The sequence below is a fragment of the Schistocerca serialis genome, chromosome 1, assembly GCF_023864345.2.
Source record: "Schistocerca serialis cubense isolate TAMUIC-IGC-003099 chromosome 1, iqSchSeri2.2, whole genome shotgun sequence".
NCBI lineage: Eukaryota > Metazoa > Arthropoda > Insecta > Orthoptera > Acrididae > Schistocerca > Schistocerca serialis.
Window position 1 is genome coordinate 534,136,267 of NC_064638.1, and position 144,179 is coordinate 534,280,445.

Here is a 144,179-nt window from a genome sequence, read left to right on the forward strand (position 1 = left end):
TTTTAGTATCACTTATTGCTGTCACGAAATTATTTACTTATGTACCTCTCTTATTTTGAAACGTGGGGGCCATGATTGACCTGGCGCCCTTACCCATAAGAAAATGAGTGGTGTGTTAATATGTTATAACTGTCAGATAGTGTTAGAAACATTTTCGTGGCCATTACATGTTTCTTTTTACGTATCTCCGAAACATCAGGGCTTGCTTATGACAACCTATGAGAGTAAGTAAACCATTTTCACTCTCTCTCTCTCTCTCTCTCTCTCTCTCTCTCTCTCACACACACACACACACACACACACACACACACACACACACACACACACACACACAAATACACAAATACACGTACGCACTCTCTACAGCTGCCTCTGTATCATTGAAGTAATTCCCTGATGTCTTAACAGATATCCTACCATCCCTTCCTCTCTGATTTAGCGCAGAACTTCCTCATTCCTTACCTTATCAGTTCATCTACTTTTCCATATTCGTTTGCAGCCCCACATCTCAAATGCTTTGATTCTCTTGTGTTCCACTCTTCTCACAGTCCCTGTTTACCATACAATGCTATAGTACAGACGTATATTCTCAGAAATTTCTTCCTCGAATTAAGGCCTGTGTTTGATACAAGTAGACTTCTGATGGCCAAGGATGCCCTATTTGCATTGCTAGTCTGGTTTAGATGTCCTTCTTGTTCTGTCCGTCATTGTTAATTTTGCTGTCTAGGTAGCAGAATTCCTTAACTTCATCGACTTCGTGACGATCAGTCTTGATGTTAAGTTTACAGCTATTCTCATTTCTGCTACTTCTCGTTACATTTGTCTTTCTTCGATTTACTCTGTACTCGTTATATTGTTCATTACATTCAGCAGATCATGTAATTCTTTTTCACTTTCACTCAGGATTGCAATGTCGTCAGCAAATTGCGTCACTGATATCCTCGAATTTTAAACCCGCTCCTGAACATTTCTTTTATTTCCTTCATTACTTCTTGTATATGAAGATTGAACAGTAGGGGCGAAAGACTAAATCCCTGTATTACACCACTTTTAATCCAAGCATTTCGTTCTTGATCGTCCACTCTTATTATTTAGTTTTGGCTCTTGTACATATTTTACATTACCCGTCTCTCTGTATACCTTACCCGCGTTTCTCTCAGAATTTCGAACATCTTGCAGCATTTTTACATAGTCGAATGCTTTTTCCAGGTCGGCAAATCCTATGAACGTGTCGTGATTTTTCTTTAGTCTTACTTCCACATGCCGGCCCTAGCGGCCGAGCGGTTCTAGGCGCTACAGTCTGGAACCGCGCGACCGCTACGGTCGCAGGTTCGAATCTTGCATCGGGCATGGATGTGTGTGATGTCCTTAGGTTAGTTAGGTTTAAGTAGTTCTAAGTTCTAGGGGACTGATGACCTCAGAAGTTAAGTCTCATAGTGCTCAGAGCCATTTGAACCAACTTACTGCCACTATCAACCGCAACGTCAGAACTGCCTCTCTGGTACCTGTGCCGATGGCCCGCTTTTAATTTCGCGAACTTCCCGCTGACTAGGAATCCCTCTGGCCGCAAGAGCGCATAGAGCGTTACTGTCGCCGATAGAAGGCAGGTCGGAGGAAAAGGTGGTAAAGCGCTGCGGCAACCTGGAGAGTATGACACGGACGGCGAGGTGCGCAAGTGAGGTGGCGTGTTGCGGCCAAGCGTCTGCTGCAGTCCGTTGGCAAGATTCATTATGGCGTTAAATTCATTATGGCTCAGTACCTTTCCACTCAACATCAGCACCAAACCGCCTTCGCTCAGTGCGGGTTTGGCGGGACCGAGTGTTGGTCGCGGCCGTGGACGTTGCTCGTTAAAAGCTACTTCGGCACGACGCTAAGTATTTGGCGTGTCCTCTGCTACTGAAGTTGAAAGCAGTTTGTGTCCATTGTGGTGCCGGGTATCACGACCTCGAGCTGTTTACAGAAATTTTTGCATCTAAAACAAAACTAAAGAAAAATTTTGTGCCTCATTTGTCAAGTCGAAGTTTCCTGCATAACGTTCGTACTTTTCTGCATTTGTAGTATGTTTCATTTTTACTAAATAATTAACGGGTTGTCTCTGTGTTACAGGATAGGCGATTGTATCTCTTGTTAACTGTGGTCTAGTTAAAGATTCCTGTGTACCACGGTTGAAATTTTTTGTGAAGGTTTATAGTACTATGGTAGTGGCAGCCGCCGTCCTATGTTAGTAGAGATAGAAGAATTATTGCTATTGGCGTTGCCTCAGCCAACGCCTCTATCATCATAAATGTAGGCCACATTTGTCAGTCATTTTTCTTACGTTGTTAATAGTCTTTGGTTGATATTTGTGACATATGTGGTACCGATAGCTATGATGCCACAACGTGGGTCCTCTCTGCTAGGTTGGCTCTACAAGAGACACCGACGACAGCACCCTCTAGCCGGTGCTGTCGAGGTCTACGATCTCCGCGACTGCTTCACCCCATTTGATCAGGTGCAGACAGCCAGGACACATCGCTTCAGCATCGCACCTACGTACAAAGTTATGTAATCGATTATCACCTTGTTTTGGCACCAGTAAACCACGTTCTTGCAGTACCGACTTGTATAACCTTTTCCCGTTCCTACCCACGCGCCGCTTCCCAGGCCGGATACAAAAACATATTCATTTGATCATATGTTTTGCTGTTTATAATATAAATTCTGCCAACGGCCTTGTCAAAGAGGGCGGAGGAGTAGATAGAGGTTCAGGGAACTCTCTTGTCCTAGGGGTGGGAAATTGCCCCTAAAGGCGGAAGAATCAGCAATGATCAGCGACATGAGGATGAAGAAGGCAATGGAAACCACTGCATTAAAGACACGTAACGTGTATCCACAGGACATGTGGCCTGTAATTGAAGAAGTGTCATGATGATCTCTCCATTGGCAAAAGATTTCGGAATAGTTCCCCATTCGGATCTCCGGGAGGGGACTGCCAAGGGGGACGTTACCATGAGAAAAAGACTGAATAATCAACGACAGGATAACGTTTTACGAGTCGGGGCGTGGAATGTCAGAAGCTTGAACGTGGAAGGGAAACTAGAAAATCTGAAAAGGGAAATGCAAAGGCTCAATCTAGATATAGTAGGGGTCAGTGAAGTGAAGTGGAAGGAAGACAAGGATTTCTGGTCAAATGAGTATCGGGTAATATCAACAGCAGCAGAAAATGGTATAACAGGTTATGAAGTGGGATTAAGATTCAGGGTGAAAGGATATCAATGATACGATTCTCTGATGACATTGCTATCCTGAGTGAGAGTGAAGAAGAATTAAATGATCTGCTCAACGGAATGGTCTAATGAGTCCACAGTATGGTTTGAGAGTAAATCGAAGAAAGACGAAGGTAATGAGAAGTAGTAGAAATGAGAACAGCGAGAAACTTAACATCAGAATTGATGGTCACGAAGTCAATGAAGTTAAGGAATTCTGCTACCTAGGCAGTAAAATAACCAATGACGGACGGAGCAAAGAGGACATCAAAAGCAGACTCGCTATGGAAAAAAGGGCATTTCTGGCCAAGAGAATTCCACTAATATCAAATACCGGCCTTAATTTGAGGAAGAAATTTCTGAGGATGTACGTCTGGAGTACAGCATTGTATGGTAGTGAAACATGGACTGTGGGAAAACCGGAACAGAAGAGAATCGAAGCATTTGAGATGTGGTGCTATGGACGAATGTTGAAAATTAGGTGGACTGATAAGGTAAGGAATGAGGAGGTTCTACGTAGAATCGGAGAGGAAAGGAATATGTGGAAAACACTGATAAGGGGAAGGGACAGGATGATAGGACATCTGCTAAGACATGAGGGTATGACTTCCATGGGACTAGAGGGAGCTGTAGAGGGCAAAAACTGTAGAGGAAGACAGAGATTGGAATACGTCAAGCAAATAATTGAGGGCGTAGGTTACAAGTGCTACTCTGAGATGAACCAATCAGTAGACTGATGACCAAAAAAAAAAAAATAAAATAAAATAAAATAAAATTTGTTTTAGTCCATTTGATAATCGTCACTAAAAATAAGTGACTGAATGCATTTTGCCGTTTTGAGGTGTTTACTATCATTTGTGTTATTGAAATTTAGTCCTTACAGTTCTGGAGGCAATTTGTTAATGTTATGCTTGAATTTTTCCTTTTTAAAAATTAAATTCATTAGTGATTTTAGAAACGTTACTAGATTCATTACGGCTCGGTATCTTTTCACTCAACATCTACATCTGCATCATACTCCGCAAGCCACCTAATGTTGTGTGGCGGAGTGTACTTTCGGTACCACTATCTGATCCCTCCAACCCTGTTCCATTCGCGAATAGTGCCTGGGAAGAATGCTTGTCTGTAGGCCTGACTCTAATTTCTCAGATTTTCTCCTCGTGGTCAGTACGCGAGATGTATGTGGGTGGAAGTAATATGTTGTCTGACTCCTCCTGAAAAGTCCTGTCCCGAAATTTCAATAGTAAATCTTTCCGTGATGCACAACGCCTGTCTTGTAACGTCTGCCAGTGGGGTTTGTTTAGCGTCTCCGTAACGCTCTCTCGCCAGCTAAACGATCCCGTGACTAAACGCACCGCTCTTCGTTGAATCATCTCAATCTCCTCTATCAGTCCTAACTGACGGAGATCCAAGATAGAAGAACAATACTCAAGAATCGGGCGAACAAGCGCCTTATAAGCCACTTATATCGTGGATGAGTTACATTAACTTTAGGTTCTTCCTATGAATATGAGTCTGGTGTCTGCTATTCTCACTGTGTGTCCCACGGTCATTCCACTTAAGATCGCTCTGGATAGTACTGCCTAGATATTTTACGCCAGGCGTTGTCTCCAGCTGTTTGTCATCAGTAGTGTTGCTGTACAGTAGTGGATTTCTCTTTCTATGTATGCGCAATATGTTACATTTATTTACGTTCAGCGTCAACTGCCAGTGTGTGCACCATTCATCAGTTCTCTGCATGTCGTTCTACAAATTCTTACTATCTTCTGGCGTTGCTACTTTGGTAAAAACTTCATCTGCGAACAGCCTTAAAGGGCATCCAACGCTTTCTATCCGATCATTTACATATATTTTAAACAGCAACGATCCTATGAAACTTCTCTATGATACTCCGGGCATTAATTTACATCTCTCGATTTAATTCCCTTAAGAGCGACGTGTTGAGTTCTATCTGCAAGAAAGTCTTCAATCCATTCGCAAGTCTGCTCCAGCACTCCATAAGCTCGCGTGTTTTTCATTAAACGGGAATGCGGGACGCTCACAGATGCCTTACTGAAGTCAAAGGAACACGGCATCAGCCTGAGCTCTGTTGTCCACCGCGCTGTGGATCTCATAGAGGAACAGAGCGAGTTGAGTTTCGCAGGATCTCTGTTTGCTGAATCCATGGTGACTCTTATAGAGGAGATGTTCATTTTCCAAGAACGTCATAATTCTTGAGCATAAAACATGTTTCATAATTCAACAACAGATTGTCGTCAACAATATAGGTCTATAATTGTGTGGATCTGTCTTACAGCCTACCTTATAAACGGCAAAGACTTGCCTTTTTTTCCAGTCGTTAGGTACCTTTTGTTGCTCAAACGATCTGCGATATATTACTGCTAGAAGGGGATCACGTTCTTTCTCATAATCTTTATAGAATCTTATAGGTATCTCATCTAGTCCTGAAGCCCTTCCACTACTAAGCGAATGTAGTTGCTTTTCAGTTCCGCGATCGGTTATATCAACAAATGCCATTTCGACGTTCGCACGACGATTGAAAGGAGCGACAGTGTTACGATCTTCTGCGGTGAAACAACTTCGGAAGACCGAATTCAGTATTTCGGCGTTCTTTGATACTATATTTCACCCAGATTAATTCATATTCGGGATCCGTGATAACCTCACTAGATTTTAGCGAATTTTTTACTCCAATAAATATACCGCCACCATTGGCGACTAACCTATTCTTACGATAAACATACCAGTGTGAACTCAGAATGTCGTTGTCATTGACATCTAGCTTCAACCAGCTATCTGTTCCCAATACTGTCTGTGCATTATAACCTTTAGTAAGTGGTACATGTTACGAGTCTTCAAGGTAGTGGTTTCCATTGCTTCCTGGATTCTCATGCCGTTGATCATTGCTGATTCTTCAGCTTTTATAAGCAGTTTCCCATCCCTAGCACAAGAGAGTAGCCTAAATCTCTGTCTGCTCCTCCGTCCTCTATGACAAGGCCGTTGGGAGAATGAGGGTGACTTCTTACACCAAAAGTCTTCGGCCGCTAATGTTGATTATTAATCAAAGTTTAAGCTGTGGCGGGGTATGAACCCGGGACCGAGGATGTTTTGATTACTAATCAAGGACGCTGTCCCAGTCCACGTGTGCAGAGAAACAAACAAAAAACCTGAAAAGGGAAATGCAAAGCCTCAACTAGATGTAGTAGGAGTCAGTGAAGTGAAATGGAAAGAACACAAATATTTCTGGTCAGATCAGTATAGGGGAATATCAGCAGCATCAGAAAATGGGATAACGGGAGTGGGATTCGTTATGAAAAGGAAGGTAGGGCACAGAATGTGTAAACTTGAGCAGTTAAGTGATAGGGTAGTTCTTATCAGAATCGACAGCAAACGAACACCGACAACAATACTCACGTATACATGCCGACGTTACAAGCTGAAGATGAAGAGGTAAAGTATATGAGGATACTGAAGTGGTAATACAGTACGTAAAGGGAGATGAAAATCTAACAGTTATTGGAGACTGGAATGCAGTTCTAGAGGAAGGAGTAGAAGAAAGAGAATATGGGCTTGGGACAAGGGATGAGGGAGTGGAAAGACTAATTCAGTTCTGCAATAAATTGGGTCTAGTAATAGCGAATCACAAGATCAGTAGGTGTGATACAGGCAGAAATTCCAAAATTAGGTACTGGATTGTAGGGCTTACCCAGGATCTGATATAGACTCAGATCACAACGTAGTAGTGTTGAAGAAAAGGCTGAAGAGATTAGGAAGAATTAATATGCAAAGAAGTGGAAAACGGAAGTTCTAAGGAATGACGAGACACCCTTGATGTTCTCCAGGGCTGTAGATACAGCAATGAGTAAAAACTCAGTATGGAGTACCGTTCATGAGGAATTGACATCTCTTAATAGGGCAATCACTGAAGTTGGAAAGAAAAACATAGATACGAAGAAGGTAATTGTGAAGAAATACTTCAACTAATCGATGAAAGTAGGACGTAAAAACACTAAGGGAAATTTAGGAACACGGAAACACGAGTCGCTGATGAATGAAATAAATAGGAACTGTAGGGAAGTTATGACGAAATGGCTGCATGGAAAATATGAAGAAATCGAAAAAGGAATGGTTGTCGCAAAGAATGTCTCAGCATATAGGAAAGTCAAAACAACCCTCGGTGAAATGAAAAGCAAGAGTGGTAACATTGAGTGCGTAATGGGAATTCCACTGCCAAATGCAGAAGAGACAGCGGATAGGTGGAAAGAGGACATTGAAGGCCTTTGTGAGGGGAACATTTGTCTGACGTGATAGATGAAGGTACAGGAGTCGATTTAGAAGAGATAGTGCATCCAGTATTAGAATTTAAGGGAGCTTTGGAGGCCTTAAGATCAAATAAGGCAGAGGAGATAGATAACGTTGAATCATAATTTCTAAAATCATTGGGTGAAGAGGCAAAAAAACGACTATTCACGTTGGTGTATAGAATGTTTGAGTCTGGCACATACCGTCTGACATTCGGATAAAATTTATCCACACCGTTCCGAAGACTGTAGGGCTATTAAGTGTGAGAACTATCGCACTATCGGGTTAGCAGTTCAAGCATCCAAGTTGCTGACAAGAATAATATGCAGAAGAATGGAGAAGAAAATTGAGGGTATGCAAGATGAGGATCAGTTTAGTTTAGAATAGGTAAAGGCAAAAGACAGGCAATTCTGACATTGCTGTTGCTAATGGAAGCTAGGCTAAAGAAAAAGACATGCACGTTCATAGTATTTGTCGACCTGGAAGAAGCGTTCGACAATGTAAAATGGTGCAAGCTGTTCGAAATTCTGAGAGAAATACGGGGAGAGATGGGTAGTATACAATACGCGCAAGAGCCAAAAGGGAATAATAAGAACGGACGACCAAAAACGAGGTGTTCGGCTTAAAAAGGGTGTGAGACTGGGATGTAATCTTTCGCCCCTACTGTTCAATCTGTACATGGAAGAATCAATAATGGAAGTAAAAGAAAGTTTGAGTAGAATAAAAATTCAAGATGAAAGGATATCAGTGGTACGATTCGCTGGTGACATTTCTATCCTGAGTGAAGGTGAAGAAGAATTAATTTTTTTGCTGAACGGAATGAGCAGTATAGAGTAAATCGAAGAAAGGCGAAGGTAATGAGAAGTAGTAGAAATGAGAACAGCGAAAAACTTAACATCAACATGGATGGTCACGAATTAGATAAAGTTACGGAATTCTGCTACCTAGGCAGCAAAATGACCTGAGACGTACGGCGAAAGGAAGACATCAAAAGCAGACTAGCACCGGAAAAAAGGACATTCCTGGCCTAGGATATTCTACTTGTATCTAACATATGCCTCAATTTGAGGAAGAGTTTTCTGCGATGTACGTTCACTGTACAGCATTGTATGGAAGTGAAACATGAACTGTGGGAAAACCGGTACAGAAGAGAATCGAAGCATTTTTGATGTGGTGGTACAGACGAATGTTGAAAATTGATAAGTTAAGGAATGAGGAGGTTCTGCGCAGAACCGGAGAAGATAGGAATACGTGGAAAACATTGACAAAGAGAAGGGGCAGGATGTTAGGACTTCTGTTAAGATTTCAGGGATTGACTTACATGGCATTAGAGGGAGCTATAGAGGGCAAAAAATATAGAGGAATACAGAGATTGTAATACATCCAACAAATAATTGAGGAATTAGGCTGCAAGTGCTACTCCGAGATGCAGTGTTTGGTGCAAGCCTCATCAAACCAGTCAGTGGACTGGGAAAAAAATGTCTTTTTCGTTTTGTGTATTGTGGGATCTACAGTTCCATCCTTGACTACTGCAACATGAGACAATCTCCTTGATAACTAGGGAAGTGTGAAGGATTGTTGCTAATTTCATTACGTTACAGCAGCAAAATATTGCTGCAGTAGGTCATACGGGGCTACCAATGGGCTTAATCAAGAGACTGACAGTATTAGCGAGTAACGTGGAGTGTAAAGCTTCTTGCAAAATTGAAATTTCTGGCTTTGAACAGTGAACTTAGCAAAACTACAGCTCTTCCAACTCTGGATTCCTGGATGCTAAATATGCCGAGAAACTTTATCCTCGATTTGTTCCTCAAGGCTCTCTCTATAATTCCTCAAAGTTTGACGTAACATTTATTGGACGCGCTGCTTATTATTTCTCCGTATATCTTTGTATCTGGGATAGCCAATGTTTCTTCTGGTTTGCATCTGGCCACCCGGATTTAAATTTTGATTTGGTTTTCCTAAATTGCTCCAGTCAAATGCCAGTAATAATTTAAGTATTTATCTTCCACATTTTGGAAAATTTGTGTTGACTTAAGGACTTTTGTTTGTGATACATGTGTGAGAGGATGTAGGATATAAAGAAGGATTACTGAAAGTATTGGGATTCTTGTGGAATTTGGGACAGCGCTTCTAACGAAAGTTTTCGATAATTTTCGCGAACTTCACAATTAAATGCTTTGTGAATGATTACTGGAGAGATTTGTGTACAATTTTTCGTCTTAGGCTTGTGGAATCTTTGTTCGTCTGGGTTTCCAGGGACTTCCGTCCGAAATTGTGTTTTGGTCCTTGGTTATGTCACTGATCTGGGCATTTACGGCAACCCTTACCCTTCACGCCTTATATAGAGAAGGATTTATTTCCGTCGTCTCTAACGCCACCTATAAACACGTTCCTCATTGGAGAGCAGTTAGTACTACCTGGCCTGCCGCCGCTCAACCACCTTAACGTTAGTGGCGCCGTAAGGGTCTTCGAGTCTACTCGCTTCATACAATGATATTGCCTACTTGCATTACTAATCTATAACGTTGTTCGCGCCGTTTGGTTTCCATCCACGGTGTTTGTTTATAGTTTCTAATGGTGTTAGGTATGGATTAACGCTTTTAGCAACCTACTTGTCTACAACTTGGTGTGGATGATTTGGGAGTGGGGTGGGGTGTGGGGATGGCTCTTATCTTTCGCAATGACTTGTAAAAACGAATTTCTGCGAGTATTCTTGAAGTATTGCTATGTAATACTGCTTTTCAGTATCCCTTTGTTCTTCATACCATTGTGAAGGATTTTTGGAAAAAAAATTATTATTAATTTTCTGCACATAACCTAAGGATGCGACTTCCGTTGACACTAAACTGGTCGTGGCTCTAAAGTATTTTACATTCCGTGCGATTCTTTCCACTGAAAATGTGGAAAGATGCCTGCGGTTGCTTGAAATTTAAAGTAAGATGCTCAGAGTAAGGAATGGAGAGTAGAATCGAGATTGATGTAATATTCTGATTCGGATGTCCAGCCAGCTGTTACTAGTCAGGGGAGTGACATTACGTAAAATAGTCAAGGAGTACGTGTTGTTGTGATTTCCTAGATTTTCCCGGATTATTATATGTTTATGCTCTTCAAGGGTATGTTGCCGGATATGACCTTCACTACATGATATATCGGCGATCCATCTGGCCGCCATCTTTACATGTGATCGCTGGATACACAATCATGCCGGAACTGAATGAACATCAGAAACGTTGGCTTCTTCATACCAGGGGTCCAGGCCACTGCGCCTGCACGATAAGCGGAAGAGCTACTCCCTGCTACGACTGCTTGTCCATAGAGCAGTGTTGTTGGTAAATAAGGCAATATTTCTTCCTCATAACTTCGACTTACTATGTGGTGTAATTTAGGGCTTAGCATGAAGCATTGCTGGACCCACCATCGCCAACCCTGATCATTCTCGAACGCTCGTAGGAATTCACTCTTAGTGACCAATGCTCTTGCGTGACTAACCGGGTAAGCATGTAAGGTCTAGACCTTGTCTAAATTTGCCTCTATCCACCAAGAAAATCAGCATCCTGATACTCGTCCTATATGTATGTATTAGAGCAAACACCTGTACTGATCGACCAGAAAATGGTTAACAGCTACAGTGCTCAGTGGCAGTTATCTGTCATAGTCTAATTAATGCACTTATCGTATGCTCTCTCTTTAGGTTTCTTATGGGAACCACACCAGTTGGAAGTTGGGATAACCAAATTTAGGTTTGAACAGTATTGATCATAATCACGAATGCAGTCTCAAAACAACTGTGCAACTTCCATTGGTCGCCAAACTCACAATCAAAGCAGTGTGAATGTTTCCGGTTTTCAAGCAGTTCATCTGTGCCTGCGTAAGAGAAATGGTTTGCCAGAAAGTCAGCAGAAAGATGTGGACTTCATCTATCCTGTTTTTGATGATAAGCACTCTTCCACGTCTTGGGACTTCCTGTCTGCATTGAGTGCCACAATGAAATTTGATTAGAGTAGTGATTAGAATCACACGATTGTTTATTCTAAAGACCCCCACATATCCTGGATATCAATTGTACTTAATGTATCTGGAATTTCAGCAAGCACCAGCATCACTGTAATGAACCACATTTAAATTTTGTGCAGAAGTGTTCGCAAGAATTCGACGCCACTTACTATGTACTGAGAACGTGTGCCATAAACCTGACTTTTCGATATGACAATGACATTTGGTGCTTTATGTATTTAAAGTGAAACATTTGTGAAATAAAAGGTCTCTCTCTCTATGGAGACTAGCGATCTCACCCGATAATTCTTCGACAGCAAACATGGCATGCACTTTTTCTGTATTTCATGTTTTTCTCATTGCAAAAAAAAAAAAAAAAAAAAAAAAAAAAATTAATTGCTGCTCAGATGCTTGAATGGTTATGCAAAACTGGGATGGAGAAGAGATAATATTACTTTGTGAGAAAATTGTTGAAAGATAGCTGTTACTTCTTTCATTTTCTCAAAGCGTGTTCAATTTGTCTTAATTGTAATATGAATTTTACTACCACATTGAAGCCCTGCACGAATAAGTTACAGTGTACATCTATCCAATACTGTTTGAAGGCTCTTTCTTTATCACTGCTTTAGTTTTAATTCTTTGGCGCATCGTTTTGCTCACAGTTAATATCCTACTTTGACGAGTTGTAAGACCTGTGGGTTTCTTGTTCGAAAAGAGTTAGGCGTTAATATGTCTAGAGTGGTTCCAGATCTCGTTGAAGAGTTATATTCGAGGCTACGCAGTGTGGAGAAGGATATTGCCTTCGTCTTACTGTGTATCATGGTGTTAAACAGTTATTTCTACGTAAAAAAGTGACTGATGTGATCAGTCCAGTTTATAGCCAGTGCTGCAGTATAGTTTTTCGTGTGAGGATAGTTGGCTTTATACACTCGTATCGATCCGAGAGTATTCTGCAATTGTTTCGTTGTAGTGGAATAGGTGTGAAGAGGTTGTGCATTCATAAGTGCTACGAATGTCGTTACCGCATCACTTATAACTTCATTTCATTCCGTAGTAGCTTAAGTTCATTAATGATAACAGTTAATGGACTGAAACATTCTCTATCCTGCACATGACTCGCCGTAACTTACGCAATGTGGCTGCCTCGGTTCCTATAAATTAGATTATTCCTACAAGAGTGTAAGCTATTTCAGCTCTCTTTAATGTTCAATATATCCATCATTAAAATCATGTGTCGTGATCTCATTTCCCAGACGCACTATTCCCTGTCTATTTGCATTATTTTAATGCGAAATGTTTATGAGCCGCCATCTTGTCATGCCACAGACGTCGAAAATGTGATTCAGAGTGGATTCAGTAAACTGCCACTCAATTGAGAGTAGGAACTGAGAATTATAAATCATGATCACTTGAAACTATATGTACGCTAGTTAGCAAAAGGGTCTGAGCAAGGGACGACAAAGTATGTTGTGTTGCTGGACGCTGATGAGATTATTTTATGGTTGCGCTGCTTCACTAAACTACTAGACTAATACATATCCTGTAGGAAGTTAATCATTTACTAAGTGAACTTTGGGCCAGTTAACAATTCTCGCCATCTGAACTCATGCTTACACAAACAGAGAGATTGCCCCATAGCATAGCTGCTAGCTAAGAGTTTGTAAGCAAAAATACATCTTCAAAGTTGGTATGAGGAGAGAGGTGTGTTAGGGTAATCCGTGCAGATACATTAAGCCACAGTGCCATTGTGGTGTACTGGTTAGTGCATCTGTCTATTGAGCAGAAGACCCGCTTTCGAATCCTGGCGTGGTACAAATCTACATTCTCCGCTTCAGTCTACGAGAATAAGTCGTATTCAAAATAATCTGTTGCTTTCGTATAACTACTCATTCACACAATACATAGGATATTTCTATATGCAGAGTCCGTCTTTAAGTTGCACTCAATTTAAGCATGTGGGATACTATTTCTTTAGTATACTCGAATGAGATCCTGATACTTACTTTTTCCCTTGAGTGTCGTATTTTTCTGTTCTGAATATCATTAAAAATCAGGTCTTGTTAAGTTACTACCAATAAGCGTAGTCTTGATTGACTCACACACACACACACACACACACACATATATATATATATATATATATATATATATATATATATATATATATATACTCACACACACACACACACACACATATATATATATATATATATATATATATATATATATATATATATATATATATATATATATATATATAGCTATTTTTGAAAATTTGTAATAAGTATTAATAAGTATTACTGCTATGTGCAGTATAGATAATAACTAGATTGATGTAGTCCCATTTCCCTTCGTTCCCTTTTGAAGTCTGTATCCAACACTAGTGAAATAATATCAGATGGATGAAATAATACTGACTCGCTGATGCTGAACTCATTCTTGTTCCTGATCAGGAGTGCTTCCCAACACAGAGAATGCTGTAAACCGTGATTTTTATGCTCCAATCATTCGTTGTCACATGTCTGCCTTGGGCATCTTACGCACGCTCTGCCCAGAGTGCTTCGCTGTCTCATTACGTTTCAGTGAGAGAGAGGAGAAGATGCGTTTAGTGACCAGTTGAATAGAACATAAAGTTGTGCTCATGATAAAACAGCAGGTTTACCGAGCTGCCGGTAGAACACCTCACGAGTTCACAGAGAGGCTCAGACAAACCATCGATTATCGATATCCTCTATTTGGCCCTGAGTAGGAGCGTGGACGACTGGAGAACCGTGACAAGCTCTTTAATACGGCCACGTCATCTATCCGCCAGCAAAGGTATTGCTTGGCGACTCCACAACAAACTGGGAAACATTGAGGAGCCTGAACAGCACAAGGACACGGCTGACTCCAGTTTTTACTTAATCTGGTGGGGTCTTGGTGCTTTGGATGACGACAAGTGTCACATAAGTGCTATGCAGGACATAGAAAATCTCCTGGCCTGTCCAAATTGCCTCTACAGGTGCTACCTCGACGATTTGTGGTTGGACAAGAAAGAAGACCAGGACGTGACCCAATACTGGCTGAAAAATTTTAATTAGTTCCTGGACACGAAAAGCAAGTAAAGTAGATGTGGCAGATGAACGGTAGGGTGGAGGATGACGTAGCAGAAGTGCAAAATGTTTGGAGGAATTTCAATCAGTTCTTGAGCTCAAATTGATTAACACATAGGAAAGAGAACTATTAGTATGAAACAACCCTACCTCACTTATTTGTGGGCACGTAGATGGCCTAGAAGACTACATGAGACTATAAATTAGATAGTCATAGAGTATTTGTGTAATTCTAAGAGGAAATGTATTACTCAATGCTGAAGAAAAGTTATTTATTGCCTGTAAATTTCTCTTATGATATACTTGTTCATGACTCATCAGAAAAGGGTAAAATCACAGAACCTGTTCGTTGCACACATCTGTCAAGTCGAGTGTAACAGAAAAATCGGTAGAAATTATGGTTAAAATGTATCCATATTCTGTCCTAAGCTGATCACAGTAGCAGAACCAGGCCACTTGTTGCTTCAGTTCGAAGAGCAAGTGAAAGAAAGGAAAAAGTTACGTTTAGTAAGTCTGAAGCGTTTATACAGTGTCTACAGATATTCTATTCTTATCTTTCTTCTTCCTGCCCGTTCCCATATCTCTAAGGGATCGGCATTGTTACAAGGGTGGTTTTGGCAGTGTTAGTGACTGTCGGTGGCTGGATACTATTTCTGACGCAACCTCCCCCCCCCCTCCTCCCATCCCCTCACCTGTCATCCCTGGACGAGATCTACGTACCCTAGTTGTTTAAAGATAGAATAAATATATCTAAACTAATATGACAGTTTCCTATTCTAATTGCTTTGAAATAAATACAAGGTAGGGAAATATGTGTAACACGGATATTAATGTTATCTGCACGAGAAATTTTCTCGAAATTTGTATACATACTAAAGACTATTGGCAGCACACTCCCACATTAAATGAATTTATGTAGTACAAATATATAGCTATAAATCTGCATACATTATGCTTAGGAGGTTCACTCTGCATAATCTGAGTCCTGTTGTTTTGCAGGACATAAAACAACTCTTATTACTATGATAATTGTAACTAGAGCTCTGAGGAACTGTTTAATCCAACATCTAGAAATCTACCTTGAATTTTTTTGTACAGACAAAGTACACTGAAAGAAACATAATGTCAAAATTTTAGCTATGGTGACACACTGCAAATATTTTTAAGAAAAAATTGAGAATTGACAGATTCGCAGCTCGACAGGTGACTGGAGAAATGTCTATCCTTGCCATAGCAGTAGCAGACAGCGCATGCGCAACACCTGTTTATGTATCCTTTATTAAGGCAGTCGGTAGACAGATAACACCGCAAAATGCAATCGTAATTTGTAAAGGGAATTTCACTTTCCGTTGATAGTTTCTCTCACAAAATTTTGTAGTTTCTGTTTGCTCTAATTTTCAACTCAATTAACATCCGTAATAATTGTCAATTACTTTTTCAGTATCGCTAAGTAAAAAAGATGAATTAAGTTTATTTGTTATTTCTTCGTATATGCTGCCTTACAGCATCTATCTCTGTCCAGGCTTTAGAGTTTCACAGCAATGTGGATTCAATTAATGTTTTCAGTCTTGAATAGATGAAATGTGAAGAGTGTGATATGTAGTCGAAATCTGATCCTTTTTTTTTATTGATTAGTTAATATCATGAACATTCTTTCCAATGATGTCGGCATTTTGTTAGAAATTGTGGAATCATAAGAAACGGAAAATAACGTAGATGATTCAGTGAATTGTGACTCAATGACGATTGTTGAGCTAATTACAGTTCAAGGTGATAACAGAACAGATTCTGACGACAAATTAAAAACATGGAAATTAATACCTCTCAGTGACAAAGTAAAGGATATAATTTTTTTTGGTTAAACGAAGGAGGGAAGAAACGCTAAAACTTGACCAGTGTGCAAAGCCAGTTTCATTTCGTAAAGCGTGAACATGAGTTATAGAAATGGAAGAAATATATGAAGTATGAAATACGTGCCAAAATGAAGCTCACACAAGCACGGAAGAAAGACGACTATTCGATAGATTTAGAAGTGTTCGTGAGAGTCAGTGCACCATTAGCGACAGAGATCTATGAGACTAGGCGCTCTGAATGGCAAGTGAGGTGAATATTATTGATTTCCAGGATTCTTTGACGTGGTTAAACTGCTTCAGGAAGTTATATGGGGAAGAAATGTGCAAAACTACGAAGTTTACCTCAAGTAAGGATGTAGAGAATATGTCATTAATAAGTAATACTATAGAGAAATACGTAGCCTACGAGAAAAGGGAGCTTCTTGTAATGCCCTAAAATATTTAGTATATATACAATCGATCAGGCTTTGTGCCAGAGCTGCGTACAGACTACACATTAGTATTCTGAGCGAAAAGGGGCAGATTTCCTGCGCAATCAGTAATGCTACGACACATTCGTATACAACAATACCACTGATAAGTGGTTTCCTGTTTCCGCAGCTTTACGTTTGTCTTCAGGATCATTAAGGTAAGGTGGGACCAATTTTTTTTTTAAGAAAAGGGCTGTTTACTTGTAAAAATCTTGTAACTGACGTACCTCAAACTGGATAAATTTGAGACTATTATTTTCTGTTTTACATCTGAAACGACTTCTTACCGCTTTTATTATTTTTGTTGGACTCTTGGCGTTGACAAAATGACACTTCTGTCTTTTGGAGGAAAATGAAAACACTGTTTATAAAATTCGAACTCTACTGGAAGCTACTAGTGTGATTGAACCTCTCGACAAAGTAATTTTTCGGCAATGTAAAGCAGTTACATATGTGTGAATTTCTAAGGATCAAACTGCTGAGGTCATCAGACCCTAGACTTACACACTACATAAACTAACTTATGCTACGACAACACACCACCCATGCCCGAGAGTGGACTCGAACCTCCAGCGGGAGGGGCCGCGTAATTCGTGGCATGGCTTCTCAAACCGCGCGGCCACTCCCCGTGGCTGTAAAGCAGTCTTCCGACAACTGTCGATCCATATAATTTCCGGTAGCTCTTTGTCATTTCAGATTTATCAGCGTAACATTTTACGAATTTGATTATGTATGCCTGTTACATAGCACAATACGCAGAACAATGCCCTTAATCATTTCCTACTGCATGCAAGTTCTATGTAAATAAAACTAGTAATGACTGCGACGTGCCTGATTGTGTTAATGTTTCTTTTATCAGAAGTGCCTGGTGTAAGGAAAATGGTTGTTTTCGTCATCCAATAGACACTTCGAATTTTTGTGACTACTACAGGAGATAAATAAAGAACTGTTTCACATCATTGAAAATTTATAGTAAGAAATATGTAACAGCCATTATTAAAAATATTTAATGTCAACAAATTAAAGGCCTGATTGATGGAACTCGTCGGTAATGTAATATCATGGTTCACTGTCTCCATTTTCTTTCCTCTGCTAAGCACTTGTGTAATAGTTACACAAACAACAGCTCAGCTGTCGATATGACCTGCCACTTGTTCAAAAAATTTATGATTTGAGATGTTTTTGGAATGGATTAAGTGTTTGGAATTCGCGTGTGTGCACTTTGAACTTTGCCATGTGCGTCACTATTTTCTCTCGCCACGGCTGCATCTGCTTATTAACAGATTCGTGCGCTAGGCACGAAGCACTGTGCAAACCTCCGTTATAAAAGATTCCTCGTGGAACAAAAATCAGTACTATTAACATTTCTTAAAATTGCTTGCACTGCTTCCTAGCAGCAAAAATTTTGATAGCGTACTCGTTCTATGTGAAAATTTTCAATGTATGTTTCGATATGTCGGACTGGACCACTCCCTAGTTAGTTACGACAAGCGGCTTTCCCTTCTTTCACACACTCATTTTTCGGTCGTAGCAGCAGCAGTTATCCACCATTACTGTGTCTAATAAATAAATGTGTGGTAACATTCTTAGTGTAAAATATAAACAAACTGTGCTTTACTCTCTTCACGTAACAGTTTCAGTCTGTAGAGTGTTTCACATATACATAAGTATCGCAGAAGAATGCTAGATAATGCTTTAACACTGTGTCACTTACGTCATGGAACACAGAAAGCCGCGCTGCTGCTGCGGTCGCAGGTTCGAATCTTGCCTCGGGCATGGGTGTGTGTGATGTCCTTAGGTTAGTTAGGTTTAAGTAGTTCTAAGTTCTAGGGGACTGATGACCACAGCAGTTGAGTCCCATAGTGCTCCGAGCCATTTGAACCATTTTTGAACACAGAAAAGGTCTAGTGATGATGCTAATAGTTGGTTGGTTTGTTTGGGGGCATAAAAGGACCAAAGATCTTAAATCGCTAAAAGAAAACAGATGAACACTATTTACTGGAAAATAGTCGTTTCGGATTTAAGGGACTGCTTCTGTAAACATACACCCATATCAGTGGAAGACAATTACCTCTTGGTGCCTCGGGGTCTTCGAGGTTGACTGCTGAAGTACCGTTCGGCTTGACTACCACCAGTGACGTAACGGATGTCACAAACGAGTACTGTAAGAAAGAAAACAAGAACTCGTGAAGTTACTAACACAACAGAGCCGACAGATACATGGAAGACTGGCTACCTGTATAGAAGATTTACTATCTGCCTGGCGAATGTTGCGACCGCGGTTTATAGGTAATCATAATAGATGTGAAGTATGTTCGTAATGCCACTGTTCTCTACCCATTTATGTACCTACGTCAGGCGAATTATTATGATCAGAGCATGAACAGTGGTATTCTGTTTGTGTTGCTAATGATAAGTATAACTAAGGGACAAAACTTGCTTCTCTCCAGTTCCCATACGAAAATGCGAAAAAAATGTCATTTTTAAATTTATTTTATTTCGTTTAGCTCAACTCAATGAGAATAATCTCCTGAAATTTCACAATCCAAATCGCAACCTAAGTGCCTGAAAAGAATTAAATGCTTAACGTGTTCGTCCTGCCACGCACACTTGGTTAAAGAGACTCTTTAGTATTAGTTTTCGTATTAATTACGGAATCATCAAGACGGCTGTGAAATGTATGTAGTATATTCTCTGTGTGTATCATCTGTGACTCTTGGATATTGTCGCTGGAAGCAAAAGACAACGATAACCTTTGTCTACAAAGTTGCGAACACTTGTATTTATTTGAGTTGTTTTGATAACTTCGTCGTCGTATTTTGTTGTGATTTTTAATAATGCCACGACAAAGAAAAGTTTTGAAAAAGATGTGCGAGAAGCGTTCACGTGCTTTATTAAATTGCAGGCACGCTAATAATTTCGGTAATGGTACCGAGTTGTCTGACGAGACTGTATTATAAACATGTGAGCCTTCTCCCAGCAGCTCACGACAGAAGATTTCAAGTGTCAAAATTACTGACAATGGTGATGACTGTCAAAACAACACTGGATATCGGATGATTGACATTGAGTTGTTGTCTAGTGCATGTATAGGATGTAAGACATGTGGTTCAGACAATCTGGAATTATTCCATGATGGTAACAGAGTGGGCGTGGTTTGTAATGTACATATTTAATGCCGGGACTGTGATTCTGACATCTCATCTAAAACATCAAAATCAAATAACTGGTATTATGAGGCGAATATGAGATTTTTATATGGTCTAATATGCATTGGTGTAGGAAGAGAAGGAGGAAATATACTATGTGGAATGATAAATATGCCAGCACCATGTGCTAGATTTTCTACGACAAATTGGAGAAGGCACTTTACGAAGTTTGTGAAGAGAATTTATCTGCAGCAATAGCAGAGGCAATATGACAGAATGATCCTTTGGATGATGAGGAAGGTAATCACGTGAAGACTGATCTGGTTGTTTCATGTGATGGCACATTTATGAAGAGAGGCCTTACATCCCTGCAAGGTATTTCAAGTGTGATAAGTGTTGATGTAGGTAGAGTACTTGATGTGCAAATAATGAGCAAGTACTGTCAAAATTGTCCTGTTACCAGAAATATGAAAACTGAAATTTTATGATGAATCACAGCTGCAGAATGAATGATTATGGATCAAGTGGCTCGATGGAAGGTGCTGGAATGAAGATAATTTTTGAAAGATCTGTTTCTAAGCATGAAGTCAGAAATCAAAATTATCTTGGTGATGGTGACTCGAGCGCATTGAAGGTAATAAGTGACAGCAAACCATATGGTGAAGAATGTATTATTGAAAAGCTTGAAAGTGTAGGTCACGTCCAGAAGCACATTGGCTCAAGATTGCGAAAAGTTATGGCTGAGATGAAGGGTAAAAAGTTGGAAGACGGAAAAGGTCAAAGTGGAAAGAAAGGGTTAACGAGGAAGATGATTGATACCCTTCAAGTGTATTATGATAAGAATATTGGGGATAAACTATCACGCGTTGAAGATATGCGTCGGTCTGTTTGGGCAACATATTTTCATATGATATCCACAGTTGAACAGCCCATGCACAATCTTTGCCGAATTAGTTAGTGTCACTACAAACCGGCTCAGAGGGATGGAATTCCTTATACTCACAAGGAAAGTCTTCGTAAATCTATTCTTAACGTCTTTAAGCCGACATTCAGGGTTCTATCCAACCCCGATCTCCTCAAGAAATGTATTCATGGCAAAATGCAGAATTATGATGAGTCCCTGAATGCCCTCATATGGAAACGTTCCCCCAGAACTACATTTTGGTCGTACAAGATAGTTAAAATTGCAGTTTATGACGGAGTTATTGTTTTTAATTGTGGGAACTCAGAGAAGATGAAGGTCTTGTAGAGAATGGGCTTCAAGCTCGGAGTTTTCACTCGCTACATCTTGAAGGGGATAGACACTCAACGTATACCTGCAGCCAATAAATCAATTGAAGACATTGCAAAGCTGACAAGACAGAAAAGAAGAAGCCAGAAGAGAACTGTTGAAGGAAATGAGGACAATGAGTATAGATCTGGTGGCTTTTGAAGGAGGGACCGACAATGAAAAAGCATGTAAAACTTTAAAAGGCATTTTCTCAGAGCTACTATTTACGTTATTCAGGTACATTTTTCTCCAAAACTAGAATAGATGTGCCTGTGATCATTGGTTTGTATTTTGTATTATGCGTATGAAACATGTACACAGAGTGAATATTTAATATCATGCATGAATGCCAAGATAAATAATTAAGAAGGTAGATTAAACATAGCTGCACTACAGCAATGGTTCCACGTAAATCAGACTAAGAACAGCCGACCAGTTGCAAAGGATAAAGTAATCTTTACCTAGGTTTCAATAGATATAAATCTATCTTCTTCAGAAGACGGCAGTATTATAACAACATGAAGTGATATGTTGCCTAAACGATAAGGACATATCACTTCATGTTGTTATAATACTGCCGTCTTCTGAAGAAGATAGATTTATATCTATTGAAACCTAGGTAAAGATTACTTTATCCTTTGCAACTGGTCGGCTGTTCTTAGTCTGATTTAAGAAGGTAGACTTTTTATGCGTATTTTTTTAATTAAAAATAATTAAACATAAAACTTCGTTAAATGTGAATATATTGAAATCCGTCTGTGGGTTTCCTTATATGAATGTAGAGCTTATACTGTACAATTTACAAGACAATTTATAGAAACTTTCTTAGTGAATTTTACCTATATGAATCGTGAGTTCAAATATTCAAAATTTACGAAAAACTTTCAAAATTTCAATGAAAGTTACAAAAAACTTTCAGTAGATTCCTTGAACTACCATTAACCATTGTACGTAATTTCAGTTATGTAAATGAAAATTGTGGATTTGGTGACAGGTTATATTCGTACCTGTATTTCATGTACGTCCCCCATTAGGAATGAAATTACAATGAAATGGGTACCCATAGCTGCATCATACAGGCGTCGATGTAAGTCAACAAGGAGAGTTGAAAAATGTGTGACCCGACCGGGACTCAAACCTGGGATCTCCTGCTTACATGACAGACGCTGTACCCACTTTTTTTTTTTTTTTTTTTTTTTTTTTTTTTTTTTTTTTTTTTTTTTTTTTTTGCTGATCTCATTTTGTTCGCAATTGTTCGTTGGATATGTTCGGTGCGGATGTCCTAGGACACCCGTTCAAGTTCAGTGTTGAGCCGTTGACTCAGTTTTTTATTACAGAGGGCAGCTAACCCTCTGACCGAACACGCTTTGCTACCGTGCCAGGAACTGAGGACACAGAAGCTAGTGCGACTGCAGGTACTTATCTCTGGCACACCTCCGTGAGATCCACATTCCCACCTTATTGTCCCATGTTAGAGCTTGTTTTAGTTTCGTCAGTATGTACTGTACTTCCTCGATTTACCGCCAGTTGGCCCAATTGAAGGAAGGTAATGTTGACTTTGGTGCTTTTGTTGACATGTGGTTCATGGACGATGGAGCTCCTGCACATTTCAGTCGAAGTGTTCGTACGCTTCTCAACAACAGATTCGGTGACCGATGGATTGGTAGAGGCGGACCAATTCCATGGCCTCCACGCTCTCCTGACCTCAACCCCCTTGACTTTCATTTATGGGGGCATTTGAAAGCTCTTATCTACGCAACCCCGGTACCAAATGTAGAGACTCTTCGTGCTCGTATTGTGGATGGCTGTGATACAATACGCCATTCTCCAGGGCTGCATCAGCGCATCAGCGATTCCATGCGACGGAGGGTGGATGCATGTATCCTCGCTAACGGAAAACATTTTGAACATTTCCTGTAACAAAGTGTTTGAAGTCACGCTGATACGTTCTGTTGCTGTGTGTTTCCATTCCATGATTAATATGATTTGAAGAGAAGTAATAAAATGAGCTCTAACATGGAAAGTAAGCGTTTCCGGACACATGTCCGCATAACATATTTTCTTTCTTTGTGTGTGAGGAACGTTTAGTGAAAGTTTGGCCGTACCTTTTTGTAATACCCTCTATATATATATATATATATATAAAGAGTAACATGGATTCGTTGTAAAGAGTGGTATATGCTTTCACTGTCACAGACACCAAGAGAAAAATTACACGCGAAAGAGAGGTAGCACATCGCTTGTTGGAGGACTTCAGCTACAACATAAGAGGGGAGGATAACGACACACCATGAACGAATTGTCCAAAGAATCACAAATCTGTAGATGTGATGTGCGTGTACACACACACGAATAATTGCAATTCTAGGAAAAAATTGACTTTTTTCCAAGAGAAGGTGCTTCACTCAAACTGAGCAAGTAAGGAACGCAGTGGTCTGCTTCTGGCCCTTGTGCTGGCAGTTATTCGGCTTGGTACTGACTGATACACTGGAGAATGTGCTGGCCAGGGCAGCAGTCGAAAATTTTTTGTATCCAGAAAGGCCCGTACAGGACCTGCGCGGAGGGATATCGTACCAATCTCTGTCCAACTGCCGGCCGGAGTGGCCGAGTGGCTCTAGGCGCTTCAGTTTGGAACTGCGCGACCGTTACGGTCGCAGGTTCGAACCTTGCCTCGGGCATGTATGTGTGTGATGTCCTTAGGTTAGCTAGGTTTAAATAGTTCTAAGTTCTAGGGGACTGATTACCTCAGATGTTAAGTCCCATAGTGCTCAGACCCATTTGAACCTTTTTTTTTCTGTCCAACTGACGCATTAAATCTTCGAGATCCCAACCTGTCTAGAGGACCCTGTATGTAATGCTCCAAGCTTTCTCAATTGTGGAGAGATCCGGTGACATCCTGGCCAAGATAGGGTTAAGCAAGCACGAATGTAAGGAGTTGAAACACTCGTCGTTTGGGGGCGGGCATTACATTGCTGAAATGTATGCCAAGGATGGCTTGCCATGGCGGCCGACAAAACGGCACTAGTAATATTGGATACGTACCGCATTGTCGTTGTGCGACGGACGGAAACCAAAGGGGTCCTGCCATGAAAACAAAATCGCATCCCAGACCATCGTCACTCCTGGTTGTCGGGCCGTATGGCGGGCGACAGTCAGGCTATCCGAGGCGTCTTCAGACATCACTTCATTGGTCATCGGGGCTCAGCTCGAAGCGGGACTCATTGCTGAAGACAATTCTGCTCCATTCGGTGACCTTCCAGGCCTGTGACCATGTCTGCAAAGAAATGTTGGAACACGAGCCTGACAATCAGGAGTGACGGTCTGGCGCGACATTTCTGCTATTAGTGGGACCTGTTTGGTTGTCATTCGTGGCACCATTACAGCGCAATGGTAAATGGACAATATTCTACGCATTGTTTTGTTGTCCTTCATGGGAAGCCATCCTGGACTTACATTTCAGAAAAATAATACCAGCCCACACACACAGATAATTTCTACTACACATCTTCGTGTTTGTTAGGTCCTGCTTTGGTCTGAAAGTTCACCTGATGTCTGTCTAATTAAGAACACTTTAAATTATTGTGGATGGAGCCAACCAAGAAGCACGAGATTTAGGCGATCTAACGCGCTAATTGGACAGTATTCGGCGTGATGTCACTCAGGAAGGCTTCACACGACTTTCCTAGTGCAATTATCTGCTGGTCATTAAAATTGCTACACCAAGAAGAAATGCATATGATAAACGGGTATTCATTGGACAAATATATTATACTAGAATTGACATGTGATTACATTTTTAGGCAATTTGGGTGCATAGATCCTGAGAAATCAGTACCCAGAACAACCAACTCTGGTCGTAATAACGGCCTTGATATACCTGGGCATCGAGTGAAACAGAGCTTGGATGGCGTGCACAGGTACAGCTTCCCATGCGGCTTCAACACGATACCACAGTTCATCAAGAGTAGTGACTGGCGTATTGTGACGAGCCAGTTGCTCGGTCACCATTGATCAGACGTTTTCAATTGGTGAGAGATCTGGAGAACATGCTGCCCAGGGCAGCAGTCGAACATTTTCTGTATACAGAAAGGCTCGTACAGGACCTGCAACATGCGGTCGTGCATTATCCTGCTGAAATGTAGGGTTTCGCAGGGATCGAATAAAGGGTAGAGCCACGGGTCATAGGACGTCTGAAATGTAACGTCCACTGTTCAAAGTGCCGTCAACACGAACAAGAGGTGACCGAGACGTGTAACCAATGGAACAACCCGATACCATCACGCCAGGTGATACGCCAGTATGGCGACCACGAATACACGCTTCCAATGTGCGTTCACCGCGATGTCGCCAAACACGGATGAGACCATCATGATGCTGTAAGCAGAACCAGGATTCATTCGAAAAAATGACGTTTTGCCATTCGTTCACCCAGGTTCGTCGTTGAGTACACCATCGCAGGCACTCCTGTCTGTGATGCAGCGTCAAGGGTAACCGCAGCCATGGTCTCCGAGCTGATAATCCATGCAGCTGCGAACGTCGTCGAACTGTTCGTGCAGACGGTTGTTGTCTTGCAAACGTCCCCATCTGTTGACTCAGGGATCGATACGTGGCTGCACGATCCGTTACAGCCAACTCATAAGATACCTGTCATTTCGACTGCTAGTGATACGAGGCCGTTGGGATCCAGCACGGCGTTCCGTATTACTCGCCTAAGCCCACCAATTCCATATTCTGCTAACACTCATTGGATCTCGACCAACGCGATACGATAAACCGCAATCGCAATAGGCTACAATCCGACCTTTATCAAAGTCGGAAACATGATGTTACGCATTTCTCGTCTTTACACGAGGCATCGCAAGAACGTTTCACCAGGCAACGCCAGACAACTGTTGTTTGTGTATGAGAAATCGGTTGGAAACTTTCTTCATTGCAGCACGCTGTAGGTGTCGTCACCGTCGCCAACCTTGTGTGAATGATCTGAAAAGCTAATCATTTACATATCACAGCATCTTATTCCTGTCGGTTAAATTTCACGTCTGTAGCACGTCATCTTCGTGGTGTAGCAATTTTAACCCTAACATTACCAACGTATTTTTTGTTACATGTAATACCAACGGGGGGGCCTCAAAGGCCCATAAAGAATACCACAATTTATTTTATCATAAATCAAGTTTATTTACTTCTGATACCTCTAATAACAATTCAAAATGTTTAGACATTGTTTTTGTATACTGGATAATAAAAGATGTTATTATAATAGGAATAAAATGAACAAATCACGAGATTCAGTTTATATATTTTTTGGAATAATGTTTCAAAATAGTGTTTTCTTATAAAAACGACTTTTTTAATTCGATACACTACATGAAGCAAACAAAATTTACTGTCTCATTCTGCAACACATTTTTCACACAACACTGTCTTCCTGCAGTGTTTCCCACAGACGTGTTTGTGGCACTGAGAGCAGGTAACAGTTGACTTTCCCAGCTTGTTGTACTTGATCTTTTTAGATGCAGCTTCTTGGCAGCATAGGTGGCACCGTCCACGTGTTCCTGGTTCTGCTGTTGAGGATGATGGCTCTACAGAGCAGCTGAGCTTCCGTTGTGTGATGCTTTCCATTGCCATTATTACTGGCTTCTGAAATCCATATAAATTTTGTGCCCGTTTATCTACTTGAGATCTTATTAGTTCGAGACCTAAGTTAGTGATAAAAACTCTTCTGCGGTTTAGCAAATTCTTTTTCCAATTCGGAAAGTTGAGGAGGAAGAGTGAATATGCATTTATTGCTGCTATGTCAATGAGTGTGTAGAAGAGGGACAAAGGCCATCTTCTTGTTCCTCTCTTTGTGCTGTAGTGTCTTGCCATCTGGTCTATGGTGTCCACGCCTCCCTTTGTAGAATTATAAAAAAGATTTATGTTAGTCTTTTTTGAGTCTTCATTCAACACCCCTTCTGAGTGATAAGTTGAAAGCATCAACAGCAGTCGTTTTGGCTTCTCGCGGACTAGCGTTGATGCAAGAGTAATTGGTGGCCTCTGTGTCTGAGGGTCAGTATAAGCAAAGATGGAAGAGTGTAAACTGCGGCCAGTTGTAGTCTTCAGCTCTTCAGGTATGTGTCGTCTGTTAGACTGTAGGGTGCCAACAAGTGTGAGGTGAAAATCATTCCATAGAGTCTCAGCAAGCTCCACTGAAGTATAGTACCGATCTGTGGTAACATTACGGCCTGATTTTTCAATAGGTTTTATTAGTCTCTTTACAATTTCCATCGGTCCATTTGAATGCTGTATATTTCCTGACTCGCCTGTATAGATGTCCATGCTGATCACATATCTAGTCTCAGAATCAGACAGCATTCGAATTAGAATGCCGTATTTTCCAGGTTTTTCTTTTAGAAACACCTTGAATGGACAGCGACCACGGAACAAAGACAACATCTCATCCACTGTTGTACGTAGACCAGGAATGAAATACAATGGAAGTGAAGAATTGAAGCTTTCAAAAATTTCCCTCATTGGAGCAAAATTGTCAGTCTGGCGACGAATTTCTCTTGTGTTCTTATCATCAAACCTCAATATTTTAGTCAATTCGAAAAATCGGGTCCGACTCATAGATCCATAGTACACTTGTCGGCCCTGAAGCAAAGACCATAAATCTTGAACAGGTATCTTATTGTCATGATTTGAACCCATGATTAGCAAGAGTCCTATATAACAAAATAAGTCATCTTCATCTATGTGCTGAATACCTAGTCGAGAAGCCTCTTCATTTGAGTGTAGTTTTATTAGATTCATAATTTGAGGTGTAAAAAAGAGCTCTATAGCCTCTTTCGGAGACGCAATTCCTCCTTGTTGTCCTAGCCCCATTCTTTCTCGCACTATATTTTGTACAGAACGCCGATATTGTCGAGATGGCTTCGTAATATACTCTCGTCCACTTTTTGCAATGAATTTATCACATTCCGTATCATTATCATCTGGTGGATTGGCTTCAACCTCATCTTCATTCTCAGACGATGAATCAGTTCTAATTTCTTCCACATCATCATCCACTTCACTTTCCTCTAAATCTGATTCGTTCAAAACTTCTTCTAGCACTCTTTGAATGGAACTATCACGTAAACGATGTCTACTCATGTTGCTGGTTCAACAGCAGCAGAAACACTGAAAATAACAATGGTCCGCTTCATAATAATATGTCTGAAGGCAACAATGCCAAAATTCGTTTCATGGTAAGAATTTGAAACGAGAACCTCGTAAATCTTTCCTTGCTATTACCAACGGGTGGGCTTCTAAGGCCCACAGAGAATTAAATCAAGTAAATGAATTTTAATTACATTTTTATTCCGAAATTCTGTAATGACTCAATAGTACGTTCAATAACGAACAATTACCTTTGCTTTCAAGTTCATATATCAAAGGGTGTGGATACAACATAGAAAAACTGAGTCAGTGGGCCTACCAGGCCCCCCCGTTGGTAATGCTAGGGTTAATGGCCAGTAGTATATAAGGGCCAGACGTGGACCAACGCGATATTGACTTGCTCAATTTGTGAAGCTATTGCACTTGAAAAAATCATCTCACTTTTCTGTCATTATAATAACTTGTTTGTCTGTACATGTACTTTATATCTTCTTCTGTTCATCCCACTGACAGAATTCGTGGAAGTTCCTTTTTTCATCTCTTAATGTTTATTACGAAACTGATCCACGGTATTACTTGAACAAATTGCTAAATAAATAGATTTTGCAAAGATAATGTTTTGCAAAGGAACGCGGAAGTACACTGCTTCCAGGCTGGACAGGTGTCCAGCTCGCTTTGCCAAGGTAATACCAGTCACGAGTGTAAACTAAACATGTCAGCTGGAAGGTATTGAGCTGCGTGTTACCCTGAGAGCGATGTCCTTGGCCCTGGCGCGGACAGTGTCGTTTGGCGCGTCATGCTCCAGCATCTGCCGCACCGACAGGTAGGCCCACAGCCGCTCCGCTGACGTCACGTTGGCCACCGCTGGCTGTGGCACCGCGTCCCTAGCACGGCCAGCCCTGCTCGTCACGCGACAGAACAAACGTCTGACACCGGGGAATCGGCGACCCGCCACTACCAGCTCCGCGCCGCTGAAAAGCGTGGGGAATCACGCCCTCGTCAGCGTGTCCTCGTCCACCTGTTAAGAAATACATCCTATTACACAGCTTCATATACACCTCTACGTACTGGGAACGTTATAGACCGTTTCCGGTTCTATGTGTGAGGGTGATTGTAAAGTTTTATTTTTATTTCGCAAAATAATGTTAGACAGTTAATTTTCAATTTATTTTCAGACTCATGCCTGCAGACCTACTAAACCCGAGGCCACAGTACCACAGTACGCATCTAGAAAAAATGGCACAGCAAAGCTACACTTTCCATGCGGGCTGCGCCATTTTCTTCTAGATGCCTGCTGTACTTTCCCTCGGAATTTCAATGTTTACTAGGTCTGCAAGCATGAAACTGAAAACACCCTGGCCCGCATCTCGTGGTCGTGCGGTAGCGTTCTCGCTTCCCACGCCCGGGTTCCCGGGTTCGCGTCCCGGCGGGGTCAGGGATTTTCTCTACCTCGTGATGACTGGGTGTTGTGTGCTGTCCTTAGGTTAGTTAGGTTTAAGTAGTTCTAAGTTCTAGGGGACTTATGACCACAGCAGTTGAGTCCCATAGTGCTCAGAGCCATTTGAACCAATTTTTGAAAACACCCTGAAGCACCAAAGAAACTGACACACCTGCCTCATGTCGTGTAGGGTCCAAGCGGGCAGCAGAAGTACCGTAACACGTCGTAGTGCTGGACGGAATTGACGTCATGAAGCCTGCAGGGCTGCCCATAAATCCATAAGAGTACGCGAAAGTGGAGATCTCTTCTGAACAGCACGTTGAAAGGCATCCCAGATATGCTAATTAATGTTAGTGTCTGGGGAGTATGGTGGCCAGCGGAGGTGTCCCTAGGCTTGTCCTGCTGTAATTGCCCAAGTTCGTCGGAATGCACAATGGACGTGAATGGATGCATGTGATTAGACAGGACGCTTATGTCACCTGTCAGAGTCTAGAAACGTATGAGGCGTCTAATATCACTCCTACCGCACACGCCCCACGCCGTGACAGAGCCTCTACCAGCTTGAACAGTCCCCTGCTGACATGCAAGGTCCATGGATTCATAACGCTGTCTCCATACCCGTACATGTCCATCCGTTCAAGTTGAAACGAGGGTCGTCCGACCAGCAACATGTTTCCAGGAATCAACAGTCCCATCTCGGTGTTGACGGGCATAGACGAGACGTAAAACTTTGTATCGTGCAGTCATCAAGGGTAAACGAGTGTCGATGATGTTTCGTTGAATGGTTAGCACGCTGACACTTGTTGATGGCACAGCACTGAAATTTGCAGCAATTTGCGGAAAGGTTGTAATTCTGTTGCATTGAAAGAATCTCTTCAGTCATCGTTGGTCCTGTTCTTGCAAGATCTTTCTCCGGACGCAGCGATGTCAGAGATTCGATGTTTTACGGGATTCCTGATATTCACGGTACTGTCGTGAAACAGTCGCACGGGAAAATCCCTACTTTATCGCTGTTTTGCAGATTCCGTGTCCCATCGATCGCGCGTCGACTATAACATCACGTTTAAACTGACTTAAATCTTGATCACCCCCCATTGTATCAGCAGTGACCGAGCTAGTAACTGCGCCAGATGCTTGTTGTGTAGGCGTTGCCGATGTGACTACATTATTAGATGGTGGATGCACGGCGCATTTGGCGCTCAAATTTAAATTGGATGTGGATTTTTAGGAAGCTCCAATACGTAACATTTCGAAAGAATCTGGCATGGCTAAAGGTCATTGCAAGGTCATTGCTTGGGACGAATGCATCATAGCTTGTAGGAAACCACTCTTACAATCAAATGCACAACCGTTCGGTGGCGCTCTTATTTTATTATATGGCGGCTTTAGAAAATAATTTCTAGTGATTAGTACATCAGCACCAGCTGATGAACTCAAGGTTTGCCTCAAGGCGTCGCATCTTCGGAGAAATATGCTAAAACCAATACGGGCGGTAATTTGTAGTGTACTGCGTCGACAACCACATTTTTAAAAGAGGTATTGACCATGGGTGAAGGAGAGGTACCAGTTGAAGCTAGCGCAAAATGTTTATCACATCCATTGCAGTTTTGCGTTATTGTGCCATCCGCCTTTCATCTGATTCAGAAAGATTTTTCACAAATTGTCACCAATTACGGAATTCATAAATGCTTTGCGAACGGACTATTTTGTCAGCAAAAAACACCGACTTCAATTCAGTCAGTTACACTTCAAGAACAAATTGCTAGCGATTCTGTTACCTACAAGACGATGCATGAGAATGCATGAGAAGTTGATGATTATCCACTCAAGTTTTTAAATTCGTTCGATCTTCCTGCTGCACCAATAGGTAAATTTTCACTCAAAGTCAGCGTGCCAACCGTTCTCCTGCCGAACCTCAGTCCACCCAAACTGTGTAATAGATGACTTTCTGTGAAGAAACTGATGCCAAATGTCATCGAGGTAACTATTCTTAATAATGAGAAGTCGAAAGGAGAAGATGAGCTCATTTCGAGCGTTCCTATCAATGCCACCATGTCATTTGTTTTAAAACGACGGTAGTTCCCCACTCTACTTGCACTCTCAATGACCATCAACAGGGCACAACGCCAGCCACTTCAAGTGTGCCGACTGGATCTACGAAATCCATGTTTGTCACATGGCCAGTTGTATGTCGCATGCTCACGAGTTGGACAGCCAACAATTGATTTGTTTGCGTTGAATGAGAATAAACAAAAGATATTGTCTACCCTAAAGAACTTCAGTACTTCAGTCAACAAAAGATATGAATGTCAGATATACTTATTCTATAGACATCATTCAATTTCAGTAAATGTATTCACTATCGATAGTAAAATGGACATCATTCATTCTGTCATTCGTAATCAATGTAACTCTTTCAAATTTCAAACAATATTTCCATATTTAGTTCTTATGCGGCAGCAATACGCCGATTACCAGGAGCTAGGTTACAAAACGCAAATCAACACATGTAAAACAAAGGTAACGGAATGTAGGCAAATTAATTGGGGAGATGCCGAGGAAATTAGAATCGGAGACGAGACACTAATATTAGGAAATAAGTCTTGTTATTTGCGTGACAAATACAAATTATATTTTAAAAAAAGTGGAAAAATGAATTTGTTACAATCAGAGTTATGAAAGCTTTTGGGAAGGTATTTAGAGTGTAGTTTTTTTTGGAAGGGAAACGTGGATGATGGGCAGCTCAAACAACATAATACTAGAAGCTTCTGAAATTCAGTGTTAGTGATGAGTGTTGAGGAGTAGATGGATAGATCAATTAGCTAATATGGAGGCAGTAAATGGAATCGGAGATTAAAGAAATTTATGTGACATCTGGGCTAAAAGAATTAATTGGTTCATAGAACACATCCTGAGGCACCGAGTTCTCAAATTGAGAATGAAGTGAAGTGTATCGGGTTAAAAATTGTGGATGGAGACATACGGGGAACACGTAAGAAAGAAGAAATTGATGTAAGCTACAGTAGTTATTCGGAGTTGAAGATACTTGTAAAAGATAGACTCGGTATGAAAGTTCCAGTAAAACTGATAACCACAACAATAAGAATAACAACAACAACACTGACGAGAAGTCTGCAAAGACCTATTCCCAAACTCACCTGCTGACCATCGTAGTTGAACTTGACGTCAGTGAGGAGCGGCGAGGCAATCTGTCGGTAGAAGTTGCGCAGCTGCAGGTGGGCGTCGGCGGCCTCGTAGATCCTGCGGCTGATGCCGCTGTTGCGCAGCGCGAGGCGGCGCAGGTAGCTGTAATTGGCGTCCATACCAAAGGCCAACGTGAAGATCGCGGGCTTCAACTTTAGGTTGCGCGCCGTGATGCGGCGCAATATATCGTCTGTGTTGCTCACTCTCTGTTGGCCTCCCCATCTGTCAGCAGCACCACCATGGGCAAGTGACGACGACGCCCCATCCCCAGGCAGCCGCCCCCACTGGCCACCCTCTTTTTTGAGACGCGCAGCGCTGTCTTCAGTGCACTGAACATGTACGTGCCTGTGCAGTGCGCACAAATGGTTAGACATTTTAGAATCTAGTTTTCAGATCACTGGAAGCTAACAAATCGATTGCCCATTTTACGCGGCTACCTGTATATAGTTCTAACAAGGGAACACTAAGGACTAGTCCTCTTCAGTTTTCTTGATACTCATACGGTTTAATGCCCACTGTGCATACATCAGTTTCCTAAAGGAATATAACACATTTACCCAAATATTCTAAAAAGTCGACTTTGTAGATTGAAACATTTCTGAGTGCTGATAAGAAAGAAACATTTTGTAATAATTTAATTAGTCGCTAGTAGCTTAATGTACAGCATAAGAGGGTTGTAACTGTTAAGTGAATGATCGGATCTAGCTTACTGCACTGTTTATTTAAATTCTATTAAAATTCCACATTTATTAAGAGGTGTAAATAATATTTCAATAAAAATAACAACATTTTAATATGAAATACTAATCTTATGTAAAGTTCGACAATTCGCAGTGAATATAAATTTGTTACAAAAATGCTAAACAAAAAGTAGAAAATAACTACTTTTCTATTTTTACAGCTTGATCAGTATTATTGATGTTTACTTTTCATTTCACAACATGGATTTTATACGTCTGAATGAAATTTTAAATTACCTACGTAAAGGCTGTCATTAAAAACAAAGAGATATTAGTTGTATTAAAATTGTGACTAACCCTAGAAACACCGATGCATTTTCCATAATGCCTAATACCAAGGGTGTTACTTGCGCCCATCACCAGAAAGAAAGACTAAGAAAAACAAATTTCTCTAGATCTGTGTAGCTTTTAATAATATTACAGTTTTTAGATAGGTCCTCGTATATAACTAGGATACAGAAACTGGTAAACGTCTTTTTGCACAAACTTTGCGACAGCAACATGTTTTTCGCAATGTTTATACCGAGTGAAGGGATATTTTATGACATCAAAAGACTGTCGTTGACTGTAGTTGATTTTCATTTACAGCATACATTTTACTGAGATACCGATGTGTAAGAATGGTCATGAACCTGACATTTGTTACAGAAAGTCACATTCACGACTCAGACTTAAATTTTCGGTTTGAACTTTACTGAAAAATTTAAAAAATGTAACGTAGTACGACAGATGGAATCATTAAAAACAATAAATAATTTTTCTGAATCTTTTTAAAAACGGCACCAGAGTAGATTACGATATTACGAGGGCTAAGTAACATTTCCATTTCTTAATAAATATAGAACTGAGATAGAATTTGCTATCAGCTACTGAAGAGTTTTGGACCAGTGGCCATATGATTACAAGACTCTTATTCTATGCAGCTACTGGCGACTGTGTTAGTACATTAGATACGTTTTGCATTTAACAGTACTCACAACAGTTCTGATTTAAATAGGTGATTTCGTGGAGTATTTTGTGAATTGTATCATTCAATCATCGGGAACCTGTTCTCAGAACGTTGACCTTCAAACCTTGTAGCTATGAAGGGAATAAAAAATGTGAGACTATATGCTCCATTTGTATCGAACTGCATGAAAGGGCGGCAACGACTGAACAGAGGTGAGCAGTGGCACAATTAGGATGTGGCAGTGGGGGTCTATGGGTGCCACTTCAAACTGAACGCAGTTTCGAGATGGACATAAGAAATGATGATATGCTACACAAAAGGGGACAGAGATGGTCAGAGTAGAAATGGAGAGGCGAAGAAAAGGTAGTATAAAAATAAAAAGATTGGAGGGCAACATCATAGGAAGGAGGTGAAACTGTGTAAAAAGACATGGAGTGTGCTGAGTAACAGTTTTATGTGACACTTGTGTTATATTTCGCCAGAACACCATTCTCAGGACAGCAAGTGAAATGTTCGGAGGACAGTGGAAAGTTCATATTTGCCCTGAGTGCCAGCTACTCTAGTTATGCTATGTAGTTTTGACTAATTGAGAAGGAAAGATTAAGGGGTCTTAAAATGTAATCAGGTGCTTTATCTAGAAGTGTGGACGATAATGAGCAAAATTAAAATCCGTTTTTAAGTAAAGTAGGGGTGGAAATCTTTAGCTACAATGATGAAAATAAATGAAGAAGGCTAACTGAAGAGGATTTCTGAGTAACTATGAAGGGAACAGGATCAGTACGATGCCATGGCATTAGTAAAAGGTTATGTAGGTGATTCTCGACCTCTTAAAGCAGTCTAGTAATGTCAGGTACACAAAGGGGTTTATTCAGAAGGAGAAAATGAAGTGAAAGGCAACGGAAAATTTGTTTTCCAGAACAGCATGTGGGCTAGTTGAAAGATTGTTTTTCCAAAAAAAAGTGACTACGGGCAGGAGATTCTATTGCAGAGATCAGTGAAACAACTTATGGAGACGTTTGCATAAAGCGTATAAAACTGTTACTGATGTCAGAAGTTCAGCACAAACAGTAAGATTACACGAAGTGAAAGGTACAATAGGCAAACATCAGAAGAGACATCCTAGTAGGTCTGGGTTTACTTGTCCCATTGTTGTTGTTGTGGTCTTCAGTCCTGAGACTGGTTTGATGCAGCTCTCCATGCTACTCTATCCTGTGCAAGCTTCTTCATCTCCCAGTACCTACCGCAACCTACATCCTTCTGAATCTGCTTAGTGTATTCGTCTCTTGGTCTCTCTCTATGATTTTTACCCTCCACGCTGTCCTCCAATACTAAATTGCTGATCCCTTGATGCCTGAGAACATGTCCTACCAACCGATCCCCTCTTCTAGTCGAGTTGTACCACAAACTTCTGTTCTCCCCAGTCCTATTCAATAATTCCTCATTAGTTATGCGATCTACCCATCTAATCTTCAGCATTCTTCTGTAGCACCACATTTCAAAAGCTCCTACTCTCTTCTTGTCCAAACTATCGTCCATGTTTCACTTCCATACATGGCTACACTCCATACAAATACTTTCAGAAACGACTTCCTGACACTTAAATCTACACTCGATGTTAACAAATTTCTCTTCTTCAGAAACGCTTTCCTTGCCATTGCCAGTCTACATTTTATATCCTCTCTACTTCGACCGCCATCAGTTATTTTGCTCCCCAAATAGCAAAACTCCTTTACTACTTTAAGTGTCTCATTTCCTAATCTAATTCCCTCAGCATCACCCGACTTAATTCGACTACATTCCATTATCCTCGTTTTGATTTTGTTGATGTTCATCTTATATCCTCCTTTCAAGACACTGTCCATTCCGCTCAACTGCTCTTCCAAGTCCTTTGCTGTCTCTGACAGAATTACTATGATATCGGTGAACCTCAACGTTTTTCTTCTCCATGGACTTTAATACCTACTCCGAATATTTCTTTTGTTTCCTTTACTGCTTGCTCAATATACAGATTGAATAACATCGGCGACAGGCTACAACCCTGTCTCACTCCCTTCCCAACCGCTGCTTCCCTTTCATGCCCCTCAACCCTTATAACTGCCATCTGGTTTCTGTACAAATTGTAAATAGCCTTTCGCTCCCTGTATTTTACACCTGCCACCTTCAGAATTTGAAAGAGAGTATTCCGCTCAACATTGTCAAAAGCTTTCTCTAAGTCTACAAATGCTAGAAACGTAGGTTTGCCCTTCCTTAATTTAGCTTCTAAGATCTTATTTGTCCCAGTATTTGTACGGAATTTGTTTTCCTATGGTGGGTGGCTTTACCACGTATGTGAAGTTGCACCCAATTTGGGCATCTAATGCACAAGTGCTACTGCACAATGTTGTATCGTCTGAACAAGACGTAGCCAGGGTAGAAGCACCAGAGGCGCAGAGACGTGAGCTGGTGCCAGTACCATAGAGACGCCACTTGCGCGAGTTCCACCAGTGCCACGGGCGGCGCAGGGGAAAAACATATTGAACTCGCCTCGGTCAATTGTCGGTCGAGTACAATCGACCAATGACCGGATGACAACGGACAGAAGGCTACTAGGAAGATAGAAGAGCAGCTCTCGCCCAGTTGGTTGTAGATCATCGTCCGGAGCAGATTTAGACAGGTAACGTCGGACTAGTGAATTATTAGAAGTTAACAGACTGTTGTCGTAAATTACATTTGATATGTACTGTGAGTTTGACCAAAGATTATTTGCACTTATCCATTGAGAACCTTTTTTTGTCCTATAGTACAAGTATTATTGCAGACTCATAATTCAAATCAAGAACATAAGTAAACCTTTTTAACTCATTGGTGTGACATTGTTACTAACTTATTTGAGAACTTTCGCTCTGTTATCCTGTTACCTAACCCTGGGGCACAGCTGTATAATAGTGGCAGGGAAAAATTACCTTAGCAGTGTACTTGCGGGCTTTCAAATTAGAAAATGAATTGATGTTGGTGTGGTGGCCCTCAACTACGTACCCTCGGACTCAGAGTTGCGGTATTAAAAGTTTTGGCTGGTTTCGTTGTCTAGGGGCTGGGATATGTAGTTGCCGCATTACAGGCCAAATACGCTGAGTCTAAGGTATACGATAAGAATACACACATGAATTGAATGGTCGAAGGTTTCTACCACTCTACTACTCGGATTCTACCACTCTGCGAATTATTAATGTAACATATAAATTTATAAATGAAAGATTGCAATTACATAAAATATGCAGGTACTAATGACCTTAAATGATGAGTACGATAGTAGAAGTACTTTTGAGAATGTGGTATACTTCTGCAAAACACTTATTGGTGTCGATAGTCCAGCAATTAAATGAAATGTAGGTTGAATAACAGGGAAACAATAGATTCCTACTGCAAGTAATTGGTTATGAACCACAACATAGCTCGCGACATATTTACTTCTAAACGCCCTCTACGTCCTCACTGTAGAAACCCCGGAAATCTCACAAGTTAACAAGTGCGCACTCCGAAGTATTTCTACCTCTCGCGACCACGAGCAAACCGCTCCGCACTGCAAGTCTCTCTCGCGACCGTGCGTCCGCCGCGCCGTACCGTCCCGGCACTTCCTGTGTCCTGTGCCATACTCCAAGCACTCCTCACCCGAACTCACTTCCATCCAGTCTCCCCATTCACGAGCGCTATGATTGCCTAGAGCGCTCGCACCATGTCTTCATGCCAACGCACCCACTCAAACGTAATGAAACGCATTCGAGGTACTGCATTTACATTTAAATAACTTGAAATAATATAAATATTCCTACGGCTGGACCATAAACACGCTCTAACACACATTATTAGATACATAGACAAGTTAAATAAACATATATCAAAGGATTAGAACAAAAGGTAGGCCAGTAGCCTAATATCTCTGTGCTTTCTATAGCACAGTAAATATTTAACCAATTTCTTCATGAATGGTATATATCGGATATAAACAAAGACATAGACGAATAAATATAAGCATGCTGCTACCTTTTTTTCGTGTAACTGTGGTGTACTTATGGCCTGACGCGATCGATAGTAATCAGCCACTTGGACCTCTAATAACTCATGTTCTATTACAGTTATATGGCTGTAATTTATACTAATTTACGTTTACACTACTAGCTTTCTCAAGACACGTAGATCGACGAAATCGGATGAACCGTTTAGATTTTGGAAATTCGTTGCTGGGTGTTACCTGTATAATTTACAGTCAGATACTGAACTCTGTACTAATAAAGATATTGAACATTTGATTACACCATTAGAATTGTCGAGCATATAATGGTAGTGTACATGTTTCTTTTCGAGGTATCATCATTCATCTGGCTACTACTAATTTCTATACGAACTGTGAAATGTCTGCCATTATGGTTTCACAAAGTCCTCCATCTCTGGCACGCCCGGCATAGAAATCTCCTTCATGGACACAAAGCACCGTCCTTGTCACAGTGTCGACATGGAATTCCCAGCCACGCGGCCGCTGGACCCCTCTTGCTTCGGCCAACGTCCGGCACCACGTGTTCGGCAGGCCGAGCTGCCCGCGCCCACCGACGTCCTGTGCGGCCGCCCCAACTCAGAACATATAGTATTTCCAGGGCGCCACAACCGCCCGTTACCTCACATACTGCGCCAGAAGCCGTTTCACGAACTGACAAAATCGGCATACCGTAGCAACTGCGGTGTGGTTATGAACTACAATTTACCTAAAAAAAAAAAAATGCACCAAGAAGAGGAGCTAGGCTTAAGAACCTCAGAGAGTATTGTACGCCTCGCAGTGATAAGTGATTAATGATCACTTCGTGCTTGAGTTATTGACAATTTTACTTAAGGTTATTTTTGTATGGGCAGTCTACATATTCTATCATTCTGGCCTATGTCCATTGTCTTTAATACTCCTCACTGTCGAGGGGACAGTCGACGAGAAATGGGATTCCACGTGTAATATGTAATTGGATACAAGAAAATGTTTGTGAATTTTTTAAAGAGAATAAGTAGCAGTTACGTGTAGTGAACGAAATAAAAGGATAAGGAAATTCTGAGATAAGAAATTACATGTTACAGAGAGGTATGATATTTTGGTGGTAAATATAGACAGAGTTCTGCAGTAATGACATAAAGATTTCTGAATTGGTCCAAGTAAAAAAGGAGAGTGTGTGTGATTAACTATGGTACCAAGATAGGAGAGACTAACCAGAGTTTTTATGTATGAGATATAGTGGTATTAGAAGCAAGTACGTTGCAGTAGTAATGAGGAAAGAGAATGATATCAATAGTTGAACAAAATGTTGATTTAGGGGATTTCTGTAGGAAATAACAGTGGCAGTGCCAATGTTTACATGAAGAACCTGAGAAGTATGAGACAGTAAAGACGAAAGAGAATAACGTAAATAGCTCTGGAAACAGTCTCCTTTTTAGGTTGGGTGGAAGTTTAAAACTGAAGACGTTTCTTGAAAGCCGTTGCTGTTTGTTTACCATAAAAGTGACTCTATATAAAGTTAAAAAGTGGGCCAGGTAACGAATGGTAACTGTTTGATGCCTCATTTTTCTAAAGGAGTGATTTTTCCAAGAAAAATAGAAGTATCCTGAGCTAGCTAAGTAAGCGTATAATTTGATTAGCAGCCTAATTTCTTAATACATTTCAGGTAAGTTCAAATTGGTTCAAATGGCTCTAAGCACTATGGGACTTAACATCTGATGTCATCAGTCCCCTAGCCTTAGAACTACTTAAACCTAAAGACATCACACACACCCATGCCCGAGGCAGGATTCGAACCTGCGACCGTAGCAGCAGCGTGGTTCCGGACTGAAGCGCCTAGAACCTCTCGGACACGACGCCCGGCCAGGTAAGTTCCATTCAGTGTCATTTGAGAGACCAGTAAGTGGACTTCTCTTACTTTACTTTGAGAGAAGAAAGGAATACCCTAATAATAAACAATTAATATTGGAAAAAGAACTGAAACTTATTGTATAAATTTATGGTCTTGGATGAGACTAAGGTTACATGACAGACCTAAATGTCAATTAATCTGGAGTGTATGGATGATGAGGGTGGACTGTTATGAACGCTACAATAATAAAGTGCTGCAACAACACCAAGCATAATTGTTTTTGTAACAGAAGGATGCCAAAAACGTACCTGTTCTCATTTAGAATAGCTTATACATGTGTAATGAAAAGACGCACCATGCAACAAATGAACAGTAAGCGTAAGTGCAACGGAAACTCGAAATGTAATAATTGACGCTACAGAGAAGCTTACCATACTGAAGCTACATATGTGCAAAGTTAATAGTATTTTAAAGACTGCTTTTATATAACATGCTTTCTGTAAAAGTTTTAAAAACAATTACTGTAGAAAAGTTGATATACTTAGTTTTGGAGCTGCCAAGACTCGAGTAGAAATTTGTTATCTAGTTTTCTTCTGATTTCATTTGATTTTTGAAAACATTGTAAATATTTATGCCATTTTATGTAATTCTGAAAAAAAGAATCACAAAGCTTGTAAAGGCTAGCAACATACACCGCTCTTATAGACTCAGACAGTAGCTGGTTTCATACTTACGGTAAGCCATGTTTATTGTATGGGTCAGCCTGCGGTTCCAGCTGTGTAGTGTCTTGACCTTACGAGTAACTATTATCTTCATTACTACAAAGTAATACTTATCTTTGCCACACAACAAATGTGATAGAGCTAGGTACAACGTTTTGTTATGTCTACAGCTAAGAACTCTACTAACTTAAGCCTCATGTCTACGGTACACAAAATCACACAGAACACATAATGTAGAGCTTTTATGATTAAGTGACTTTGACAAGTTCACATTATCAGGTGAAAGTCTATTAAGAAATTTGACGATGTATGTAGCCTATCAGTTACACAGAAAACCTTATTTGTAATTTTATATTTAGTGACATTATGACTTACTTCAATCAATGCTAATTTCTTTTGTTTATTTGTCAAGAGACAAGGAGAATAAATGTGGAAAAAATGTGACGCATGGAGTTTTTTGACTGTAAGTAACGAAATATATATACGAATCGGAAATTGAGATTGCGTTGTTTTTGTGAGTCATATACGTAGAGGAAGGCGGAAATTGTGAAGCATCAAGTACACAGTACTTTACAATAATAATACCCTGTTCAGTCCTTCACACAATTGATGAAAACATCTTAATTTGCTATTATTTGTCTCTCTTGTATTTATGTTTTAATAATCCTGTTTAAAGTAACTTCGGAATGTCACTGGTTCAAGGCAAAAAGTGTGGAATTGTGTCTGTCTAAACCGAAAGCTGATTGGCTAGGTTGGCACTCGGCCAATGAGAAGAGGTGTGGCGCGTGATGAGGAAGGAGTCAATGCTCATCTCTGACCAATGTCGGATGTGTCGTCAGAGTGCTCCTCAACAGCGTATTACTAATGAGTAACAGTGAAATTTAGGAAATGAAAAGTTTCGAAAAGTAGCTAAGAACAGACATAAATGAAGATCGTGCGAATTCTCAATTTTTCCGTGTAAGCTGTGGCATTATTATGAAAATTTAAATGTATGTGTGGCATGTGGAATGGTTACGAGTACTGACACTCGAAAGTGATCATTTTAAAAGTATTTTTCGAATATTCTAACCGTATAAGTCCGTGTGTATTAATTTGTATCAGTTTATGGCTGAAACCTTTAGCTGGCTGCTAGTAAGCTATTGGGCTGTAAGTATGAATTACGTAGTAGAGACTGTGTTCGTTTTCGTTATTTATACTGAAAACTACAAATTAGTACAGACATGGTAGTATAAATTTGTACATAAGAGTGGTTATACGTTGGAGTGTTATTCAATGACCGCTGCTAATTTGATAGTTAGTCGTTGTTACACCCAGTTGGCACATATAATGCAGTGACTTCTCGTTAACAAACAGTCTTCGTACACCTTGAACGCATTTAAAACTACTGCTGTTTGCATGCTCCAGCCGGCTGGTGTGGCCGAGCGGTTCTTGGCGCTTCAGTCTGGAACCGCGCGACATCCATGCCTCGGGCATGGATGTGTGTGATGTCCTTAGGTTAGTTAGGTTTAAGTAGTTCTAAGTTCTAGGGGACTGATGACCTCAGATGTTAAGTCCCATAATGTTCAAAGCCATTTGAATCATTTTTTGCATGCTCCAAGTCGGTAAACCGACCTATATTGGTCGGTTTACCTCTATCTGAGATACCAGTTGTTAATCCGTTACGTTGGTACGCTACCCACAGCTCTGTTCTGCCTGTCATTGGGTACTTCTAGCGGCTGCAGCTTTAGATAGGAACACCATTTCCACGTACCGCCTTGCCACGGAAAACGCTCCTTGCAGCCGCTGATGCATGCCACCACGTTACGCTCTACTGGTGACTGGTTATGTGAGCATGTGGGTTTCAGCCACAGCTGCGAGTGGGATTTTGTTCGACGCCGCGGAGGTTTCTAGGTCGAGGTGGAGGATCATTTGATTTGGAATGAATGATTTTTAATCACTATAAGTTCTACGTTTGGCACAGAAATATCATGATTCCAGTACTGAGTTTTATGCACTGACGTACGTTAACAAATATTTACTGAGAAAAACACGGAAGGCTATATCTGAAAGTTAATTACAACTGTTTTATTTTAATCAGATGTTTGTATGCTAAGTGTCCCACAAGAGACTCGTACGTACCTCCATTCGCTGCAAAGAAGTTAAAGCTGCGTTTGGCCTTGGCGATTATCTCGCTTGTGGCTTCGACAATGGCGCTGGAGTTGAACTCTGAGTTCAGATTCTCCTCCCACGTAGAGTGAAACCTGAGTGGCACGTCTGGATGCCATACCTGCAGCAAAGCTTTACCATATGAGTGTCACTCCTGTCAGCGTGCTACAACATTCGCTAACAGCCGAAAAACGCTATACATGTACACACAGCAAAGGATTTGGGTGTTCAGAGCGGAATTGAAGATTTAGAATATGAGGATAAAAAAACTTAAAGCAAGGGAAATGAAATGTAACAAAATTAAGTCAGGTGATGCTGAGGAATTACTTTAGGAAATTAAACATCAAAGGTGAAGGAGAAATGTGTTATTTGGGCAGAAAAATAGCTGACAACAGCAGAAGGAAATACGACATATAATGTTTGACTGCCCAGAGTAGGGAAACTGTTGCTAAAACAAGAAGTGTTAGGAAATGTTGTTTTATGGTACTTCTTTGGATTCTGGCCTTATATAGAGTGAAACTTGACCAAATGCGGCTTGTACATATATCAAGAAAATAGAGGCATCAGAATTGTTGTGTTGCAAATTAATGCTGTATTTTAAATAGACGTATTGAATCACTAACGAAGGGGAGGGTAAACTGCGTTACTGCACAATCTGACTGAGAGAAGGAATCGGGTGATGGAACGCAATCTGAGAAATACAGGAATGCCAATGTTAGTAATGGAAGACAGTGTGAGGGATAGAAGTTCCAGAGAGACAGTAGGTCTTCAGTCCTGTAAAGAGATTCAATCTGTTGTATGTTTTGATAAGCAGTAATGAATAAGTGCTTTGAACGTTTCAGAAAAAGGCTCAATGAAAACTACGAGAACTACAGAAAAAAACAATACTTACGAAATGGGAAGATATCGGTTCTGAGAATCCCTGGACTTTCAAGAATGTTTTAGTTTTAAGTATGAATTAAGACAGAATACAAGTTAAAAATTTCTTTTCTTGTTATACAGTTATCAATAAACACTTTGCAATTTTTTTCCTTTACTCATACTGTGAAATTCGGCTTCCTGCCACATTTCATGATTCGAGGATTACGGGAAGTACACTGTATGTTTTGATCAATGAGTTCTCAAGTATCAAAATATGTGACGTACATGGTCGTATCTTTTGATTACACTGACTTAGAAGCTTTGATTTATTACACCACCAAGGACATATAGATCTTAGTACGTGACATAAATTTGAAGCGGATGTGCCAGCTTATTCCTGTGAGAAAGGGGTCGTAGTAGAAAGACGGGCAGACAGACAGTCAGATAACAAATAACGAAACAAATTGTTTTTTCGTGTTACATAAATACAAATTCCCATTTTTCGGATTTTCTTACACTTTAGTTGCACTTTGAAACCTTGTTATTTGCTAAATTTCATGATTATAGGCCAACGTGAAGTACGCAATACCTGCCGATGAGTGAGTTTTCTAGTATCAAAATATGTGACATAAAGTGCTGAAACTTTTCGTTCCATTCACTTAGAAGCTTCTGATATTGTAGATATTGTCATGTGACATGAGTTCCAACTTTAAACGTGGACCCGTTCATGAGGAAACTGATTTTTAACATACGGACAGACAGACGGACAGAAGACACATGGATGGACACCACAGTGGTCCTCGAACGATTCCGTTTCCACCGACTGAGGTAAAGAGCCCTGCCAAAGGTACATATCTATGAAATTAGTATCTCTCAAAGATGCAAGACTCGATATCTAGTTTGCTATGTGGTAAAGTTGCAAGGTACACCACAAGGAGCCAAGAGTGTGAGAACATATAGACAAATTATTCGCTCCATGTTGCTACATCTAATTACTTCGCACCTACACCTGGGCACATTTGCAAACTGGACTGCTGTTGTTGCATCTTCCCGGACAGCAGTAGCGGCAGCACTGAACGCACGTACTTACGATTGCTAGATTTCAAAAGAGATGTCCATATTGAATACCTCTAGTTTGAATTAACAATGCTGAGAGATTCTCTGTCCACTGATATCTCTCCGTATCCTCTATGTCTTGCAGATTTTGTTTAGACATTCTCCGAAACTTCAGAGGTACATATGAATAATTCTGTAGCTATCCACGGATGGAAAAGATTGCACAGGACAACCTAGTATAGAGAGCATAATGAAACCAGCCTTCGAACTGCAAAACACAACTGCAATAAGAAGAAAATTAATTTGTGGGACACTCAATCTTGAATGGTCGCGACTTTCATGTACACTCATGCTCATAAATTAAGGATAATGCTGATATTTAGTGAAACAACGCTCTGGTGGGCGGTTTGCGGGTTTAAATCACTTCGGGGTATGACCATACGGTGCATTTGGCTTGCTGTCGTCGCACATACACAGAGGTGTGTTTGTGCATGTCAGAGTACGGTGCAGCGAGTAAGGGTGCAGACGTTTTCAGACGTGCTAATGGTGAGTGTGTGTTGAAAATGGCTAAAAGAAGACATATTGATGACTTTATGACGGGTAGAATAGTAGGGCGACAGGAGGCTGGTCAAACACAGCAGGTCGTAGCACGGGCCCTCCGTGTGCCACAAAGTGAGATCTCAAGATTATGGCAACGATTCCAGCAGATAGGAAACGTGTCCAGGCGCTACAGTACGGGACATCCACAGTGTACAACACCACAATAAGACCGATATGTCACCTGCAGTGTCCGCAGATGGCCACGGAGTACTGCAGGTAGCCTTGCTCGGGGCCTTATGGAGGTCGTGGTTTGATGGTGTGGGGTGGGATTGTGACTGGTGCACGTAGACCCCTGCATGTCTTTGACAGAGGAACTCACTACGGTCGCAGGTTCGAATCCTGCCTCGGGCATGGATGTGTGTGATTTCCTTAGGTTAGTTAGGTTTAAATAGTTCTAAGTTCTAGGGGACTTATGACCACAGCAGTTGAGTCCCATAGTGCTCAGAGCCATTTGAACTATTTTTGAACAGAGGAACTGTAACAGGTCAGGTGTATCGAGAAATCATTTTGCACCAGTATGTCCGCCGTTTCAGGGGTGCAGTGGGTCCCACCTTCCTCCTGATGGATAATAGCGCAGGGCCCCACTGAGCTGCCATCGTGGAGTAGTATCTTGAAACAGAAGGTATCAGGCGAATGGCCTTTCCATCGAGCTCGTCTGGGATGCTCTCGGTCGACGTATCGCAGCACGTCTTCAAACCCCTAGGACACTTCAGGAGCTCCGACGGGCAGTGGTATAAGAATGGGAAGCTATACCCCAGCACCTGCTGAACCACCTGATCCGGAGTATGCCAACCTGACGTGCGGCCTGTGTACCTGTGCATGGTGATCATATTGATGTCGGTGTACATGCGCAGGAAACAGTGGCGTTTTGTAGCACATGTGTTTCGGGGCTGTTTTCTCAACTTATCACCAATACCGTGGACTTGCAGATCCGTGTCGTGTGTGTTCCCCATGTGCCTGTGCTATTAGCGCCAGTTTTGTGTAGCACCACGTTGTGTGGCACCACACTGTGCAGTTATCCTTAACTTGTGAGTAAGTGTAGTTTTGCTTAGTGTCGGTTGTATTTGCAGAAATAAGTTAGACGAAAACGATCTACATAAAAAATTTAACCAAACAAAACTTAGGTTCACAAAGCACTCTCACGAACTAAAACAAAGACTGAGTTCAAACACCAGTAATCGCAAATGAAGCAGTATTAAGTATTGCATACTTCCAAGTAAAAAAGTTGAATAATGTGGATGACAGTATTAGTGTTCCGACGAAATACTGAGGTGTGACTTACGTGTTTCTTCAGATATTTTACTCATGTTTCTCTGAAAACATGTTAGTTACAGCTCTTAGAACAGTACTGTAACAACAATTCGGCCATCAGTCATCAGCCGGCAAATCAGTTTTGCACCATGCAAGACTAACTGCTGGCGGTTCGCCTTACCTGCACTGCAGAAGAAAACGGGATGAGGGAGAAGAGATCGTCGGCGTTGAGCTCGTCCAGGTTGGTGCTCATGGCCGTCTTGAGCTGCTCGATCTTGCGGCCGCGCATCCAGCCGCTGACGTCGAGCACGAAGACGACGTGCTTTGGAAGCGGCGGCAGGCCGGCAGGCGCGTAGAAGTGCACGAAGTAGCCGTCATCGCTCACCTGCAGGCGGCGAGGCCAGTACAGTGGCAGACCAGTGGGTATTAGGAGGACAAACTCTTTCACGTCCCACTTTCTTTTTGAGAATGATGGTACTACAGTAGCAGAGAAAACGAGTGCTGCAGAGTGATCATCTCATGTTTTAGTTTGAAGCGTGGCAACTTAAAAGTATTGTGAGTTAACTTTGAACCTTCTCGTCCACGTTGCGTTCTGTAAGCCAAATTTTACTCTTAATTTAAAATCGACATATACTCTAAGAAAAAGTAAGATGCGCCAAAAAAGAATTATCTGAATGGGACGGAAAATTGGTAGATTTGACTTATTTAAAAAGACAAATGATTACCACTTGCAGGTGATCCAGGCTCATTTCGAAGAGGGACTCATCACTGAAAGCAATTCTACTTCAGTCAGTGACTTTCCAGGCAGAAGACGAGGCTGGAGATAAGCTGAACATTGGTGGGATACCAATCTGACTGTTGCCCTCCAAAAGGCCCGACAACCTAGAGTGGTGGTTTATGGTGGTTGTCATTCGCGGAACCCTTACGGCACTGAAGTACGTCGACGTATTCTACGCCCCGTTTTGTTGCCCATTATGACAAGCCATCCAAGCCATACACTTCAGCCCGCACAGGACAAGAGTTTCTAATGTTTGTCTCCATGCTTGCTAGACGCTACCCCGGCCAGCAAAGTCGCTAGATCTCTCCTAAATTGAGAACGTTTGGAGCATTAAGGGAAGGCTCTCCAACTGGGTTGAGGTTTTGGAGATTTGGCGCGCCAGTTGGACAGAATGTGGCACGTTATCCCTCAGGAGGACTTCCAACGACCCTATCAATCAATACCAAGCCGAGTAACTGCTTGCATAGGGACCAGAGGAGGACCAACTCATGGTTGTCTTCCTCAATTTGTAAAACTCTTTCTCTTGACTAAACCAACACATTTTTTGTGAAACTGCAATCATTTTCACATGTACGAGTACGTCACCTCTAGTGATTTTTGTACCATTCGGATAAGTGTGCGTCTTGTTTTTCTTATTGTGCCTGAGTTTTCCATCAGTCTAAATCAGAAGCGATGTTTATCTGAAGTGCAAATGTAATTAGTCTGGTAATAAATGAAACAAGTAGTATGTAAATTAGCTAAAGGAATACGGTGGATGACTTGACGCACAGAGATGTTTTAGTTTTCTTACTTACCAGGAACAGTATTAAGAGACGTGTCTAGGAATGATGTAAATGGCACAATGTTGCTGTAGAGGGGACACACGCAGTCGGAGCATGGCTGTATGGTGTCCACGCAAAAGCGCTATGAAGGACTCTCAGAATCTTCTGCAACTTTAGTGTAGGTAGACATTCGGTTTCCAGAAAATTTAACTCCCAATACACCTCAGCCTAAATGCTTGCAAATCTGTTTCCATTCATGGCTCTTAAACGTGATTTGTGACTCGAATTATAGTGTTCAGCGTTGTTCAGTTTCCACAAATCTCTCTCTAGGGCCTGGTATAGTTATCGTCACCAAGTATTGCTTATATTTTTCCCGCAATCACATTATTTTTTGGACTTAACTTCTGAGGTCATCAGTCCCCTATAACTTAGAACTACTTAAACCCAACTAACCTAAGGATATCACGCACATCCATGCCCGAGGCAGGATTCGAAGCTGCCACCGTAGCGGACGCGCAGCTCCAGACTGTAGCGATCACTTTTTCATGATACAATCATAACTGGTTTCTGCTTGCATTGACCATCTTCAGATTCTGTATTAGGTAAAGGAAAAGCTTATGTTAAGACCGGAAGCATGTACAACAATTTTCACTAGAGGTACTTCTGACTTAATAAACTGCAATTAATGTGCATGCGGTTCATACCTATGTGCGACATTTTATGAACAAGGATATTGAGTTTACAACTAATGCAGATTTTAATTTTTAAGACGGTTTACTTAGCTGAGATAGCCCCTGCCTCCTGAACAGATTATCCAGATTGTAGTGGGGCCTTTTGTGAACGAATGCCGCAGTGTGCTGCTCGGGTCGCGTCTGCGCTTCCTAACATCCATCCAGCTAAAATAAACATCTCGTAGCCAGAAGAATATTTCTGCGAGCTGAAACAAGGAACTGCCATTGTCGTCCCTTCCCTTCAATCTATCCTAATGTAAAGTGTAGTGATGTAAACTCTGGCAGCCTGGAATACAGCGCAGAGTGCGAATCTGTATTGTTTATCGTAACGCAGATCATTAGCTGAGGTGTTCTAATCTGTTGGCAGGTAAAACCTATTTATTTCACTCATATCCATCCGTCCGAGCCCAAACAAGCCAACTATAGCTATTGATGTTTATATCGCAAATTAGTAATTTTAGTTTTATGTCTTTATCGAGGGGTTTAGATGTTGAAAAATAAATTAGAAGTGAGCTAGTGTGACTGATCCATTCGCACACAGCACGAAGCCAGTTCCTCAGATATCATTTCCTTATGGAGTATCGTGATGGTTTGCATTACGCACGCTGACCAGACGCATAAAGCTCACACTGATTTATTTCTTTTACTCATGTCGGCAGTTACTGTGTTTTAGCACCTGAATTTCAGCAGCTCGTGGACTAGTGGTTAGTGAAACTGTTTCTAGGTCGCGGGACCCTCGGTTCGATTCCCGGTTGGTCAAGTTTGTCTTCGCTCCAAACTGTGTGTACTTGTTGTCCTTATCATTCATCTCATCTTTATCGGGCGCGCAAATAGCCGGACTGGTGTTCAGTAGGACTTGTTTTTCATAGCGGAACAGCACCATATGCGGTGGTCAAGTCAATAATGCCACAGACTCATTTCATTTTATCACGTAAACCACTTCATAGCGAATGAAAATTGAAACAAAAAAAGAGATAAATGAAGTGGTCCAAATTTCTGCTAATATCTAAATTTCAGATAGCCAGATACGCTGTACCGTAGCGGAAACAATGTAAAACCGCACTTCAGGCCACATCACTTGTTCTGGAAAGCAGCAGCGACAGTTCACTGTGGCAAGTGACTGTAGTCAACATATACTCAATTTCGAACACCTTAAAACATTTGCCGCTACACCTTGATTGTTGTCTCATAGATTTTCTTTGTTGACGAATAGTCTGCTCTCTAATATGTAGTGTTAAGTATAATAGTAGCATTTAGAATATTTTCAGTTTTAGTAGCTACTACTTTTCGTCGATTTGTAAATAACCTAAGAATTAGTTTGTACTAATAGTCCACATTCGGGCTATTTCATATGGTCTAAACTTGCGCTGTAGACAGATTTTGGGCCATTTTGTCAATATGACTAAACTTTCAGTTTGTTTTGTAGGATACTGAGAACGGAGCGAAAATATAGCCAGCAGGGAAAGAGGAAGAAGCGGAACGAAGCGCATATGGCCAAGGCCATTTGCGCAGCCAAAGAAAAAAACTATAGGATGACCTGAAGGCCTCCACTTCGGGTAGTCCTATGCCGAGAAGATCTGACGTGTCAGATCTTTCATTCATTAATCTCAGCCAAACAGGACCCCCTCATCGACTATTAGTCTTTAAGACACTGATCTTTTTCCCACGGCACACAGGGTAGAAAACAATAAAGGACGTAAAGGCGTAGGATGTGTCCTGGTAGCTGACACTGCTGGCTGAACATTGTTCCAAAAGTGTGTTGAAGAACAAACTTCTAAAAATCATCTAGAACGAAACGGTGAAGAATAAACTGAATTTGGAAAAATTTTGAATGATGATAAAAAATAAGAAGAAGAAAAAACCAAATGGGAAATGGACGAAAACAGCAAGAAGACTGTTCAAATGAGCGACAGAGAGAGGAACCAAACACGCCAGTCTTTGATGATGACTTGAGTGATTTATACGTACTCGCTGGACAATAACATCCAGACACTGATGAAACAGAATTTGGAACACAAGGACGGCACCTATAAGAACATTTATATTTGTGACTTTTGTAGACAGAATATAATGTTTTACCTAATATTGACACGTTCGTCGATAAACCACATCATCATCACTGGGTTCTCTGCATTGCGGCAGGTTTTGACTGCATAGCCCTCCATGATTCTGTGTCTTCTGCGTTCCTCTTCATTCTTTGGTACCCTCCTTGTGGCCATCTGACATCATCGAGCACCAGGAACCTTCTTCTGCCCTTCCCTCTCTTTCCCGCAACGAAACCTTCAGTTGTCTCTACTAGAAGGCAATCTCCTCTTAGATTGTGGCCTACCCAGTTTAGTTTCCTGTTCTTCACCGTCAGCAGCATCCTCCGTTCTTCTCCAGTGCTCCTCAGTATTTCTTCATTCCTGACTTTATCAGTCCAGCTGATCTTCTCCACAATGATTTAAAAATAGAAATATGTCATTGTTTGTCAGTTACGTCATAAAATGTTTCTAACATTGTTTTCTATGACTAAATTCTTTTTAATTCATTTTACTAGGTTTTTTCAATGATATCTCAGTATTTTTAGGACCACCCTAAATTTCTAGCACAGTACTAAGGGTTGTTAAGTTTCCAATATTTCTTAAATGCAAAATAAGGAAAAAAAGAGAGAGTGTCACAATTATTTAAAGCAGGTCACATCAGAATGTTGTTCACCACATCATTCTTTACTTTGTTTTCAATAGATGAGATATGCCTTAAAATTTACACAGTAGTGCAAATCTAGACCACTTCTTCTGTTTACAATAAGTATGTGCGTTCAATGGCGAATTTGCTGTTGATCAAATAATTCGACGATACTGCGAAACAAGTAATATACAGTTATCTTCTGAGCCTGCTTTTTTTGGTAACTGTGGCTGGAAACAATGTTTGCGAAGGGCGACGCGTACATTCGTAATTTAGTTAAAGACCAAATGGCGTATAACGAAAACAGAGAAAGTCGTCGTAGTCACAAAATTAATTCGACTGTGAACGCAGATACTTGAAAATCAGTAAAATAATGTCATAGGCTACTCCACCGTCTGGGTTCTGCGATACAGTTTCAGACAGAACAAAATATAAATCGCGCACAGTCAGTAAAACAGACCAAATTTTATGATTAGATCGGTACTTGAGCTGCAGTGACTTGTCCTGCCTGTAGCTGTGAGACTGTTAGTGACAAACGGGGGCTATCGCAGTCAGAGGGCAGCGTGGACACTCACGAGTACCTGGCTGGGGCTGGCGTCGCGGTCCACGTCGTAGCGCACCACCAGCTGCCCGGAGACACCTCTGTTGCCCCGCTGCTGCTGCTCCTCCCTGGTGGGCGCCCAGCGAACGATGGCAGACGACGACGTCAGACTTTCGATGCGCGCCAGGGGGTCCGCTGCAACAGGTGACACTCCAAGGTACGTGCGTCTTTTCTCCTTCCAGACAGAACAGCCTTTATTCTCTGATAGATGGCAAAATCCGTTTCTCTGACTATAGGCGTGAAGGGCTGCAGATTCTTGGAAGCCTGACCCATACCACAGGCCAGCCCAGATGGCACTTCAGACAATAGGGCTGGACACAACCTGCCTTGCAATGGCAGTCAGGCATGTTGGTTTTCCAAAATTGGCCGCCCCGACTTTTCCGCAGACCGGCTGATTGTGGGCTGTGGTTACTCGCTGCGCCAGGCCGTCGCCTCTGTAGTGTTATGTTCTGTATATGTCTTCATGCAAGGTACCTGTCTCCGTGAATATGTTTACCAACTTGGCAGGGAAAATTGACATCAGTTTCCATGAATGTTCGAGCTTCTATAAACACTGAGGAGACAAAAGTCATGTGATACCTCGCAATATCGTGTCGGACTGACTTTTGCCCGTTATAGCGCACCAACTCGACGTAGCAAGGACTCAACAAACCGTTGAGACGCCCCTACAGAAAAGTTGAGCCTTGCTATCTCTATAGCACTGATTAACTGCGAAAGTGTTCAGTGCTGGATTTTGTGCATAAACTGACCCCTCGACTGTGTCTCATAAATGTTCGGTGCGATTCATGTCAGGCAATCTGGATGGCAAAATTATTCCCATGAATTGTTCACAATGTTCTTCAAACGAATCACGCGCAACTGTGGCCCGGTGACAAGGCACACTGCCCTCTATGAAAATTCCGTCGTTATATCTGAACATAACGTCCATGAATGGCTGCAAATGGTTTCAAAGTAACCGAACATAGCTGCGTTCCAATCAATCATCGGTTCAGATGGACCAGAGGACTCAGTCCATTCCATGTAAACACAAACCACACCAGCTATCACAGTGCCTTGTTGAAAACTTGCGTCCATGACTTCGTAGGGTCTGCACCAGTCCCTAACCCTAACACCAGTTATTGCCATCTAAAATTGGGACTCATCTGACCAACGGTCATGAGCCCCCTGAAACGCTGCAGGCCATGACCTGCAAAGGCACTAGAGTCGGTCGTCTGCTGTCATAGCCCATTAAGGCCAAGTTTCGCCACACTGTCCTAACTAATACGTTCGTCGTACGTCCTACATTGATTTATGGGGTTATGTCACGCAGTGTTACTTGTTTGTTAGCACTGAAAAATGGTTCAAATGGCTCCGAGCACTATGGGACTCAACTGCAGAGGTCATTAGTCCCCTAGAACTTAGAACTAGTTAAATCTAACTAACCTAAGGACATCACAAACATCCATGCCCGAGGCAGGATTCTAACCTGCGACCGTAGCGGTCTTGCGGTTCCAGACTGCAGCGTTAACCCTGACAACTCTGCGCAAATGCCTCTGCTGTCGGTCGTTAAGTGAAGGCCTTCGGCCACTGCGTTGTTCGCAGTCAGAGGTAATGCCTGAAATTTGGTATCCTTAGCACACTCTTGACACTATGGATCTCGGAATACTGATTTTCCTAATGATTCCGATTTCTGACGTCTAATGACCCATGCGTCTAGCTCCAACTAACATAGCCTGTTCAAATCTGTTAATTCCTTTCGTGTTGCCATAATCATGTCGGAAACCAATTCTGCGCATTACCCTATTATATCTTGTGTACCCGATATTACCGGCGTCTGTGTATGTGTATGTGCTATCCCGTAACTTTGTCATCTCAGTGTGTAGCACAAATGAAACATACACTGAGAAAACTGAAGACATTACATAATAATGATAATTTAAGAATGAATTATAGTAGGAATGAGGCAGTATACAATCTGAAAGTCGCATTTTGTAAGGTGGTTGTAGACAGACACAAGACGCCCCGTAGCAGAGGCAAAGTTTTGAAACGCTGAAGCACTAAACAGGGCACCCAGCATCTGGGGAGCCGACTCACTGGCGGACAATCCTATGTATGGTGTAACAAAAAGACACGGTCAAACTTTCACGTAATATTCTTCACACTTGGAGGAAGAAAAAATGTTAAATGGGAATATGCTTTATTTACAAGTTAGAGCTCAGTTTCTGAAACACTTTAACACGCAGGAGAAGAACGTATCAAGACAGTGTGAAACACTTTCCTGAATGAAATGTTCAAAATGTATTCCGTTAGCAAGAAAACAAGGTTGAACCAGCCGTCGCATTGAATCCCTGACGATCTTATCAGTATTGTTTCACAGGCTTTCACAATATGTACACTTAGACATTTTACATCTTGTGCCACGGTTCCGTACACGATAGCTTTCAAATGCCGCCACAAATAGAGGTCTAGTGCATCTAGGTCCGGAGATCGTGGAGACCAAGGAATTGGTCCACCTGTACTTGTTAAGCTGTCGCGGAATGCGTTATTTAGAATCCTACGAATAATTACACTGAAATTGGGAGTAGACCCATGAATACATGTTCAGTCACACTCGTAAAAGCATATGTTCTAGCAGAACAGGCAGACTATTATCTAAGAAAGCGTGGTAAGCTTCCCCGTTGAAGGTGCGTGGAGCAACATGGTCCGACGAAAAGTCGCCAACATTGCCGGGCCAAGTGCTGACAGAAAATCCTTATTGATGACGTGACTGCACAATTTCGTGAGGGTGTCGACACTCCATACGTGATGATAATGAAAACTTACGGTCTCGTCACAATGAAACGAAGCTTCATCCGTGAACAGTACTTTTGCAGTAAGGCGAGGATTCAAGTGTTTGAAACATTAGCAGCAGTGTACCGGTAGATCGTATGCTGACAGTGCCTTCACAAGCGCACATGTTATCGATTGCGCATTTTCACAATCGTGTTACGCTGACATTATTTCTGTCGTCAACTGCACGAATGAGTTCCTCCTTCAGCTGGGGCGTCTTCGGCCTCCTCCAGTCGCGACTAGTCGGCTGAAACGTCCTATGCTCCCTAAAACGACCAGTTGCTTCATACATATTCCTTTCGAGGTATCGTAATTCTGGAAAACGTTCCCGGTAGAAACATTGAGTCTCACAGGCTTTACCAGCTGTTAATCTGTACAGCAAATGAGCATCTAACAACTCTGAATTTGAGTACACTGCCATTGCACTGTACCCCAAACCAAAACCGTGATGAACACAAAACAGTTTATGCTATGTTCTTAATGCAAGCAGACCAATGGAATTAGTTGCGTGTCAAAACAAGCAATGATGTCAGCCGTATTTCAACAAAAGCAATAAAGTGAGGCACGTGTCAACAGTCTTTGGTTCAGTTAGAACAATAAACACTGACAATGAAACTGAGAATTACAGCTTTTTACATTGGAGCCAAACACAGCCAACAAACTACGAGGGTTATAACTTAAATAGTAGCAACTATTTATTCACAATCGATACAGAAGAGTTACATGTTTGCACCTGTTACTGTCCTTCAAAGTAGTCACCAGCATTGTGTAGAACCCGTTGCCAGCGATGTGGAAGGCGTAGTACACCGTTAGCAGAGCCTGTTCTGTTGATGGTGCGAATGGAGCGGTCTACTGCCTGTCGAATCTCTGGAACAGTTCTGAAACGAATGCCTCAAAGTGGTTCCTTGATCTACGGAATCAAATCAAAGTGACGAGGACTTAAGTCCGGGGTGTATGGTGGATGGTCCGTACTTCCCAGTTCCATCGACCGAACTGAGGAGCCACAGCTTGCGCTGTATGAGCCTGCGCATTGTCGTGCAAAATGATGGTTGCGTTGCGCAGAAAGCGTCGCCGCTTCTTGCGGAAAGCTGTTCGCAGGCGATGCTCCAAAATTAAACGGTAATAATGAGTATTGACGGTCTGCCATGGAGGAACGTAATGCGTTAGAATAACACCATCACAGTCGTACACGAGAATAACTTTCACCATACGGGGGCTCTGACGCACTTTCGACTATCGCGGCGACCCATAATGACGCCATTCGTTGGACTGACATTTCAGTTTGACTTCGTGGCATTCGCTTCAGAACTGTTCCTGAGATTCGACAGGCAGTAGACCGCTCCATTCGCACCATTAACAGAACAGGCTCTGTTAACGGTATACTACGCCTTCCACATCCCTGGCAGCGGGTTCTACACAACGCTGGTGACCACTTTGAAGGACAAAAAATGGTTCAAATGGCTTTGAGCACTATGGGACTGAGGTCATCAGTCCCCTAGAACTTATAACTACTTAAAACTAGCTAACCTAAGGACACCACACACATCTCTGCCCGAGGCAGGATTCGAACCTGCGACCGTAGTGGTACCACGGATCCAGACTGAAGCGCCTAGGACCGATCGGCCATTGCGGCCGGCCTTGGAAGGAGAGTAACTGATACAAACATGAAACTCTTTTTATAGGTTGTGAATAAATAGTTGCCACTATTTAAGTTCCAACAATCGTATTTTGAACATTTATGTTTCACACTGCTCATAAGTTGCTTTCCTGTGTGTTTCCGAAGACTCTTGCGTAGAATGGTTGTAGAAACGGAGCTTTAACATGGAAATATTCCGTTTCAGTACCCACGTCCAAATAACATATTTTCTGCCACTATGTGTAAGGAATGCCTTCTGAAAGTGTGGACATATCTTCTCGTGGCAGCTGTACAGCCCTTTGTTTGCAGCGCGGTGGTCCAGAGCGCGAGAAAAGCAGTGGGTGGACTCAAAGTTGCACGGTGAACCTGTAACGAAGACCAGCTGCAAACTTGTCTGTGTCGTAATGCGACAAAACTCTGCGCATTCCTGTTGTGCCTAAGAACTATAATTGCCCGGCAATGTCGTTGTATTTACATAGGCTAGCTGTTGTCCCACTGCCGTGTCTATATGGTAGTGTTAACATTCTAGTATCGATTTTGGAATCAGAATTGCCGTTTTTCTCCTCCCACAATCTGTGATTGATCCACGTAAATGCTCTACTGCATTCAGATTTGACTGTGTTATATTGTTTCTACTGGCTGTTTCAAAATGTAGATTAATGTGAACGATGTTGTCTCTTGTGGAGTGAAGTGCTGGAGAAATTGAACATTTTATTATTATTGGATGGAAAAAGATACATCAGTGCTGACATATTTGCTGAAGCAGCAAAATCAAACAGCCTGGCAACAACCATATTCCTGTGTTGCTTGCTAACTGCTAAATTGTTTGATTTTTTAATGGCGAAGGCTCACGTTAGTGATCAATGACTGATGACTAAACGTTTTGCCACCACTCGAAATTTCTAAATATTGGAGTAGAATAGTATTTCATCTCTGATCATTACGCACTTTTACCATTATGGTCGTCATCTTGGTGGTCATAATAAAGAAATTTCAGCAGCGAGGAAGTGGCTTGTATAAGACCTTAAAAAAATAGTTTTGAACAATCTGAACTCCCTTCTCACTGTATTGAAGTAAATGGAACAGCTAATTTGTAGACCCCATCTGCGCAAAACTACTGACACTCGGAAAACACATGTTTGATCAGGATAAAATCGATACAGGCCTAAGATGTAAACCGATGACTACGAAAATGGATTTTCCCTATTGCATTTCAGTCCTTTGCAGTTTGTAGATTTGGTAAACGTAGCGCACGCTAGAGGCAAAATACCGAAAGACGAAATGACAGGAAAGATCGGTGTCTCATACGATCAGATGGTGGCAGCCAGCATGTTTAGAGTTTTCGTTTAGTAAACTGCTCAACTGGAGGTGGTACAATGGGAAGTGGATCATCTTGTGGTTGTAAGATAGACTACGGATTGTTTTCCTTCTTTCGCGTGAGCACGGCTTGCATGCGAATAAGTGTGAATGTGCCCGCATGGCTAGCCGCGCGATCTAACGACCGGCGGTTTAGTGTCGAGCTCTGGTTTACCGGCCAGCCTGTGGATGGTTTTTTAAGGGGGTTTTCCATCCGCGTCGGCAAATGTTGGCTGGTTCCCCTTATTCCGCCTCAGTTACACTATGTCGGCGATTGCTGCACAAACACTGTCACCACGTATGCGCACACAGTAAATACTCTACGACGCAAACATTGGGGTTACACACGTCTGCAATGAGACGCCCCGGAGGCAGGGGGGTGGGGGGCTGGGGTGGGGGACTAGGGGGCCGAACCGCACAAATAACCCTGGGTTAGGTGTGGGGCGGCGGTGGGGAGAGTCGACTGCGGTAGCCTGTTGTTGGTTTGTGTACCACTGAAGGATATGGCGGGGACGAAGCCTCTCCGTCGTTTCTAGGTCCCCACTTCAATACGTACACACAAGTGTGCATGTTGGTAGTAGTAATTCTGAGTAAGAACTCAGTGGTTGGTTGCTTAAATTTCCCCAAGATTATTTGAATACTTTCTTTACCTAAATGATGTGGAACGTATCAGATTGCGCTTAATGATATTTTACTCTGATATATTCCCTATGGGAAGATACGTTTACTGAAACCACAACCGTTAATGAATGTTGCGTTAAATGTTCCAGGTGCACTTGTCGCTTTAACTCCATACGAAAATCAGGGCTTTCGGCAATAGCCACTATTGTCTTCGTCGGAAATGCAACTGTTGGAGAAGAAACGGAATCAGACATATGAAAATGATGTAATAGTCCATATTGCGACTTGAGTTTACATTTACTTGATGTACTCCTATGCAGTCATTCATCATCAAATTCCAGCCTCCACACACAGCTGAGTACAATTCAAATATCTTTATTAAAATTTTGTTTTCCACAGTCTCTTTGTTCTTTGTGTCTCAGTATTTTGAAGAGTGGCCTATAATCCATGTCGGCCGGCCGGTGTGGCCGTGCGGTTCTAAGCGCGTCAGTTTGGAACCGCGTGACCGCTACGGTCGCAGGTTCGAATCCTGCCTCGGGCATGGATGTGTGTGATGTTTAAGTAGTTCTAAGTTCTAGGAGACTGATGACCTCAGTAGTTAAGTCCCATAGTGCTCAGAGCCAATCCATGTCCGCTCCGAGCAAGATGCTATGTTTACTTCTCATACGAAATCACATTTTGTTGGGTGTGAATGGTCGGATAGGTTCATGAAACAACTAGGCCACTGAGAACGTGACCATTCTTCACTTGTTAATCCCTGTTAGGTATAGTCACTACGAACACTGCTCATAAACAAGATTTCATAAATTAAAAGTCCTGTGTCGATATCCTTAAACATCTCGCCCGGACTGAACCTCGCATTTGCCTGATACGTTTAGCACAAGTGTTGGCGACTTACTGGCATTGCCCGGCCAGTCTAGCACCTCGTGGCTCTCCTGCAGCGTGGGCACATCCACCAGCAGCAGTGGCGCCTGCTCCTGCATGCGCACCTCCACCTCCAGGTCATCTACGGGCTGCAACAAGAAAATGTCATCAATCATTATCTAGCCCCGCAGAAAAAGAATGATGTTCTTCAGAAACACTGAAACAAGATTCTTTAGTGTCAGAATTTGACGTTAAGGTATCTCTCACCATTGCGTTTAGAAACAAGGGAATGGAAAATCACGCATCGAACAACGACCATAAATGCGACGAACCCTTTCTCGGCAAGTACTGCAAAAATTTAGGGATCTTCAGAAATCCGACGTTTCGCTACTATATTGTTGACCATAATGGCTAGGACGACCCTTTTTTCATTGTGGAATACAATGGACAGAGCTTTTGCTGTCAGTGTCATTGTGACATGACTCCTTGCAACAAGTCAGTGTCCTGTCCGTGAGATCCTGAATATTCAGTATCTGTTTATCTTCGAACTATCTATTTGACGTCAGTTATGGGTGGCCGCGTGGTTCTAGGCGCTACAGTCTGGAGCCGAGTGGCCGCTACGGTCGCAGGTTCGAATCCTGCCTCAGGCATGGATGTGTGTGATGTCCTTAGGTTAGTTAGGTTTAATTAGTTCTAAGCTCTGGGCGACTGATGACCTCAGAAGTTAGGTCGCATAGTGCTCAGAGCCAAATCAGTTATGGGTAAGTGCTAGTAATGCCTCTATACAATCTTCCGAACGTTTCCTTTCGCGATGGTTAAAAACTGTACTAATATATGGGAGAAGTTGGGTCCAAATCCGGACCCAGCCGTAGAGTTTCCCTACTGCAGTCAAAGCAACCGCTGCGGTAGTTAGTCTGAAAAAAAAAAAAAAAAAACAGCTGGTTCCCTTCTGTATCACTATTCTATCCACGTCTGAACTCCGCTTCTAATTCCTCCGTTACCGATGGCTGTAAGGAGGGGGTGTGAGTCGTGCTGGGGTAGTTCAGTTTGTAGAGCACTTTCCCGCAAAAGGCAAAGGTCCCGAGTTCGAGTCTCGGTCCGGCACTCAGTTTTAATCTGCCATGAAGTTCCTTGAGGAATGTTCTTTGTATATTGCTGCATTGCGACAAATGTAGCTCCTTGATGCTCTAGCCACTGACTGTACGCTACATATTCTTAGAATATCAGCCTTCATTCAACTAAATTGGGAGCTACACCTCCCTCAGCATAAGGAATTAAAGAGACGATTTGTACATTGGGAATTGTCACCTGCACACTATTAAATTGATGTCTGGGAGCCCTGTATGGTATGCTCTGTCTTCGACAGTTCTGGAACTGTCTCATGGTAAGGACTGCCATCGTCTTATTACTTTTGTAGGCGTAGTGAAGATAGCAATGACGGAGATTACGGAATTTTGGCAGTACTATTTTCACTGTTAACTTTCTACAATATGCCAAACGCCGAGAGAAAGAAAATTACGTACTAATTGTAGAGGTACACTGGTAGTATGAATTAGAATACCTTGTCAAAAATTTCGTGCTATGTTTCTGCTTGTTTAGTTTCCTGTGGTACATTGTTCTAGTTTCTATCGTTGCAAATTAAAGTGGTTTTGATATTATGTCAACATGTGAACAGTTTTCGAGAAGCTATAGCCTACAGTGATTAAGTTGATAGAATCTTCGTGGTCAAGCAGAGTTCCAAAGAATAACAGGAGTGTATTTTCTGAATGAATAGAATATTTACAACAAATATGGAACCTTCCTCGAAAGTGGTGCAGAAATGTCAATGGCATTATATGAAAAGCGCGTCATTGCGTAAACTATTGCAATAATTTAAAATTAATGAAATTAAGGAAAAGTGTCCTCAAGGTTTTTTCTGTTAAATTAGGGAACAAATGTAGTTTGAGAATACTAGGTGCTTCTTCGCTGCGAAATTACAACGCTGATTTTGGATTTCACACATTTGTATAAAACAAACGTATACTCTTAACTCCCTTCAGAACAGGTTGCTTCACTCTTAATTAATAAAAAATCGTTTCGCATATCAAATGATAACATTGAGGTTGAATATAAAACGCAGTGACCAGACTGGATAGATTGTGGAAGATTATGAAGGACTTCAGGGGCGTAAATACCAACTGTTTGCACATTTAGAAGATAACTTTCAAGCTGCTTCAGAGAGAAGTTCTTTGTAAAAAAACGATCTAAATGTAGTTCGTTCTCTATAGGGTTTGTTGTAGCGCACATGATTACATTCAATATTAGGGCACATGTTTGGCAGAGATCGTGACATGCAGTGATAGGAAACATGTATCACAAAGACCGTGCAGATATTTACGAATTAATATCTGATAATTTAATCAACAAGGATACTTCAAAATTTCGCGAAAATTACAAAGAAACATATATCAACAAGAGTCCCTCCACCAGTCGTCATCGTGTGCAGAAATTTCTGCATTTCGCTGCTGTCGCATAGCACTGCAGCGTTCCAATAGGTAATAGTTGCAGAACAGTAAGGAATTGCTTCCTATTGATCTGTATATTTGCCGGCACAAGATAATCCTCGTCAGTAATCAGTTTCCGATTAGTATTCCTAATTAATATCGGAGACACAGGTGACACTTTGTGTACTATTGTGTTGCATGCTGGCAATCAAGTTTCTAATGGGTGATTATATCTTACGCATTATAATTAATAGCGAAAATTTTCACGAGCGAGGGTATACGATACTAAAATACGGATACGTTCCCAGTAACACGAGTCTCTAAACAAGCCATCTGCGTGGTTGAGATCCGCAATTGAATTCGGGATGAAGTATTACGCAAATTAGTATAAATTTATTTGAAATGTAGACTTCGGGATCCATTTCCCGTAGAAAATGGCTCAATCATTACCTACGGTCTCCCTTAACAGTAAATATAATCGGTACAACGTAAAACAGCCAAAGTTGCAAATTTCGTTTTCATTTACTTGGTGACTAGTTTCGGATCGGGACTCACTTTCAAATCATCATACAGGAGATAAAACACCAAAATGGCATTCATGTACGATAGAGTTGTTACCACATGATAAAGAACACGTCAAAAATACAGAACGTTTCGCTTCAGGATATGCGAACCACATGGTTAAAATTGTACACTCCTGGAAATGGAAAAAAGAACACATTGACACCGGTGTGTCAGACCCACCATACTTGCTCCGGACACTGCGAGAGGGCTGTACAAGCAATGATCACACGCACGGCACAGCGGACACACCAGGAACCGCGGTGTTGACCGTCGAACGGCGCAAGCTGCGCAGCATTTGTGCACCGCCGCCGGCAGTGTCAGCCAGTTTGCCGTGGCATACGGAGCTCCATCGCAGTCTTTAACACTGGTAGCATGCCGCGACAGCGTGGACGTGAACCGTATGTGCAGTTGACGGACTTTGAGCGAGGGCGTATAGTGGGCATGCGGGAGGCCGGGTGGACGTACCACCGAATTGCTCAACACGTGGGGCGTGGGGTCTCCACAGTACATCGATGTTGTCGCCAGTGGTCGGCGGAAGGTGCACGTGCCCGTCGACCTGGGACCGGACCGCAGCGACGCACGGATGCACGCCAAGACCGTAGGATCCTACGCAGTGCCGTAGGGGACCGCACCGCCACTTCCCAGCAAATTAGGGACACTGTTGCTCCTGGGGTATCGGCGAGGACCATTCGCAACCGTCTCCATGAAGCTGGGCTACGGTCCCGCACACCGTTAGGCCGTCTTCCGCTCACGCCCCAACATCGTGCAGCCCGCCTCCAGTGGTGTCGCGACAGGCGTGAATGGAGGGACGAATGGAGACGTGTCGTCTTCAGCGATGAGAGTCGCTTCTGCCTTGGTGCCAATGATGGTCGTATGCGTGTTTGGCGCCGTGCAGGTGAGCGCCACAATCAGGACTGCATACGACCGAGGCACACAGGGCCAATACCCGGCATCATGGTGTGGGGAGCGATCTCCTACATTGGCCGTACACCACTGGTGATCGTCGAGGGGACACTGAATAGTGCACGGTACATCCAAACCGTCATCGAACCCATCGTTCTACCATTCCTAGACCGGCGAGGGAACTTGCTGTTCCAACGGGACAATGCACGTCCGCATGAATCCCGTGCCACCCAACGTGCTCTAGAAGGTGTAAGTCAACTACCCTGGCCAGCAAGATCTCCGGATCTGTCCCCCATTGAGTATGTTTGGGACTGGATGAAGCGTCGTCTCACGCGGTCTGCACGTCCAGCACGAACGCTGGTCCAACTGAGGCGCCAGGTGGAAATGGCATGGCAAGCCGTTCCACAGGACTACATCCAGCATCTCTACGATCGTCTCCATGGGAGAATAGCAGCCTGCATTGCTGCGAAAGGTGGATATACACTGTACTAGTGCCGACATTGTGCATGCTCTGTTGCCTGTGTCTATGTGCCTGTGGTTCTGTCAGTGTGATCATGTGATGTATCTGACCACAGGAATGTGTCAATAAAGTTTCCCCTTCCTGGGACAATGAATTCACGGTGTTCTTATTTCAATTTCCAGGAGTGTATTTCAGGAAGTATAAGAACCATGTCAAGCTAACAAAAACATACGTAAGTTATAAAAAGCAGCAAATAAACAGTTACACAGTATACAGGTAACTGGCAGTCCACTCCTCCCGCTGCCATAAAGAAAACATCGGGAAAGGTGTGCCGTACCAGGATATAGGAAATATCTTTTAAATTTATTACAGTATCCTCCAATCATCAAAAATACAACAGTTAATGCAGTAGCAGTACAAGTCAAGAATAAAATTCATGCATTTAAAATTTTTACCAAACCAATGAAATTATTAAAAATCATCGAAAAGTAAAGCAGAGCAGCGTAACATACTATGCATATGACAAATTCATATGCCATGATGGTAAGTAAAAATCATTAAATGTGAACCGAATAATTCGTATTAAAAGAAAACAATTAGGATATAAAATACCTTCATCACTTCCAACCCTTTACAAGAGGAAAAGCTTCAACTTAACAAAACTTAGTGAACTGTATGAAGATAAAACAATTTTTGACGCTTCCCAGGAAAGAACAGACATTAAATCGCAAAGTTGTCTTTCACAAAGCACTATATACCAAAAATTATGGCCGCTAACGGTAGTAAAATGACACGTAACAGTTTAATCAAACAACGAGAAAGGCGTTCCAGATACACGTGTATATGAAAGGTTATAGCCAAATGGTACCGACCATCCAGGGGAAAGACACCATAAAGACACTAGCGGACATACGGGGGTGGGGGGTGGGTTCGAAAGAGATTGAGACGAGAGAGATAGAATGGGGAGGGGGGAGGATGGAGCTTTGGGAAAAGCGGAGGGAAGCAGTACTCCAGCGCGCTGGAGGTTCGTAAGTAAATATAATTCTCCTTCTTCCAGTAAAGATTTATATGTGCTAAGATTTATATTTCATTCTGAGATATCGACAGCACAAGGCACGCGTCGGCGGCTGAAACAGAAACCGATAGACACACAAAGGTAAGTTTACGCGTGCCACGATGTCTGCCGATACTGTCTCTGCAGACGAGCTGGCAAACAGTAACTCAGTTGCCCTATTCCAAAGTATCTGAATGATAGGAATTTTGGATCATGTCCAAATGTATCCGGATGATCTGAACTTTACGTAACTTAGTGCCATGGTCAAAAGTATCAGAACGATATGAATTTTGCGACATGTTAGCAAGTATCCAAAAAGTGTCAATTTTGTGTTAATTAATGTCAAGTTCCGAAGTATTCGAATGATCTGAATTTTCTGTAACTTACATTATGTGATCAAAAGTATGCGAACACTCCGAAACATACGTTTTTCATTTTAGGTCCATTGTGCGCCACCTACTGCCAGGTACTCCATATCAGCGAACTCAGTAGTCATTAGACATCTTGAGAGAGCAGAATGGGGAGCTCCGCAGAACTCACGGACTTCGAACGTGGTCAGGTGATTGGGTGTCACTTGTGTCATACGTCTGTACGCGAGATTTCCACACTCCTATATATACCTGGTCCACTTTTTCTGTTGCGATAGTGAAATGGAAACGTGAAGGGACACGTACAGCACAAAAGCGTACAGGCCAACCTCGTCTGTTGACTGGCAGTAACAGCCAATATTTGAAGAGCGTCGCAATCTATAATAGGCAGACATCTTCCAGACCATCACACAGGAATTCCAAACTGCATCAAGATCCACTGCAAGTACTATGACAGTTAGGCGGGAGGTGAGAAAACTTGGATTTAATCGTCGAGCCTCTGCTCATAAGCCACACATCTTGCCAGTAAATGCCAAACGACGTCTCGCTTGGCATAAAGAGCGTAATCATTGGACAATTGAAAAACATTGCATGGAGTGACGAATCACGTTACACAATGTGGCGATTACCCGGTGAACGTCATCTGCTAGCGTGCGTAGTGCAACAGTAAAATTCGGAGGCGGTGGTGTTATGGTGTGGTCCTGTTTTTCATGGAGGGGCTTGCGTCCCGTGTTGTTTTGAGGGACACTATCACAGAACAGGCCTACATTGATGTTTTAAGTACCTTCTTGCTTCTCACTGTTGAAGAGCAATTTGGGGATGGCGACTGCATCTTTCCACACTACCGAGCACCTGTTCATAATGCACGGCCTACAACAATAATATCCTGTAATGGACTTGCTTGCACGGAGTCATGACCTGAATCCTAAAGAATGCCGACTTAGTGGCAGGCCTCATCAACCGAAATTATTCTCAGAGCAGCAGTCCGTGAAGAATGGGCAGCCATTCCCCAAGAAACCATCCAGTACTTGACTGAACGTATGCCGGCAAGAGTGGAAGCTGTCATCAAGGCTAAGGGTGGGCCACCACCATACTGAATTCCAGCATTACCGATGGAGGGCGCCACGAACTTGTAAGCCATTTTCAGCCAGGTGTCCGGGTACGTTTCATCACATAGTGTAGCATTGTGTTCAAAAGTTGATCGTGCATATTTTGTTAAAGACGTTCATTAGGATCAGATCACAATATAGAAATCACTGATTACTATTTTCAACCTTTTAAACGGATATCTTCAGTTCAGAATATGATGTGTAAATCGTGCGAATAATAACTTCGTTAGGAAAACGTCACCTACAATCGTATCCACAATATGCGTACGTGGAACACTGCACAAACGTAGTTGCCTTATATGACTTGAAGTACAGCCATCATACCCGACCACAGTGACACTCAAAACCAAGCAGATCAAAATAGCAGCCAGCCTGACAGGTACAGTGTACGTATGCTCACAGGTACATCGCACAGACGTCGTTGCCTATATGACATGAGGTGCAGTAATTTTGCCTGGCCACACAATCAGAAGTTAACCGGTCAACGTAGTTGCTACTTTTATTCGATTAACTTTGACAGACACTGCGGCCAGGCATAATGACTGTAATTCATATCATATTCGACAACCACTTTTGGGCAGTGTGTAACATACATACATCGTAAAAAAGACTGTAAGCAATATTTTCTTGAGGATGTTACCATTATAGTAACGAAATGTCTTACTTACTCCATCAATTCAGACAACAGACACCTGTTTGTATTCTCGCCTGAAGATGACCGTTTAAGTGGTCGAAACAAGTAATGTGTACTCTTGTATTACAATCATGGCCAAATAAATATTTTTAACAAAATCTGGAAGAATCAACTTTTAAACATAATGCTAATTTACCCCAAATTTGAATACTTTTGAACATGACGCCAATTTGTGCAAAATTCAGATCATTTGCACACAAGCCTCTTTGTCGAGTAGTTGAAATACATGTTCGGAGACTGCGGACGTATTGACAAACTGTCTCAGTGAAAAGATAGATAAAAGGTGAGGCAGCTACTTGCAGCAAATTATTAATGTTGAGCTATCACAGCTTTGTTCCGACTCACATACACACACACACACACACACACACACACACACACACACACACACACTCACACACTCACAACTCTCCAAAAAACTGTATCTCTGTCACCCATTACTATCAATACTTCTATATCTTTCACCTATTGATTACTTGCTATAACTCAGATATGCTTTTCTTTCTCATTTACTGTTGCAGAATCTGAAGCAGCTGGGAGCACAAAATATTTACAGCAGCAGCAGTGGTCTCCAAAAAGATACCTTACACGATGAAATTCAAGAAAGTGGTCGTTGTCACCTATCAGTAAGACTGAAAAAGACTGAAAAGGAACCAGAGTTTTTGGACAAGTAACTGTATTCTGAACAACACGGATAATGGTGATACCTGAGACCTAAAATAAAACAGTGATCAGGGGGCCGTATTTCGTACGCAACCATTTTTTCTACTAGTATTTTAATGAAAGTTATCAGCAGTGACATTTGAAGACGCTCAGCATAAGATGTCACCCTTGCTCTGCCAACGGTTTTTCCAAAGAGGGTGGAAGAACAGATGGAGGTTCATGGCTGTTGGAGTGGAAACTGCTCCTCAAATACGAAAGAATCAGCAATGATCAACGGCTTGTGGATGCAGAACGTAATGTAAACCACTGCATTAATGACAGATATCGTGTATTGACAGGGTATGTGGCCTGCAACTGATATAAGTGTCATGAAGGTCTCACCACTTGGCATCATATTCCGAATTAACCCCCATTCGGATCTCTAGAATTGGACTGACAACGGGGAGGGGAGCACGATAAAAATTTGAAATAACCAGCGATGTCGTAACATTCCACGACTGGAGGATGGAGTGTCCAAAGTTTGAAGGTAGTAGGAATGCTAGAAATTTGAAAAGGATAAATGCAAAGGCTCAATATAGTACAGTGACGTGGGAAGAAAATACGTATTCTTGCCAGATGAATGAAGAGTACTTCAACAGCAGCAAGAAACACTCTAGTGTGAGTAGGATTCGTTATGAACATGAAAAATGGGCAGAGAGTGCGCTATTGTGAACATTCCAGTGAGATGTCTGTTTTCGCTAAAACCTACAGGAAACCAACGTCGACAACAGTAGTTCAAGTATGCATGTGACGGACACAGACGCTTGGACGTCAAAGAAAGACAAAGGGGTTGGTGACGCCACTACAACACTGTTTGAGTGTACGACTCACTAAAAGGAAATCGGCTGACAGGCAAACGGAAGTGGACTGTAGTCCTCCATCCAAAGCAGAGCCTGAATTTCGCACCTTCGAAACTCTAGCTGTTTATCCCTGTTTTCGTGTTCGGGGACAACTATTTGGCGACACACACAAGATGGAATTGGTGTAAAGTGGCGTAATGCCTATCTGATATGTTAAGGAGAGTTGTTGCGAGTAGTCCTCAGGGAAGAGATGGTATTTTTGACAGAGATTACGTTCAGTAGCAACTTTGTGTAAAGAAAGAATGTTGTGGGCTACATTAATTAATAAAGAATAGACGATAAGCTTTGACGTACTATCACGACAGCGGTATGGGATCCGTGCTTCAGCTCTTGTGTTTTACTACTCATCAAATGTCATAATTAGAAAATGGACATTATCCTACATTCAGAACGTATCACACGGTGGATGCAGTACTCACACTCACTTCGCCGAAGTAACCCCCATTGTAACACGCATTGCACCACCTGCCCACAAAATCATGTCAGCAGAAATCATACATCGACAATTATATGAATGTTAATATTGTCGTAAATTCTATTTGCCAAGAATTTCCACTGTAGTAATGGCACTCATAGTGCGTCAGATGCCAACTGCACTTGAGTGAGAGTGGTTCAACTCGTCAAATGCATAATGTTACATACATTAAATCAGCCACCGGTATACATCATTAAATAACGTCATGCAGCGATTCTACCAAAGCGATCGCTGATACATCAGTACTGCTACAGCTACAAAATCACATTGAATTTCTATTTTTCGCAGTAAAGAACTGGAGATGACGCCCATAAGTAAGTCGTAACACTTAACTATAACAGTTGTTCTGTAGAAAGTCTTTGAATTCCTCACATTCATCATGAGCAATATATCAAGTGTCAACCCTAAGAATCGTTAAGTATATTTTCTCTGATGTTACGGCAGATAATTGCTGTATCGTTTTTGCAGTGTGCAGCTGGATACAGCCAAAACAAATACTGCTCATTATTTTTTTCCCATGTGATACTCAGTGTCAAAGGAAAGTGTTGGTTTGTTTCCTGTTACAAACAAAATGATGTTTAAAGCAGAATGTTACGTGCCCATTTGATAGTGCGGTAAAAAATTAATCTAATGTGATGTTCGTTTCATCTAGATATATTATAAGGGACAGCAATACACGAAGAGTAACCAGTTCTCCAGGAGCGCAGCATTGCCTTGGCCTGCACTGATTTCTACAGCCTTGCAGCAGCACTGCTATGTCGCTGCTGGAAGATTGGTTGTACATCGTGCTTTAGTGTCCTTGTCAGTACATTTGGATAAAAGGAATATCGCACTAGGTAGAGTAGAGAAAGAAAAATAACCAGTACCCTAGAAGCGATGGAGAAACACTGCTGCATTGCGTTGGCAGTCATCACGGGCCAGGGCGGAGCTGTTCTACATTCAGATAAAACGAATCTGGCACCATGGACAGTAAAGCACGAAAAATAACCAGTACTCCAGCGGCAACAAAGTAGTGCTTCTGCAAGAAGGTAACAGTCAGTGTGGCCAGGGTGGTGCTGTGCTGCAGGAGAACTGACTATTCTTCATCTTTTTTCTCTCCCTGTTAGTACATTTAGATAAAACGAACGTCGCATTAGTCTAATTTTATCCACTCTATCAAATGAACCCATAAAATTCTGCTTTAAACATCATTTTCTTGTAACAGAAAACATACCAACACTTTCCGTCGACCTTGGGCGTCGCATGAAAGACGTGGTGAGCAGTTTAGTATGATGTTATTCTAGTTGCATACTGCAAAACCGAAGTGAAAGTAGCAATCAAATAATCAGAGAAAATCCGTTTGCCGATTCTTAGGAGTGACACCCTGTATGTGCTGATGATTGTGATGGTGATAATGAGTGGAATTTCCAAGGCACTCGACAAACTGGTTTTTAGTAATTGTTATCCTCATAATCAACGAACCAACACTGGATTTTTCCGAGTAATGTAAGACAGCGTCAATTCAAAAACTGTGACATCGTTACGTGAAATGTTCGAGTGAACTGAGAGTTTTTGTAGACGGAGCTGAAGGTTAAGCAGCAGGAGTAAATGAGCGGATGAAAACGTCTCAGGGCAAGACTTGTGTCGGAAGACGTACCTCTACGTTTCTCCTCCACCAACCCCCCCCCCCCCCCCTCCAATCATACATCAGTCATACATCTTTACCTCCAACACCAGGAGAGGAAACTGTAAAGAAGTAAACAAGTATGGGTGACAAGGACGAATTACGTTTAGACAGATAACAAGTGCAGGAGTTGAAGTTTGAGGTTCATACGTGAACAGATGTGGAGCTGACTGAATACTCTTGTAGGGTAAAACAAACGGCAGCCGGTATCACGTTGTCAGAGCCGTCCCATAAGTGGACTACTAAAATCAGAGCCTTAGATTCCCAGTTGGAGGGTTAAAATGCAGGCTACTGTCGTTACATCATTCACTAAGATACGTCGAAGTGACTGCTCGAGATGTGATCTATGCCTTAGTTCTATTGAGACTGGACGTGTGTGGGTCGCGCAAAAGATACATTTGAGAGAGTCCTCTCACCCTAATTCGTAGCAGTATCCGAGGAAGATACGAGCGACAAAGATGAGATACTATACTGCAGATTTTCCTTGATAGGGAAAAGTGACGTTCTGCGTTTATTGGTGTTCGCTGTTTTTTAGTCGAATACTTTTCATCCATTCCTTTTCCACTTTTGTAAAATAATGCGACTTAAGTGCATGCGTAAGTGAGCTTTCGGAATTTATGTTGACCACGAGTTCTTAGAAATGGCTTCCTGAGCTTATGCATTTGTTTGGTCATTGCCAGGAATGCCCATGTCTTTCGGTTCTCACAGGGAAACCAAGGAGTTCTCTGTATTGTGGGGGTCATACAAAAATTTGTGAACAGTGGAGACTTCGTAGGTGAGTCATCTTCAGTTACCACAAAACTAATGATGGAGACCTTGCACTGGAAAACATTTTTGTCAGATTGATATTTTATACGTGAGAGGCTCTGTGTGTTCACTAATTATCCTGTGCAGGTATTGCCTACAGTGGGAATAAAGTGCTGTTCATAAAAAAAATTTAGTCGATAAAGCACAGCCGACTTTCTCATCCTTCTTAGTGCTAGCGGTATATATGAAACAAAAGGTTACGAAGTTGGGGATGACTGAATGAAATCTACCTCAAAAATATTAAAGTCTGTGTGAGCCATGGTTTGACATCGGAGATCTCATGGACAACATACAATACAAGCAAAAGTCGCATGTGGTGCGGCAGCTGCACTCTATAGATGCTGGCAGGCCTACCTGTCGGTGGTCGATATTGACGCGGAGGTTGTAGGCGCCTACTTCTCTCTGCAACAGCTCCTCGTACGTCATGTTGAAGGTTACTTTTTTTCTGCGCCTCAACATTGACCGACACACGTACCACGTTGGAGTCGCGTGCGCTGCAACATTCAACAATTACATTACACTAATGAAGTGAAATGCCGTCTCACACACACACACACACACACACACACACACACACACACACACACACACAGTTACACACACGCAGGCACACACACGCATACAAAGGCCCTGTTAGGACAGATATGAGTAATAATCGACTCGTTCGACTATTAACTTCTTCCTCAAAAGTTCTCGAAAAGGTGAAGGACTTAAGACTGGATGAGCATATCTATAGATGTATAATTCCGCCTCTGATATCCAGATGGGCCTCTCCGCTGAGTGGCATCAACCACCTCATTGGCCCTCTGAATAACAAAATTTCCTCTACCAGGATTTATTTATCTCTCTACTCTATACTCTGTACATAAAGTTCGGAGAAACTTAAAGTTTACTGTTTTCGTGTTCAAATGAATACATGGTTCACTTGATTCGTCGCTAATAAGAACCAGGGCTCTTGTTATGTAGTTAGGCAGCTTTGATGAAGCTTCTGAACGGTAAAACTTACTATTAGTGCGCTTCGTTTATTCCAATCCAAGATCATAATAACAAAGTCTGCTAAAATACGGGATTGACTATTACATGTCCCAAACCCACGCGTATTACAATATAGTATGTAATAGTATAAAAAGGCTGAGGGTAAATAACAGTAAGTTGAAGAGTTACAAAAATTCTATTAGTTTTATACATTCTGTAGTGATAATCTTATTATACAGGGTGATTCAAAAAGAATACCACAACTTTAGGAATTTAAAACTCTGCAACGACAAAAGGCAGAGCTAAGCACTATCTGTCGGCGAATTAAGGGAGCTATAAAGTTTCATTTAGTAGTACATTTGTTCGCTTGAGGCTCTGTTGACTAGGCGTCAGCGTCAGTTCATGCTAAGATGGCGACCGCTCAACAGAAAGCTTTTTGTGTTATTGAGTACGGCAGAAGTGAATCGACGACAGTTGTACAGCGTGCATTTCGAACGAAGTATGGTGTCAAACCTCCTGATAGGTGGTGTATTAAACGTTAGTATAAACAGACTTATGAAGTTCTAAGTTAATATAATGAGGCACCATTTGATTTGTTTTTGCGTAAATAATGAGATATTTGGGTGAGGGACTAAATCCTGTAGTAATGAAATTACATCTCAGTAGTGTAAGAGTGTAAAATGAATAGAGTGAATAGAGTGACTCTAATAGTAGTTTTCCATCATAAAGTAAAAAAAATTCATAAATATTTTCACCTTGAGCAATAGTTAAAGAAAACATGTCTTAGTTGTTTCAATGGATCGAATAATGAAAATTTTTATTAGAATAATAACACGTCCACGCTTTAGTACATTAGAGAGAAACAAAGTGAAACTATTCTTGTTTTAAAAGTTTTGTTAACTATTGCAAAGTGTTAACAGTTTGTTTACGTAAAATTCAGGAAGAGTGAAGAAAAGTTACTAGAATCTGATAATGACTATAGAGAGATAGTTCAAGTAGTAATAGCTTTTGAAAGTAAATTCTAGTAAGAAAGAGGTTATCTTGAAATGAAGTGTTCAGTATAAAAAGTGTGTGCCTTAGTAACTAAGTATTTTAGTATTTAAGTTTGTTGGTTATGGAAAGTGCTTATCTAAAGGTTCCCCAGCAAATTTTTTAAGCTTCCTTAAAGTTCCTCTTGGGCTTTTTCTCTTTTAAAAATGTAATGCATAAGGGTGTAGAAGTCAAATAACGTCACTGTGTGGACAAAAGTAGTTTACGCGATGTAATATTTATTTGAAGAAGCTACTTAAACGTAGCAAGAGAGTGGGCAAAATTCATACTTCTGCTTTCCCCATACTTCACTGTTTCACTGCATGGATAGGCTGTCAACCGTTCGTACATATTCTAAACCACTAAATGAAATTGTAACTGCGTTGACCTAGCTTTAATATAATAAACTGCTGGCCAATAAAATTGGTACACCAAAGAGAAATGCAGAAATAAACGGGTATTCATTGCACAAATATACTGGAACTGACATGTGATCATATTTTCAGGCAATTTGGGTGCATAGATCCTGAGAAATGAGTATCCAGAACAACGACCTATGGCCGTAATAACGGCCTTGATACGCCTGGGCATTGAGTCAAACAGAGCTTGGATAGTGTGTACAGGTACAGCTGCATATGCATCTTCAACACGATACCACAGTTCATCAAGAGTAGTGACTGGCGTATTGTGACGAGCCAGTTGCTCGGCCCCCATTGACTAGAGGTTTTCAGTTGGAGAGAGATCTGGAGAACATGCTGGTCAGGGCAGCAGTCGAACATTTTCTGTATCCAGAAAGGCCCGTACAGAGCTTGCAATGTGCGGTCGTGCTTTATCCTGCTGAAATGTAGGGTTTTGCAGGGATCGAATGAAGGGTATTGCCACGGGTTGTAACACATCTGAAATGTAACGTCCACTGTTCAAAGTGCCGTCAATGTGAACAAGAGATGACCGAGACGTGTAACCAATAGCACCCCATAGCATCATGCCAGGTGATACGCCAGTGTGCGATGTCGCCAAACACGGATGCGACCATCATGATGCTGTAAACAGAAACTGGATTCATCCGAAAAAATGACGTTTTGCCATTCGTGCACCCAGGTTCGTCGTTGAGTACACCTTCTGTGATGCAGCGTCAAGAGTAACCGGAGCCATGGTCTCCAAGCTGAGAGTCCATGTTGCTGCAAACGTCATCGAACTGTTCGCGCAGATGGTTGTTGTCTTGAAAACGTCCCGATCTGTTGACTCAGGGATCAAGACGTAGCTGCACGATCCGTTATAGCCATGCGGATAAGATGCCTGTCATCTCGACTGTTAGTGATACGAAGCCGTTGGGATCAAGCACGGCGTTCCGTATTACCCTCCTGAACCCACCGATTCCATATTCTGGTAACAGTCATTGGATCTCGACCAACGCGAGCAGCAATGTCGCGATACGATAAACCGCAATCGCGATAGGCTACAATCCGACTTTTATCAAAGTCGGAAACGTGATGGTATGCATTTCTCCTCCTTACACGAGGCATTTCAACTACGTTTCACCAGGGTACGCTCGTCAACTGCTGTTTGTGTATGAGAAATCGGTTGGAAACTTTCCTCATGTCAGCAGGTTGTAGGTGTCGCCACCGGCGCCAACCTTGTGTGAATGCTGTGAAAAGCTAATCTTTTGCATATCACAACATCTTCCTCCTGTCGGTAAATTTCGTGTCTGTAGCACTTCATCTTCGTGGTGTAGCAATTTTAATGGCCAGTAGTGTACTATTCATACTGTGTTTCTTTCTAACCCCAGGATAAGGTTATAGGAAAAGAATTGAATAGTTTTACTTATCCGTTAGACACGACACACGGTCAAATACTGTAAAAAGGATAACTGTATTGATTAGCTTTTCCTATTAACAGGACTATCCTCCCACGGTGTACTTTATTTGGAAACTAAACTAACTTTCGTAAGAGGGTTGTAAGTGACAACATAAACACATGGTTTTCTGTTATGTAAGTAAAAGCATACTACACTACAACAGTAGTGGTAGGGTTGTAATGCCACCAGGGAACTTCTATTAGGACACTCATTTAGAATGTGGCTCACTGAGTATCACCACTATCACTTGTATCTTTCTCGCTAGAGCCTCACTTGTGCATGTTGTATTTGCATATACGGTAATCGTTTAGTAAGTAATGCAACACATTCTTTTATTTCTGTAAGCCGGTTGGTCTTATTTAAGGTTTCATCTCACTATATTTTTTACTACACTCCTGGAAATTGAAATAAGAACACCGTGAATTCATTGTCCCAGGAAGGGGAAACTTTATTGACACATTCCTGGGGTCAGATACATCACATGATCACACTGACAGAACCACAGGCACATAGACACAGGCAACAGAGCATGCACAATGTCGGCACTAGTACAGTGTATATCCACCTTTCGCAGCAATGCAGGCTGCTATTCTCCCATGGAGACGATCGTAGAGATGCTGGATGTAGTCCTGTGGAACGGCTTGCCATGCCATTTCCACCTGGCGCCTCAGTTGGACCAGCATTCGTGCTGGACGTGCAGACCGCGTGAGACGACACTTCATCCAGTCCCAAACATGCTCAATGGGGGACAGATCCGGAGATCTTGCTGGCCAGGGTAGTTGACTTACACCTTCTAGAGCACGTTGGGTGGCACGGGATACATGCGGACGTGCATTGTCCTGTTGGAACAGCAAGTTCCCTTGCCGGTCTAGTAATGGTAGGACGATGGGTTCGATGACGGTTTGGATGTACCGTGCACTATTCAGTGTCCCCTCGACGATCACCAGTGGTGTACGGCCAGTGTAGGAGATCGCTCCCCACACCATGATGCCGGGTGTTGGCCCTGTGTGCCTCGGTCGTATGCAGTCCTGATTGTGGCGCTCACCTGCACGGCGCCAAACACGCATACGACCATCATTGGCACCAAGGCAGAAGCGACTCTCATCGCTGAAGACGACACGTCTCCATTCGTCCCTCCATTCACGCCTGTCGCGACACCACTGGAGGCGGGCTGCACGATGTTGGGGCGTGAGCGGAAGACGGCCTAACGGTGTGCGGGACCGTAGCCCAGCTTCATGGAGACGGTTGCGAATGGTCCTCGCCGATACCCCAGGAGCAACAGTGTCCCTAATTTGCTGGGAAGTGGCGGTGCGGTCCCCTACGGCACTGCGTAGGATCCTGCGGTCTTGACATGCATCCGTGCGTCGCTGCGGTCCGGTCCCAGGTCGACGGGCACGTGCACCTTCCGCCGACCACTGGCGACAACATCGATGTACTGTGGAGACCTCACGCCCCACGTGTTGAGCAATTCGGCGGTACGTCCACCCGGCCTCCCGCATGCCCACTATACGCCCTCGCTCAAAGTCCGTCAACTGCACATACGGTTCACGTCCACGCTGTCGCGGCATGCTACCAGTGTTAAAGACTGCGATGGAGCTCCGTATGCCACGGCAAACTGGCTGACAGTGACGGCGGCGGTGCACAAATGCTGCGCAGCTAGCGCCATTCGACGGCCAACACCGCGGTTCCTGGTGTGTCCGCTGTGCCGTGCGTGTGATCATTGCTTGTACAGCCCTCTCGCAATGTCCGGAGCAAGTATGGTGGGTCTGACACACCGGTGTCAATGTGTTCTTTTCTCCATTTCCAGGAGTGTATTCCTTAGGCGACGAAGCTCAATTTTTTAAAATAATCTCCGTCCATGAGGCAACTTTATTGGTAGACGTCGCAGACAACGTCTTGTCTCGTCAATAATGTCTCCATCGCCACTTGCTGTCTCCCGTGGAGTGCATCCTTCAGGGAGCCAAACAGATGGAAGTCGAAGGTGAGTGATTTGAGCTGTACTGTAGTTGAGGAAGAACAGTTCACTGAAATTTTGTGAGTTCCTCTTAGGTGTCAGCACTGCCTACAGAGACGTCCAGTTGTGCAGGAACGTGTTTCATTGTGATCCGTCCAAGTATAAGAGCATCCGGACGTTCCAGCATTGCAGGAGTAACAGCTGTGCGCGGCCGGTCCGCACGTGACTTTCTACGATCCTGCTGCCATGATGACAAACACCTCGTCCGACAGCTCATTGGGCTTTTGTTCATTGTCAGGTCTCCGCAGACATTCTACAAGCGTCTATGAATGTTGAGATGTTCTGATTTTCCACGAAACGAAACTGAATGACAGCTCACTGATGGGAACTCACCACCGTTAGAGACACTGTTCTTAATGTTATGTGTAGCTCTGCGCCCATGGAAACCTCATGAAGCTATAGAGGCTGAAGAGGGAATATTCCTTGATGTTCCACAAAAAACACCACATTTATAAACCGAAACTGATCGAGGAAAAGAGTGTTGCATTACTAATTCAACGCCCCTCGTAGCTTCGCCAGTCTAGAATCTGTTGAGTCCACATCATAGAATGATGACGGCATGTAATTTCAACGTCAGGTTGTCAGTAACCTCGTGGTGTCGGATTTTAAAGGCTTACCACTCAGCGTCTCGGCGGAACCCAGTGGAGAGCACTTGGACTCCTTCATACAATGGTACTCGGGATTTCAGGCTTTTCTAGGCTGTGGAGTAAATACTAATGATCTATTTTTGGAAACCTGCTGGTAAATGTTGCAGAGGAGGTGATCTGCACAGATGTTCAGTGGTATTGGCAGCGAGCTTTCAGCTGTAGATCTGGCTGTGCCACTAATGTTTCTCATAGATGAACGTTTCTTCATATGAACGTTGCGCAGCCAAGTTGGTGCGTAAAATTCTGCTGTACAGTGTACTAACGCAAGGTATGCTCCACGGAGAACTGATGTACACTATGTGATCAAAAAAATCCGCACATCCCAAAACACATACATTTTTCTTATTAGGTGCTTTGTGCTTCCACTTACTGCCATGTACGGCATATCAGGGACATCAGTAGTCATTAGACATAGTGAAAGAGCAGAATGAGGCGCCCCGCAGAAGTCACCGACTTCTAACGTGGTCAGCTGATTGGGTGTCACTTGTGTCAGATGTCTGTACGCGAGATTTCCACACTCCTAAACATCACTAAGTCTACTATTTTCGATGTGATAGTGAAGTGTAAACGTGAAGGGACGCGTATAGGACAAAAGCGTACAGGCCGACCTCGTCTGTTGACTGACAGAGACCGGAGACACACCATCACATAGGAATTCCATACTGCATCAGGATCCACTGCAAGTAGTATGGCAGTTAGGCGGGAGGTGAGAAAACTTGGATATCATGGTCGAGGGGCTGCTCATCTGCCACACATCACGCCGGTAAATGCCAAACGACGCCTTGCTTGGTGTAAGAAGCGTAAAAATTAGACGTCTGAACAGTGGAAAAGCGTCGAGTGAAGTGAAAATTAACGGTACACAATGTGGCGATCCGATTGCTGGGTGTGGGTATGGCGAATGCCGGATCTAGTGCCAACGGTAAAATTCAGAGGCGGTAGTGTTATGGTGCGGTTGTGTTTTTCATGGAGGGGTTTGACCCGTTGTTGTTTTGCGTGGCACTATCACAGCACAGACCTACATTGATGTTTTAAGCACCTTCTTGCTTCCCACTGCTGAAGAGCAATTCGAGGATGGAGATTGCATCTTTCAACACAATGGAACACCTGTTCATAATGCATGGCCTGTGGCGGAGTGGTAATATGACAATAACATCCATGTAATGGACTGACATGCGCAGAGTCCTAACGTGAATCCTGTAGAGCACCTTTGGGATGTTTTGGAACGTCGACTTCGTGCCTGGCCCCACAGACTGATATCGATAACTCTCTTCTGTGCAGCACTCCTTGAGAATGGGCTGCCATTACCCAAGAAACCTTCCAGCACCTGATTGAAAGTATGCCTTCGAGAGTGGAAGCTGTCATCAAGGTGGGTCAACACCGTACTGAATTCCAGCATTATCGATGGAGGGCGCCGCGAACTTTTAATTCATTTTCAGCTAGGTGTTCGAATTCGTTTGGTCACAGTGTATTTGCTCCTCATGTACTACCTGGCAGCATCCTCACTTGGTTTACTGGTATTTACGCCTTCTCAGATGTAATGTGGAGGGGTTTATGATATGTAAGCTTTCTGTCTAATGTGACAAAAAGGCAGTTTGGCTTTTCGTTTGATTTGGCTACATGAAGAGGACGAAACTACTGGCTGGTAATTTGCTGATGCTGGATTATGAAAGAGGTGGAAATAAGATACTCCTGTATTAGAAACATTACAACTAAGCCATCATGTTTTAAAACATTAATAAAGTGTATTGATCTGTTTTTCATGTGTTCTTCACGTTCAGAAAGTCTTCCCCGGACATGAAACAGCAAGGTCATCTGCATACTGGAATTTCCTGCAGTTCAATTCGGCAGGTTGGCGGTAATAACAACGGGATAAGAATAAAGGCTTACAACTCATCACTGAATACGTGCCCTCTGCTATTCTTTTCACTTTGGTGTACATGGATGCTTAACATATTGATTGAGACGCTATCTGAAGTCTTACAAGGTACTCTTTTCAGAAATTTCGATATTAGATCCTCACGCTACACATTGCTATAAGCTGCTGATGGATCACAGATAACTACTCGAGTACTGAGTTTATGAAGCAAACAGTGATAATACTTTTATAGATATAAGAAATGTTAATTTTTATAAGATACCACAGTCTACTGAATTTTAAATAGGTTTTTAACATGAGGAAGTGAGCTTATAATCAAGAGCGAGTAGTATAAACATTTGTAGCTGGAGGGTCATTAGTGTACTCTAGGCAATAAATCAAATTGAAATCTTAAGAGCTGTCGGTCTGACCGACCGAAGAAAGAGAATGTTTTGTACGAGAGTCCGTGACAGCTACGAGAGAAAGGTATCTTGTTTGCGTTTGTTTTACGAACTTAGCTGTGTGGTGGAACACACTATACGGAGAACTGCCAAGAGCTGCTGATAAAGATTTCTATATTATTGAGTCAGGTTCCTCCACAGGCCATCACTATGTTTGATGAATATTTTCAACAGCATACAAGGATGACATTACGCAGACCTGAATCGGCATTATGTAGAGTGCTTCCTCTCGTATCCCTGAAAGCTGGTTCTTGGTGTAACATGAAGGAAAGGATTCTATCCTAAATTTTTGCTGCTGTCGATGTAATCTGTACATGTATTTGTCAACAATGACGAAACATGTATTTTACATCATTTGACACTGTTTAATTTATATCGTCTTGTATACTGTTGAAAATTATTTTTATGAATCGAAACCGGCTGTGTAATATAGAAATTATCATCAGCTGCTCTTGGCAGTGACTCATGACGTTTTGAAATGTTTACGAGCTGTGTGGCACCAACTTCTGGTAATGTAAGTATCGGCAGGTAGTTCGAATTCCAGAATTGGGTATCTTACTGGGAAGAGTAGTAATGATTTCTGTCTAAATTGACCTCTAGACCATGACCACAACACATCAGCCTGACCTTTTCCGTGGTGGAGCGAATAGAGGAAGAACAAAAAGTAATAGCAACACATTCGTTAAAGATACGTTATCTCGACAGTGAGACGATTAAATGGGTTAATGTACTTAATGACTAACAGACACACGAAAAGTTTTGACTCATAAGATGCTTGTCGGTGACAAGAAGTATAACCGACCAATACTTCGAGTTTGCGACTCCTGACAAGGTTTCGCACACTCCAACGGAAATGTATCAAATTCGCACTGATATGACGATGAAATGTCTTCACGGAATCATAGGATGACATTTATTTGTATAGAGCCTATTCCGTGCGCATGCTGTATTAACAGAATATGGAAGAGAAACGTTTGGACTTTCAGTGCTTCAAAACCGAAAAAAAAAAAAAAATGAATCCTGCGCTTCTTTTAGTATCAAATATGTAAGAGAACATCCATTCGAAGTTAGAGTCACTAGGTTCATTAGATATAAAGTAGTAACTCATCTGAAAAATGGAACACCTGAATCTGTGTGGTCGTCGGAGATCGTAAACTCGCTGTTACCCGTCCACACAGCGTCCTAAATGCAGGAACACTCCGCACAGTGTTAAATATTTTTCTAGTCATGGGTGAGCAGGACGATTACAAAAAGAACGTACGATCGAAATTACTATTGCTCGTATAGCCATCCCGTAGAATAAAAATGTAAATTACTTTTCGAGGCTTTTCCTCGTGGTCTGTTTACAACACCTACTGGCATTTATGACTCATTCGACCATTTTCTTTTTCTGTGGAGTGCTTGCATCATAAGTCTCGTCTTTCCCATTCTTATTAGGACGACTCGAGAGATGCGTGTTATTTATTTTTTATTCATGAAGGAAGAAACTCCACGTTCTGCAGACGAAAATCAGTAAAATCAATCATCAGAGAAACTTTTTATTGGAACCGACCGTACAGAAAATATAGGTAGTGAGAATACTAAAATATTTTTTCGTAACTGCCAGAGTGTTCCAAGTCCCAGAGTTCACGTTACTTATAGAAAAAGTCGCTTCCCCATTCTGATGGTGTCTATGACTTGGTTGAAACCGAAGTTTGAAGTGAAGGATACTTTATGACAACATCAGAAAGCGATTTCCCTTTGGGGTCGATGTTCATAGCAAAGTAATTACTTTACTTCATATTAACTACATACTTCTTCATACTTATTGTAGGTCTAGGACTAGCTAAATACACTCCTGGAAATTGAAATAAGAACACCGTGAATTCATTGTCCCAGGAAGGGGAAACTTTATTGACACATTCCTGGGGTCAGATACATCACATGATCACACTGACAGAACCACAGGCACATAGACACAGGCAACAGAGCATGCACAATGTCGGCACTAGTACAGTGTATATCCACCTTTCGCAGCAATGCAGGCTGCTTTCTCCCATGGAGACGATCGTAGAGATGCTGGATGTAGTCCTGTGGAACGGCTTGCCATGCCATTTCCACCTGGCGCCTCAGTTGGACCAGCGTTCGTGCTGGACGTGCAGACCGCGTGAGACGACGCTTCATCCAGTCCCAAACATGCTCAATGGGGGACAGATCCGGAGATCTTGCTGGCCAGGGTAGTTGACTTACACCTTCTAGAGCACGTTGGGTGGCACGGGATACATGCGGACATGCATTGTCCTGTTGGAACAGCAAGTTCCCTTGCCGGTCTAGGAATGGTAGAACGATGGGTTCGATGACGGTTTGGATGTACCCGTGCACTATTCAGTGTCCCCTCGACGATCACCAGTGGTGTACGGCCAGTGTAGGAGATCGCTCCCCACACCATGATGCCGGGTGTTGGCCCTGTGTGCCTCGGTCGTATGCAGTCCTGATTGTGGCGCTCACCTGCACGGCGCCAAACACGCAGACGACCATCATTGGCACCAAGGCAGAAGCGACTCTCATCGCTGAAGACGACACGTCTCCATTCGTCCCTCCATTCACGCCTGTCGCGACACCACTGGAGGCGGGCTGCATGATGTTGGGGCGTGAGCGGAAGACGGCCTTACGGTGTGCGGGACCGTAGCCCAGCTTCATGGAGACGGTTGCGAATGGTCCTCGCCGATACCCCAGGAGCAACAGTGTCCCTAATTTGCTGGGAAGTGGCGGTGCGGTCCCCTACGGCACTGAGTGGGATCCTATGGTCTTGGCGTGCATCCGTGCGTCGCTGCGGTCCGGTCCCAGGTGGACGGGCACGTGCACCTTCCGCCGACCACTGGCGACAACATCGATGTACTTTGGAGACCACACGCCCCACGTGTTGAGCAATTCGGCGGTACGTCCACCCGGCCTCCCGCATGCCCACTATACGCCCTCGCTCAAAGTCCGTCAACTGCACATACGGTTCACGTCCACGCTGTCGCGGCATGCTACCAGTGTTAAAGACTGCGATGGAGCTCCGTATGCCACGGCAAACTGGCTGACACTGACGGCGGCGGTGCACAAATGCCGCGCAGCTAGCGCCATTCGACGGCCAACACCGCGGTTCCTGGTGTGTCCGCTGTGCCGTGCGTGTGATCATTGCTTGTACAGCGCTCTCGCAGTGTCCGGAGCAAGTATGGTGGGTCTGACACACCGGTGTCAATGTGTTCTTTTTTCCATTTCCAGGAGTGTAAATCGACTGCAGTTACACATGGGCTAAAGTAACTGGCATAGGCAGACTTTGATAAATTATTTGTAGTTTCTACGGTAGCCATATTCAGATACAGACGCCTCAGGGTCATTTGAACACAGCCTAAGCCGGATAGCACTGAAATAAACTGAATGTAAAGTAATAGTAAGGGTGTCTTTAACGTGTCTGATATCGACTGCGAAAATTACTTCTACGTTAGCGAAGGCATGGACTAAATAATACTGAGAGCATTATCACACAACTGCCACGCATAACTACTCCAGAACCGACAGGAAAAATAAATGTGTCAGACCTCCTCGCTACAAACGGATAAAAGCTAATCAAGTTTATTTATCATGTAAGAAATTTTAAAAAATGGCTCTGAGCACTATGGGACTTCACATCGGAGGTGATCAGTCCCCTAGAACTACTTAAACGTAACTACCATAAGGACATCACAAACATCCATGCCTGAGGCAGGATTCGACCCTCGATCGTAGCAGCAGCGCGGTTCCGGACTGAAGCCCCTAGAACCGCTCGGCGACAGGGGCTGGCGAAAAAAATTCCTAAGAAGTTTTGGTCTTGTCGAAGCTCTCTGCACAATCACGTTCTGATCATAATGACATTGGAAACGAGGATGGTACAGACGGGGCAGACATACGATACGTGATTTTCTGGAAATGTTCCAATGACGCCGATTTCACTCTTGTTCCTCCTTGAACCCTTGAACAAACATCAGAATTACATATAACCGAATTTGTGACCAGGGTACAGAAAAACAGCTGAAATGACCCAACGAAAGCCACTTGACAGGACACCAAAAACATTCCGTATAGTAGGTGCAGGAGTACAAGATGGTCTTACACTAAGGTGACACAAGTCATGGGATAGCGATTAGTACATATACAGATGGCGGTAGCATTGCGTTCAGAAAGTACAAACAGAGAATGCATTGGTGGAGCTGTCATCTGCACTGCATCTGAGTGAAAAGGTTTCCGATGTTATTAAGGCCGCACGTCGGAATTTAACAAACATTGTGCACGGAATGGTAGACACAGCTGGACGGATGGGACATTCCGTTTCGAAAATCGTTAGGGACATCATACTGCGCGATTCCTAGTATCAAGAGTGTACCGAGAATGCCAAATTTCAGGCATTACCTCTCACTACGGACAACGCTTAGACCGACGGCCTTTACTTAACAACAGAACAGCGGCCTTTGCGTAGTGTTGTCAGTGCAAACAGACAAGCAACACTGTGTGAAATAGCCAAAGAAATCAACATCAGACTACGAAAAAAGTATTTGTTATAACAGCGTGGTGAAATGTTGCGTTAACGTACTGTCCCAGCGGACGACCTTTGCTAACAGCACTACATTGCCTATAGCGCCTTTCATGAGCTCGTGATCGTACGGGTTGGATCTTAGGTGATTGGAAAACCATGACCTAGTCAGATGAGTTCTGATTTCAGTTGGGAAGAGCTGATGGTAGGGTTCGAATGTGGCCAGACCCCACGAAGCTATGGGCACACGTTGTTAACAAGACACTGTGCAAGCTGGTGGTGTCTCCATAATAGTGAGGGCTGCGTTTACGTAGCATGGAATGTGTCCTCGAGTCCAATTTGATTGATAACGGTTATGTTTGGCTACTTGATGACAGTTTACTGCACTGACTGACTTCATGTTCCCAATCAATTATTAGGTGTGGCAATGCGCCACCTCATCAAGCCACAGTTGTTTGCGATTAGTTTGCAGGAGGTTTTGGACGAATTGAGTGTATGGTCTTGACTCCCAGATCGTCCGATATGAATCCCATAGAACATCTATGGGCGCTTCAGTCTGGAACCGCGCTGCTGCTACGGTCGCAGGTTCGAGTCCTGTCTCGGGCATGGATATGTGTGATGTCCGTAAGTTACTTAGGTTTAAGTAGTTCTAAGTCTAGGGGACGGATGACCCGAGATATTAAGTCCCATAATGTTTGGAGCCATTTGAACATTTATGGGACATAATCGAGGCGGCAGTTCATGCACAAAATCCTCCACGTTCAACACTTTCGCAAATATTGAGGGATGTAAAGACAGCAAGGCTCAATATTTCTAAAATGGACGATGCCACTTCGAGTTGCTGCATTACGCCAGGAAGAAGGAGGTGTGATGCATATTAGGAAGCATTCCACGACTTCTGTCACTTCAATGTAAAGCAGCAGTACACCGTAATCGATGGAGGAACGAACTGTTGCACACGATTAGGAAAACGTGCAACGCATTCCCGTTTCCCGTCAAAACGACGCACAAAATCAAACTACCACATCATTTACATCAGTCTGTGTAGAATATTGGAACATGTTTTACGCTCAGTTATTATGACAGTTCTGGAGGCCCCATATCTACTCTGCAAGAATGAACGTGTGTTCCGAAAACAACGGTCATGTGAAACTCAGGTCGCTCTGTTCGTCCACGAGATGCAGTAAACAGTAGATACCCGCGACTAGGTTGATGCCGTGTAACTTTATTTCCGGAAGCTGTTCGATACAGTTCCGCACTGCCGACTAATGAACAAAACACGAGCGTATGGAGTATCAGACTAGGTGTGCGACAACATGAAAGATTTTCTAGAAAGGAGAACACAGTGTGTCACCTGCATGGGAATAAATATTCAGACGTCAAAGTAACTCCTGGTGTGCCCCGAGAGAGTATTATTAGTGAATTACTTTCCCCAATATACATATAAATCACCTAGTGCATGATACCAGAATTAGGATGAGCTTTTCGCGGATGGCGCTGATGTAAACAGAACGGTTTCATAGACAGAAATGTGTAACGAAACGAAGAAAGACATGAAGAGAATTGACGTTTGGTGCAGGGAGTGGCAACTGAGTCTCGCCGTAAACAAAAATGTAAATGAGTGCACAGAAACAGGCATATAGACCCATTATTGTATGATTGCATGACTGAAAGGCAATAAATGATGGCAGTCACGAAGCAATTTAAAGGGAAACGACCACATTAAACTAATCACAGGTAAGGTGGGTGTCATACTGAGATTCTGAGAGGAATGTAAATCAAATGCAGCAGTCCACCCACAAAGACGGTAGCTTACAGAACCCTCGTTCCACCAATAGTTGAATACTGGTCATCTGTCTGTCATCCGTAGAAGACAGAATTCATGTAGGAAATGAAGAGGAGCCAAAGAAGAGCAGCGCGTTTCGTAATTTCATATAACAAGCACGAAAGCGTCATGTAGATGCTCGGAAAACTCAAGTGGCAGACGCTACAATAAATTTTCAAATTTGTGTGAATTCTTAAGGGACCAAACTGCTGAAGTCATCGGCCCCTAGACTTACGCACTACTTAAACTAACTTATGCGAGGAACAACACACACCCATGCCTGAGGGAGGACTCGGACCTCGGGCGGGAGGGACCACGCAATCCGAGACATGGCGCCTTAAACAGCGTGGCCATCCCGCGCGGCTATGCTGCATAGAGGCGATAAGCATCATGGTGTCATTTACTGTAAGAGGTTCGAGACCATACGTCCCTAGAACAGTTTTAAGGCTACTAGTTATTTTTGGTGTTCAGTGATGGTGATGTGAGCTCTCTTTTTATTCGAAGTCTCGTACTTTATATTTGTACATAGGATATTTTACAAACAGAAGTCTTCAGCAGTCGACATAATATACCATAGAGATTCTGAGTACAAGTGACGTGATCTTTCCTAGTCAGTAGCATTGTCGTTGCCAGTGTAGCTTTCAGAGAAAGGAAAGCGAGAGAGTCGGGTGCTGGTGACGCTACTGAGAGGTCTGGAAATAACTAGCAGTGCACAAGAGACGCCAATGCAGAGTATGTTCCGTTGTGCAAATAGGACTTTGGAAGAAATGGTTTGAAAAGTATGAAGTTATCAAGTTAATGTTGTCGTTGCATTGCTTGCTAGAGCTTAATGTTACTTGTGTTTAAGATAGGCAAATTTATAAGCACAATTTTTCTTTGTTTCTGGTGAGTTAGTGTGATTGTCGAAAATAGATTAAGAGTTAATTATCTGCTTACGTGGCTTGCACTCAGAGCTGTCGATTGGTCACTACTTTATCATTTCAATAATTTATTTCATGGAAGAGTTAAATTGTTTTTATAATAAGTGACACTTGTAAAGATTGTAGTAACTGTTAAGGAAACAGAATTTCAAGATTCAGTTTTTGAATACAGCACAGTTCTTGAATATTCGCTTTTCAGTCATTCAGTAACTCTGTATCGTTGCACAGTGTCATTACGAAAATTTTTTTTGTGATACTGTGTCGCCACATTGCACTGAGCGGAAGAGTCACTCAAAGTAAAGCATGATGTGTTTAGCATAGCTGTTTTTCCTTGCATTACACTTTTCTTTAGCTGGTTCTCTGCGGTGCTTTTTTTAACATTCAGTACTTCCGAGCTGTAGCGAGTTTCTGTTGCCACATGGTAACTTTGTCAGACAATCTAATTCTTATGCTTCAGTGTTACATATGCTTGTACGTAGGTGCATGCGATCGCTCGTGGCTCGTGTGTGTGTGTGTGTGTGACTGTGTGTGTGTGTGTGTGTGTGTGTGTGTGTGTGTATGCGTGTGTGCGTGTGTGTGTGTGTGTGTATGTGTGCGCGTGTGCGTGTGTGTTTGTCTGTGTTTGAGTATGTGGTGTGTGTGTCCGGGATTTTAATCAGTCAGTTTGCGTACTTCAAATTTCAGGGAATTTTAATACAAGGTTTTTGAACATTTATTCTTTCAAATATCGATTTGCAATTTTATATACGCCTATTATTCTCTTAGTTTTGTGTGTTGGAATGGTAAGACAAGTAACATATTGTCATGTCACGCATTGTAACACTGTTCACTAAACTGCAGAATAGAGAATTTCATGGGACAGGTTCCTTACCATACGGTTTCACAAGTTCTAATTTTTTTGGTAAATGTTAGTTGCAATGCATGTATTTTTCCTGTGTGGGTAGCCACAGCTCAATCTATTCAAAGTCGAAGAAAACTATTTTAAACGATATTGTGGTAAATTCTTCCACACAATCACAGAGTCCACTTGTGACTGCTAATCCTTGTTTATTGTGGAATCACGATAAAACCAGTTTCGTGATAATGAATCGCACCTTCAGGTTAAATTTATATCGATTACATTAAGCCATTACATCAATACGATCTCCCAACTTTCTATAAGGCACATATCTTGGAAGCACCAAATTAACTCGATGTTGAAAGTTACTTCAATCATCTTAGATAATTATGGGTCAGCACTGAGGGGCTTACAGTCACTGAGGTGCTTACTAACTTGGACCAGTGCTGAGCTCCTGGTAGTACTTAGAACGACAGATATATCGCCTGCGATGAAGAAAAGATTACATCGTGTGCAGACGCAACTGGTAGAAAGTAGTAGCGACTACGATTGTATAGCATTACTGGCCGGGACACCATGTCTGGGGTTGTTCGACAACCTGATTCGTGTCTTGAAGCCCCTTTGGCAACATCACGTGAATAACTACGATACATCAAACACTGATACAAAAGAGAAATCGAACACTAAGAAAGAGTTGTGCGACATAGCGAAAGTTGGTAGGGGTGTTTCTACATTTGAAACGTGATGTCTATTCGAATGGCGTGCCATTGGTGCGCAGAGTGGCGCTCGTAGCGCCAATATGACAATACAAATGAGTTTTGCTTTAATTACACGCTCAACGGTCGTACCTTTGGGATTGGGCTTGGTGAATTGGTCTTCGTCAAGAATTACTGCGATGACAAAGACGCTATTATCACTACGTCACCGAGTTTCAACTTGGTCGTGGCTATGAGAAGCTGATTGTTCCTTCTGCGATACTGCAGAAAGGCTTGGCAGGAATGTAGCCACTCTACATGTTTGCTGGCAGCGATGTTATGAGAATGTATGGTCGTATGGAAACCGGACCCCGGACGACCACTTGGCACTACCAAGAGGAAAAGCCATCGCGTTTGGCGTATGGCTCTGTCGCATCGTGTTGCACCTGCACCAGCAATGTGACCAGCAGTCGCGACCACAATGACACAACGACCTGTTACAAATCGGTTACTTGAAGGACAGCTCCGAGCTTCTGTAAAGTTTGGAAGGTAGGAGACGAGGTACTGGCAGAAGTACAGCTGTGAGTACCGGCTGTGAGTCGTGCTTCGGTAGCTCAGTTGGTAGAGCACTTGCCCGCGAAAGGCAAAGGTCCCGAGTTCGAGTCTAGGTCGGGCACACAGTTTTAATCTGCCAGGAAGTTTCATATCAGCGCACACTCCGCTGCAGAGTGAAAATCTCATTCTAGATACCACATTGTTTTCTTAACTATAATTACTCGGTGAAGCGCACGAAACAATAGTAGGAAGACCAACGTCGACATAATTATATAGAGAATGGCGAAGGAAACTGACCCTGGCATTGTCGAGGAAACCATTTTGGTGTCCATTTGGGTTTACAGAGAATTTGAATAACTTAATTAGGGCTATGTGACGGTATTTCGAAACTATCTCTGGACAGGTAACCTCCCTCAGATAAACTGCAGAGGCCTTACTGGAAGTCAAATACTTATCCGGGAAAGCTCAATATCTTATCATTATGGAGAGATGGTGACCCAATTATTCAAACAAACAAATAAGAATCTGTGGTACACTAAATAGAAGCAGAACATCGTCGCCATGGGACTGATATTAGCTGACAATGTGTGTAGTGTCACATTTTGAAATAATCAGAGTATAATACGTGTAATGTAAGCGCTTCGATCGTCACTGCGAAATCAATCTATAGGACAGCACTAACTTTTTACAGTATTGTACGTTGGACGTGTGGGGAAACAGAACGAGGTTCGCCGTTTTAAACAGACTAGCCCAGTATTATAGAGGATCGAAGCTGTAATCTGTATCCAGTCACAATGAATTACGTCTTTTGTGGTTTCCATGCCGTGATGGATCCCACTATAAGGCCAAAGTCGAGTACCTGTACCATCGTTGTCAATGGAGAGCTACAATATATGTAAAGCTTCTTTACACTGAGGTCACTAAAGTCATAAGAGAGGTAAACATCCAGATGGTGGTAATATCATTTGTTGTTGTTGTTGTGGTCTTCAGTCCTGAGACTGGTTTGATGCAGCTCTCCATTCTAATCTATCCTGTGCAAGCCTCTTCATCTCCCAGTACCTACTGCAGCCTACATCCTTCTGAATCTGCTTAGTGTATTCATCTCTTGGTCTCCCTCTACGATTTTTACCCTCCACGCTGCACTCCAGTACTAAATTGGTGACCCCTTGATGCCCCATAACATGTCTTACCAAACGATCCCCTCTTCTACTCAAGTTGTGCCACAAACTCCTCTGCTCCCCAATTCTATTCAATACCTCCTCATTAGTTATAAGACGGCTGGAGTGGCCGTGCGGTTCTTGGCACTACAGTCTGGAGCCGAGCGACCGCTCCGGTCGCAGGTTCGAATCCTGCCTCGGGCATGGATGTGTGTGATGTCCTTAGGTTAGTTAGGTTTAATTAGTTCTACGTTCTAGGCGACTAATGACCTCATAAGTTAAGTCGCATAGTGCTCAGAGCCATTTGAACCATTAGTTATATGATCTACCCATCTAATCTTCAGCATTCTTCTGTAGCACCACATTTCGAAAGCTTCTATTCTCTTCTTGTCTAAATTGTTTATCGTCCATGTTCCACTTCCATACATGGCTACACTCCAAACAAATACTATCAGAAACGACTTCCTGACACTTAAATCGATACTCGATGTTAACAAATTTCTCTTCTACAGAAACGCTTTCCTTGCCATTGCCAGACTACGTTCTATATCCTTTCTACTTCAACTATCATCATTTTTTGCACCCCAAATAGCAGAACTTATTTACTACTTGAAGTGTCTTATTTCCTAATCTAATTCCCGCACCATCACCCGACTTAATTCGACTACATTCCATATCCTCGTTTTGCTTTTGTTGATATTCATCTTATACTCTCGTTTCAAGGCATTGTCCATTTCGTTCAACTGCTCTTCCAAGTCCTTTGCTGTCTCTGACAGAACTACAATGTCATCGGCGAACCTCAGTTTTTATTTCTTCTCCATGGATTTTTATACCTACTCCGCACTTTTCTTTCGTTTCCTTCACTGCTTGCTCAATATACAGATTGAATAGCATCGGGGAGAGGCTACAACCCTATCTCTCTCCCTTCCCAACCACTGCTTCCCTTTCATGTCCCTCGACTCCTATAACTGCCATCTGGTTTCTGTACAAATTTTAAATAGCCTTTCGCTCCCTGTATTTTACGCCTGCCACCTTCAGAATTAGGAAGAGAGTATTCCTGTCAACCAGTCAACATTTTCAAAAGCTTTCTCTAAGTCTACAAATGCTAGAAGCGTAGGTTTGCCTCTCCTTAATCTTTCTTCTAAGATACGTCGTAGGGTCAGTATTGCCTCACATGTTCCAACATTTCTACGGAATCCAAACTGATCTTCCCCGAGGTTGGCTTCTACCAGGTTTTCCATTAGTCTGTAAGGAATTCGCATTAGTATTTTGCAGCTGTGACTTATTAAACTGATAGTTCGGTAATTTTCACATCTCTCAACACCTGCTTCATTTGGGATTGGAACTATTATATTCTTCTTGAAGTCTGAGGGAATTTCGCCTGTCTCATACATTTTGCTCACCAGATGGTAGAGTTTTGTCAGGACTGGCTATCCCAAGGCTGTCAGTAGTTCTAATGGAATGTTGTCTACTTCCGGGGCCTTGTTCCGACTTAGGTCTTTCAGTGCTCTGTCAAACTCTTCACGCGTTATCATATCTCCCATTTCATCTTCATCTACCTCCTCTTCTATTTCCATAATATTGTCCTCAAGAACATCGCCCCTGTATAGGCCCTCTATATACTCCTTCCACCTTTTTTCTGCTTTCCCTTCTTTACTTTGAACTGGGTTTCCATCTGAGCTCTTGATATTCATGCAAGTGATTCTCTTTCCTCTAAAGGTCCCTTTTATTTTCCTTTAGGCAGTATCTATCTTACCCCTCGTCTGATAAGCCTCTAAATCCTTACATTTGTCCTCTAGCCATCCCTGCTTAGCCATTTTGCACTTCCTGTCGATATCATTTTTGAGACGTTTGTATTATTTTTACCTGCTTCACTTGCTGCATTTTTGTACGTTTTTTCTCCTTTCATCAATTAAATTCAGTATCTCTTCTGTTACCCAAGGAGTTCTACTAGCCCTCGTCTTTTTACCCACTTGATCCTCTGCTGCCTTCAATTCATTCCTCAAAGCTACCCATTCTTCTTCTACTGTATTTCTTTCCCTTATTCTTGTCAATTGTTGCCTTATGCTCTCCCTGAAACTCTGTACAACCTCTGGTTCTTTCGGTTTATTCAGGTCCCATCTTCTTAAATTCCCACCTTTTTGCAGTTTCTTCAGTTTTAATTTACAGTACATAACCAATAGATTGTGGTCAGAGTCCACTCCTGCCCCTGGAAATGTCGCACAATTTAAAATCTCTGTCTTACCATTGTATAATCCATCTGAAACCTTTTAGTATCTCCAGGGTTCTTCCATGTATACAACCTTCTTTCATGATTCTTGAACCAAGTGTTAGCTATGATTAAGTTATGCTCTGTGCATAATTCTACTGTGCATAATTCTACCAGGCGGCTTCCTCTTTCATTTCTCTGCCCCAATCCATATTCACCTACTACGTTTCCTTCTCTTCCTTTTCCTACTGTCGAATTCCAGTGACCCATGACTATTAAACTTTATCTCCGTTCCCTACCTGAATAATTTCTTTTATCTCATCATACATTTCATCAACTTCCTCATCATCTGCAGAGCTAGTTGGCATATAAACTTGTACTACTGTAGTAGGTGTGGGCTTCGTGTCTATCTTGGCCACAGTAATGCGTTCACTATGCTGTTTGTAGTAGCTTACTTGCACTCCCATTTTTTTTGTTCATTATTAAACCTACTCCTGCATTACTTCTATTTGATTTTGTATTTATAACCCTGTATTCACCTCACCAAATGTCGTGATCTGCTGCCACCAAACTTCACTAATTCACACTATATATAACTTTAACCTATCCATTTCCCTTTTTAAAGTTTCTAACCTACCTGTCCGATTAAGGGATCTGACAGTCCACGCTCCGATCGGTAGAATGACAGTTTTCTTTCTCCTGATAACGATGTCCTCTTGAGAAGTCCGCGTCCGGAGATCCGAATGGGGGACTATTTTACCTCCGGAATATTTTACCCAAGAGGAAGCGATTATCATTTAATCATACAGTAAAGCTGCATACCCTTGGGAAAAGTTAAGGCTGTAGTTTCCCCTTGCTTTCAGTCGTTTGCAGTACCAAAAGAGCAAGGCCGTTTTGGTTAGTGTTACAGGGCCAGATCAGTCACTCATCCAGACTGTTGCTCCTGTAATTACTACCGGCCGCGGTGGCCGTGCGGTTCTGGCGCTGCAGTCCGGAACCGCGGGACTGCTACGGTCGCAGGTTCGAATCCTGCCTCGGGCATGGATGTGTGTGCTGTCCTTAAGTTAGTTAGGTTTAAGTAGTTCTAAGTTCTAGGGGACTGATGACCTAAGATGTTAAGTCCCATAGTGCTCAGAGCCATTTTTTTTGTAACTACTGAAAAGGCTGCTGCCCCCCTTCAGGAATCACACGTTTGTCTGGCCTCTCAACAGATATCCCTCCGTTGTGGTTGCACCTACGGTACGGGTATCTGTATCGTTGAGGCACGCAAGCCTCCCCACCAACGGCAAGGTCCATGGTTCATTTACACAGCGTATAAAAGGGCGTTGGTGGAGCTATCATTTATACTCAGATGATTGATGTGAAAAGATTTCCGAAGTTATTATGGCCGCACGACGTGAATTAACAGAATCTGAACACGGAAGTTAGAGCTAGACTCACGGGACAGTCCGTTGCGGACATTGTTAGGGAATTCGGTATTCCGAGATTCACAATGTCAAGAGTGCGTCAACAATATCAAATTTCAGCCATTACCTCTCACAACGGACAACCCTGTGGCCGACTGCCTTCACTTAACGACCGAGAGCAGCGACGTCTCGTAGAGTTGTCGGCCCTAACAGACAAGCGTCAGTGCAGGAAATAACAGCAAAAGTCAATGTAGGTCGTACGACGAACGTATCCATTAGGACATTGCAGTCAAATCTGGCGTTAATGGGCTACAGCAGCAGACGACCGACGCGAGTCCCTAGACTAACAGCGTGATCTCGACTGCAGGGGCTCCGTTGGACGTATGACCAAATGGGTTGGACCCTAGACGACTGAAAAACTATGACCTATTCATACCAGTCCTAATTTCGGTTGGTAAGTGCTGATACTAGTGCCATGGACCCAAGTTTCAATAAGACTGTGTGCTAACTAGCGGTTGGTTGGCTGTTTCGGGGAAGGAGACCAGACGGCGAAGTCATCGGTCTCATCGGGTTAGGGAAGGACGGGGAAGGAAGTCGGCCGTGCCCTTTGAAAGAACCATCCCGGCATTTGCCTGGAGCGATTTAGGGAAATCACGGAAAACCTAAATCAGGATGGCCGGACGCGGGATTGAACCGTCGTTCTCCCGAATGCGAGTACAGTGTCTAACCACTACGCCACCTCGCTCGGTGCTGACTAGTGATTCAACCAATTAATGGTGTGGGCTATGTTTACATGGAATGGAGTGGGTCCTCTGGTCTAACTGACTGATCTTTGAAATGGTGGTGTTCGGTTGCTTGGAAACCATTTGTTCCCATTCATGGACTGCAAGTTTCCAAACGAGGATGAAGTTTTTGTGGATGGCAATGCACCATGTCACCGGGTCACAGTTGTTCGCTTCGAGTGATTGATTTTGCCACGCAGATTGTTCGACATGAATCACATCAAGCATTTATGGTACATAATCGAGATGTCGGTTCGTGTAGAAAATCCAGCACCGGCAACTCTTTCGCAATAATGGTCTGCTGTAAAGGTAGCATGGCTCGATATTTCTGCAGGGGCTTCCAACGGTTGCTGCACTACGACGGGAAAAACAAGGTGCGACACGCTATTACAAGGAATCCCATGACTCGTAATACCTCGTTTTATATGATATATATATTGTCTTTGATCTTGACCTGTAATACCATGACATGTCCAACATCCCTGTAGGAGAGATCAATGGATGAATAAAACTACCAAAAGTAGTTTAGGAGGCGTCCGTTGTACACGACAGGAAAATTGTAATAAGGAAATGTAGAGCTATGTAATAATTTCTTTGCGACGCACTTTTCACACGAGTTCGCTGAAGCAGAATAACGCAGCGCAGAGTACCAACAGATATGCCACTGCTTAGACTGCAGGTCACCCGTGTCAGCAGATTACGTTTGCAGCAGTCAAGGCCGTGTCCTGCCTGCGCACACGAGTCCGTCAGGCCGCAGCGCTTCCCAGGGCTCCAGGCGGCGTGGCGAGATGTGACTCCCACGTTGCTGAAATAGGAGCTGCACATTCTGGTCAGTGGACCAGTGTCAGATCAGAAAGTCAAGATATCCATGAGTTGATATCAGAACACAATGTCTTATTGAAGAAAACTGGCGGTTTTTACTAATACTGTCGCTCCTTTGCAGTGCTCTTGAAGATTTTCATCTCCCAATTGCGCAGCGTTGAGAACGGTACATGAGCACACTTACAAAGGTGATCTGATATTCCGTCAGCTCATATTTTGTTCATTAAATTTTTGGTAAAAGTCTGTGCTGGTGCTGTGACGTAGAATTGAGTTATGCCCAGTTCGGGCGGAGTCAAGTCTTAAACGATCTGGTAGGTAGCAGTCTGCGTGTGTTTGCAGTTGGTGTATGGGGAGGAAAGAAGTTGACTTAGAGAAAATTTATAGTTAGTGTGATTAAAGACAGCTGGCTCTAAATATACAAAAATGTGAGTTAATGCAAATGAGTGGGAGAAATAAATGCTTAATGTTTTAATACAGCCTTAGTAATGTGCTACTCGACACAGTCACGTCGCTTAAGTACACTACTGGCCATTAAAACTGCTACACCAAGAAGAAATGCAGATGATAAACGGGTATTCATTGGACAAATATATTATACTAGAACTGACATGTGATTACATTTTCACGCAATTTGGGTGCATAGATCCTGAGATTTCAGTACCCAGAACAACCACCTCTGGCCGTAATAACGGCCTTGATACGCCTGGGCATAGAGTCAAACAGAGCTTAGATGCCGTGTACAGGTACAACTACCCATGCAGCTTCGACACGATACCACAGTTCATCAAGAGTAATGACTGGCGTATTGTGACGAGACAGTTGCTCAGCCACCATTGACCAGACGTTTCCAATTGGTGAGAGATCTGGAGAACGTGCGGGCCATGGCAACACTCGAACATTTCCTGTATCCAGAAAGGCCCGTACAGGACATGCAACATGCGGTCGTGCATTATCTTCCTGAAATATAGGGTTTCACAGAAATCGAATGAAGGGTAGAGCCACGGGTCGTAACACATCTGAAATGTAACGTCCACGTCCAAAGTGTTGCCAGCGCGAACAAGTGGTGACCAAGACGGGTAACCAATGGCACCCCATACCAACACGCCTGGTGATACGCCAGTAGGGCGATGACGAAAACACGCTTCCAATGTGCGTTCACAGTGATGTCGCCAAACACGGATGCGACCATCATGATGCTGTAAACAGAACCTGGATTCATGCGAGAAAATGACGTTTTGCGATTCGTGCACCAAGGTTCGTCGTTGAGTACACCATCGCAGGTGATCCTGTCTGTGATGCAGCGTGAAGGGTAACCGCAGCCATGGTCTCCGAGCTGATAGTCCATGCTGCTGCAGACGTCGTCGAACTGTTCGTGCAGTTGGTTGTTGTCTTGCACACGTCCCCATGTGTTGACTCAGGGATCGAGACGTGGCTGCACGATCCGTGTGATTCAGCTTCTTGGCAAAGTAATTTTTGACCCTAGACTTACACACTACTTAAATTAACTTATGTTACGAACAACACACCACCCATGCCCCAGGGAGGACTCGAACCTTTGGCGAGAGGGGCCGTGCAAGTCGTGAGATGGCGCCCCAAACCGCGCGGCCACTCCGCACGGCTGTAAAGCACTCTTCCGAAAACTCGATCAATATAATTCCCGATGGCTCTTTGTCATTTCAGTTTTTCCAGTGTAACATTTTACGAATTTGATCTGTTACAGCCATGCGGATAAGATGCCTGTCATCTCGACTGCTAGTGATACGAGGCCGTTGGGATCCAACACGGTGTTCCGTATTACCCCCCTGAACCCACCGATTCCATATTCTGCTAACAGTCATTGGATCTCGACCAACGCGTACGGCAATGTCGCGATACGATAAACCGCAATCGCGATAGGCTACACTCCGACCTTTATCAAAGTCGGAAACGTGATTGTACGCATTTCTCCTCCTTACACGAGGCATTACAATAACGTTTCACCGGGCAACGCCGATCAACTGTTGGTTGTGTATGAGAAATCGGTTGGACACTTTCCTCATGTCATCACTTTGTAGGTGGTGATTCCGGCGCCAACCTTGAGTGAATGCTCTGAAACGATAATCATTTGCATATCACAGCATCTTCTTCCTGTCGGTTACATTTTGCGTCTGTAGCATGTCATCTTCGTGGTGTAGCAGTTTTAATGGGCAGTAGTGTATCTGGGCGTGACGTTGCACAACAATATGGAACGGAATGACCATGTAAGGACTGTAGTAGTGAATGCTAATGTTCGATTTCGGTTTACTGGAGAATTTCAGGAAAGTGCGGTTCCGAAGAGATCGCATACAGGACGAAAGTGCAACCAATTGTATTGTTTGGAATCCGCCCCAGTTCAGATTAAAGGTAGAAATCGAAGCAGTTCAGAGGCGGGTAGCTGGATTTGTTACCGGTATGTTCGAACAATGCGGAGATGCTTCGGGAACTCTAATGGTAATCATTGGAGGGTAGGCGACGCTCTTATTGAGGAGCACTATTGAGAAAATATTGAGAACCAGCATTTGAGGCTGACCGAGGAAGGATTCTACTGCCGCCAGGGTACATTTCGCAAAAAAAAAAAAAAAAAAAAAAAAAAAAAAAAAAAAAAAAAAAAAAAAAAAATTATTTAAAATAAGGCTAGAGAGATCGGGCTTCTTACTAGACAATCGCTTTCCATCGTTCTATTTGATTGCTTCCCCTCGCTCTATTTGCAACTGTAGCAGGAAGGGAAATGACTAGTAGTGGTGCAGGCTACTCTGCACAACGCAAAACACGGTGTTTTGTGGGGTATGCATGCATATGCAGAACACCTTTATCGCTTTTAAGACACTTTTGCTTCTTACTTCCGATTGTCTCTTGCTGAGCAAGATATCAAAATATGAGGAAGTTCCACAGCATCTGGGTCTGGGTTACTGGCCACAGATATCTGTAACTAATTCTCATAATGAACATCTAATGTAGAAGAGTGTTGTGACGTCAGGAAAACATACGGGTGGTGTGTACAAAGTAATTTTTTTCGTGGTTGTTGCTATGGTAACAGTACTATGAAGAATTAACTGTCTAAATCCCAACAATTTGAGACTGTATACCAGACCGGGACTAGATTCTGTAACCTTGTCTCTTGCTGGCGATTTCCTTACTGAATGGGCTATCAGTCACGACGTAAGAATCGCCCCTTCAGCATCAGTTCTGCCAGCATCCGTCTTCTACATACCAAACTTCAAAGAAGCCCTCTTACTGCCTTACAGACCTCGTGGGAGCAGCAGTTCTTAATGTGCGGGTGTTGTGAATGACTGTGGAATTTACAAAGTCAGAATTGTGAAAGTCGTTCGATGAACCCTCTGTCAGGCACTTAAATGTGATTTGCAGAGTATCCATGTAGATGTTGAAGGGCGGTACTAATAAAAGTAATGGGATGAATCTGGCCTCTGAATCGAATCGGAAAAAGTGTCACATGGCGATGTTCTTCGTACCTCAAGGACTAGAACTGTTCTATATTCCAACATTGCATTGGAATAAACGTGATTTGTCACACCAATCATCCATTATTATTAATGAATATATTTTAAATTTCTTAGTTTATTGACTAAATTTCAAATGAAGTGAGTGTACCAAATGGTTTTGTTTTTCAACTGTCCAGATTGTTATACATTTAAGTGCTAAAATACATTCCAATGCTGTCTGTATCAGTGATGACCAAAGCCATGTATTAATTAAAAACAAAGGAAATTGCCCTTCAAAATCGAAACTATCGGTTCGAGACGCAGTCCGGTACACACGATTAATATGCCAGGAATTGTCCGACAGCCACTTGTTGACAGTTATCATAGGACACAGTTATAATCTTCTGGGACCTCTCAAAACGGCATACGTACTGCTAAAAGTTATTCTGTTCCAACTACAAAGTGCCTCGTTTTCAATATTTGTGACCCCTGTTTGTTGACACCAAGAGTTTATCACAGAAATTTTGGACTGGATGTGGTTGGAACTCAGGAACAGACATTCTGCCTTCAACCAAACGAGCGTTCATTGAGTATTCGTGGTTGCTATTGGAAACTGAATGTGAGGCTCCTATAAGTTACCTGATTGTGTTCAATGTGTCATTATTAATTAATACATGTCATTTTATTTGAATGGGATGTTATGAGGATTCTAAACTGAAACGAAATTCTTTGTATTGAGTGGCTATTATCTGTATGTCGCACCCTGATGTTTATGAGCACAAATAGCCAATTTGATTCCCAGCGTACCGTATCTCCCTCTTAACGCCCGCTGACGAGTTCGCTTGTCCACACTGCTGGAACGAAAGAGCGTTACTGGGTTTCTATTCATTTTCGCTCGTGGCGTAAAATGAACGTGCTGAGCAACGAAGGACGAAAGAAAACGCATCCAAACACATGCAGGCATAATTTCTAAAATTTTTGCTGTCGGAAGGCACCTCTTCAGCCATAGAATACGCTTCCCTCCTGCTTCCCTTCCGCCTTCCATCTCCACTCCCTAAGCATAAAGAATCACAAGTTTCGATTTTGTTACAACTCATTAACAGCTACTATGAGAAATTATTGTTACTAATATTACTCCGAAATTTAGATTTTCAAAAGATAATTTCTTATAATCAAAACAACATATCTACAATGTTTAATATGAACAGCAGTTGTTACCCTTTGTCCCTGGTGTCAATTTGAAGTCTATTTCTGGTAGATACCTAGCGACACAAGTTGTAGTATTCCGTATTATGACATCAGCCGCAACGTTCAGACGGTTTCACTGTAGCTGCTCGGTCAACGTGTGTGCAGTATTTTTTTCCCCATGAGGGTTTTCGATAGCCCTAAGCCCCCCCCCCCCCCCCCTATCGCGATCCATGAACATGAAACGAGCATACGCTACCGTCACCTTTCATCATTTATGGGGATGTAAAACACACGTGGTCTAGGGGTGGCCGGCACGGCAGCTCAGCGTGTCCGATCAGAGAGGCGCTGGCCCTCTGTGATAAAAAAACTGAGAAAAGGAATCAAAGATCAATTTGAACGTATATCCTATGACGTCCGCCCAGACCAAACGCAACGAACATTACCGAAAAAAAAGAAAGAGGTCCACGGTCACTGGTTCGAATACCGCCGCAGTTAAAATTTTGATTAAAAATCAGTATTGGGGGCCGAAGACTTCCGGCATAAGAAGTCACCCTCATTATGCCAGTGGCTTTGTCAATGAGGGCGTAGGAGCGGACAGAGGTTCAGGGCAATCTCTTGCCTTAGGGGTGGGAAACTGCCCCTAAAGGCGGAAGAATCAGCAATTACCAACGGCATGAGGATGCAGAAGGCAATGCAAACCTCTGCACTAAAGACACGGAATGTGTATCCCGAGGACATGTCACCTGTAATTGAAGATGTGTCATGTTAATCTCTCCATTGGAAAAGATTCCGGAATACTCCCCCCTTCGGATCTCCGGGAGGGGACTGCCAAGTGGGAGGTTACCATGAGAAAAATATTGAGTAATCAACGGAAAGGTAACGTTGTACTAGTCGGGGCGTGGAATGTCAGAAGCTTGAATGAGGTAGGGAGACTAGAAACTCTGTAAGGAGAAATGCAAAGGCTCACTCCAGATATAGTAGGGGTCAGTGAAGTGAAGTGGAAAGAAGACCAGGATTTCTGGTTAGATGAGTATAAGGTAATATGAACAGCGGCAGAGAATAGTATTACAGGAGTAGGATTCGTTATGAATAGGAAGGTAGGGCTGAGAGTGCGTTTATTTGAACAGTTCAGTGACGCGGTCGGTCTTATCAGAATCGACAGCAAAACAACACCGACAACGATAGTTCAGGTACACATTACGACGTTGCAACCTGAAAATGAAGAGATAGAGAAAGTGTACGAGGATATTGAAAGGGTAATGCTGTATGTAAAGGGGGATGAAAATTTAATAGTTATGGGGGACTGGAATGCAGTTGTATCGGAATGAGCCGAAGAAAAGGTTACAGGAGAAAATAGGCATAGGACAAGGAATGAGAGAGAGAGGAGAATGACTAAATGAGTTCTGTAACGAGTTTTAGCTAGTAACGGGGAATACTCCGTTTGCAAGAGGAGGAGGTATACTTGGAAAACGCTGGATGATACGGGCAGATTTCAATTACATTAAGTCATGGTCAGACAGCGATTCCGAAATCAGATACTGGATTGTAGGGCGTACCCAGGAGCAGATATAGACACACATTACTATATAGTAGTGATGAAGAGTTGGCTGAAGTTTAAGACATTAGTCAGGAAGAATCAATACGCAAAGATGCTAGATATGGAAGTGCTAAGGAATGACGAGATACGCTTGAAGTTCTCTAAGGCTATAGATATAGCATTAAGAAATAGCTCAGTAGACAGTACAGTTGAAGAGGAATGGACATCTCTAAAGAGGGCCATCACAGAAGTGGGGGAGGGAAACATAGGTACAAAGAAGGTAACTCCGAAGAAACCATGGGTAACAGAAGAAATACTTCAGTTGATTGATGAAAGGAGGAAGTACAAAAATGTTCCGGGAACTTAGGAATACAGAGATACAAGTCGCCGAAGAATGAAATAAATTGGAAGTGCAGGGAAACTAAGACGAAGTGGCTGCAGGAAAAATGTGAAGACATCGAAAAGAAATGATGATCGGAAGGAGAGATGCAGCATACAGGAAAGTCAAGACAACCTTCGGTGACATTAAAAGCAAGTGTGGTAACATTAAGAGTGCAAAGGGAATTCATTGTTAAATGCAGAGAAGATAGCGGATAGATGGAAAGAAAACATTGAAAGCTACTATCAGCAGGAAGATTTGTCTGATGTGGTAGATGATGAAACAGGAGTCAATCTAGGTGAGATAGGGGATCCAGTATTAGAATCATATTTTAAAACAGCTTTGGAGTACTTAAGGTCAAATAAGGGAGGGGATACATAAAATTCCATCAGATTTGGAAATAAATGACTTTATAAAATGACTATTCACGTTGGTGTGTAGAATGTATGAATCTGGCGACATAACACCTGACTTTCGGAAAAGCTTCAACCATACAATTCCGAAGATGGCTAGAGCTGACAAGTACGAGGATTATCGCAAAATTGGTTTAACAACTCATGCACCCAAGTAGCTTACGTGAATAATATACAGAAGAAAATTGAGGATGCTCTAGATGACGATTAGTTTGGCTTTAGGAAGGGTCAAGGCACAAGAGAAGCGATTCTGACGTTGCGGTTAATAATGGAAGCAAGACAAAGATAAATCAAGACACTTTCTTAGATTTTGTCGACCTGGAAAAACCGTTCAACAACGTAAAATGCTGCAAGATGTTCGAAATCCAGAAAAAAGTAGGTGTTAGCTATAGGGAGTGACGAATCATATACAATATGTATAACAGCCAAGAGAGAATAACAAGAGTGGACGACTAAGGACGAAGCCCTCGTATTAAAAAGGGTGTAAGAGAACGATGTAGTCTTTCGTCCCTACTGTTCAATCTGTACATCGAAGAAGCAATGATGGAAATAAAAGAAAGGATCAGGAACGGAATTAACATTCAAGATGAAAGGGTATCAATGATACGATTCGCTGATGACATTGCTATCCTGAGTGGAAGTGAATAAGGATTACATGATCTGCTGAATGGAATGAACACTCTAATGAGTACAGACCATAGATTGAGAATAAATCGAAGGAAGACCTAGGTAATGAGAAGTAGTAGAAATGAAAACAGCGGCAAACTTAATTTCAGGATCGATGGCCACGAAGTGTACGAATGTAAGGGATTGTGCTGCCAAGGCACTAAAATAACGATTTACGGACGGAGCAAGGAGGACATCATAAGCAGACTAGCAATGCAAAAATATATTACGACACTTTGGGCGAAAAAGAAGTGAAATACGAAAAATTCGGAGGTCGGCCAATACTTTATATCAGGGCTGTTTCCGTTACTACAGATTAACGACTTGTAGACTTATGAAGTGATACTGGGAGGCTGAGAACGTACATTTTTTTCAAGTAAAAACTGCAGATCCAGTGATTCAGATGCATCAAACGAACAGAAAGCAGAATCTGATACATATGACGATGACCTATCTCCCACACAACGTAAGCATGAACCATTCTGCCTCAGTTCTTGAACCAATGGACGCACAATCCACTGTACGGATGTCTTTCTTCTATTCTTTAGGTATCTGATTTACGGACTGAACATTCGGATTTGAACGTCCCTCCTGGCTATGAGCCACAAATGTGTGCAATGTAGGATGGGGACTTCGACAAGGATGAGGAAGGCAGGGCGGAGGAGTTAACGATTAGCTAACTGATATAAAAAGTGGGCCAACTTACGACCGTTATAACATTATGAACCGCACATCACGTGTTTAGATTCCTGTATTTTACTGCTTAACAAGACTGTAAACTACAGTGTTGTCTTTCCTTGCTGTATAGCTATTACCGTCCATATGTTAGACTGAGATTGGTTGGAAGGCACTTTAGGAAGTGTCGTGCACTCACAAAGCAGTTTGCTTGGATAACATTCGTTAGAACACTACCTAAATATTACTTGTGATAAGACTGGTCTGATGCGGGGCCACCAAGAATTCCTTCACTCAGTCAAGCTTCTCACCCCGGGGTAGCACTTGCAACACACGTCGTCAATTATTTGATGGTAGATATATTACAATTATTGCCTTCCTCAAAAGCTTTTATCCTCTACAGCTATCTCTAGTACGAGAGAAGTTAGTCCCCCATACTTAAACAGACGTCCTATCGTCGTGTCCCTTTTTCTTATCAGTGTTTTCCATATATTCCTTTCCGCTCCAAACGTACATTTTCCGAGATTTCTTCCTCAAATTAAAGCGTATGTTTGATACTAGCAAACTTCTCTTGGTCACGAATACACTTTTTGCCAGTGGTAGTCTACTTTTTATGTCCTCCTTGCTCCACCCTTCGTAGGTTATTATGTTAGGATGATGATGCGTAGGTATCAGAATTCATTAATTTCGTCTACTTTGTGATCCCCAATTGCGATATTAATTTTCTCGGAATTCTTATTTCAGCTATTTCTCATTAAATAAGTCTGCCTTCGATTTACTGTCAGTCAATAATCAGTACTCATAAGATTGTTCATTTCATTCAACCGATCCTGTTTTTGTTCTCTAGTTTCACTAAGGATAGCAATGTCATCAACGGATCTTACGTTTGATTTAATTTCACCTTCAATTTTAATCCGCCATTGCTTTTTCTATGTACATATTGAAAAGTAGTCGCGGAAGACGACATCCCTTTCATACTCCTTTTCAGTCCAAGCATTTCGTTAATTTCTTCTTTGCCTTATGGTTCCCTCTTAGTTCCCGTTCATAATGTATATCATTTTCTGTACCCTCACCTTTTCTCAGACTTTCAATCTAGCATCATTTTACATTGCCGAACTCTTTTTCCAGATCGACTAATCTTTGAACGCATCTTGATTTTTCTGAAGTCTTGCTTGCATTATAAACCACAACGTCAGAACTGCCTCTCAAGTGCCTTTACCTTTGTTAAAGCCAAACTGATAGTCATCTAACACATCCTCAGGTCTCTTTTCCATTCTTCTTGTCAGCAAAATGGAATCATGAACGGCTCTGCCGATAGTACGATGATTCTCGCACTTTTCGTTTCTTGCTTACGCCACAATTTTGTGGAAGATGTTTTTCCGAAAGACTGACGGTATATCACCAGCCTCATGCATTCTAGAAACCAACGTGACAAGTTCTGTTGCCACTTCGCCGATTGATTTTAGAAATTCTGATGTTACCGGTCCCTTCTGCCTTATTTGATCTTATACCACCATACCTCTTTTAAATCCGATTTAAATACTGAAACCCCTAACTGTTCCGTGTCGAATCCTGTCGATTCATCTGTCGTGGCATCAGACAATTCCTCCTTCTCATAGAAGCCTTCGGTGTATTCTTTCCACCTATCCGCTCTCTCCTCTGCATTTAACAGTGGAATTCTCATTCCACACTTAATGCTACTGTCCTTGCTTTTTATTTCACCGAAGATTGTGTTGACTTTACTGTACGCTGAGTCGGTCCTCACGACAATCATTTCTTTTAGGAGGTCTTCACATCTATGCTGCTGCAATTTCGCCTTTACTTCCCTCCACTTTCTATGTATTTCTGTATTCCTGAATATCCCTGATCGTTTTTTGTACTTCCTCCTTTAGTCGATCAGCTTAAGTAATTCTTCTGTTACCCACGGTTTCTTCGCAGTTACCTTCCTTGTACCCCCTTTTTTCTTTCCAAATTCTGTGAAAACTCTTCATGTGGATTCCTACTGAGCTATACATTATCTCAGCATCTACAGTGCCAGATAACTTCACACGTCTTCGTTCCGTAGTACTTCCGCATTCCACTTCTTTGCGGATTGATTCCTCCAGTCTATTATCTTAAACTTCATCGTACTCTTCATCATTACCAAACGGTGATCAGAGTCTACATCTGCTGCTAGATGCACTTAACAAAGTAATATCTGGAATCCGTACGAGATATGAGTGAGAGGAAATAGTGAGAATTCAAAGGAGAATAGCGCGTTTCGTTAGAGGTTTATTTAGGAAGTTGGAAAGCATCACAAGTATGTCCATTCAACTGCAGTCACAGACATTGAAAGAGCGGCATTGTGAGTCACTGTGAGACTTACTATTACACTTCCTACTGTATATCTCCGTAAAAGAGTCAACCATTATATTTCTTACTCCTCGGTGTATCTCGCAAATAGCCCATGGATGTAGTGTTGGTTTTGAGCACACATGGAGTGTTACCAGCTGTCGTACCGGGTGATCAAAATGTCAGTATAAATTTGAAAACTTAATAAACTACGGAATAATGTAGATAGAGAGGTAAAAATTGACACACATGCTTGGAATGACATGGGGTTTTATTAGAACAAAAGAAACAAAGTATTTCTAAACACGTGAAACATCTCTTGCGCGCCTCGTTTGGTGATGATCGTGTGCTCAGCCGCCACTTTCGTCATGCTTGGCCTCCCAGGTCCCCAGACCTCAGTCCGAGCGATTATTGGCTTTGGGGTTACCTGAAGTCGCAAGTGTATCGTGATCGACCGACATCTCTAAGGATGCTGAAAGACAACATCCGACGTCAATGCCTCACCATAACTCCGGACATGCTTTACAGTACTGTTCACAACATTATTCCTCGACTACAGCTATTGTTGAGGATTGATGGTGGACATATCGAGCATTTCCTGTAAAGAACATCGTCTTTGCTTTGTCTTACTTTGTTATGCTAATTATTACTATTCTGATCAGATGAAGCGCTATCTGTCGGACATTTTGTGAACGTTTGTATTTTTCGGTTCTAATAAAACCCCATGTCATTCCAAGCATGTGTGTCAATTGGTACCTCTCTATCTACATTATTCCGTGATTTATTCAGTTTTCAAATTTATACTGACTTTTTGATCAACCGGTACTTCTCGCTAACCGCTCGCGATTGCTTTAGGATGGTCTGCACAAAGTGCACTCCGACAGACACTCGAAGGTGTCTTACTTACATGTAAATAGCAGCCTTATAGTTACGACCCTAACCGGTGGGCTGTCTCTAAGATAACACCAACACCCGCAACATGTCGAGCCCAACGGCACAACACAGAGCTGAAGATGGGAGAGTGGTAGAGAGTGCGTGCCAGTCTTGGGGTGGATGGCCGACCCCCATGAACGGCGAGAGCTCACACGTCTATTGAGAGAACCGGAGGGGGCGAGGAAGGGAATTCAATTTCGACTGATGCCACTCGTAAAAAGAAAGGGCGGCAGGCGGCGGCCGGCCGTGTATCTGATATTACATCACTGGCCGGGCAGAGGCGGCCGAGTTACGACGCGGATCCCGCCCGCACAGTGGCCGGGCGCGGCGGGCGGCGCGCACAGTGCCAGCCCGCGTCTGGGCGGCCGCTTTACAGCTCGTCCAGGCCGCGGCGGCGCCCGCTGGCAGCCTTTCATTTGCGCCGCGGATTCCCCTCTCACCGATATTAGTAATTTTCTCCAGCCTGGAAACGCGATACCTCCCACTGACGCGCTTGCGCGTAAGAGCCACGTCCTTCTCATGCACTCGCTATATTGCCAGTGAGTGCAGCTCGCGTCAGCTCTGAGTGGCTGAAGCTAAGGAGCTTACTGCAGAACTTTTATGAGCACAAGAATTCGCCAAAGGGTAGTGAAGCAATTTTGCTGACCACATGAAACACTGTTAAACTTATAATCTCTTTCTTTTCAGCGACTCCCCAGTGGCCGATTGTGGCATCCACAGTTTGAATGGAAAAACAGTTTCTCGGCCGCGAACTGTTACTTTATTTTCGTGCTGCAGTGAATCGTTGTTATGGATTAACTGCAGGTCCTCAAGAAAGAAAAACATGCCGCCTGGCATACTGATGAACTACCCTACCTTATAACGTGAGGGAACATATGCAACATCTGAGGTCAACCGTCCCATAGACTTAGAACTACTTAACCCTAACTAACCTAAGGACATCACATATCCATGCCCGAGGCAGTATTCGAACTTGCGACCGTAGCAGCTACGCGGTTCCGGACTGAAACGCCTAGAACCGCTCGGCCACAGCGGCCGGCAGTAGTCGGGATTGCCTCAGAATTATTGAGATTCTTGGGATAGCCAGCAACTGCAAATTCATTCCACCAGCACGACAAAAGGCTGCAAGATCTAGCAGAAACCAGCTTCGTAGTGATCCGTTAGGGTTCCGCAAAGCTACCCAAAGCGATACAGCCTACAGGGCTGTAACGGAACGGGAGCCACTGTAATAGCCTCCAAGACAAAAATATTGCAACGGCACACCAAGAAGGAGTTATGGAAGTTGGTCACAAATTAATTTTCGTACAGGTATCGACGTAAAATGCAAAACTGTAAACTTTGGCTGCCGACAACTGTGTGACGTTGCAGTGCAGTTTCACAATATCGTTGACCAGGGCAATAAACAGGGAACATATCGATACCAGGGCTCAAAACCTTTTCGAATGCCATTCTGTGTACTCACTTGCGCGGTAGCTATGCTTCGAAGACAGGCGTTTGAACAATCACGTATGTAGATGTCAGCGTTTGAAAGAGGATATGTAGCTGTGCTCAAAGAAACCAGTTTGAGTAATCGGCCAATCGCTCGATATTTGAACAGAAGCTATTTTACTATTAGGTGATGTCGACATTAGTGGGTGAACCATGGCCGAACGCAGCGCCAAGATGGGAGCGACTGAATCCGAGGATCGATCAATCGTCAGAGAGACACTCAGAGTCTAGGATTCGTCTTTGTGATCTGACGTGCAACTGGTGCTTCAGTGATTACGAGAACCAGTAAAAGGCTGCTCACAGAGAGGGGTCTGAGCTCACGGTGGCAATGGTGCCGACTACGGTTGACTCTGTACACCAACAAGTCTGTCTGCAGTGGTGCTGCGCACTTTCGGCCTGGATCCTATTGACTGGAGAAAAATTGTCTTCACAAATGAATCTTGCTTCTTAATGAATCGCGATAACCAGCGAAGACCTGTATGGAGGCGCCATTTTATTTCATTGTATGATCTCTTTGGTTGTCATCCGCGTCACCCTTACACCACAGTGGCACGTCGATGTTTAGTGGTCCTTCCTGGCATCCCATGCTCTACTTACATTTCAATTAGACAAATTCCTCCCATGCAGGCAGACAATTTCTACTGTTTGTCTTCGTGCCACACAAACCCTACCTTTGCCAGCAAAGTAACTGAATCTCTCCCCAATTCAGACCGTTAGAAGCATTATGGGCAGGACCCTCCAACCTTCTCGGAGCTTCCACGGTTTAACGTACCAGTTGCATAGAATGTGGCACGATATCCATCAGGAGGAGATCTAACAACTCTGTTAATCAATGCCAAGTCGAACAACCCCTCGCATAAAGACCAGATGTGGACCAGCGCATTTATTACTGGCTTAATTTGTGACTCTTTCTCTTGAATAAGTCACCAAAATTTCCTTAAATTGTAAACACGAGTTTGTCTGTATTTGTACACCACCTCTACCAATTTCCGTCCCATTGCAATGGTTCTTTCGTGGTGCGTCTATTCTTATTTGCAGAATTTAATCAAGAAGTAGTAAAAGTGAACGAAACGTGATCCGTTTCTATTGAAATGAGTGACTCTGGTATGTAATCTTGGAATAACTAAAACTGTAAAATTTTGTGTACTCTCAGAATTTACTGGATGTTACACTCACTTAGACCGTAACAGTTACTGACATTCAACCAAGCGGGTGAGAACGATCACGCAGCTGCTCTGGAATGTAGATCTGAAAAGTAAACAAGTGCCAGCTAAAACGCATTTGTCAGATTTAAAGTTTTCGCCCGGTCTAAATATTCCCGCAATAAAAATCTATCTACTCTTTCCCGATGGGTAGTAACTAGCTGGCTTAATGGCGAATACTAAACAGTGTGCGTATTTTACTGTAAAAAAAACGCATAATTCGTCACGTAATTTGGAGGAATATGCAAAATAAAGGAATAACACTCACAACCACTGTTAATAAAAATTTAAGTGTAATAATGAAAGGAAGAGAACATAAAACTGAAAATTTGGTCTGAATGCAGATGACTGTACAGCACGTGTAAATGCTACAAAAATGAAAGCAATGTTAAAGGAGAGACTATGTGCAATACAAAATAAAAATTGCGATGGAGAAGCAGTTCCAGTTCAGCCTTTTTATATTAAAGAAGGTATGAATCAAGATGCCTGGGAATTAAGTTATGAGTGTTAGGTAACAACAATGATTGTTGTAAACGTAATTTCAGCAAAAACGTGTTTATCACGTAAGATTTTTTCAACAAATTTCAGAGAAAACAGCTCTCCAACATTCATGAGTTGTATGAGGAAACGGTTTCGGGAAACAGTGTCACTTCATCCCAAGTTGGCGGCCCTTGGACTATGTTAGTGTACTCCTTATTAAGAACTGCCTCTGTAATTCTCCTCTTGGAACTGGACCGCATGTATAGCTATGCAGCAATAATTGACTTATTTACGGCCTCCTCGTTGTTGAAGCATCTGCAGTCGGCGATGTAGACCAAACATGCTTCATGTATATATTTACAATTCACAGCACGTGTTCCGTATGAAAAACAGTCCACTTAGTAAACACGTTACTCCATTGTCGAACTGTCGTAGCTTTCGATTTACTTTGTGAAATATTAGTCCATCACAACGACGATATTTGTACTTAAGCTTCACAGTTCGCGATGACTATTGATAATAGTCCGCTTTATAGAGAAAACAATACAGAGCTGTTGCTATGAACACACAGTTCTCTCATTGACGCTTGACAATATTCAGTCTCTACATTTTTTTCCAGATTGCTCTATTACGACTTTGCAAAGCGACTAATCGATTACATTTCAAACTTCGTCTCTCCCGTAACTAATTACATCAATATTTTACATTAATACAACATTTATGTCCGTAGAAATATTTTAACAGCACACAAAAGCAGAAAATTGACAATAACAATTGCACAGGTGGCATTTATATAACGTATATAAAAAGGTACACAAAATCAGTAATAGAACACTTATCCTTGATATGACAAGAAAGGAAAAAAGAACGAAAAAGGAAAAAAAAGTGAGCAGAGTATAATAACATTTTCATGCGACGTATCTAAGACGATAGGCGTAAGTAACAAAAACTTAAATTTGTGGTAACATTAGAGAAAAAATTTGACAGTGTTGTTTGGAAGACATCCAGAATTCGAAATACAGCAGAGATATAGTAGAAGATGCAAAAGCTTATCTACAACTTGTACAGAAACACGACTTCAGTTATGATAGGCAAAGTAAAAGAAGATGCATCATCAGTTGGTATCGATCTGAGTTGGGGTTACAGTCTACGCGCAGTGTTATTCCATCTCTACTCTGAGCAAGCCGTGAAGGAGACCAAGGAGAAATTTCTAAAAACACAATATGAGTGGTCTTGATACGAGGACTACATGTAGAATTATACAGAAATCATTAAAAAACGCAATAAAGATATGTTTGTGATAGTATATCGACCAGTAGCGGATTGCAGAGAAAGGATTTAAACGGATGTCAAGAGAACCCCAGTGTAAACCAGAGAAAGTTGGATATGAAAATTCACTGTGTAATGCTCTGTTCATTTTAAATGACCTCACCATTTATCTGTATTTCACGAGGTGGTGTATGCACAAGTACCCGGGAGAACTGAACAATGAATTCCAATAAGTTGGCCGACCTTTTCAGGGCTACATACAATCCTTCTCATTGCACAGATTTACGTCAAATTGTGACAACTAGAGCTTTTTGTGCACTATGTTATATGAATACACGCCGGCTTTTTATCCGCTACATTATGTGAATATATGCAAGCATATAGGCACTAAGACTTCGGTACGTATGTTCAGATTTCTCATGTTTATTTATCCTGATGAAATATCGAATTCTAAATTTATTCTTATACTCAGTTATTAACAGAATTAATATATTATTGCTCTCTGTCTCTATCCTGCTCTATTTCACTACCTATTTTATCATTAGCTGTTTTTATTGCAGTAAGCAATTAAAAATAGTTCACAGTTTGCTGGATGACACGATTTCCTTCTGTCATGTAAACTGTTTTTATGAGAAGTACGTGGCAACTTCACATGAAGTCACACTACAGTACCGAAAAGAGGCTAGGCAACTTACTGTATAAGCATTATGTTGTTTTCTCTATCGTTGTAGCACATTGTACGCATCCATGAAGAAACGTAAACTTCAATTCAATTCTTTCGTGGTGGATCTCCATTGATGTTTTCTGGTTTTCTGGGTCAGAATGGTGAACACAGCTTTCATCACCTGTCACAATGTCGTTAACGAACCGAGAATCCTCACGCTCAAAACGCAAAAGGAATTGTTGACTGATGTCCAGTCTTCTTTGTTTCTTGTTAGGAGGATTACACGCACCCACCGTACACGCAGTTCTCTGTACTGTAGTTATAAAATGATGCCTTTCCACGCCACACTTACCTAGGAGCTGTGTCTGTGTTATCCGACCATTTCCTCTGAGGGGTTCATCAGCCAAATTCCAAATAGTCTAGTGGGTTGCCACTCGCGGTCTTCCACTTCCTGCTCTGTTACAAACGCTGAGATTAGTATCACCGTTTCCTTCATTTTTATAACGAACAACCCAACGTCGCTCATTACTGATGTCCACACAGTCATCACCGCAGACAACTGTCATTTACCTACGGGTTTCAACTGAAGACACTTTTGCGCGATTAGAAACTCGATGACACCACACTGTTCCTCACGCACCGACATAGTTACCCATCGCCATGTTACATATTGAGGGCTGCAACCTGCGCCAGTGATGCTGACTTAGTAATGTGCTTGACATGTAGTACCTCAACCGATATTGAGAACAGAATTAAAAAATTCGGAGGCATTACTTTTCAGCGTGGCGTCATAATATTCCGTGTCCTCCTGCTCCGGAATTACGAATAACAACACACTTGCTACAAATGTAAAAGTTGGTTGAAACTGACACATTTATATCTTTGAAATGTTACCAGTGCGGCAAACGGCTTCGTTTTTAACACAACACGAACCATACCAAGTTTTACGATGCGGTGACTAAACCGTTATTTAAAGATTTTCCGCATGGTATCCCGGTCCGACAATTTGGGCTACCTGCCAGAAGGCATGGACCTAGACAACAGCCGCTAGGTGGCGCCCTATGTCCTGCGAGCCATGCTGTCGCCGCCAAAGCGCTGTGCCGCCAAAGCGCTTAGGATAGGCCGGCCGCGTCAGCCTATCGGCGCTAATGGGGGCCCTAGAAAGCCGGCAGCGCGGGCCAGCGTTGCCAACGTGACGGATTGCCCGTTAAATTTGACGGAATTTCATGCTGTGTGATGGGGAAAATCAACTTTTGACGGTTGACGGATTTTTTGACGGATATTATTAAAGCTGGGTCTTTTATTTGATGAATTTATCTGGCTTTATTTAGTTTTGAAAAAAATAATTCTGTGATGAAACTATTAGGAACACAAATCTTTGTGCAGTTGCAAGACCGTGCCATGGAAGTATTGCAATAAAACTCTAAGTTTCACTCACTGTGTTGGAAAAACGGGCTATATTCGGTGGCAAACGGCTCTAATTTCTCTTATAAGCAAAGTTACTGATATGTGGGACTCTTGCAACACGTCGAAATTAAAAACATAACCAGTTTGTAGTTTGCCAACCACTTCTTAATTACAAACATATTGCACTTATCAAATTAACAGTAGCAACGATTATAGAACCATACATTTTTCAAAATTGTCTCAACCAGACTTGATTAATTAAAATAATGTTAATAAAACCATCATTAATCAAATATGACTGGGTGAAGCAAATCACACAAACTTCACGACTTAGATGGAATTGTTTGTCACATGAGTCACATCAGAACTCTACTTCCAAGAGCTAAAGAATGCATTATGTCCAACAAACCCAGATCTTTTAAAATTTGTTGAACCAACTTTCATTAAATAAAGTAATATTCATAAATCCATTATTATTAAAATATAACTGCCATAACTGACCTCACAAGCTTCATAACTCACATTGAAACTGTGTTTCATATAATTCACATCGAAACTCTAAAACTACTTCCACAACTAATGGGATGAATTAAGTTCAATAAGCTCAGATCTTTCTAAAATTCGTCTTAAAATTTCTGACAAATTAACAGGATTATAATACACTCAGTATAATAATAACATATGAAACCGTCTTAATATGGGACTGCCTCAACGTGACGAAAAATTGGTGATGGAGGAGAGCAAACCGAAAGATTCTAACAGATACAGGAGATGCACGGACCCGGAGGTGAAATAAAAATATACTCAACTTTGATCTACACGTAAGCGTGCGGAAAACCAAAACGCTCCACCGGCAAGATGAAATCACCGCACGTTAACCACGTAACCATAGCCACAGAGCCAGGTCCTTAATTTTCACTCTTCCACCGTGATACCTCGATCGGAGCTTGCTCGCGTTGACCACCGCCAATTACCTGAAACATAAACACATCAGTGACAGAGAAAATTCTGATGCAGCAGGTATACAAGGATATTAACCCAACCAGTTAGCAATAACCTTTAATTCCACGCGGCACAAACGAACCTTAAGCAGACTTAACATATGTGACAGTGGCTCTTAAGATTTGATTAGACAAACTCTAAAACAACAAATAAAATAATAAAACAGAAATGGAATTAGGGAAAAATATTTCGGCCCGCTTCCGAATTCCAGGTACAACCTTATGCACTACTTGGTATGCATTAAACACGGCTTGATGTCTATTGGTTGTGCGTCAGAATATCAGGCAGCAAGATCAAAGGTAACTGAAACAGCCAAGATGGTTTTCAGTGTACAGGGGTATTCAATTATCATGAACAGAACCCACCGATGAACAATTTGACGACTCCAGTTAATTACTTTGAATCACATGCAAGAGACAGGAAGGAAATCTGTCCTTCACATATCCGAGGAACGCCAATCACCGTCGGCAGCGGATCTGCATTACAACGGCTAAACACGCCGCAGCAGCGGCCCACGCTCCTTCGTCGAACGGACTCGGCCACTCGCCACGCTGCGTACAGGCACAACGCCACACGTGACTGTCGCTGACACAGCTGATATCCGAACTGAAGACCTACAGAGCGCGCGCGCCGCATTTAAATAGCCATCCGTCAAAGATACGAAACCCAAGCAGGCATCGAAAATCGACTCAGACGATCGAGGTGACGATCGATGGAGACTAGCGCCAGGAGCGCACCAGCTCAGTTACAATAGGAAGTAAGAGTCCTATACTCATTAACAGAGTGTAGGGAGCAGAAGCAGGGATCTTGAAGCACCATCCTGGGAAGGGTCTTAGTGGAGGTGGTTTACCATTGCCCTCCTACGACCTGTTACGAAGTGTCGAGCGCGTTTCTGTACGTAAGGATGAATGTGATGATTGCTGGTACTGTGCGGTGTCGTGTTTGTGTTTTTATGGATGAGGAAGGAGAGGTTGAAACTCGGTGCTGGCACATAGCGAAATTCTCTCGAAAAGCATCAAGGGGGCCGCCGAACTTAACATCCCCATCCGACGGACGAATCACCATCAATAGTGTCACATGTCCTCACTTCATGAGAGCTTGTAGAGAGATTTGGAATTTGATCCAGGACACTGGCGCAAAAACTGGCGATCAGGAAGTTTAAACTACCATCTTCCCTCCCCTGGCCGGCAAAATACTGGCAGTGAAAGTATCATCCACCACCAGGAGTCGAATTTACTTTAAATGTACAATATGTGAGTCTAGCACCAGCAGTGCGCTAACAAAAATATCATCTGCTCTGTGACTTAATGTCGCGAATTCTGGACAGTGAGAGTAATGCGTTAAAGTACGGTCTCGCGGGTTTAACTTGGCATTTGTAGAGTGGGATTGCGGGTAGAGGGGTGAGAGGACGAGCTATGCTGCATGGAATGATGTGATGCGAGGTTTGGAGGGGAGTGACCAAACTCCACCTCCATGTATTATAAACGCCCAGCGCAGGTAACCCAAAACAATGTTTTGAGCTTCAATGAGCTCCTGATAACCAGCATTCTTTTCCCCCGTGATGAGCCTGCAAGCGAGTGATCACACACTTTCGTAAAAATCACTACGAATATAGCGCAACAAAAGACAGTGGCAGACACCTCAGCTCAGCAACAAAGAAAATGACAATGCAGTCAACATCGGCTAATGTTACGCTGCACTGTTGGCAACGAACATCTGCAAACCACTAGGGCACAAATCCTCCCAGCTGCTGCCGACTGCTATCGATCATAACTGAAGAGCTGCGTACCATACAGACTACAGGGTTGTAGTGAGGTATTGTGTGTTTAACAACTCTTGTCTTTCTGTTTGTTTTTAAGGCAGGCTAAAGATACCTGAAAAGAGTGTCAAGCGGTATGTACGAATTTTAGAAAAGAGTGGTTAAGTGATAAACAATTAAACGACTGGTTATTAGAAGTGTCAGCAGAACCTAGTAGTGTGCGGTGTAAGTATTGTCAATGCGACCGGAATGTGTGTTTTGCAGGTTTACTTCTGCGTGGAAAAAGTAAGAAACATATAAAAGCAGGTGAACCTTTTTTATCTTCACGACAGTCAGCATTGCCATTTCAGTCTATCGAACATACGTACCAACGTGCAGCTGTCGAAACTGCTCTTACACTGTTTGTAGTTAATCACTGTGCAATTACATCGGTTGACCATCTTTCAGATCTAACCAAGATTTTTTTTTAAATGCTGACCTTGCATCTGTTTTACGGCTACACTGTACGAAGAGCAGTACTTTGATCATGAACATTCCCTTTCAGCACTTTAAAATATGATGTGTAGGAAGATGTTGGTGATGGACATTTCAGTCTTCTTATAGATGAATCAACAGACATATCTGCAATGAAATTTTTGGCTGTCTGCCTTGTATAGTTTTCAAAACAAAATAAAACAGATATATTTCCACCTTTTTAGGAATTTTTTAACTAGAACAGAGGAAAGGGGAATGCTGAATGTATTGTAACTGCACTAAAGTAATTACTTTCAGATTAGGGTCTAGAGATTAAACAAATGAGAGGAACTAGTACAGATAATGCCTCCGTAATGGTGGGTATTAACAGTGGGGTTCACCAGAAACTGAAAAGTGAGGTCGCTAATCTTGTATTGACCCCCTGCATTTGCCATTCAGTTCAGTTAGCAGTGTGCTCTGCTGCCCAAATGCTACCAAGAAATCCTGAGTTTTAGTTTGAGAAACTTATTCTTGGTTTTGCAAATCTTTTCGACAATCCATGCTTAGGGAGTTGTCCGAAACAATAAAAGATGGAGCTGAACCCCTTAAAATTATACATCCATCAGACACAGGTGGCTATCGACCGAAGTTGCTGTTAATCGCATTTTAAAGCAGTGTCTTGAAGTACAGACTCATTTTGAAATATCCAGACATCAGACTAATTGCTATACAGCTGCACTATTATAAACTATGTACTCTTTTGTTTCTTAGTCCAACACTAGAAGAATGTCAAAAGTCAATAAATCATTCCAACCAAGTACAGGGACTGTTAAAAAGCTACTGGAAGACTTGGTTCTCCATATTGTAGGTTTTACGGATTGTCGTGTCCGGTTATAAGGGGGATTTGCCAACGGTAGACCTTAGAAAATACAAATCCTCTAATACTTATCGTGTCCATGAAGTGGAGGTCTCATTGGTAAATATGATAAAAGAACATAAAAGTAACGCAGGAAGCGCAAAAGTTTTTCGCAGTAGATGAGAAAATTTTCTACTTTGCTTAGCAGAGTAGATGCAGAGGCGACTGCCGAATAATGTCAAGGTTTTGCAAAAAGTGTGCCTAATTGCTCCAGGACAGTGTTTGAGGGTGGTGAGAAAAAAGTATAATCCCTCTATCTCAGGAATTTCAATTACCTGACACGAAACAACAAAAATTGACTTTCAGTGGTAAAAATTAACTTCTGCTCAATGGAAAAATGGCGTCAATACAGTAGCACTTTGGCAAGCTATCTTATCATGAAAAGACGCTTATTACCAAAATCCGTTTCAGGAGTTCGCGGATTTTAGAGTGATATTTTTGGTGTTACCTTGGTCAAATACTGAGGTCGAAAGAGCATTTAGCATGCTAAACAACGTGAAAACCCCCCTCGGGAATAGACTTAAAACAAATATGGTAAACGCATAAACGCAATTCTCACTGTACGGTCCACACTTACGCGTGTGAACAAGTTCTGTCATGATTACGTCTTACCAGAGCATGCTCTGAAGCAAATTGTCACAAGGGCTGCGTACCCAGGAGACGCAGCACGTCAACTGAAGAAGAATCACAGGACGACGTGGATGAAACGTTATTATTTTAATCAACATAGGGGAGTAAATATCTTTAAATTTGCGCATCTTCACGGTTTCGTGGCGCAATGACTACTCCATTAAATTTTGGGCGCGCTGCACGTAATTTCGGCTGTATACTGTCCAGTCATCTGTCTGTCGTCTCATTCGGGAGATGACGGGAAGTTATACAGCCCAAATATTAGAAGAAGAATTTGAATATGTGTGGCTGCAAGCCCGAAATTTAATGGAGCGCATTTAAATTTACTTGTTACTGTTCCTTTAAAATGAGGTGTAATTTTATAACAGTATATATTTTATTTTTTGGACAAGTCTGTCGGATTTTTAAATGTTTCTCCGTCTCGTAAACTAGGTGTGAGTATAATGTTTAAAATAAATTTTAATTTCGTCTTTCTGTTTGCAAGGAAATGTGGGGATATCAGATTTTGACGGATTCTGGTGCATTTTGAAACCTTTACTCGATGCGTAAACAAAGTAATGAGTGCAATGTAGTAAAACAAATTTTACTTTTTCTTTATTTTTGCAAGAAAATATGGAGATATTTCATTGTGACGGATTTTCGGTTGTTGGTTTGACGGAAAAAGTAATCACTGGCGGGGACTCAGAAATCAGCTATGTTCCGACTGCGCTCTTGTATCATACGTCGTGCTCATTGTTGTTCGGTTCCTAGTCTTGATATTCTAGGCTCTCGATGTGGATCGCTTTTCGACTTGCCGTTTTGTCGTATCCGTCAATAGCTGTGGTTGTCGTCTCCGTTGTTGTCCACAGCTGTTGTCTTTTTATGGTTTTGATGACGCCCTCGTCCGGTCGGCCTGCACCTCCGAATCATATAAAAATCTCATTACAAGACCTTCCACACAAACAGACCAACAGAAAACTAATTTACTGGTGTCTTTCTTTTATTCTTGAAGTATCATTCGCAAATATTTGTATTTCAATAATCATTGTTGAAAAAAGTTAATCAAACATATAAATGTGCATAAATTATGTAAGTATCCACTATTCTGTTATATATGCATTTATATGCACTATAAATCTGCAGTAATGCATTTCTCATAAAAGACGGAATAAATATGTTCCTTACATGCATAGGTTTAACTTCGAATGAATAAAACATCCAAAAATGCAGATATGAAGCTCTGATAATAGCACATTAGGTAACAGTTAAATAGGCCAAATTGAGTTTCAGTGTCAATGGCAGTCGTGACAATTCTTAAGATATACTGTAATAAAATAAAAATCCATAATCCTTTACTTAAACAAAATGAAAGACATATTGACTAAATCGTAACTCTTGGTCGACGCTGAGCTGATCCAGAAGAATGAGAACGACTTACATAGACCTTAAATCGATTGAATAGATCACTTGCCTTGCAGGAAAAATACAAACAATTGCATTTACAGTACTATATGTGATAAAACGGTTGTTGCAAAAGTCTCTAGAATAGCGATAGCGTTCTGGTATTTATGTATCTTAATGCTTTCAGGTCTGAGTTATGTGGTCTTGAAAGGAAAACCAAATATGGAGAACACAATACCTGATGTATGAGAATTATGGAAAGTTTTGGAATGGATTAGATGTGACCGAGGCCGGCAACTAGTTGAGGAAATGATGACCTACAAAACATCATATATCCAATTCGCTACTTCTTAATATGTTTTTGAAATACCCATGTCATTTTAACTTTCGCCTGGGTATGCCTTGAACACCGTTAAGAATTTTAACGCAGTGTGAACAAAATCGTTCCACTTTAACTGTCAATTGAGAAGCTATATTCTCATTGAAAAGTCAACACTTTTCTTAGATTACATTCTAGATCGTGGAGGAAACGTGAAACCATTTCTATCCTGTCGATGGTGTTCATAATCCATTATTTATTTTCGTCTTGGGTATGTGTAGTACACTGCAGAGTCTAATTTTCCAAGAAATTAAATACATTAAATATCATACTTGATAGGGCACTGTGATAACACACCTTTTCTATGAAGCTTACGAGTGTATTCCGCAATCAGCTCCAGTGTTTATGGGGTTTTACTTCAATAACATTATTTATTTGCGTAGTGTTTCGAACTACTGATCCACATTTTCCGACTTGAAGCTATTCAAAATACAGGGTGGGGCAAATAAAAGTAGCCCAGCTGAGAGGATACGATTGGACGTAAATGTATGCATATAATGACACCCCGTCAAGCGCACACCACGAGCACACATGCCACGTGATCCCCACCGTTACAGAGCATAGCGCGGGCTCCGTCAGAGTGAGTGGAGCAGTGGAAAGCTGACGATGTTATTCATAGTGGAGGAACTGGTGTTCATTGTGGAAAGTGACAACAAACCCGTGGAAACGGAGTGGTCAGTTGTTTGCTGCGAATAATTAATGTTGTCGAAGTGCGGTAAAGAGTGCCACGCAACACTTAGTCCGAAAATGGCGTCAGACAGGATCTGTTTTTGACAAGTCAAAAAACATTCCGAAACGTGCTTTAGTAAATGTGGGAGGCGTTCACCAGAAAATTCTTCACGGTCCTACCAAATCAACCTGACGCCTGTCGCAAGTGACCGGCTTGTCTCGTCGACCGTGCGCTCGATGTGTCAGTGTGCGATTAGTTTTTGTGGGGGGCCCCTCAAGTCTCAGGCGTATCGCAACAGCCCTCATAGTCTTCAAGAGCTGCAGCAGAACATACCGGATAAGACTGTACCAATTAGAGCAGTGCAGCTTCGACCCGCCTTCAGTCACTAGCTGACCAGTGCCAAAAAGTGTCAATAAATGTGACTTTCAGCATCTGCTTTAGACAGGTTAATACTGTAGTTGCATTATTCTGTTGTGTATCTTTGCACCCTGGAACTCCGTTCTCCGGGCCACTTTTATTTGCTCCTCCCTGTAAATATTATTTACGTTTCACAGGCTTCTGTTAGCAAAATTATCTACATTTTGTTGTCCATTGGCGAGAATATTCGTAAGATTAAGATCGCTTGACTCCAAAAGTAATAATAGAAAATGCATAGCATTTTTGTCAAATAGGTTCGTTGATTAGTAAATATTTGCCGCTACCTTATGCCATTTATTCCTCCGACTGCGTCAATGGTCTACTATCTGTCTTCGATTTGTTCTACACTTTTACTGTGATTTAAGTCACGGTTGACTTTTTACTATATTCTTTCGCAAGGTTTACGTAGCACATTGTACTCATACATAACAGCTTATCGTGTATGTGGTACGGAAGAGTATTGTCACATTGAATTTGCATAAAGAATTACATGGTACAAAATAATGTTACTGATACATCAATTTTAGCTTCGTTGTAACTGTTTTTCCATTAAGAGATGTTACAGGCTAGCAGAAGCGCTTCCATTAGTTTCCACTGAGTTGTAATAATGGACAGTGATGCACAGAATGCAAATGCTTAGTTATTTCTCCGTTGTAATAATGGACAGTGATGCAAAGAATGCAAATGCTTCGTTATTTCTCCGTTGTAATAATGGACAGTGATGCGAAGGATGCAAATGCTCAGTTATTTCTCCAACTATACTGATTTAATTGTTAATATGTAGTGTGTTACACAATTTTATTGCAGACTTCTATCGTCTGGAGACGGGCTTAATAGGCACAGTTTTGTCAAGCGACCCATATCGGGAAATCTATCATTTGGATTTAAAATTAAAGTTTGAAGATCGTATGACTTCCGAATTTCCAGCTTCGAGGTACGCACACAGCGCTACAATTAGCTGTACACTTGCTCCACGTGCCCGACGTGCTATTCGTTCAGCAGAGAGTATCTGCCACACATACTCTCATGCACACGGTCCACAAACTCCGGTGCACGTCCGTTGAACACCACAGTCTACCCTCCTAGTTTCAAACGTACCGGTTTCTCACAGCCGTTGTTATAGTGGGACGATAGTGGTACGTGATGGAGAGGCGAGCCAGAAAACGTTTTCGATACATGCATTATGCTCAGCCATTGCGTACAATACTGTGAAGTGGGATATCTGAAAGTGAGCAGATCTCAAAACCCTTTTTTGTATCAAGACGGTACATTTCCGCACGTGGCTTCCTGACATAAACTTTATAGTGCCTTCTACAATCCCTAGTAGCCTGTAATAGAAATTGTGAATCTTCCAGTATACAATACTTAACCTAAGCAACATTGTTGATAGTTTGTGTATCATCTCCAACAAAACAGACATTGCATGACTTCTGCCGATGTCTTCGTAGAAACAAAGGCATCGGAACCATGTGGCGATTGTGTACTATATGCTTACCGTGGCCTTACCGCTTTAATTCTTCTTGAACATCAGAGATTCTTGCAATAGTAGTTATTATTTTTGTCAAGGGAGAAGACTGAATGTTTAAGAAGGTGTAACCGATGTAATGACGTCCACTGTGAATCTGCAATATGTATGTGAGACAATAAATTTCTACATATCTCAAAGCTGTGCCAAACGTCACCACATATCAAGTAAAGAAATATTTGCTGCACAGCTATAAAAATAACCACAAAATCTTGATAGGGTGGAAACAGATTACACACTACACTATACCTTATACTGATAGGACTCAGAATTGAGGTGACTTAAACTTATTGTGTCTGTGAAACATATATACTGTAGTTTCACTTAGGTACGTCTTGTAGTAGTTTTTTGATGTCAGCAGTATGTCACATTTTGTATACGTAGATGGAACGAAAGACGCGTATTGCGTTTTAACTTTGACGTCTGTTTGAAGTGGGTGCTATTACAGAAGTTACATCTGTATGATAACGTTAATTCTTTGAAAGTCAGTTTCTTTCCTGGTGATGATTATAACGAATGTTGTCGAAAACTCGAGTTGTGGTTGTGAAATGACGCGGAAAATGTACCAATAACACAATATAGTACAAAAAATCCTGGTGATGATTATAGCGAACGTTGTCGAAAACACGAGTTGTGGTTGTGAACTGACGCGAAAAGTGTACCAATAACACAATACAGTACAACAAATCTGTCGTGAAATACGACGTGGTTGTGCAGCGATGTTTTCTGCTTCATAGAAGTTATTGATTTACAGAAACTGGAATACATATTTTCAGAACTAACCTACAAAATCACACTATTCGTATTCAACGTAAACGATAACCCTGTAAATCCATATATCTGCATGCATTTAATCCGTATACTAATATTTTTGTATGATGTAATACGTCATAGTTTGCGTGTCGGGGCTAACGAATCCTTTGGCAAAGGTCACAGTACGTCACACTAAAGGTCTTAGGAGCTGCGGCGATCATTGCCACTGGGGCGCGAGTTGCTGTTTGAGACCACTTTAATACTTAATAGATGTACGTTTAAACAGACTCACCCCCCTCGGTAACGCATGACAAACTTCAGTACTTTATTAGATTCCTTTTCATTGATGTAATGATTTCCCACCTGACCCCTGAGATAGCCGAGCATTCACCATGTGTATCGGACGAGGCAACTGGCGTGTATCCCTTGTCAGAGAGCGAATGTGTTCTACTTATGCAATTTACTGTTTTCTATTGCACATTTTTCATTAATTTTTAAATCGTTCGTATTGTTTAAACCGAAGAAAGTTTAATAAGTTGTAATTGTAGTACTATTCTGTGAGAGGGAGAATTTAGCTGCGTGTCTGCCTGCCGTTGTGGCCGCGACCGTTAAGTCGCAGGTTTGAATCCTGCCTCGGACATGGGGGTGTGTGATGTCCTTAGGTTAGTTAGGTTTAAGTAGTTCTAAGGTCTAGAGAACTGATGACCTCAGAAGTTAAGTCCCATAGTGCTCAGAGCCATTTTTTAGATGCGTGTCAACAGGTAATGAGTTTTGATACCACAGTGCGAGGACGGCACTTATGGAAAGTTGCTTGTTGGTGACAGCGTGCACGTAAATGGTGAGTTAGTTCACTGTAGAATGAACAATGGTGCTAAAAATGTATTTGAATCTTTCACGGTCCACATTCATGTACCACCCAACTGTGTAAAACACTGTGAGGGCGAAGTGAATAGTGCAGAAACATGTCTATTAACGGATCTCTTATAGAGCTATAGTGCGGACTTATTATAAAGTAATACTTCGTGCAGTAATTAAAGACTGGTTTACCGAGTGAAGTGCCATCGGTATTGAGAACGTACTCCGAATTTTGTACCTGTGTTAATGTGTGTTTTGCGGTGAACTAGTGTGTCGTGGACCAATATGAACGTAGTAAAAATACAGGTTTATGGAGGGAACAGATATCAATATTTAGCACATACCAGGAACTGCGCGTCACATACAAGACCTACTACACACATAAAAAAAGTTTTGCATCACCTCGGTTCCGAGAGTTCCGGAAACTGAACAGGAAATTGGAATAGAGATCAGCATAAACATCATTTCCGTCCTTTTTATTTATCATCAAGACCACACATTGCATGTTGTACCACCATACAGCGAGACCTTCAGAGGCGGTGATCTAGATTGCTGTACACGCTGGTCCCTCTAATACCCAGTGGAATGTCCTCTTGATGCATGCCTGTATTCGTCGTGGCATACTAAACACAGGTTCCTCAAGGCACTGTTGGTCCAGATTGCCCCATTCCTCAACAGCGATTCCGAGTGCATCCCTCAAAGTGGTTGGTGGGTCACGTCGTCCATAAACAGCCCTTTTCAAACGATCCCAGGTATGTTCGATAGGGTTCATGTCTGGAGAACTTGCTGGCCACTCTAGTCGACCGATGCCGTTATCCTGAAGAAATTCATTCAAAAGATGTGCACGATAGGGCCCGAATTGTCACCCGTGAAGACGAATGCATTGCCAATATGCTGCCAATATGGTTGCACTATCGGTCGGAGGATGGCATTCATTTATCGTACAACGGTTTCGGCGTCTTCCATGATCACCAGCGGCGTAAGTCCGCCCCACATAATGCCACCCAAACAAAGCAGGAAACTCCCACCTTCCTGCACTCGCTGGACAGTGTGTCTAAGATGTTCAGTCTGACCGGGTTGCCTCCAAACACGTCTCCAACGAGTGTCTGTTGAAGGCATATGCGACAATCTCCGCTAAAGAGAATGTGATGCCAATCCCGAGCGGTCCATTCGGTATGTTACTGGGCCCATCTGTACCGCTCTCCACAGGCTCGTGGTTGCAAAGATGGACCTCGTCATGGACGTCAGAAGTGATGTTGCGCATCATGCAGCCTATTGCGTACAGTTTGAGTCGTAACACAACGTCCTGTGGCTGCACGAAATACATTATTCATCGTGGTGTCGTTGCTGTCAGGGTTCCTCCGAGCTATAATCCGTAGGTAGCGGTCATCCACCGCAGTAGTGGCCCTTGGGCGGCTTGAGTGAGGCATGTAATCGACAGTTCCTGTCTCTCCTCCATGTACGAACCACATCGCTTTTGTTTACTCCGAGACGCCTGGACACTTACCTTACTGAGAGCCCTTCCTGGCAAAAGGTAACAATACTGACACGATCGCACTGCGGTATTAACCGTCTAGGCATGGTTGAACAACAGACAACACGAGTCATGTACCTCCTTCCTGGTGGAATGACTAGAACTGATCGGCTGTGGGACCTCCTCCGACTAATAGGCGCTGCTCATGCATGGCTGTTTACACCTTTGGGCGGGTTTAGTGACATATCTGAACAGTCAAAGGGACTGTGTCTGACATACAATATCCACAGTCAACGTCTATCTTCAAGAGTTCTGGGAACCGGGGTGATGCCAAACTTTTTTTGATGTGTGTGTGTGTGTGTGTTAGAACAGCAGTTACCAGAGCTTATCACACTGAGGTACATTGAAAGGTATGTGGTGAGATTCGATCAGGATAGAGCCAGTGAAATATGTCGATAGTAGTATATCTTCGAGTAGTAAGATCTTTGACAGCTAACAGAGCTAGGTACACGCGGTAAAAGTTTGAGTAGTGGTGAGGAGATGCGCAGAGACAGCAGACGTGTTTCGAGTCGCAGCTAGATGCCTGCAGGAGGCGGCCGGGTCGTAACAGCATCAAAGTAAGAATTGGCGCAACGCACATAATAAGCTATATATTGAGCGAACCTCGGCACAAACCTGGGGAAACTAGAAATAATAATTAATAAAATAGGTTTTCTTTGGTTAAATAATGTGTAAAAGCTGGATAGAAATCCCATTGTTGATGCAATAAGCGTTTTATGAAACTTTCTCGTAAATCCAGGCTATAGAAGTTTTTTTTAGTTTTTCACATGTGCCTTAAAAGTTTGGAGAATAAATATTTCTTAGATAAAATTACAGTTTCATCTCACACCTTATGTCGTTCTACACATCCTGTGCTTGCATTGAACCAAAAGGTACATTAAAGTTCCCATGAGCAAAGCCAATAATTTCATTTATCAGAGTAAAATAATCTCTATGCTATTGCACAGTTGGCAAATTATTCAGATTAGGACAGAAATTTTATTAAGTAACAAACGGGGCCAAATTGAGTAAAGTTACCTAGAATGACAATTTTATGCCATTGCACTACGGCTGAGTTGAATATATGTTTTATTTTCGGCTAAACGGGAAGGAGTGCACGAGCTAAGTCCACAGACGTAGTCAGATGTAGGTTGGTGACTTTCATTTATTTTTTACCACTAAACTTTAATGCAGTCTGATGTGTATTTTGAGCATTAATTTTCCAACAATATTTTCATGCAGTCAGATAAAGTTCAGTTCAGTTAAATACGCAGTCAGGTGCAAGCTTTATTAAAGACTAAAGCAGTCACATGCAGTTCAGTCTAGTTTAAATAGAGAATATTTATTAACAACACTTTCACTTGGCGACATCCTCTGTGGTGACGTTCCTGGACATATTTTTTCCGTAACTGTGGACTTTGTTTTCGAGCATTTTTTTTTTTTTTTTTATTTTGCCACCATTGTTTCAGACGCGCGGTGCCTTGCTAGTTGCGTAATGTTGCTATGGCGGCTATGCTTGTGTGCTACAATTGCTAGTGGCGTAATATTGTGTTTGCTACTACGCTTGAGAACATTTATTTCAGCTTGCTTTCTGCATTTTTACAGATTTTGTGTGTCCATCCTAAATAATTTTCCTTCTTTTTGTCTGTAAAATACCGTCTTATGACTTACGTCCATTTTAAAATTGTTGTTAGCCATATTGTCTCTTTCAAGATGTCTCAAGCAAATAGACAGGGCGATAAAGTAAAACTATGCAGTTCCTCAAAATCGCGTAAGCTACAACAACCGGACAGTGACCCAGTTTTGCCCCTTAATCTTCCTACGTTACAAACTGATCAGGAAGTTGCGAATAAAACTGCAGCTAGTAATGATGCAACAGAATCACAAATTTCCGAATCGGTTCCTCTTCTGCGTTCGGATTCTCAGAACACAGTAAGCCATGTAGAAACAGTTTCCCATGATTAGTTTTTGCTTAATCAACCTGCAAAAAACAATGTAGTTGGCTCCAACAATCAATATCTCTTGCAAAATCATTCCACAGATAGAGAAATTGTTTCATCTGAGGGTTTTCAAACAGTCCTTAGTAACCCTAGCCAGCAATATCGGTTGCCACACTCAAATCCTGAGGTGACGCCCCCAGTAACAAATGAAGATAAATTTACCGTTATTTTCGACTACTGCAGGAACGTGACGCTAAGAGTGAAGAACAGAACGCAAAGCGTGACAAACAATTTGCGCAATTCCGTGCAGATATTGCGGAACATAACATTAACGGGACGATTAGACGCCTTGTGTGCTGACAATGCTAAACGTGCTCAGGAATTGACACACACTATTGAAACACACAAGGAAGCAAATGACAGGAAATTACAGAATATCATTGAAACACATAACCGAGACATTACTGACATTACGAACAGAATCAATGCAGTACTTCCAACAGAGGTTATTGACAAGTAGCAAAAAACTTCTGCTACTCATTCAGAGCAAATACAGGTCTTACAATCATGTACAGAATCCCTGACTACTGACGTCACTCAACTTGAAACTAAGGTCAGTGACAGGGTGAACAATTCCAGTCACAGTTAGAAAACATAACCGAAAGAATAGCTGCTTTGGAAACGCACGCAGACAATGAAACAAACCATAAAACCCCAGATCATTTTTCAGAAACAACTGAATACCAAGCCCTGGCCAAATTTAAGAGCAAACAAGTCACTATTAACGATCAGCAAAAAAGAGAAAACTCAATTCGGAATACACTTTCTGATATTCAGCAACAATTGCTGGACGACAGTGCGCCTCGTAATTTTGTCCCAGAACACCAGGGAAATAATGGTGCTTATCTACAACAACAGCCCCCCTTCGTATCTTTACAGGCTCCATTTTCACAGGATTACCCTCAAAAAGGTAGTACCTTCCCTGGCAGTTTTTCCCTACCCCATGATGTTTCTTCCTTTCCCCGCCAGGACAATGTCGATTATAAACACTTCGTTTCAATTAAGAAATTCAAAACGTTCCGGAATAACCCGAACGACTTACATTCGCTTGATTGGATTCAGCAATTTACTTTTGCGTTTCATCCGAATTGGCCAGTCGCTCATCAGTTAGAACTTGTTTGTAGTTTCTTGGAGGGTGAACCTGCAACGAGAATGCCACACGTTGCACGACCATGCTTGTCTTTCCAATCATTCCAACAACAATTTTTGGATGCTTACAGGAATCCCACTTCACAGCGTGCTGCAAAAGAGCAGTTCTTAAATATGACACCTTTCCATAACTCACAACTCCGCACATTGACGCAATATTTTGATTACATGATCCAACAAAACCTTCTCATTCAGTTCTGTATCTCCAAACTATCAAGATCATTGCGAGTTCCGTTGCTGATAGGGAGTCTCACGGGAAACTTTAACACTTTCCGTGACGTCTTACAGCTTCTTGAACTAGACGAAACTCATAATTCACGATCTAGTCAACACTCTTTCGCGGAAACGCAACAGAATAGAGACAATCGTTTCCGTAATAACGGTAGGCAGTTTCCGAATAACAGACCCCAATATGGAAATGCAAGACTGCTTATGGATATTTTAATCAATGCTTTCGCCTTTGTACTTTGTGATGTTGATTATGTGGCCACATACTATGCATATATGCTTCTATTTATGCACACTTCTGTTTTGTCACACTGCTACTTGCTGACACATGACAGTACCTCTCCTTGACTGAGCTCAGTGTGTTGTCCATTCCTAATGTCTGTTCCCTAAGTGTGTTATTTTCATGCTATATCAATATAACATTACAGTGTTTTTTTTCCATGATACTCATGGCTTTTGGTGCACCATAACTACCATTACTTTCAGCTACAGTAATTAGTAAGCTCTTTATTGTCTCTGTGTTTTATTTATATAACTGACTTTGCTTTTTTTTCTCACACATGATTTCCATGGTTGACATGACTTTAACATTAACACGTGATAACACATTACCCATTTGTTCTACACAACAGGACTAAATGGGGTAGAGGGTCGGTTGTTCTTTAACTGACACACCATGTGGCGTTGGTGCCCCGTATCCTTGAGCTCTGTAGAACTCATTCTTCCTTTCTGAGTTTTCTGTCTTCTTTCTGTTCTAAATATTTTTTTCTGATGTTTTTGTCAGATATCTGTGAACCAGTTCTCTGTTAAGTGAAATCACTATTTGTAATGCCCCATTTCATTGTACTTAGGATATAAAATGCACGATTTAGAGGACCTACTATATGAACAAAAAAAAGGGGGGACTGTTTGTAATGCCCATTTCATGGTACTAAGGATTTAATACGCAAGGCTTCGAGAATTACGTTTATGTTAAAAACGAAAGGAAGCTTTTCAATACTAATTTCTAGGGTCGAATTGATGTTTCCTAGTGTGAGACGTTTGGGAGTGTTTGCACTGCGAATATTTTATTGAAATACCTATGTGAAGACTATTTAATAATGTACGTTTATGGTAAAAAGAAAGGAAGCTTTAGAATACAAATTTTTGAGATAGAATTGATCTTATTGTTTCATAACGAGAGGCTTATATTGTATGATGTAAATGGTAGGTTTAATTTATCTTATGTGACTATGAAGTCAAAGTACTGAGTAGGACTTTACCTAAAATTGTACTGTTGAATCTTGTAAGGAATTTCTTCATGAACATTGATTACTGCTGCAGTTGAGCAGCATGACGTTTCTAAATTTGACATAACTAGTATGTAAGGAGATTGTATGAAATTTGTTTATCATTGCTTCAATTGAGCAGCATGACTTTCTTGCACTTCAGTTGATATTGTATGTAAGAAGATTAGGTACAATTTATTCCCACTATATTTGTGCAGGATCACTTTACTGCACTTTATCAAAAAATAGTATGCAAGCATGTTTTACTACCTTTTAAAAGATTTTTTTAATACATAGATTTTATTCAATTCAACACTATTCTTGCTAGAGAGTTGGTAACATTAGTGTTATCTTATAGATATGTAACACATTTTTATGCAGTAAATGCACTGCAGACAATTATTGTAAATTACTTTAAATATTGATTTCTTGTTATCTTAAAGATATATAACACATTCTTTATGCAGCAAATGTCCACTGCATACAGTTCTTGTGTATGACTTTAAATATTAATTTCTTGTTAACTTAAACGTAGATAACACATTTTGCAGTAAATGTCCACTGCCTATTGTATATTGCTTTTAATATTATAACAGAAACTGAATTTTCACCTGAAAGACTACTAGATGTAAGTTTAAGAGAATGTGACCAAAGCCAGTGTGGGCTACCTGTTCATGTCAAATGTCTACTATAAGTAATTGAAGCTAATGATGTTAAGATTACGTCAGTGTGGACTGCCACCTGACATAACATGCCTTCTATGATTGATAATTGTAACTGAATGTCAGTAGGTGTTGTCATCCGACTTGACATATATTTCACACTCGATGCTACCATGGCTCAGGGTTTGTAATCACCTGAGACCTCTGTTACAGGGTGAGTTATCCCCTGATTTAACAGGTAATCGTTTGCTCAGTGTGTCCCATCACCTGATGCCTTTTATTCTTCACATTTCTTGTACTACAGCTCACTGTTGGGGTCAGTGTGTTACATCACCTGACGTGACATGCTGTGTACATGGACATCATCGGCGGCTCAGTGTGGCCCATCGCCTGATGCCCACTATTCTTAACATTTCTTGTTCAACAGATCACTATTGGGGTCAGTGTGTTCTATAACTTGACGTGACAAGATAGTACAATGTACATTAGTATTGGTTCAGTGTGTCCCATCACCTTAATTCTTATTTCTTGTACTACAGCTCACTATTGGGATCAGTGTGTTACATCACCTGACGTGACATGCTGTGTACATGGACCTAATCGGTTGCTCAGTGTGTCCCATCGCCTGAGGCCACATATTTCTATTTTCTTGCACTACAGCTCAATAATAAGTTAGTGTGGTCTCCCACCTGATGTGACCTGTCCAGTACAATTGACCTAATGTAGGGCTCAGGGTGTCTGATCTCCCGAGGCCGTTTATTCACTATTATCAAAGACAGTCGACATGTATCTGAGGTTTACTGCAAGATAATGATAGTTACTGAAAGTCAGTTTATGCTGTCACGTAATGTGACAAAGACGTAATAGTTAAGCCTACTATTAATTAAAGTATCTTATTGCATATTTTATGTATTTTCTCTCATATTCTATATAACTATCAGGTAAATTTGGATATGATTTGAGGTATTTTGGCCTCATATTTCTATTCTTCTATGTGGTAACATTCAAGTTTATATGATGTAACTACTAGGTAAACTTTGATATTTTTCGTAGTATTTTTCCTTATATTTCTATGTTTCCATTTTGTAACACTTAGTATTGTGTGACATTGATGATTCACTTGTATTTCGCTATTTTACGTATTTTTTCTCGCATTCTACATAACTGTTAGGTAGAGTTTCATGCTATGTAAGGTATGTTCCCTCGTATTTCTCTGCTTGTATTTGGTAACATTTGGTATTATGTAACAAGTATTTCAGTTTTGTATATTTCGATGATCTTTGAGTCACTGTGACTAGCAAACTTGGACTTCTGGTAATGTTTGATTTGATACACCTCACTTAATACCCTATATGTCTGATGTTTTCGTCCTATAAATAGATGCTTTGGTTTTGTACATTGTGATGTTCTTTGTTTCACAGTGAATAGCAAATCTCATGGTGGTATACATTATACTTAACATCCTAGGTTTATTGATCAATTTCATTGCTCTGTAATACTCGTTTCATGAGAATACTATCTATATTTTATATTGTATCTTCCATTGTAATTTTTTTTACGAATTTCGTGGGGAAATCTGTGCTAACTGCATAGATCCCCTCCCCCCCCCCCCCCCCCGCCTCCCACAAAATTCTCGTTCATCGGACCAGAGGCTTGTGAAAGGTATGTGCTGAGATTCGATCAGGATAGAGTCAGTGAAAAATGTCAATAGTTCCCAACCGCAAGGTTGGACTAGTAGTACATCTTCGAGTAGTAAGATCTTTGACAGCTAACAGAGCTAGGTGCACGCAGTAAAAGTTTGAGAAGTGGTGAGGAGATGCACAGAGACAGTAGACGTGTTTCCAGTCAGAGCTAGATGCCTGCAGGAGGCAGCAGGGTCGTGACAGCATCAAAGTAAGAATTGGCGCTACGCGCATAATAAGCTATATATTGAGCGAAACTCGGCACATACCTGGGGAACCTAGAAATAATAATTAATAAAATAGATATTCTTTGTTTAAATAATGTCTAAAATCTAGATAGATATCCCATTGTTGATGCAATTAGCGTTGTGAAACTTTCTCGTAAATCCATGCTATAGAAGCTCTTTTTAGTTTTTCACATGTGCCTTAAAAGTTTGAAGAATAAATATTTTTTAGATAAAATTACAGATTCATCTCACACCTTATGTCGTTCTCCGCATCCTGTGCTTGCATTGAACCAAAAGGTACATTAAAGTAAAGTTCCCATGAGCAAAGCTAATAATTTCATTTATCAGAGTAAAATGATCTGTATGCCATTGCACAGTTGGCAAATTATTCTGATCAGGACAGAATTTTTATTAAGTAACAAACAGGACCAAAATGAGTAAAGTTATCTAGAATGACAATTTTATGCCATTGCACTATGGCTGAGTTGAATATATGTTTTATTATCGGCTAAACGGGAAGGAGTGCACGAGTTAAGTCCACAGACGCAGTCAGATGCAGGTTGGTGACTTTCATTTATTTTTTACCACTTAACTTTAATGCAGTCTGATGTGTATTTTGAGTATTAATTTTCCAGCAATATTTTCATGCAGTCAGATAAAGTTCAGTTAAGTTAACTACGCAGTCAGATGCAAGTTTTATTAAAGACTAAAGCAGTCACATGCAGTTCAGTCTAGTTCAAATAGAGAATTTTTATTAACAACACTTTCAATATTAGAAAACATTACGTCATTCACTACAGATCATATGTGTTCCGCATCGTCGACCACCAATGCTTCTACCAAATAGAAGACGGTACACGACTTTCACTGCATCTTCTTACCATCACCTTCAAGAGAAAAACTGCCGCACAATTATCTAACAAGGATGACAGTTGCTGGAATTGATTTGTGCGTTACCAAGGGGGAATGATTCGTCGTTTTCTACAGCTAAGTTTCTTTCGTTGAATATTATTGCCTGCTGTTAAATGAACCCACGTATTTGTGGTTTTGAAGTGACACAATATTAAGCATGGCTGACAGGAGGAACCGTAAATAATCCTTCAATAAAAGATATATACATTTAATCAGTTGCAAAAAATTTATTCTAATATTCCTTGTCCAGTTTTCAATACCACTAGTGGTAAAAACTCGAAATGCTCGAAATTTATGATTATAGTTTTAATGTGATGTAGGTTATGAGACTTCATTCCTTCTGAAGAAAGAATAAACCTGCAAAAGGCTTATTACAATAAACTTTATGCAACAAATTGTCTGTATACATCATTTGCTGAAAATTTTTGCAATGAATTTTTTAATAAGAAAAAAAATTTCAATGTTTTTCTGTAGGTATGCAGTTTATTATTATTACCGATCAAATCGTGTGACATTCTTCCAGTAGTATCGAATACTGCTTTAATACTGAATTCATCATGTAACGCTTTTCAAAATAAAATATTAATGCAATTAGAATCTGTCTACGTTTTATTCATTTAGTACTTGCATGTATTACACGTTCTTTCTCCAGCAATAATAAATATTCGGTTTTATTTTGTTCTTCCCTTTTATGCACATATTGACTTTTGTACTGTTTCTTCTATTCGCTCTTCCTCTTGCATGTTTAGGGATATTCGGCAGTGGTTTATAAAGTATTTCCCTCGAAGTACTAGAAAAACACTCGTTTAGTAAAGTGGGCACCATTAATCCAGTTATCTTCATGCAATCGCAGCAGAGCAGGTGACTTTTCATTGTAGAGTATTTAGATAGCGGGAAAGCGTTAAATTGGATTGTTTAGTGCTGAGCAACGTTTGTTTACGTAAGGACTTCAACATACGGCAGTATTCTAGAGACACTGAGGCAGCTTGTTTGCTTGTGATGATGAGTATTAATGATTACTCCGCAATCTGTGAGACTACCATTCAGTAAATTCTGACAACAGCCAGTTCAGTAACTTGTTTTGTAGTTATTCCAGCATTAAACGCTTCTGAATTATTACAAGTTACATTTGTTTCTTTCTCATTCTTCAGCTTTTTGTTTGAGACATCAATTAAAATATTGTTTCTTTTTTTGCATGAGCGCAGCATTTACTGTTGGAAGATTGACTAAGGGGGTAGTTTATTTGAAGAAGCAGACGGCTAGAGGCACAGTGCCGTCGTTTCCCCAGCCAGAGCGTTCGCAGCTCTGCCGCTACTGTCTCTGATGAAACACCCATCGTGGGCTCTTGCGTTCTCCGCCAGTCGCACGCCACTTCTGTCTGGCTCCTTGACAGGTTGACGGTCCACTGGACCCACGATTAATGGTAACAAGGACCAGCACCGTCCGCGCCCCCCCCCCCCCCCCCACCTAATCACACCCTCTCCCCTGCTCATTCCTCTCGATTTCCCCCGTTTCCTTCCTTCACCTTCCTCTTTTCTCTCATGCCACCCTTTCACGATTTATTGATGGTCTTACTTAAGGGGACCGCCGAGTCTGTGATTGGCTAATTTGTCTGCTAACGATCTACCAGACCTCTGGGCCCATGCATGCTCCTCCCATCCACGTTGCAACGCTTGGCATTATAAAAAATGAGACTTTCAAAAGTTTCCAGCGGAATGCTTTCCAGCTCGTTACAGGTAAAATATACCAACAGAAAGTAACAGGTCTGAATATATAACATTTTATCCACTTTAAGTCACGCCAGTCTACTAATATAACTATAATCGGGAGAAAATTAGCGTATACAGTTCATACATTGTGCTCTTCATTCCAAAGTCTCTACGCTAGTGTAGCCTATGGAAGCCACAATCTTGGAATGGCTGATCCCTCTAAAACGTTTTAAGCCTTATATTTCCCTGTATTACCAAACTGACTGTTCCTTGATGCATCAGGACATGACCCACCTTGATGCATTAGGACATGATCCATAAACCGATCCCTTATTTCAGTCAACGTGTGCCTTAAATTTCTATTTTTCTCCATTTCTGTTTAGTATCTCATCTTATTTATTACCTCTGCCCATCTTCTGCGCTCTTCTGCAGGACAACATTTCAGAAGATTCTATTCACTTCTTGTGTGCGTTGCATATCCCCTATATTTCACTTTCATGTAAGGTAGCACCACACACATATACTTTCAGAGATTTCCTAGCGCTTAAATTTCAGAAACTCCTCTGTTTCAGGAATTCTTTTGTTGTTACTGCCAGTCTGCCTGTTATATCTTCTTTACTTCGGTCATCGTCAGTTACTTTTGCTGCACAAATACTAAAAACCGTCTATTTATTTTAGTACCCCTGTTCCTATTGTAATTCCCTCGCCTTGGTCAGATACGCTAGTAATGCGACTACATTCCATTTCCCTTGTTTAATTTTTGAGAATATTAATCATATAATCTCTTTTCAAGACACTTTCCGCTCCGTTCAACTTCTCTTCCGAGTCCATTGTCGTTTATGAAACAGTTTTAATGACATCCACAAAACTGACGTTTTTTTGAGCTTTAATTCCCTTTCCATATTTGTCCTGGGTTCGTTCAATGCTTGCTCAGTGTACTGACTGAATTAAACTGCAAATAGGCTAGAAATATGGTACAACCCTATCTCACTCCCTTCTGAAGTACTGCTTCCCTTTATGTATTCCGAGTATTACAATTGCAGTTCGAATGTTGTGCAAATTATAAATGATCTTCTGCTCTCTGTATTTTGTCTGTCTACTTCCAAAACATCAAAGAGTGTAGACCAGTCAACATTGTCAAAGGCTATTTCTAATTCTACGAAAGCTGTAAATGTTTGTTTGCCTTTCTTCATCCTTTCTTTTCATATAAAGTGTAGGGCCGGTATTGCTTCGCTTGTGCCCGCATCTCGACAAAACTGACCTCGATATTAGCTGCCACCAAGTTTTCCATTCTTCCGTAAATACTTTCTGTCAGTGTTTTACAATCATGGTTTACGAAACTGATGGTTCAGTAGTACTAAAACCTGTCACCATTTGTATCCTTTGGAACAGGAACTATTACATTCTCCGACTAGACAGACGGTATTTTCATCTGATGAATATCATGAAATGCTCGAACAATTCTGTTGTAGTTTGCTTTACTAAGGATCTCAACAAATATGTGTGCCTATTCCAGGGGCCTATTTTTGCTTAGGGCTGTTACTGCTCTGATCTCACATCCCGTCCTCACCTACTGCCCCTGTTCTTTCTGTAGTATTTTCCTCATACTTGTTACCTAGTATAGAGCCTCTATACACTCCTTCCACCTTCAGATTTCCTTTATTTGCTAGGTACCGTCTTACCATCTGGGTTTCTGATGTTCATATAGTTGTTTGTCTTTGCTCCGATAGTATTTTTACGTTTTCCGTATGTGCTTTCTACATTTGCATTAGTCATGCATAGTTTACCGCTTTGCCTTTATCCTCGAGCTACTCCCACTTAGCTGTTTTGCAGTATACGTAAGGGTCATAGCTCAGGACTATGTTTCACCTGTTTCATTTGCTCCTTTGTTATCCAAGGACTTCAGCTAGGTCTTAAGATGTTTAATCAATGTAAAATGGTGTAAGATGTTCGAAATTAAGAAAAAAATAGTCTTAAGCTATAGGGAGAGACGGGTCATTTACAATATCTACAACAACCAAGAGAGTATAATAAGAGTGGATGACCAAAAACGAAGTCCTCGTATTGAAAAGGGTGTAAGACAAGGATGTGGCCTTCATCCCCCCACCCCCCCCCCCCTCCTACTGTTCAGTCTGTACATTGAAGAAGGAATGATGGAAATAACAGAAAGGTTCAAGAGTGGAATTCAAATTCAGATCGAAAGGATATCGATGATGCCATTCGCTGATGACATTGCTATCCTGAATGAAAGTAAAGAAGGATTACATGATCTGCTGAACGGAAAGAACAGTCTAATGATTACAGAGTATGGACTGAGAGTAAATCGAAGAAAGACGAACGGAATGAGAAGTAGCAGAAATGAGAACAGCGAGATACTTAACATCAGGATTGATGAAGCAGATGAAGTTACGAAATTCTGCTGCCCAGGCACTAAAATAACCAACGAGGGACGGAGCAAGGAGGATTAAAAGTAGACGAGCAATGGCAAAAACGGCTTTCCTGGCCAAGAGAGTCTACTAATGTCCAATATAGGCCTTAATTTGAGTAAGAAATATCTGAGAATGTACTTCTGGAGTACAGTATTATATGGTAGTTAAACATGGACTCTGGGCAAAAATGATTCAAATGGCTCTAAGCACTGCAGGACTTATCTGAGGTCATCAGTTCCCTAAACTTAGAAGTACTTAAACCTAACTAACCTAAGGACATCACACACATCCATGACCAAGGTAGGATTAGATTCCGCGGCCGTAGCAGCAGCGTGGTACCAGACTTAAGCGCGTAGAACCACTCGGCCACAGTGGCCGTCGACTGTGGGTAAACCAGAACTGAAGAGAATCGAAGCATTTGACATGTGCTGCTACTGACGAATCCTGAAAATTCGGTGGACTGATAAGGTAAGGAATGAAGAGGTTCTGCACAGGATCTGAGAGGAAAGTAACATGTGGAAAACAGTAATAAGGGAAGCGAAATGATGATACGATGTCTGTTAAGACATGAGTGAATGACTTCCATGGTACTCGAGGGAGCTGCAGGGGACAAAAACTATAGAGGAAGACAGATACTGGAATCCGTCCAATAAATAATTGAGAATGTAGCTTGTACGTGCCACTCTGAGATCAAGAGCTTAGCACAGGAGAGAAATTCGTGGCAGGCTGCTTCAAACCATTCAAAAGACTGTTGACAAAAAAAAAAAAAAAAAAAAAAAAATCATGTGCTACCATTACAATTTACTTTTGCGAAGCTACACGTTTTTCTTCTATTGTTTTCTTTTCTTATAGTTTAGTCCAACGTTGTCTAACATTCTCTTTGGAACTCTTAAAAGCCCTGGGTTCTATTAATTTATCCAGGATTCGTCTCTGTAAATTCCTATTTTGCTGCCATTACTTGAGATTTACTATGCAGTTCGCAAGCAGTTAATCATGGTGACGGTCTACATCTTCCCCTGGAAATGTTTGAAATATGGTTTCTAAATGTTTGTCTTACCATTGTACAATAATTCAGAAATCAGTGTCTTTAGGTCTCTTCCACGTGTACATCTTCTTTCAAGACTCTTAAACCAAGTGTCAGCAATGGTTAAATTACGCTCTGTGTAAAATTCTCCCAGGAGGTTTCCTGTTTGATTTATTACCTGCCGTCCAAACTTCCCTACTATTTATCATTCTCTTATTTTCCCTACTGTCGATTTCCAGTTGTAGCACGCATAGGAGTACAAATGGGTGTGGTACCTTAAACTGGCTTCTCGTTTCGTGACCGTTGCTTGACCGTGCGCCCTGTCCACACCACGAACCTGATAATCCCGCGGCGGTCCTACTGTGCTGCTCCACACTGCTGCTGGCTGTTGGCTTGCCTGAAATTATCAATCAAAATATGCAAGCGGACTTAGGGGAGCCACTCAACGTTAAGCACAACACTGTTCTACGTCTGGTATGAACATCTATATTCTGAGACCATAAAAGAAAGTCGCAGGTTGCACTGTTTACATACTAAATCAGAAGTGTTATCCCAATTAATGGATGATTAACAGTCCACAATATCTTCGGAGGAGCGTACGCGTAACCGACAAGACGTGGATGATTGTTGATGATGGAGAAGCCGAATGATCGCACGAAAGTTCTTACGCTCGTCACGCATACACAGATATTTGGTGCCAGTTCTCTTTGACACTAGTAATGATATGCCACTGTTCGTAAAGTTAATTTTTCAGTTCACAGGTGTACGAGCGTGCGCGTAACCGTCGCGGCGGGGTTGATTGTTCGTGATGCGGTACGCTCGCTACAAGACAATGGCACTTGACTGCACTCTTTTGTGGTAAATAGTATTACTGATTCACATTAGTTCATTCTTGGAGAGAGAGCACGGCACGGATGATTGACGCTGTGCGACACGCAATGAGAGTTATCAGCAGCACTGCAAATTTTTAAATTACTTATTGACGCACTTTCCTCAGAATCATTTACCTATTTTACCACTTTACTGTAATAGCACTTGTAGCAACACTCCAACTTCCATACCAACAATGCCTCTCACATGCAGAGCTACACACTACACAACGTAACAGTACCGCGTCCCGCGCTCGACTCTCTACAGATGCAGCTGCCCGTAAAGATACTCCACAACTAAGCCAGCGATATGACAATACGCTTACACAGTCACCGTTCAGATTTAATTTTTCGTATCCTATCTGAATAATTTCTTTTATCCCATCACATATTCTGTGAACCACATCAATAATGTACTGAACTAGTTGGCATATAAGCTCTCACTACAGTGGGGAGTGTTGGCTTCGTGTCTGTTTTCGCTACGATAATGCGTATACTATTCTGTTCATAGTAGTTTACCTGCATTCGTAGTTTCTTATTTGATATTACGCCTAGTCCAACTCTCCCCATATGTGATTTTGATTTGATAACGCTATAGCTACCTCAGGAGGAGTCCTTTTCTTCCTGCCACGGAAGTTATGAATTCCCACTATATATGACTGAGTCTGTATACGTAGAAACAGATTAAAGGATCGAACATTCGACACTCTCATCTGTATATTGCCAGTTTTGTTTTCCCTAAGGGCATACTCCTGAGCGGTTCGCGTCTGGAGACTACTTTACCCCCGCAATATTTTACCCAAGAAGATTTCATCATCATTAAGCCACGTATGTTGTCTGGTATAAAAATAATGGCAGCAGTTTCCTCTTGCTTTCAGCCGTTCGCAGTGCCTGAATTGCAGTGTTTTGTAGGCCAATTTTTCATGTTTGGGCCAGATTCTTGACTCTTTAACCACCGGCAAGTCTGCTACCTCTCTTCTGAATCGTGCGGCCAGTCCATCCTCTCCACACATATCCCTCTGTTTCGGTTGCACCAACGATACGGGTATGTGTACCGTTGACATACGCAGCCACTCCACCTCTGCAAATTGTATAGTTCTCGGAGTGGGGGTGGTGGGCAGAGTAAATATATAGTGACAAATAAGAAAATTAACTGCTCGTCTAATGAAGTAACATATAGACGACTACTTGTTTTATGAGCCGAAACTGAGTGCCTGCGTTGCAGTACGTTCCATTATAATCTAACCATCTAGTGACCGTGGGTGATCAGTAAGAATGTAAACACGATGGAACTGTAGGAAACGTCTCGGAGTAATGACTTCAGCAATGGAAGGAGCTAGCACAGAAGTCTGTGGTATATACTGGTTCGGACACTTGAGGTGGCCACCAGTAACTGGACGTACACTGATGAACTTAAAAATTATGACCACCGTCCACCGCGGAACGGAATGCTATTTGGTGGCACTGAGTTACTGTGCAGCACTTTCGTGAGGTTGTAGTAATAATAGCAGTAACAGTAACAGTAGTAGTAGCAGTAGCAGTATTAGTATTCAAAGGCAACATTACATGGGAGGACTACGTGAATTTATTGCGGACCGCGGTAATCCGTTTATGACCATTGTCTACCATGACACGGTATCTCCTTCAGTGAGAAGACCGTGTTACGAGGCCATAATGCGGTTCAGGGGTTTGAAGAGCATGACAGTGAACTCATGTTGATTTCTTGACCACCAGATTTGTCTGATCTGATCTCTATGACACCCAAATGGGGAGCTAAGGGACACCAGTTGTGCGCCTACAATCCAACAAGACCTACAGATTATACAATAGACATTTGTTCGTACTTTCATAGCCGAAAGAAGCCTGGGAAGTGGACAAATATGGCGTCAAAGTCTAGATTTGCCGATAAAAAATTAAGAGCCTGAAAGTTTAGCTCAGCGAGGCTGAGGGTTTAGAGCACAAGAAGTTACTCGCTTTTAGCTATTACAAAGAAACATTTTCAAATAAACAAAATGACAAAAGAAGTGTCAAATGTTCTGTGAAATTATTTATCCAAAGTTATGAAATAAAATAATTAATGAAACATTTTAAGTTTCTTGAATGATGCTGGAACAAAACACTTGACCTTTTTGCAGCATCCGTCTCGTGTACAGTTACACTTCATGAGCAAAACTAATTCACTACATTTCGTTTCACCTTTACTTCTATTAAAATATATGTAACAGCACTCTCTCCAAAGCTTATGGTTTTAATAGAGACTTCTCATCATGACTGCAGAAGCAGTCAAGCATGGAATTCTTTTTCACTCCTCGTCCGTGCGAAATTTCTCAAAGTTGTTTGAATTTCATGATACACATATCGTCACAACAAAGTAATGTACGAAAACACTACTCAAATATCCTTATTATACAACGGAATACATAGGAATGCACACAACCATGCGTTTGCACTCAAAACATTGTTGTGGTACATATGTAGGACGCACTACATGCCAGCAACAGCTACATTAGTGCACCTAAAAGAAGTCCAAGTCTGCAAAAATTAATCATCGTGCCCCAGCCCTGCGTTCACACTGATTATGTGCCTCAAATTCAAGACGAATAGACGAAGAGGACCATCGTCCTGCAGCATCATCTTGAACGATTTAATTGTTTTTTTTTGGTGACACAAATATTACAAATTACGTTAAAAACAACATCAGGAAAGAGGGAGGTCCGGCCACTCATTATAAGGCAAAAATATTTATAGCGCTAGCTGGTCAGGAGACGAGACTGTTCCACCAGCAGGTGC

General features: G+C 42.0%; 1 protein-coding gene across 1 annotated transcript; it reads right to left on the minus strand.

The window, feature by feature from the left end:
• Positions 1-29,232: 29,232 nt before the first annotated feature.
• LOC126411655 (inter-alpha-trypsin inhibitor heavy chain H4-like) lies at positions 29,233-72,735 on the minus strand. Its single transcript, XM_050081383.1, has 9 exons — positions 72,664-72,735; positions 60,202-60,316; positions 52,857-53,017; positions 47,526-47,729; positions 43,550-43,697; positions 33,363-33,504; positions 33,114-33,261; positions 29,510-29,535; positions 29,233-29,416 (listed from the first exon to the last, which is right to left on the minus strand). The coding sequence occupies exons 1-9, from the start codon at positions 72,733-72,735 to the stop codon at positions 29,233-29,235; spliced, it is 1,200 nt and encodes a 399-aa protein (XP_049937340.1).
• Positions 72,736-144,179: the final 71,444 nt, after the last annotated feature.

Coding starts and splice junctions, on each gene's coding strand:
- LOC126411655 (XM_050081383.1), bottom strand. CDS start 72,735: ATGACGTACGAGGAGCTGTTGCAGAGAGAAGTAGGCGCCTACAACCTC. Junction 53,018..60,201: donor AGACTGGCCGGGCAATGCCA/GTAAGTCGCCAA, acceptor CACCTGTTGCAG/CGGACCCCCTGGCGCGCATC. Junction 43,698..47,525: donor CGTTTTCTTCTGCAGTGCAG/GTAAGGCGAACC, acceptor GCTTTGCTGCAG/GTATGGCATCCAGACGTGCC.